General features: G+C 40.3%; 5 protein-coding genes across 18 annotated transcripts; 1 reads left to right on the forward strand and 4 right to left on the reverse strand.

Moving 5' to 3' along the window:
* Window positions 1–5,466: 5,466 nt before the first annotated feature.
* Window positions 5,467–55,794, reverse strand: LOC136747546 (F-actin-monooxygenase MICAL2). 12 transcript variants are annotated; one of them, XM_066700442.1, is made up of 29 exons: window positions 55,706–55,794; window positions 41,689–42,045; window positions 35,045–35,252; window positions 32,800–32,916; window positions 30,194–30,295; window positions 28,296–28,451; window positions 27,162–27,262; window positions 25,158–25,415; window positions 24,192–24,307; window positions 23,564–23,690; window positions 22,488–22,578; window positions 21,069–21,216; window positions 19,900–20,099; window positions 19,178–19,287; window positions 18,687–18,758; window positions 18,337–18,486; window positions 16,926–17,045; window positions 16,507–16,716; window positions 15,808–15,912; window positions 14,502–14,636; window positions 13,976–14,038; window positions 13,378–13,473; window positions 12,537–12,644; window positions 11,768–11,812; window positions 10,190–10,376; window positions 9,835–9,914; window positions 9,369–9,468; window positions 6,193–6,250; window positions 5,467–5,731 (listed from the first exon to the last, which is right to left on the reverse strand). In XM_066700442.1, the coding sequence occupies exons 2-28, from the start codon at window positions 41,950–41,952 to the stop codon at window positions 6,210–6,212; spliced, it is 3,510 nt and encodes a 1,169-aa protein (XP_066556539.1). In that variant the 5' UTR covers window positions 41,953–42,045; window positions 55,706–55,794; the 3' UTR covers window positions 5,467–5,731; window positions 6,193–6,209. The 12 variants fall into 12 exon arrangements, with proteins under 12 accessions (XP_066556539.1, XP_066556536.1, XP_066556538.1 ...); XM_066700439.1 differs by lacking the exon at window positions 6,193–6,250; XM_066700441.1 differs by having other exon boundaries at window positions 5,467–6,250.
* A 5,454-nt stretch (window positions 55,795–61,248) lies between these two features.
* dkk3b (dickkopf WNT signaling pathway inhibitor 3b) lies at window positions 61,249–72,965 on the forward strand. The gene is made up of 8 exons (XM_066700449.1): window positions 61,249–61,341; window positions 61,475–61,742; window positions 63,748–63,873; window positions 64,224–64,304; window positions 68,608–68,700; window positions 69,582–69,726; window positions 70,371–70,527; window positions 72,144–72,965. The coding sequence occupies exons 2-8, from the start codon at window positions 61,500–61,502 to the stop codon at window positions 72,232–72,234; spliced, it is 936 nt and encodes a 311-aa protein (XP_066556546.1). The 5' UTR covers window positions 61,249–61,341; window positions 61,475–61,499; the 3' UTR covers window positions 72,235–72,965.
* Window positions 72,966–73,176: 211 nt separating this feature from the next.
* Window positions 73,177–99,617, reverse strand: usp47 (ubiquitin specific peptidase 47). Of its 3 annotated transcripts, none has more exons than XM_066700447.1 (29): window positions 99,383–99,617; window positions 92,406–92,465; window positions 90,479–90,673; window positions 89,746–89,859; window positions 89,297–89,450; window positions 89,090–89,180; window positions 88,834–88,979; window positions 88,550–88,629; window positions 87,938–88,087; window positions 87,558–87,653; window positions 85,359–85,511; window positions 84,917–85,075; window positions 84,015–84,146; window positions 83,835–83,911; window positions 83,492–83,547; window positions 83,105–83,217; window positions 82,862–82,966; window positions 82,478–82,685; window positions 81,447–81,562; window positions 81,112–81,231; window positions 78,318–79,101; window positions 77,672–77,847; window positions 77,418–77,498; window positions 77,057–77,172; window positions 76,505–76,623; window positions 75,962–76,092; window positions 75,450–75,497; window positions 75,175–75,305; window positions 73,177–74,823 (listed from the first exon to the last, which is right to left on the reverse strand). In XM_066700447.1, exons 1-29 carry the CDS (start codon window positions 99,425–99,427, stop codon window positions 74,649–74,651), a joined length of 4,131 nt encoding a protein of 1,376 aa, XP_066556544.1. In that variant the 5' UTR covers window positions 99,428–99,617; the 3' UTR covers window positions 73,177–74,648. The 3 variants fall into 3 exon arrangements, with proteins under 3 accessions (XP_066556544.1, XP_066556543.1, XP_066556545.1); XM_066700446.1 differs by having other exon boundaries at window positions 89,084–89,180; XM_066700448.1 differs by lacking the exon at window positions 92,406–92,465 and having other exon boundaries at window positions 89,084–89,180.
* An 8,445-nt stretch (window positions 99,618–108,062) lies between these two features.
* Window positions 108,063–110,951, reverse strand: LOC136748932 (ZP domain-containing protein-like). Its single transcript, XM_066702941.1, has 5 exons — window positions 110,745–110,951; window positions 110,153–110,556; window positions 109,637–109,733; window positions 109,303–109,486; window positions 108,063–108,993 (listed from the first exon to the last, which is right to left on the reverse strand). Exons 1-5 carry the CDS (start codon window positions 110,949–110,951, stop codon window positions 108,851–108,853), a joined length of 1,035 nt encoding a protein of 344 aa, XP_066559038.1. The 3' UTR covers window positions 108,063–108,850.
* A 5,475-nt stretch (window positions 110,952–116,426) lies between these two features.
* LOC136748933 (ZP domain-containing protein-like) lies at window positions 116,427–133,805 on the reverse strand. The gene is made up of 5 exons (XM_066702942.1): window positions 133,749–133,805; window positions 131,293–131,693; window positions 130,975–131,071; window positions 116,796–116,979; window positions 116,427–116,503 (listed from the first exon to the last, which is right to left on the reverse strand). Exons 1-5 carry the CDS (start codon window positions 133,803–133,805, stop codon window positions 116,427–116,429), a joined length of 816 nt encoding a protein of 271 aa, XP_066559039.1.
* Window positions 133,806–144,179: the final 10,374 nt, after the last annotated feature.

Below are 144,179 nucleotides of genomic sequence, written 5' to 3' on the forward strand. Positions count from 1 at the left end.
ATATATAACACATTAATGCTGGGAATTAACAACTGAATTCTATGAGAATGTATCTGACAACATTTGAAAACTCAAGGTCATATAAACTATTCAAAGGGAAGTATACAGCTAAATAGTTGCACATTCTTTTCGATCTGCTATTCTTTTTTAAATTAATTTTGAACTTTTGCAAATCTGCTGTGCAATTTAATTAACTGGATCAAAAACCCATTGCACTTGACATTCCACAGTTTTTTTAAACACAATATTAGGCATTTAGTTGAATTGTCCCAATACACAGCCTTATTTTATGTGCTGTACATCCTTTGTTCAGTTGTTCTCTATTGAACAGATAAGGCAATCAAGAGGCATCCAATAAACTGAACCACACAACTTTTAGACAGGACAAACAGACACCACTGTTGTGGGTCTCAATGGTAGTGAATGGGTTTTTTAAATGTTTGACGGCCTCTTCTCTTTTATGTTATCCCTCCTGATTTATAATGGGGGAAATATTTTCATTAAAAGAGACTATGTCAATTCCTGAAAGCGAGACATTCTTATATACACTACATTATCCAAAGCATTATGACAACAAATACCAAAAGACAGCTGTTCAAAAGGTATTTCAAAGGGTGTAGCCAGTCTTGGCCTTTCTTGACTTTTGATTTTATTTTTATTTTTTAAACATGGCAAAAGGAAAGCTGCAGCATTTCCCTTACAGCTCAGATTATTGCACAGTGAGACCGGTCTGGGCTCACTGAATGGTGTGATGAGTATGAAAATGATGTGAATCATATGCTATGGCCTTCGCAGTCACCAGATCTTAACCCAGTTGAACACCTATGGGAGGTTCTGGACTGACGTGTTAGACAGCGCTCTCCACCAATATCATCTTTTGGAAGACTGGTGTCCCATCCCTCCAGTAGAGTTCCAGAGAAAAGATATTCCCTCATTTTGGTGTTTTGATGATGGTGGTGGAGAGCGCTGTCTAACAAAAAATCTCCCATAGGTGTTCAATTGGGTTGAGATCTGGTGACTGAAGGCCATAGCATATGATTCACATCATTGTCATACTCATCACACCATTCAGTGACCCTCGTGCCCTGTGGATGGGGCACTGTCATCCTGGAAGAGACACTCCCATCAGGACAGAAATGTGTCACCACAAGATAAAGGTGATTACTCAGAATAACTCTGTCATGATTTGCAGTGACTCTTCCCTCTAAGGGGACAAGTGGACCCAAACCATGCCAGGAAAATGCCCCCCACAGCACAACAGAGCCTCCGGACCCCCTCACGGTAGGGGTCCAGCAGTCAGGCCTGGTGTCTCTTGGTGTCCCACACATGCACTCGCCCACTCGTCTGTGTGACTGAAGCTCCTGCCATTCGTGCCTCAATAACGAATCCTCTTTCAAAGTCACTTAGATCCTTTCCTCTTGCCGTCTTGATCCAAAATCGAGGTCAACAGGGCCTGCTCAGCATTTGTATACATGCCACAGAGCATGATGGGATGTTAATTGCTTAATTGCATCATGCAGTACACCTGTTTGGAGGCGTCTGCATTCGTTGTGTTCCTCCACTCATTTATTCAGGTTTTTCCTTTAATTTGTCACCCGTTTGTACATAAGTATTGAAGAACTACATTTCTTTCCCTTTGTGTCTGTGTGAACAAGGTCACTGTCTCACTGTCTCACTGTGCTATAGTTCAACCCTGATACCTATATGAACAGTCTGATAAGCAGTTTTCATCAGCAATTTGGGCTTGATACACCGTACAAACCCCCCCTTATATTAAACATTACGTATGCCTTAATTCTCCACGGTTTGACTATATATGGGTCTTCCTTAGCAGTTGTCAGGCAGAAACCGAACTTCCACTCATCCCGGGACAGACATGTGGCCTGTTATCGGTCTCTCCTGTCTGGTCTGCATAAAAGTGCCTGTAGTTTGTAACTTCACTAAGACTGTTCTTGAGATTGCCTCTTGAACCTGTTCCTTGCAGCTGCTTGTAATAAAAACTTTTTGATTGGAGGTACATCTCTCTCTGGATTTCTGCGATTCTTCATGTATATATCATCATAATCAGCCTATTCAATCCACTGCTGGATGAAGGCTTTCCTGAGATGTTTCCACTTGCTTTGATCTACAGATTTTATTTCCATGTTTTCCACGCCTGCAAAATGTATGTGTATATATATATATATATATATAATCTGATTCAATTCAATCTGAGTATTTCCAATTAACTGTCTGTCAATTAACCAATGGATAGTATTCTTAATATCAGGACTGTCGTATGATTTTTTTTTTTGATTGAGAAGTAAGTCATTGACGTTTTGTCACATGGAACATAGAAATAAAGTTCAAATCTCTCAGCAAGCATGAGTTGTGTCACTGCCGTTCAAGGAGTAACAGGAGAGAACTGGGTTCTCACTATCAGACCCGGACTGAAACCTTTACCATGAGGTGACAAATGCTCTTCCATACCAATGTACAGTTTACGGAAGTTCAGACTGTCAGGTACAGGGTTACATGATGGATACCAGCAAAGGCACAAATAAAAAAAGTGAAAAACTAAACTGGAAAATACTACATGAAAATGATGGGGTTATGTAAGGTTTAATATGTGGGTCAAGGTAGAAACAGTATTTTTTCAATTTCAATTCAATTTTAGTTGTTTTCATATAATATTTTGACTAATATTGCCAAAAGGAAATATAAGAGTTAACATTTTGTACTACAGTGCAAAATCACAGATTAGAATAAGCTACTTGGCTAATTAGCTGTTAGGTTGGATGTTTACAAAATGTTATACCCTCCCCACACAATAAAAAAGGAAATACGAAACAGGAAAATATGAAATTAGAAAATAACGGGCTAAGGTAAGATTTAATCATGCTGTCCAATCTAAGCAAGTGTTATATTGTTTTCTTTAAACAAATTATTTTTGGAGAGGTTCGAGGTTATGGGTGGAGTGTGGCCTATAAATGTTGTTTTATTGAAGGCTGTGGCCTCTGGAAACATCTGTAAAAACAGTCATTCAAAATTGAAAGCTTGGAATCCTAAATTGTCATGTTTAAATAATGAGGATTAAATCTGCAATCAGGGCAGCGTGTGATGCAGGGTACCCACCTTCCAATCTTGGCTGAGGATACATAAAACAAAATAGCAAAGAGTTTAATGACCAATTACATGAGAGAGAGCTGCAATTTCCCACCAAACCAATTGGAAGGAAAGGGGGATGATGTAATGTCTGCTTTTGACAAAGCCAAACTCCCCATCAGTTTGTTCTCACAGGACTCTAGTCTTTCTACCAATAATAACAAAACCTGTTTCCTATATGAATGACAATATTTGAGTGATTCACTCTGCTGTGGCCCCAGTGTCGGTGAAGGAGGAAAGTAGCAAAAAGGTCAGACATTACACAATTCCAAGGATGTTCGTGCATGCTTTTATCCGCACTATACCAATGTAGTGGGATACGTATACATAAACTGAAAGAGGGATGCCAGACACTTATTGGGAATTTTCATCTGTTGGACTTATTGTTTAGTAGTCACTCCATAAAGTTTTTACGGAAGTGCTTATCATGTGAAGACTGTAAATATCTATGACACTGAAAGTCATAAAAGGACACAGCAGCAACATATAATAAAGGATGTGTTTGAACTGGATTTCACATTTCCATTGTTGTGTTTTTGTAACACAAATGTCTACTACTATGTCACATTTTGACCATATTTCTTGTGCATTATCTTAAGACTTGTTCTGGAGAGTCAGTGACAGCACATACAAGCCTACAACCAATTTCCAAGAGAAAGGGATTGTAAATCTCTGACAAAACCTCAGGTTCTATACCTGCACAGCTTCATGTCTGTTTACCTCAGATAGTCACAGTGAGCTGGATACAGTGATGTCATCAGTGTGAGGAAATCAGATCGCCTAACAAGGAGGAGTCTGAAACACCTTGATCTCATTGATATACTGACCTGAACATTTCTTACAAGAACAAGGTAAGTGGAAACGGAAATAGTGAAACAAAAGTCAAAGAAAGCAGCTGAACACATTGTGCTACGTACATGTTAGGCACATGTTTAATAATGACACTCAGAAAGCTGTTGCCGTGGGTCTGGTGCATTAATACTTTTTGAGCAATGTTTTCCATTTCAGCAAGTAACCTCTGCAGCAAGAGACGGGTCACATGACTCATGCCTCAAACACTTTATTTTCCCGCAAATTGGCATGCATGTTTTCTGTAGATGTTATTGTGCAGCTTCCTTGTCATATTTCAATCTGAAGCAGGAAGAATATGCGAGGTGTCCAGAAACATGTAATTGGTTGCAAAGAAACACTTTATTTTGCTGTGCTACATGATGATTCAATGCACAATCACAGTAGAATGACAGTGATGTGAGTGGTGGGTTGTATGTAAAGGAGATTGCAAGCTTGGAGGAGCCCCACGATCAGATAAGCATGATCCTTGTGACTTTTTGAATCACTGTAGTGCATAGCATGTACCTTCACAAAACTCATGCTCTACTTCATCTTTCTGAATGCAGGTTGTTTACAAGAACGTTCCTGTAGGGCACAACAAGGAGTCAGTCTTGGTCAGTGTATGTACTACCAATCCTCGGACACATTTGACTTCAACACAGACTTCATATGGGATAAGAAAATGTTCTCCAGTGGCTGAGCAAACATGATACAGTCTCTTGGTTGCTTTCTTTTTCCCTCAGAGTCTCTTGTTGTCAGTTTTAATTCTCTTTAGGTAAAAAAAAGCCAACAGAGTTCACCCAGGAATTCATAGCTAGAGTATGTGGCAATGGGACACTAATTTTTCCAGGTACAAGTTGTGAATTGCTTAACAAAGAAGAGTGGAGTTCTCTTAATAAGTAGGACTTTTGAGCTTTTGAGTAAGCTTTATCTGGTATGACTAGACGTGAAGGCCTTAAGTAACAGGGGTTTATAGATGGAAGGTGATCTCATTGCGCAGGAATCTCATCAGTGCATCAGGCATCCAGGAACATGTCCAACAGCAGGCCTTATCAGTGATGAAAGAGACCTGGAAACAAGCCAGCAGACCAACCCAAATCTGTCCCAGTGGATTGTGAGTAATGCAAAAAGGTACAGAGACGGCACGGGAGAAAGGCTGGGTGTAAAACTCATAGTTGTAAGTCATTTAAAACCTTAAGCTGCATTAAGTGTATTTTGAATGGGATTAATTTCACTTTGATCAAACACTAGTTCTGTGAATCAAAGTGCAGGTGCTTGGGCTCTCACAGGCATGGTTGTGTTGTGTTGTGTTGTGCAAAAATCAGCAATGCGTACTTAATTCAGATTCAAACAGGTTAATAACTGACTATTATATAAATGTGAAACTTTGAACTTTTGTCTGATGGGTTTGATTTTTAATACACCTTTGAAATGCTGTGCATTTTAAGCAGAATGAAAACAGTAAAAAATTAAGGAAAAGGAGCAAGCACATAGGTTTATAAAGTATTCAATCCATTTATTGTATACTTATAGCTTTAAATATCATAAATAAAGCTAAACAGGTTTTCTTTGTGCAAAATACAGGATTGCAGGTGAAGTTTTTATAAATACAGTTTAAATTTACAAAACATTTTTTCCTGTTGTGAATTTGTAAAATGTGCAAAATTAGGATCCATAGCAAGAACCCCAATTTTTTTTTTTTTTTAGGAAGAACAAGAGAGATTTCTTGAGTGGCTTTCTGAAACATTAGATGGTTCTGCAACAGAGAATAAAATAAGAATATACAGAGAGAAAGACATGAATGTATGTTTCAAAACGGGCGAGGCAGAGGAAGGTTTTGCAAGCAAAGTCTCTTTGAAACTTTTGAGTTTCACCACTGAAGTTAAGCAGATTAAGCGCAAATGCCACAGCATTTCTGTTAGTAAGGTAAGCGTTGACTCAATGAAAACAAAGTGTGAACTGAAATGCAGTAATATTAGTTTTCATATCGTTGAGAAGTCTGGTTCTAAAGCCAGTGATGCTGTAGTGTCTAGCACTTTGGGACATATGGGCGATAATACATTTTGTGAGTTTAGAAACTGCTAGTGAGGAAAAAAGTTCAATTGCATTAATACACAAGACCCATGCAGCTTCATCCTAAAGGTTAATATGCTGTTAAAAGCGGACAGTGTTGGCAGCAGCCATTACAATCGATACATGACCATGCCGGCCATTCACCTTGCGACTGTCATGTTTCAGCCAATGAGAGGTTGCAGCACTGGAAACTTGAAACAGACTACAAGCACATTTTAAAAAGAAAAAGGAATGGGAAAAGAACAAGAAAAAAAAGGAAGTCTTAGTTTTGTTAACGCAGGTATAATGTACAGTAGGCAAGTCCCAAGGGAAGGACAGGTGTTCAAAAAAGTGGTGACAGAAATGGAAAGACTGTGGGAACAAATATAGAACACAAACAGACCATACCTTGTGTACAGCATGAGTAAAATGAAAAAGACATGGGTGCAGATTAATATGACATGTTGCTAAGGCACTCGCAGGTTCTGTTTGATCTCTTTTCCAAAATATTGTCCCTAAGCTACCAATACTATATATTGTGCTACACATAGCCTTCCAGAGGGTAAACAGCGTGAATGCATCTAAATCGTAAATTACAATACAGTTCATGTAAACTTTTTATCACACGCCCAATGCATTGCTTGTCTGAAAAACACATAAAATACTATTTAAGTCTTTGAACAAGGATATTTGGACAAAAGTGAGATTTAAACTTCAGTACATCAGAGTTGATAACTCAAGTTAAGATGAAGCTTTGAACCAGAACCAGGATGTTACTTAACAGGCACTACAATGATAATACTACTAACGTCCTGTAAAACTTCAAGAAGCTTACAAATTAAGAAGTTTATTACAGCTTTTGAACAACTTCCAGTGTGGAAATACTGATGTGTAAAAACAGTTTTTGGCAAAATTCTTTGGTCAAAACTATTATATATGTATGTATGTGATGTATATAAATGCAAACATCACACATGTATATGGAATCATACATGTAAGCTTGCATGTTTCTCTGTAAATACACATACATACACACACACATAATATATATATATATAAATACTGGAATGGTATTAAGCTATAACCAAAATTAACTTGAAAATTGGTCCACTATTCTGCCTCTGTAAAATTCCATCAGATTCATTATAATAAAATATGGACAGTCAGTTTTGTTCAGGATCTGTCAATTCTCTCAACTCAATGTTTTAGGTAGTCAAGCAGCTTTTCAAAAATGATAACGATTTTCTTTTCTGATTCAGTACTGTTAACAGCACAACAATCAACACATTTTAGGTGACCAAAAGCTATACAGCAGACCGAAGGGGAACCCATGTTTCTGTGTATGAATGGACAGTGAAATATCTCTACAATACCCTGATTTCCTGACATTGCTTCTTTCAATGTTACTTGAATGTGCATGCTTCTTTAGACAATGACTCTGTTAGGATATATGAAAAGAAATGGGGAAAATAATATGTTGCGGTATAACAATCTACAGTTGCCTCTCTGTGCACTTTCTGGCACTCACATCATGTTCTCAAACTGCATTTTCCACCCACTGGTCAAAGTTCAGTATGCAGTTATTGCTTTAATGTTACCCAAACACTTTGATATGATCTGTCACACTCAAATACAGCTATTTGTTCTCGATCATAAGTGATTTAATGAGTTAAGTAAGGCTGAAAGAAAGATTCAGAATGACATGTCAGGGGCTTCAAATTTAGAGTCATTGTAATGGAAAGAGGATTAATATTAATTAATATGACAGAAAATATGAAAGCAAAGTTGACACCTATACAAAATGTATATCCAGTGTAAAAGCTATGGAAAATGTACTATAATTGAAAATCAAAACAAAAAAACCTGCAAAACTACTTTTATTTTATTATTCTTTCCTTTTTCAAATAAAACAATAAAACAATTTACTTCAATTTAATCTGAAAGCCTGTTTTTTGTCTCTTGTACACATTCCCATTGACACATTTTAACATGTAATTGTAAACTGTAGTAAATGTGAATGTAAACTACGTATCAGAGAAGAACGACGATAATAACGAAGATAACACTGTGCGTTCTGTTCAAATTTAAAAAATGTAAAGAACAAATTTAAAATCAACATAAAAACAAGTATAGTGTACAAAATACTTAAGCTAATTTGTCTGATGGCAGTAAAACGGACAACAAAACAAAATGTCTATTAAAAGAAATAAAAATAATCATAAAAAATTAACATGGCTTGTAAAACTGTTTGGCATTTCCATTGCACACAACACAAAAGCACACATTACTATAAAACTGGTTCTCTTCAGTTTAGTAAACATTCTGTGTGGTGTCCAGATCAGCATAGCTATACTTAATATTTGCAGACTGAACTTTAACAAACAGTTCTGCAATACCCATATATAATTAAAGGCCCAGGCAGGTCCTAAAATTAAAGTGCTTTCAATTAATCCTTTAGACAATGGTAACCTGATCGAAGCACGGAAAAGAGGGAGACATTCTTAGGTTGCCAAAGCCAATTGTTAAACTCCATTGCAGTAAAACTGTGTAATGTGGTTTGAATCGGATGCCGTGCAGTACACATAAGAGCTTCAGAAAGTGTACGGGTCAATGTCTGACATTGTGCATAACCTTTCATAGTATTAAAGGTATGCTATTAGCTATTCAAAAGAAGCCATTAAATAGTTTTTCACTTCACTTGTGAAGCGCTATTGTGAAAAACTGCAGCATTTATTTATATCGTCAAGATCACAGTAAGTACGTAAAATGTCAATGATCAAAAATAGTCTTAAACAAAAAAAACACTTTAGTTCAAAAGCAGTAAGGGATTATAAAAAAAAAAAAAAAGCTGCGCATACCAAATATTATATTTGAAGCCCGTTTGTCGGGTAATCATGAGGTGTTTAATACACAAGGTCAGACAGAGCCATGTCTCCCCCCGGCCCCGTCAGGAATGCTACATTGCGTCCATTTCAAACCAGGCATCACCACAGACCGAAAGGCACATTCCGGTACCCAGTGGGCCATATCTCAAATTGCATTTTAGTTCAGCTTCACGCCTAAATGCTGCTCCACCCATTCAAGCACATTTTCAAGTGTGAGGGGCCCCGCCTCCGCGTACATGTGTCCCAGGATCTCCTGGAGCATGCACAGAAGAGGCACCCCCAGGCTCAACAGCTCATATAGATAGGCATAATCGTTGGCATTGTCCCTGAAATGGAGGCTGGTGGCGTGCACTGTACCATGCATCCAGCGAGACAGGCGTCTGGGGATATCAAACACATCCCGGGTCACACGCAGCGGCCAGCTTATGCTTTTCCTAAAGAAGGAAGTCAGGGTACCTGGGGGCTGGCTCTCCAGGCTTCCCATGGCAGAGTAAGTGCTGCTTGACTCTCGGGTGGGTGACCTCGAGTCCTCCGGCGCCTGAGACCCCATGCACTCCTGAGACAAACAAACACACCCAACCCCTGTGATCAAAGTGCACTTAAATGTACTTGGTGCCTCTTTCTTGCGATTTATTCTCGTTAGGGAGAATTCTGCATTACAAATTACAAAATATTGCACTTCCCCCTTAATCAATTAATCAGATTATCAGTAAACAGCTATATTTCAAATTGGTACCCAGACACAGACAAGCTGAACAAAGACCTAACTTTCGATAAACAAAGTTTCACTGGAATGGTTCTGAAATTGAACAAGTTTTTGAATAAAATGAGGCTCACATTTAAATGAGTAGTTAATAATTAAACCACACTGAGTTCATTAATAGCGTCAACACTAGAAAGAAGGAACGTTTATTCATTTTACCTCCAGAAGGTCCACACGCCTCTTTCTGTGCTTGTTACTGGCTTTGCGTTGAGCGAAGTGAGGCTTGCAGTAAAATGTACCTACCGATGGATTAAAAACAGCAGTTAGATTTCTGAGATGTAACCACGTGAATTAACCGTGATTTTACAAAAGACAAACCCAAAACAAAAGGAGGTTGTATTGTTACAGAGGTCAGCTGTGGGCCTGAATACTTTCATTTTAGCTTTGACGTGCCTTGGAATTTTTCGGAGGTATCTTCAATAGGAAAATGCGACGAGGTGACAAGATGGTGCACTATTGTTCTTGGGAAGGTAGCTAAGGATCAGAAACACCCCCCTGCCCCCCACTCACTTACCTTCATCCACATCGAAGGCATAGAGGCCCAGGCGCAGGGTGGTGCTGCAGACATTACAGCGAAAGCACTCCCGGTGGAAGAACCGGCCCTCGGTGCTGAGGCGCTCCATGACGTACACACGTTTCTTACAGAAGTGGCAGATGTCACTGCCGCCCAGGTTCTGGGGAAACTCCTTACGCAGCGACCCCTGGGAAGAAAAGCAATGAAACTATGAGAGCTGGCCTGGGGAAAGACTCACAGGTGTGCCTAAAATGGAATTATCAGATACAATGGGGGTAAAAAAAAACACTTAATCCAGAGAGAAAGACTTTTGGAAAAGCAGGTCCAGCTTTACAGATGCCTTCGTTTCCCCTTGTTTCGTATTACAGACCAAAGACACTGAACTGGGGAATTGGTTATCTGCACACCTGTAGAAACTTCTGCACACTTCAGCTTGGGCATAAGGAGCAGCTAAATAAAAGAAATGAAGAATCTATGCAAACGAGCACTAATTTATAAAAGCAATGGAAGCAGGAAGCAAACAACAGAACATTCACAAATAAAAAACTAATTCTAAAACATTATAAATGAACATGATTACACATATAGAAAAAAAATACTGATCTTCTTAGTGGAAAAAACACTGATATGTACACTGCCACATGTATTGCAGAAACATATAATAAACTGTCAAATCCTTACATGCTTATTAGGCACTTATGAAAGGAAGCACCAACAAAACAAATGTAAAACATTTCAGCAAAAGCATATACAATATGAAAGCACTCACTGCCATCACTACTCTGTTAGTTGAATACAGAAGGGTGTTAGTATATGAAATGTGAACTTTTCTGTTCTCCTTGGCACTCAGCTCAAGCCACAGAAAAGGGAGGAGTGGTACGGAGAAGCAGAATGGCAGACATGACACCGGTGTTCAGAGACAGCAGAATTAGATGCAGGAGCAGAAAGGAAAAGAAGCCAGACCTCAAGACCACCTGCAGGGGCCACAAGCAAGGCCTGCTGAGGGGTGAGGAGGAAAAAAAAGTGCAGACAAACATAAACTGGTGAGATAGATGGAAGACAAGTGGCTGCATTTACAAAGGACTGAGATGCTCATTGCAAGAATGTCAGAAGACTAGCTCATCAGAAAGTGTGCCCTCACAAAGATCAGTACAGTGGTATTCAACATCAGTGAACTAAGAACTTCATCCTCTCATTCTGGAGTTCATCTGCAGTGCCTTTACCCACTGTCGAATGAGCACACACACACACAGCACCTAATGCAATGCTATTACTAATACTAGTACACTACTAGTACTGCTGTAGAATGGAAAAAATTGTGAAATATTACATGAAAAACCTACACCATCCAATGTCAAATGCACCACATCAAGAAAGGGCTTTTAAGGAACTGAATTTAAATTCTGGGTCACAATTATGAACCATTCTAATGGTCTGTAGCAAATCCACATTTCACAGACAAACACAGTGAAAATAGATTTCAATGCCAATTACTCATTCATGTTGGCCATTTGCAGCAAGCTATTTAAGATGTGAAAATGTCCTAGGGTAGGTCTAATCAAGCACTATGTAGTTTACCAGGCCAGGGTTTCTGGATTTTCCTCCTTGTGCTGAAGAATTCTTCTGCAAAAAGTGACAAACAATATCCACATGATGTGCCTGGACTCTGGGACTATTAAGCTCTTGCCTCAGGACTGAGAAGTGAAATAAATCTTCACAGAAAAGCTTTGATTTGCTGATGAAGAGAATCATAGTGAATAGCCTGCTGAAACACCCAGATCACAAAATAAAACGTCCCAGCATTCAGGACTCTCTCAGTTCACTGTTAAATTCTTTTCATACCTCCGGTGTGAAGTGAACTTCCTGCTAACTGTTTTGCAGTTATGCAAGATAAACTGGATTGCGCTATCTCAAGTTAATTACTTACTAGAAAATTACCATGTATCAGTCTAAAAGAAAATGTTTACTAAATGGGTGTGCTCTTGGTTTAACCCCCACCACCCCACACACACACACATTAAAAAAATTGTTTAATTTGAACAAGAAAACAAAGTGTATATGCTGATAGAAATCATATCCCACGTTATAGACAAAGGGGAAAGGGTCCTATAGATGCAAAGATTAAAAATATTTAAAATTTCTAACTTTATTATAATTATACTTAATTGACATTTAATGTGTCCCTGTTTATATGAAAGGGTCTACTTCATTCTGTTGAGATTGATATACAATATCACAACTCCTGCCATGTTTACAGCATGCCATAAGGAACACACATGCATGAAAAACAATTCAGGGGGATAATTTTTTAATAGACATATTTCCATGCTTTTCCAGTGTGGCTTACCAGCTTAGGCGATGCACAACAAGGCTTGGGCCTGTGATCATTCTCATACAGGGTGACTAGAACCTCAGCCATAGCCCCAATGACTGAAGATACCTTCCCCACAGTCATCTGACACGCAGAGAGCGAGAGAAAGTGTCCGGAAAAGGAAACGGGAAAGTAAGAGCTGGAGTGGACAGAAGTTTTCAGCAATCATCACAGAATATCAAGACAAGTGACAGCCAGACAAATGAAGGGAGGGAAGCCTCTGAGAAAAGCAGGCATTCAAAGTACAAGCACACAGCAGAGCTCCAGAGGACATACAGCCATGCATTCACAAAACTGCAGCAGTATTTTTAAGCGTGTTTTTTTAAGCACTTAAGTTGTAGAACGAACACTCTCCCTCAGTGTGACCGCTCACTGTTTGACTTACTCCTTGGTTTTGAAGTATGTGGTTCACAAAACAAACCCCCCCAAAAGAGGAGTGCCTTATCAAAATAAGAGGAGTTTTTGTTGAAACATCTGCTCATGAACAGCAGAGACACAAAGGAATGCATTTTCGTAATACTTCTTGCTGCCGTCTGCCGGGTGTATTGTACATTCCGTTACTGGGGCAGGAGGAGGAGCAGGCTGTTCCATAAAGTGCAATAACATAAATAAGCAGTGGCTGTTATTCTGAAAGGCATTCTGGCAATCACAGCGCATCGCACACAAGACGTCTGCAATCCAACAACAACAATTGTTCCTCGCATGCTCAGTTTAGTTTTTCTTTCCACACGGCGGACCGCTCGGGATTAGTGCTAGACATATTAAAGAAACAATGGCTATAAAGAAAAAGAAAAAGCAGCACAAAAGCAGCAGATACCTGTCCCGAAGAGCCTAATGTTTGAGCTTGCTTAGACTCGGGCTTTTCAAAAATGTGCTTTGGAAAGATTAGTTGTGAGGAACCATTTCCACTGCACTACAATTAAAGAAAACATTGTCAAGATGATTTAAATAATAACAACTCTGCAAGACATTACTGTTCTATTTCTCCCCTCTAAAGTCAAATCATGCACATATTAGCCTATTAGTGTAGACTACAATCACCTATGGTACTAAAAACATGTTTTCCCATTTATATAAAAATATGATTTAGACTTAAAAAGAATAAACCTATTAATTATGTGGGCAAAAGAAAGCTATGTCACATTAATACAAAAAATTGTCAGCTTCTGTTATTAGGCTCATAAAAAACATATTGCATGTGCATTCATTTTTAAACAAGAAGATTATATTTTTCTCAAGTATCAGGTGCACTTCGAAGATAAAAACATCTTGTCATCCTGTGCTGTGCTGTCTCTTGCTTGTCAAATTGTCCATTTAAAATTACAGTATACCATTTCACGTCAGCTTCATGAAATCTGTTCAGTATGGGATAGTGAGGAGTGGTGGTTTAAGGAGGTTCTGCAGGAAACACTCACCACATTCCCCTCAGCGACCCGTTCCCTGGGCTCAGCATTTCTACACTGCAGCTTATCTAGGGTCTGAGTTTCATCCGTCAGTGTTTCAATGAGATACAGGAGAGAATCAGTTAGGGAGGAAAGATGAGAGCATTCAAAGGGAAATGAGCATGACAGGAAACAGGAAACAGAGTTACTTCCAATAGAGAACCTAGCACACCTGTTTTGTTATTTATTATACAGCTCTGGAAATTAAGAGCATTGAACATTTCTGAATTTGGAGTGGTCTCTTAATTTTTTCCAGAGTTGTATATTGCACTTAGTGCATGTATTATAGTTTGCATTACATACTCCAGGCATACAAATTAGAATTGTGGGACAGTTAACGTATTGGATCCTCATTAATAATAACATCCTCACTGTCCTTTGTCTGGCTACATCTACAGATGTCAACCTGAAGTGTATCTACATTTTTTAAACAAAAGACTGAAAATGTTCCCTCTCAGAGCGGTGATATGGAACTGGCGAATGTGTTGAAACATGGTACCTGAGGAGGGGGTCGTTCAGGAGATGGTGCCGAGGCATGACATGGAAATGAGGAAGCAGCGCAGTATTCTGGGGAAAGGGAGGCCAAGGGTGGTTTTGGCCTAGGAAGGGGGGTGCTGGGGGCAGGCAGGGCACTCTGTACAGCACAGATGTGTGTTGGCAGTGAGTCAGGAATGTACCAATCGAGGAAACATAAAGAGCAGTTCATGTGTGGAGAGACAGAGTTAGAAATAAAATGAATTAACGGATGAACAACAGGCCAAGTGATGGTCCTGTTCCACCACAGACCAGCATCATCACTGACAGCTCCCCGTACTTTGAAAAGGTGTACGGACTCTGTATGTGTAAACGGGTCACTTGAAATCGAGTAGAAGACAGTCCATTGAATGCAAAAGAAATTCATTGTTTTTGTTTGCCGAGAGAATGAAGAGTCCGCCACATACCCTTTAACGGCTATTAGCTTTATGTCAGCTTATGTCAAAGAAGTAAACATGCAAAGAAAAAAAAATAGTTATAAAAAATAGTTTATACATTTGGCACACTCTGCAAGGGATGCAATGAACTGTAGCTCTTGTGGTACCGTAGTTTTGCGGTACTAGAGCCAAACTGTATTTTTGAACATGCTGAACCTACAAAACAATCCTTGAGAAACAACTGGTTTTATAAGACTCTTTCACAGCCTTTATCACTGAATTCATTGATCACCCTGGTATAGACATCCTGCTTTCATTCCTCAGTGCTATATTTCCCATGTTTGCAATTACAAGGTTTACTGGGCAGAATAATAGAGGCAAAAAGCAGACTGTTAATAATGATTTAATAAAAGAATCATTGGACTGGCTGTGTGTTCATGAAGGCCATATTTGTTTCTTTTGTAAGTTTGTTTTATTTTGTTGTGAGTACTGGCAAATTAAGTTTTATAGGGTCTTATATAAGGTCTATTTGCAAGCTTCGGGGAAAAAGGGAGCAAAACCACACGCACTCCAAACATTTAATTTAAAATAAATGAACCTAAAACATGACCACAACTTTTGAAATGATGGTGTCAAAAGTCTTGGAAAAATAGACATAAATGTGTGTGTAAAGGGGATGGGTGAAGGGTAATCCTGTGGATCAATGATATAAGACTTCTCTGTATCATGATACAGCATTTAGATGTTTGGTCTCTAACCCATGCAATGTTCCTGAGGTTGATGAGGATAGAGACACGGAGTTGGAGCAACAAGGTTATACACTACAGGACATGCAGCTCACAAGCATCCAGGGGTCCGGTGTAGCAGGCAGGGAGGAGGGTCACAGATAGTCACCTGAGGTTGAAAAGCCATGTACCCAAACAGAGAACAGAGGTGGGCTGCCTTCTCCTTAACACTTTTTCTTTGAAACTCTCTAGCTGATTGAGACTGAGCTTTCTTCTGGAAGATGTGAAAAGCAAATGACAACAAGGGTGAATATGTAAAGAAATTGGAAGAATAAGTGAAAGCAGATTATTTCCCAGAAAAACGCCTCATTTAAGACCTTTTAAAATTGAACTAGTAATGTTTTACACAGATGTTATGATATAGGTTATTGACTCCAATAAAGCTCAAGCTGAGTTTCCCAGCAACACTTGGGTGTATGTTCTTTTATTTTATTATTTTATAACCAACAGTTCTAGTTCTGCCAGCGTGCATAGCTGGAAAATCAGTTCACTGTGTAAAGCTGTGTATTTTATATTAATCCCATTTCAGTACCTGGCAAAGTTGACTACTTTTGACATTGTGTTATGTAAAAGAGATGGGCTTATTGTGTGAGATGGATACAGGTTTCTGGGAGAAGCCGGCTGCCATGTTTTTGGGCCTGCATGGGCCAGGGAGCACAGGAGAGGGTGAGAGAGGTAGGGTATAAGGCTCCGCATCAGTCCAAAAGCTATTGCTTGTAATCTGCAGTTGCGGGGACAGTAAAGTTGAAGAATCACAGACAACACCAAGTAGAAAAGAAAGGAGAAAGAAGAAAAGCAAGCTGGTCACCTGAGTGATGGTTTCTTCAAGCCGCTGAAGGCGTTGAAGCATCCCTGACACAGCTAAGACAGCGGAGCGGCAAGAGGCCGACGAATCCGAGCTGTCCGGAGGCACATGGGTTTTATCGGCCTGCCTAGGCTTCCTGCGAACGTACTCAGGGCTGTGCAGTGGCTCGCTTGTCCGTTCCAGCACACATTGAACACTGGCTGAAGACTGAAACTGGAAATATACAGCAAATGGGAAGGGCCTTTGCTTATTGTAAGCAGTGTTGATTAAAAATGTATATATTACACTGGAGAAAGTGACTTTGTTTACTAAAAAATTATGGGTCTAATATATTTTAGTTTTACCACTTTAAAACCATATTTAGTTTTGTTTTAAATATATCAACTTTGTGAAGTTGCAAAGCTACTGCTACTGACCCATACCTGCCTTTTCTGTGGATTTTCAGGAGGGGTTTGGTCCTTAGGTTTGGCAAAGCGAGGGTTCTCAGTCATGTCAAGAGAAGGAGGCCGTGGCGGCCTCTCCACATTCGACTCACATGCGGCCTTTAATTTACACGGTGCAGGGAAGCCCGGGAGAAAGGTCAGCAGGAGAGAAAGAGGAAATTTGAAAGGGAAAAGGGACAGGAAGAAAAAGAAAAGCACTTGCTAGACTACACGAAAGAATGGAATATTATGCTTAAGTAAAAAAAAAAAAAAAAAAAAAGGTTTCAGAAATGATTAGGAGTCTGTCAGCAACTGAGTGCATGGTACAAATGAACAATGTTCCCATCGCACCTATACAGTTTTCAAACATACTGCCAGATCTCCCACAATGCTATTTGATACTAACAGTGGCATGAGCTGGACGAAAGAGACATTTTGGAAACCCCCCCAACAAGTTTGGCAGTGCACAGAAACCAAACAATCACATCTGTTAGTAGCTCAGTATGGTCATAATTAAAACATATCCATTATGCTGAAAGTATGCTAAAAGTTTGGTTCACTGTACATGCCAGTGGAATTACAGTACAAAACTCTTTCATGTGTACATCCACATGCAAAAATCTGCAGTCTTTTATACCAACTGAATTTTAACAGCCTTGTCAATGACCCACGACAAGCTGCTGTCTTTCAGAAATAAAGCAGCAAGGAATAATACACACGTACACTCTCTGAACAGACATCTTACTACTTCTGGAACACTACCAGCTGTTTCAGGAAGGGCCGTGCTCTCTCAAAATCCGTTTTAAAACCTTCCACTTCCCTGTGATGCTCCTGAACTGTAAGTCCAAATAGTCCAAATGGTTCGGTGGACAGCAAGAAGTATGAAAAAGCACAGAGCCCTGATTTACAGTGTGTCTGCGTATTTAAAAGACAAAGCCCAGTATTCATAAAGGATTATTATGTTACCACAGTTGGAGGCTTGGATTTATGGGTACTTAGTCTTGCAGATTGTTGTCCTCATGCTGAAGGGAGGGTTTATACATGAGACAGGAGCTCATTCCCCCCTCATCAGCACTTTCAGAATGGTTGAACTTGGTGCTGGAGTGAGGAAGAAATGGGCTACACTCGAGTGCTTATCTGGTAGGTTGGCTGATTCGCTCACACCTTGCCTTTGGTATGCACCTGCACCTGCATGGCATTAATCAACTTTCAAGGTGCATACAGGTATGTCATGTCTGAGTCACTTCCATCCTTTTCTGTTGATTGATTAATTACTGTGCGTAAGGTGGTTAGAAAAACAAAACAAAAAAAACAGCTGAAGGAAATGTTGACTGCTTTAAAGTCTAAAATGGAAAATAAATATGAAATAAAAGCTTGCAGACGGAGCTGCAGTCTGTACATCAATGCTGACCTGCCGCCGTAGTGTACAGCTGGGCGCGTTCTCTTCAAACTTTGCAAGCAGCTGATTGGCCATGGATTTGACTTTGTTCTGATTCAGTCCATCTTTCAGCTCCCCACACTCACTGCCCGAGCTGCCACTCTGATTGGAAGAGTTTCTAGCCTGGGAAAAAAAAAAGAAAATATGTTTACCATCCTTAAAAACAAAGTGTGGTGGAATCGTATTTTTAGAATTGTTGTTTGTTTTTACTAGCAAGTGATAAAGGACGAATTAGATGCAAAACATCCAGAAGAATGATGTCGTCATACAGGAAGATCTAGATTCAGCTTAAATATACTTATTTACATATGCTCTTAACAAACCTCTTCCAAATGATTCACGCCCTTTCTTCTCCTTTTGCTTGTAGAATCATTATATTCTAACGGTTTGTCATCCTGAAAGAAGTCAACATCCAGCATCAGCATTCAACAATTCCTGATTTTGCTACTTTCTTTTGAAAGTAGTTTTTAATCTATCTGTGATCTGCCATCTATATTAAATATAATCACTCCAACTGATTGCTTGTCCATAGAGTTACCCAAAGTATGAGATAGGATTACATTGTCCAGGATCAACTATCATGTGAACTGTGTTTATGAACATTTTGCTGTAGTCTTATAATTTTTGGACATCAGCCTTACATTAGGTACAATAATAAAGATTCTGGTTTCAGTAACAAAAGTAAAAGTAGCACACTGGTACCTTTGCCAAGTTGCAAAATTGTAAATAATACAACCAAGAATAAAAGGAGAAAGCATTCAGACAGCTTTGCAGATTGCATGAAAATAATGCTTTCCATTTTGACAGAAGTTACCTTTGGTATCCGTTTCCTTGGCAGAGTTAAATTCATCAAGTTGTTGTAAACAGAATTGGCTGTCTTGGATGAATAATCTTCATTGTTTTGATTGCTTTCTCTTCTTAAAGCTGTAATCAATTGAATAGGTGCATATTAAAAGTGGAGTTTTGATATTTTAAATGAAATTCATTTGAATGTATGGTACATCCCATGATGGAATTAAAAACAACTGTTTTTCAGGATACTTAAATAAGGACAATGGAAAAAACTGGGCAAGGCCAATGTGCCTGTTGTTGCAAATGAAGGCCTGCTAATAAAACTGTTCTTATTGGAATTACATACTGGATCTGTAAGCTTACTTTATCCATTATGAATTATGAAAACATTATGAATTGGTTTCAGTGTAACCCATCAATCAAGTATTCTCTGTATTGTATAAAACAAACAAACAAAAAACTTCAGGTATGATCTCAATCAAGCCTTCAGCATCAGTGATTTTTCATTTTCAGCTTGGTGCTCAGTTATCCTTCCCACACAGAGAGATAATTGAATACTACAGTTCTTTCTCCTCTCCAAACAGAGATACATTTTCATTCTCTGCATTCCCAAAGAAATAACCAGTGTGCTGTGGTGCCATTTGTGTGAGACTTCCCTGAAAGGGCTAGCATAACTTATGGCTAAAAGCTGTGTATTCACAATCAAGCTGCCAGAACGTGCTACTGAAAGATCAGCTATCCTACCTGATGCTGGCAGCGGTGTCCCCCGGAACAGCTCGTAAAACTTGGAGAGGTACATGACCATGCTGAGTTTGTCCGGCTCCCCATCAGCGGCCATCTCTTTCCCCGTGGTGACGGGAGGAATGCCAAACTCACGCTCGGCAATGTCAAATGCCAGCTGGTTGTTTCTGGCCGAGTCCTCTTCATTGAGAGAGTCGAAGTCACTGTTGGACAAACGGCGGAAAGTGGTGTCAGTCTGAGCCCTGCATGCCCATAAAGTGGAGAAGCCTTTCATGACAGACAGGAGCGAGTCCTGGGGAAATATAGCTCTGGTAGGCCTCTGTAACTGCCTGCATGGTGCCAGAAATAATTCATTACCCTGGATAATATGTGTGAATTATAACACATGGTAACGCTATCCAAACTGCCCTCTCCCTCCGCTGCGGTGGTAATCAACACAGTTAGGTCATTCAGAGTATAAGAGTACCGAGCAGGCTGGCCTAAGTGTTATGTTGTATCACAGCTGTCGTGCGACCTAGTGAGGGAAGACCAGCATTAAGGATTAACCTGCCGTATGTTCTTCTCAAGTATGGGTGGAACACCATTTGCTAGCCATCCACTCATTAAAAACAATATTCATAACACTTCAATTTCAATGTTACATCTACCCAAGGCCACACAACAATCACAAATCATTTATTTAGCTTTTCCGAATTACTTTAGGACTCAAAGTTTATGAGCCTTCCCTTCATCCATGTGAACATGTGTGACATGAATATGGAGAGATCTGTTTGAAAGTGAAATAGAATTTAAAAAGAGGATTTCTTATTGTGCATGGCGGAGTGGGACTACAGTAAGAGAGAGGAAGTGCAACGTGCCATTTCGATTAGGGTTCAATTAAAGTCGAATCAGTTAAATAGCACATTACAGAGACTAATTTAAAAATCTTGTTTAACTAAACAATAGAAAATTAGAGAGCCCATAAGAATGCTTACTTATGTGAACCTGATTAAAGGTTCGGAAAAAGTGAAATAATGAAATGTAACTGCATGTCAAAGTAGGTATATATAGATTTACAGTATATCATTTTTCTTTTAGGTATGTTTTTCCATTAGAAAACAATAATATGAGAGAATCATTTTGAGCATATAATGACTGTCATCTGTAACGTCACTGGTAGCACTGTGTCTTACATGAGGTCAGCTCGGAAGTGGTGGATGAGGGCACACAATGCCAGGCCACTCTTGAATGAGGTGTTGAGGTCAGAGATACTGACATTCCTGTAGCCCTCCGTCTGCTTCTGACACCAAGTCAACAGTCGGTTGGGCCGAATTTCAGACTCTGCAGCAGAAAATGCAAAAAGAGCACACAGTTAAAGAAACGCTGCATGCATCATTTCTCAGGTGCACGAGTGAAATGGAAAAGACCCAATGCAACCAACTGAAAGTATACAGATGTAACCGCTCACTTGAAGACCCTTTTATTTAGCAGGATTTTACTCGCAGAGTATTATGTAACTATTTTGTTTTCTTGTTTGTGAAGGGCATGCAAGGTTTTGTCAATGACTGGGTGATCTAATCTCTCGTTTATTGTGCTGCTGCACTGCTGAGGTGAAAAACCTATATGCACATATTCGAACTCCTGGGGGATGCATCCAAATATCTGAAGAACATATGCTACTCCAGAGACAATGAAAGCAAAACGAAGTTCTATATACTCTTATTATAATCCAGAAAGTTCCATGGAATCATTACCGAGGCCATCTGCTTCTGTGTTCTGTTAATGTTATAATGTTAAATTATAGCCTTCACATAGTCTGGCAAACCAGTTATTTGAATCTCTTTGTGTGCATTTGTGTTATTTTCAATTAATTACATAAAAGGCACAGCCATTTGTGCTATTTGTAACCCTGACATATCTATCTCAGTATATTTTCTTCTCGTTTTATGTTGTTCCTATCTAAAGATCAAGGAGAAAGAATTCACAAAAACAATGGGTGATCCCCATTTATCTTAATGGGAAAAAATGCAATGTCTTGTTCCCAATAGAGAGATAAACAACGCATTGCAAAGCAAACGCAAACTGGCTGTTACATGAGCAAAATGAATTATAACCTCAAAGTTGGAAGAGGCCATCTCATTATTTCGAAGAAAGTTGCTCAAGTAGGAGAGAGATGGGCATTGAACTGGTGACCCCTGGTTGCCAAGTGAACTTGTTATTCATCTGACTAAAAGAGCATCTCTTAATCTCCACGGCATAAATCAAAGCGAGTCAGGGACAACACAGTAAAAGGCATAAAAGACTGGAAAATTATATGTTTTTCTAGTGTGTTTTTTTGTGTCAGTCTCATGCACAAGTCATAAGTCATCCAATTAGATTCAAACAGCCCTCATACGCCATGCAACTTCAGATGCAATGGCATTGTTATCTGCCAACAAGCTAATAAAGAAGCTTCCCTCCGATCCTCATTGTGTTGAAAAAGATCCACAGATCCACAACTCGATAGTGTTACACAGTCCAGCAGTGATATGAAATGACAGAGGGCAAGAGAGATTCCTCTGTCCAGACACCAAAGCCTATCAAATTATTTCTGCCTTTCCAGGCTAACTTACCCCGTCGAGAAAGATTAACAGATCTCCTCACTGAAGCTGCTCTTTCGAGGGAACAGGACTGCAGTTCACCCGTGATGTACAGGTGGCGCACCTACGAAATCACAGAGTTAACGCACCGCAACACAGTCATGTGGGCCACGCTCAAAACAACAACATGTCAACACCATATAACGTTCACTCTGTTAGTGAAGAAATTGATACAGTGCAAAACTGCCAGGGCAGACTTTTTTTTCATTAGCCAAAGCTGCTGTTGCCATCGTCATCATTATTTTTATTCTTATTGATATATTTTCATTCACATGCCTACAATAACCCTCATAGCTATGCTGTATTTTAATGAATGCCTTTAGAAAACTGACAAGTGCTGTTACGGCAGTGGGCACGTGTTCTCTGATCTGTAACCTTGCCAGCATCAGGATATATATTATTATAGACGTTGGGCTGGATTAAATCAAAACTTTGACCCACCCGTTAATAGAAAACTACAGAACAGTACTCAGTTGTGGCTTCAGTTTTAGTAAGATGCCACTTTCTTCTAATCAGAAATGTTACCGCTATGATGTATAGGTTTGTAGTTTGCTATTAGCGGGTGGGTCAATGTTTTGATTTAATCCGGCCCATTATTCCAGCTATTGGATTTGTTTTTATGCAAATTAAGTCCCTGGTAGACATGTTTGCAAAATATGCAGATATTCGAACTCCTGGGGGATGCATCCAAATATCTGAAGAACATATGCTACTCCACAGAGACAATGAAAGCAAAAGGAAGTTCTATATAAACTTTTATTATAATCCAGAAAGTTCCACAGAATCATTACCGAGGCCATCTGGCCATCTCTCGTTTTTTTGCTACAACACACAAATCTATGACTATATTGAAACGCTGCTGGAGAATTAGAGAAGTAACCTTACAGCTAAAGAAGTTAAACTATATTTCCAAAGTTGATTAATTTAGTTTCCCGCTAAACAATAGTCTAGTAATTTTAATTTTGTTTTAAATACTTAGTAAGATATTAGAGCAATGGAAAACCAAACTCCCACCTGCCCACACATTGTCTTTTTCAACAATCACTGACCTGTTGTGGCCTGACACAGCTGGAGTTGAGGTTGGGGTATCTAGTTCCCGGATCAACAGTGTACTGTTCAAAGTTTTTGGCTAGGTTTTCGGGTGTGGTTTGAGGCAGAAGTCTGTAAATGCTCTCCCTGGAAACAGAGAAGGAATTAAGTTACAATTACAAAAAAATATAAAACACTTGAAAGTATTTCGTCTGCAGTGTGAAAAATGTTAGCGATACTGTAAACAAGTTTGAGTACAAATGAACTCAAACATTCTTTTTAATGCAGTCCATGGAATTGTGCATATAAATTGTGAGGAGTATGTGAATAACAAAACATATTAGAAATGCAGTGCATGTTGATTATTTGACTGTAACTGCACCATGGCAGCAGGTACAACAGCAACATAATACATAAAAGGGTAATAGTAATAACAGCAGTTTCAGAATACTTTCCCTATCCCATGATGTAGGAACTGAACAGTAAAATCAGGAAGTTAAGAGAAGAAAGATCATTCTCAGTTGTTTTTTTTTCATTAACAAAGAAACGCGAAAGCTTGGAAGCCTGCACTGCTCTCTCTGATAATTGCGGAAGCATCTGCAAGCATGAAAACTGAAATGCCACACTGTCACAGAGACGCACGGTTACCTCTCAGCCAGTATCTCAAGAGGCGCTTTACCCTGTGCCCAGCTCTTCACCATCCACGAAGTGTCAAAGGCTGCCAGGAAGCCTCGTGCACAACCAGTGCCCATGGGCCAGAAGGGCTGGAATAACATTGCAATGTACAGCTTTTCTCAAAAGTACATCAAATATCTGAGCAATCGCAGGACCCAACCTTTTTGATGGACAGGTGAAGCATTAGATGTTTATTCACAGAAATGTGGCCTCGGTGACCAACAGAAAAGGACAATCAATTTATGGTCAGCAAGTAACAGCAGAGTGTGTGATCTGAACTCAGACTTTAACAGGATATCCTCCTGTCTGTGTGTTTGCCATAAGCCACCGTGTTTGCAATTCATTTGAAAGCACTTGTGTTTTTATCTGGCGGCTGAAAGAAATCTGTGCCGTGTTTTGAGGTCATATTACAAAGACGCTTGATCAAAGTTTAGACTGCAGCTATAATCCCAATAGCTGCAGTGGTATTTACTTTTGGCACAAACTTGATCAAAGTCTGATAGATTTGAAGGCAATGCTGTATTTTGACATGGGGTAAGTTTGAAATTATAATGTAGAAGGACTGGGCCATACATTTATGTGGTAATCAACTGCAATGTCTTTGGAGAGTATAAAGAATGAGACAATGAACAATACAAATGTTTTTTGTTCTAGTGTACAATGTGTTCCTCCCTAAATAAACACAGACCTTGTTCAAATGTGGGTGTGTATATGTATATGTTGATTCATGTATGCTCCTATAATAGTTTCTAAATGTAACACAATATGTGTGTATTGCTCTTTGCCAGACTTATGATTGAATCTCCGTTATTATTATTTATTTCTTGGTAGACGCCCTTATCCATGGCAACTGCTGAATTTGTAACTTAAAGTTGACAGATTTTCCTCAGGAACAGGTCAGTCAGAGGAGAAGGAAGAAGGAGAAGACGGCCAACAAACCTCCAGCAAACTGTCTCCCACGAGGGCCACAAGAAGCTGATGTCCAAATCTCTCTCTGACCAGCGCGGCGTTCTCTGAGGCGTACATGCAAGTGAAGTCAAACATGGCAACATCGGGCTGGCCATTGTGATTTATAGCAAAGTCCAGCGAAGGCAGCTGATAGTTTGTAGCGAAATCAGCAGCTTCCCGAGCGTAGCAAAGCAGGGATTCCTGGTTCACATTCTCATTACTGAGGAGCATCTCTGTGTCAACGTAATCCTGATGAAAGCACATACATACATACATACATACACACACACACACACACACACACACAAAAACAACAATTATAAATAAAACAGAGAAGCAGTTTAATGTCTCAATGTACTGTGAAATTAAAGCATAGAACAAATAAACAATTGAAGATAAAGAAATCATGGAATCATTTTGTTTAACAAAATTTAACCCCTTAAACTGACAAACCCCTCTGGTACCTTAAAAGGGCACCAAATCCATGTGCTTCTCTTTAATCCCATGTGTACTCTCCACTGCTGTGTTGTTTGCCAAGTGTTTGCCAAGTGTTTGGTATCCGCCTCCCCCCCTCCTCAGAAAATATTGATAATTATGACATATTCTGGAACCAGTCTACTGATCAAAACAACACCATCCATGTATTGGTAGAAGCAACACACACCCATAGAGAGCTTGACATGTCAAGATGGAAAACTCTGTTTACAGTGTATAATGTATACTGGATTAATCATTAGGTTGTTCTGAACAAAACAAGCCTATTGGCAAAGAAATCTGATCGAAACTGAATGACCTGTGACCGTCTGAATGAGACCCCCACCCCGGAGTCGATGTGCATTTACCCCCCGGGCTATGAATGACGGTGGCGACACGGACACTGTGAATCGGATGTGTTTGAGAATGAAACACGCTGGTGGCCAAGAGAATAAGCTTTCAAACGATGTGCGAATTGTAGCAACACAGTGTCACTTCTATGCACAGGAGCTGCGCGTAACACTGCCAAACAATGCTTCAGAGGGTGTAGGAACAGTATATTACTGTTTTAACCTCTGGCAGTTTACCGCTTACCTTTGTACCAGATTATTCAACACACTTGCACACACGCATGCATTATTTCCACCAAGTTTCTAATTCACCTGTAATTTGCTGGGTCTTTAATTCTACTGTATACATTGTGGTTTGGTAGAATAAATGTCATCATGTAAACCGCTCCATTAAACATGTAATTTATTAGGCAACCATCCAACAGCTGAAGTAGTACATATAAATTATAGCTCTGTATGTGTATATATATGTAAACTGCTGCATTTGAATAGTTTGCTACAGCTTTTAAAACTTTAAAACGTTATTGCGATTTGCCCCTTAGAAAAGATTAAGAGGTTACTCTGCCACATTTCCTGGGTAACATGGTGAACCCCATTGCTCTGCAAATTCATCTTAATTCAGTTAAACAGGAAAAAACTCAAGCTCTTCCACGGTTAGATCACATTTAATTGCCCCTAAGGAACATACAGCAAGAACTATCAATTGAACTCTAAATGTTTGTGAATTAGAGCACTATGAGTCACATAATGCATGATGTCAGCTGAAACGGAGACATATTAAGGCCTGCCCTGTGTTCATGAAATATGATCCCCCCTCTGGCGTTGTTTTTGACACTGCTATTATCTTTCTTGATTGCAGGTTTCTAGCTTCTAGACGGTACTTGTATATGTAGAATTGTCATTTTGTATTGTTCTATTAAATCTGACACTATTTCAATTTCTGTTTCTTGTGCTGCTGTATCAGTAAAAGACAAATAATTCTTTAAGATGTTCAAAACATATTTCATACATGTTCTTCCTCTAGCTACACACTTATCTGCTCATCTCGAAGAGGAGATTAAGGGGCTTTAGGAGAATGGTAGCTCAGGAAGGATACTGCCCCAGCTCACTTGAAAACAGATATTCCATTAGAGTATAACACACTGTTGCACTCCACACATTTGCTGCTTACATGAATGATGACCCCCTTATCCAAAAGGCTTTGTTTTTTCGCAGTCATGACAAAATAGTGAGTGTTGTCCTTATAGTACACAATGTTCTCCAGGTCCACGCCTGAAAACAGAAACGAACATAGAAATCAGTTCACAAAACAGACACCTTGTTGCCACAGTCCAGAGAAACGATAATTCAGTGGCTTAAACTGGGTTATTTTAATCGTCGATGTGGGAAAATTGGAACTACAGGATGGAAAAATAAATATGACGCAGCCGTTTCCCCACTTTGTCCACCACGAGCACGTGTTCAGTGGTTGGCACGCCAGACAGAAGCGTCGTGGTAATCTGCGGTGAGGTGCTTAACATTCCACCGGAATATTATCACGGCTGCGGCACAGGAACGAAAACATGCCATGGGGTCTTGATAAGAACTGCTAAACAACCCCTAGTAGGAGAGATTCCAGAATAAAACTGAAATGCAGGCCCTTACTTAGTTTATGTTCCTTTTTCAACTGTATAGTGGTCCTACCTTTGTAAGACCATCAAGTACTTCTGTAGAGTGGTCTGTACCATGTTCTATGTAAAATCAGCTTAACAGCAGCCACAAACTAAACGGTTGTGCACTGGCCATAATGATGCAAAGATTATTTCCTCAGACACACTACGATTATCTACATCCATGCCAAAGTGAATGATTGTCTTGCCCTGCTGTTTAATAAGCGGAGGATTTCCCTGGTGCAGGCAGTGGGGGAGAGAAGTCCACTCCACACAGAGAGTCCAAACATGGGGAGTGCGGTCTGTGAAGGAGACGGCGGGTAATGCTGTGCAAAATGACTAAATCCTCCCTTTTGAGGGAGCTTTATAATTCAGAAACAACAGGCTAATTCCCAAGTATGTGAAATGTTCTATGTGCTTGAATAAAAGGAATTCTCTCCCACCAAGATGCAATGTGATTAACAGAACGACTCTTGCTGACTTTTCTTGGCAACTCTGAAACGGTCCAGGTGTGACCATTCATTTCCCTATTTTGAAAAGTCACAGAGGGAAGCATTATAACAGAAAGTGATTTTACTGGCCATCTCGTACCTGCCTCTCGCTATGACTTGGTAATAATGTGTTTAACGCCATCGAGAAAGGGGTTAGGAGCCCACCTGTGTCTTCTTTGAGATCCTGAAAGAATTTTTGGTTGAAGATGAAAGCGACTCCACTAATTTCTTCTACCTTGGCCTCCGCCGTCGTGTTTCTATTAATAAAGTTGGCAGTGATCGCTATGGCCAACTTTCCGCGGAACTCCTTTCTTCTGAAACCTGAACAAAGTGAACAAGATTATTACCTCCCCGCTGTGCTGTACAGTGCTGAGCATTTGGGCAATGAAAGTCTGCCACTCCATGTAAATCTCAGAGAAGTTATTTTAAGCTGGTGTGGAAGGCTAAGGCTAGCCATTAACAAAGTGGATTTATATAACTAAATGAGCAAAGGCAAAACAATTTAATGTCTGGCTGAAGTGAAAGAAGGTAATAAAATGCAAATTTCTGTTTAATGCGGTCATGCAGAAGGATAAAACACCCCTACTGAGTGCTGAAGCTCTATAAAACAGTCAGTGCAGGGCTTTAAAAAAAAAAAAAAAAAAAAAGAAATCAAAAACATCTTCTGACTTTGCTTGAAAAAAGGTTTTGCTATAAATTACAGCACATTCCATTAAACACAATATATATGTGGCCTAATATTCTTTCCCCTAAAGTTGAAACAAGGGCAGCAAGGTTTAGGATAGATGTCCTAAACATTTGAGGTTCACCATTTAGTCACTATGACTATGGCAATTCTTGTTTAAACCGAAGCATAGCTGTGGTAAATGTGCTTTGATTTTTGAATGTGCCAAATTTCACTTGAATCAATTGTATATCAACACAGCCCATCCTGAAGGGAGTGACAAGTGTTAAGAAATACCCGTGTGTGCTGTCCTAAACAAAGCAGCATCTATAGCCAGACATTCAGAGAATCATGCAAATTGAATGCAGTCTGGAAAAGGACTTCATGCTTAACACAGTGCACTCAGACTCAGGTCAGAGAGCCACAAGGTTATCTGTAAAAGCTACTGAAGTGAAAAATGGTCTTCACTGTAGCACATTAAGTGTCAGTGATAATGTATTAATTGGCACTTATTTAACACAGACTTTAAATATACATCTGTTATCTGCATAAAACTGTGCCGTCAGTATGTTTCAGTGGGATCTCCTCTCTGGCTAGTAGTGGTGTGCTCCTCAACATTTCCTTCGCTCTTTGCAAATGCATCTGCCTTGCTTTCAAATTTGTAGTCTGAGGTAAATTTAACTTCACCCGCTCGAACGGAAAAGCAACTAAAATAGAATTGGACAGAGCAGGGTTTTTTTTTTTTTTTTCAATGCTTCGCTTTTTGTAATTATAGACAAGCTAAATGCTTCACTATTTTTAGTTGAAAACAGATCTCCTTTTTAGGATTAAACATTTTTATTGGGAAAGATTTCAGACACGAAACTCCCAGATGCATGCATCAACAGTTGAATTCAGGCCAGATGATTACATCGGCTCTGTGGTTGGCTTTGTTTCTGCAGTTTGGCAATAAAATATACAAAGTTGTAACCTAACATTAGTAGCAAAGTGTGTGACATCATCGTGCATAGCTCCAAAAATTACATGTAAAAAGAGATTATGAAGGCAAGAATGAATTTATTGAGTCACAACGTTTTAATGTGGATGTGGAGGAAATCAAGAATGATGAAAAAAAGGACAAACTTAAATGAGAAAACCATTGACTATCAGACTAGGACTATGAGGGACTAGATATCTGCTGCTGTTAGATTGAGAGCTATCTTACTGAATGCAAATAGTCTGTGTAGCTAGATCACCCAAATGCTTATCAACTAGTTTTGAATGTTAGCCTGCTCTCCTTCTGGACTTAGTGTGTCCTTAAACTGGAAGTAAGCCAAACTCTAGAACAATTGTTCATCTTGATGTAACTGGGCCCTTTTCTTCTTCATAATGACCAACATCATACTGTAGCATTTCTCACCATCCAATGTGTTTCTCCGACCGTCTGCCCCTACAATCACATCAAAGTCAAAATCAGCAACAGGGTGATCGGCCGGGCGGATCTCTGCTCTCCATCCAGGGCCTACAGTACAGAGAGAAGGGTCACACACTGAGAACTGACACACATACGGAAATACAATACAGGTACGAGACTGCACAAACGCGGTGACCTACCTACAAAACTTATATATACATTTACAAATTGTCTGTATTGTGCAACAGATATTCTCCAAATCGTATTACAAAGACCTTAAACAAGTTAACTAATCAGGTGCAGACAAACGGAATGAACACAACCTGTTGCATCAAATAGTTCAGTTTATTAGCCTACATTTTATTTCAAAAAAGACAAATTGATCTACCGGTTTCTGCACAAGTGTTCCTTCATCAGAATCTGATGTATATTATGACAAGCATTTTATTTTCCTGAATATAATTTAAGTCTTTATTTTGGAGCCTTTATAAATCTGTTTTTAATTCTCCTATGAATACATCTGAAGTAAAGATTCAACACTTGCTTTTATGTTTTCAATGAAAGAAAATAAAGTGCTATCATTTCAAAAAGACTGCATGTAATGTATTTGACATATTATTCACAAGCTGTACTCTGAAATGTTCAGTTATGTTCTTGGTTCATCAAAGGACAAAGTTGTGAAAAAAGTGAATGAAGTGTAGGTTATTAATAAACCCTTTGCTATATAGAACAATTATGTTATTATTATTGTAACCCAGTATGTATCTTTGACCTGCCAAAGAAATTGAGTTTCTATTGATATGTGTCCACACTGATGTATTTCACCAGAGTGCCAGTCAGTATCACAGAGAAGCAGTCCTGGAGAATCAATCAATCAGTTTTTATTTAGTATTGCACTGTTTGCAGGGTAGCCCCAGAGCGCTTTACAGATTGAAAATAAACAGACAAACCAAATAAACAAATAAACCAACAGAGGAGAGAAAAACAAAAACTCCTATAGGATAGAAAACTTGTATAGGATCAAATACATTTCTGGGGGTCCAGGGCTTAAGGCCTTGGTTGCCTCCCCTCCAGGCAGTATAATTCGATATCCTGAAGGGCACAGCACAGTGTCTCCATGCAGAAAGGAAAATTTGTGACGTCTCAGTATGGAAATGCTACTATTTTTATCTGTTTACTGAAGTGCATACTGTCCACCCTCTGGAAAGACAGCCAAAGGATCTGCAATCCATGATTCAATCTAAAAAACGTCACACACAGAAGCAGTTCAAAAATCTTGGAAACCTGTTAAGATGCTTTAAAAGACTGCTTTTCTGGCAATCAAATTTGGCGTCTGCAGTTTTAGGGTATGCAACATGTAACCCCACTGGATTGCAGCACTACTTGTGAAATGCAATTGGAAACAAAGGCAGGAAATTGGAAATGGCAGTTTGTGGATAGGTTTCCAATCTAATTAATGAAAATGTTTTCTTTCTATTCCCCGATATTATTCTGTTTTTGACACAAAGCCACGAACTAGGAGAGTGAACAGGTGGGAGCTTAGCAGCCAAGAAATGACACAACTGTCATGAAACCAATAATTTAGAACTAAGAATGTAAAAATTGGTGTTTCACAAAATAACTAGGTTTTATTTGGAGCACCATAAATCTTCTCTCTGAAGTCAACAATACCATTCTCATTAGCAAGGCAATGGTGTTTATTCTGGTTGTCAAGGATACATTTATACACCGGAGAGGCTCAAAGTTCTGCAACTTGTTGCATCGCCTTGCTAGACTTAATGCTTCAGTGACAGGAGGGAGTACAGAAAATACTGTTAACACTGTTGTACATTTGTATATGGCTTCCTGTATTGGAAGCAATGGATGGAACTCATACTTGAGCAAATGTAAAACATACAGGAAAGAAGGCATGGGTCTTGGGTTTAGGCCAGATCAAAGCTATGCCGTAACCTATAATCATACCCGATCGTTGGTTTCATTTATTGTCAGAAGCCACTTCCTACAAAAAAAGATCCCCAATAGGGTTAAACTTTTTAATTTGCATTTCATGGGTAGGTCAGAGTTTTGATTTGGTCTAGGCCTTTGCCTTAAACAGAACAAGAAGCGAAAATACAAAAAAGCTGCATTACATAATGAAGCTTATAGAAATAGTTAGCAAACACACGTGAGAATACTAGTCACTTCGACCTGATATTTTTCTCTGTTGAAATGGAGGAACACTGGAAGATGCTGTACTATCATATGCAGGGTAGAAAACTCATGTTTTCCTTGCCTTCCTGTCCTTGAGTGGTGTGTCATAAGGAAAATACTGGTGAACCCACTACTAGTGCAACGTCTGAGACCATGGTAATAAAGGTTTTAACCATGTAGGTGTTTCACCATTCATTCTTGTCCTACGCAGCTAGACATTTATTTTCCTCCATCTGCTCTTTAACGTGAACTGTTCTGCAATGCTCTATGCTACCATCACATCTACCATTGTGTCACACAGATGTAGATCATGCAGAGTGCCAGTAGGGAAAGGGTTAACTCAGGCATGGTATGCTAGGCACATACTTCAGTGTCCACTTACAGTAGGGCGGCTGTGTAAAAATAGTGGCAGTGACACTCACCTTCATTCTCCTGGTCTTCGGGTGGCTCCAGGAGCTTCAAAAACTCAATGTTCACATGGACCTCTACCCCCAGGAGCAACGCTACTTTAAGCAGCATGAGCTGAAGCTGTCGAATACCTGAGATTCAAGGCAGGACTGTGTTAGGATCCTTCACCTCCTCTGCTGTAGCTGCTGCACCACGCCCTGCATGTGGCTTCCCCATATACACTCACCTAAAGGATTATTAGGAACACCATACTAATACTGTGTTTGACCCCCTTTCGCCTTCAGAACTGCCTTAATTCTACGTGGCATTGATTCAACAAGGTGCTGAAAGCATTCTTTAGAAATGTTGGCCCATATTGATAGGATAGCATCTTGCAGTTGATGGAGATTTGTGGGATGCACATCCAGGGCACGAAGCTCCCGTTCCACCACATCCCAAAGATGCTCTATTGGGTTGAGATCTGGTGACTGTGGGGGCCAGTTTAGTACAGTGAACTCATTGTCATGTTCAAGAAACCAATTTGAAATGATTCGACCTTTGTGACATGGTGCATTATCCTGCTGGAAGTAGCCATCAGAGGATGGTACATGGTGGTCATAAAGGGATGGACATGGTCAGAAACAATGCTCAGGTAGGCCGTGGCATTTAAACGATGCCCAATTGGCACTAAGGGGCCTAAAGTGTGCCAAGAAAACATCCCCCACAGCATTACACCACCACCACCAGCCTGCACAGTGGTAACAAGGCATGATGGATCCATGTTCTCATTCTGTTTACGCCAAATTCTGACTCTACCATCTGAATGTCTCAACAGAAATCGAGACTCATCAGACCAGGCAACATTTTTCCAGTCTTCAACTGTCCAATTTTGGTGAGCTTGTGCAAATTGTAGCCTCTTTTTCCTATTTGTAGTGGAGATGAGTGGTACCCGGTGGGGTATTCTGCTGTTGTAGCCCATCCGCCTCAAGGTTGTACGTGTTGTGGCTTCACAAATGCTTTGCTGCATACCTCGGTTGTAACGAGTGGTTATTTCAGTCAAAGTTGCTCTTCTATCAGCTTGAATCAGTCGGCCCATTCTCCTCTGACCTCTAGCATCAACAAGGCATTTTCGCCCACAGGACTGCCGCATACTGGATGTTTTTCCCTTTTCACACCATTCTTTGTAAACCCTAGAAATGGTTGTGCGTGAAAATCCCAGTAACTGAGCAGATTGTGAAATACTCAGACTGGCCCGTCTGGCACCAACAACCATGCCACGCTCAAAATTGCTTAAATCACCTTTCTTTCCCATTCAGACATTCAGTTTGGAGTTCAGGAGATTGTCTTGACCAGGACCACACCCCTAAATGCATTGAAGCAACTGCCATGTGATTGGTTGGTTAGATAATTGCATTAATGAGAAATTGAACAGGTGTTCCTAATAATCCTTTAGGTGAGTGTATATCTCAATACTGTCCATGTCTTCCTCAAAGCACCTGCACTATGTAACTTTACTGTGTTGTGTAACTGTACCATTTTTATTTATTTCAGCTATAATTTTTTTTTTTTTTAAGATAATAATATTTAATACAAATAAATATACGTACAACCAGAAAAAAATAACTTGCTCTGCATTGATTCCCTTAGATTAATCCCTGATTCAAAACAAGCTATCCCTTATGCAAACAAATACTTGCCCTTTGAGCTTCAGACAGGCTCAATTTCCAGCAGAATCACTGTTCTGTGTTGTATCTAGCTTCTTCTTTATGAAAAGCAGGCCCTCCCTCAGCACATATTATTCATAAACATGATAGCAGGGAACCACAGGCAGCAATTTCACAGAGTAAATATATCACATGCTCATGGACAGTTTCAAATCACTGCATTACTTAGTGTCTTAATTAGCAGACGTGTAATGAATGTTTTTACCGTTTGTGTACAGTAATGTGGCATTAAACAAGCCTTAATATATTAAATAGTTTGTTGAACTATAAACTTCCTTTAAACAAATACATTCCTGATTATCTACAACTCTGTTCCTGTTCATACAAGCAAGTTAATGAAATAATGAACATTCTCCAAAAACAGAGAACATCACAAATCATTATACATATGACAAAGAAATATTGTTCATAATAATAATAATCATCTTAACTTAATGTTTTCTTTTGTAACGGGATCACATTATTTATTCCATACACATATTTTTGATGATATGCTATACTGTGTAGGAGAAAGGGGGAAAAACAGCTTAATGAGAAACAGCCTCTCTCCACTTACTGATATGGTCTATGGCTCCTGCACAGAACTTCCCATAAAACTTCTTCGCCCCGAGTCCTCGAAGGTCATGGATAGTGTACGGCCAGAGATGCAGCACGTTGTTTCGGGAGAAGGTGTCTCTCTTCTCTACGACCACCACCTTGGCCCCAAGCAGGGCTAATTCTATAGCCGTCCTCAGGCCACATGGTCCCCCACCAATGATCAGACACTGTTGAAGAACGGGAGGCAATATTAGGAGGATATTAGAGATATCACTTGCCAGTATTCAGTGTTGCTGCAGGTTAAACAGTGTTGGCAACAAACAGAGTTTCTCCCTAGATATTTTTAGCTTCATAGGCAGTTCATGTCTGTCATCACCTGGTGTTTTAATGAGCAAAAGCTATGAGACAGTTTACATCACTACATCTTCAAACCAATTTCATTTAAAAAAAAAAGGGGGGTAATTTTGCCAAAAATGTTGCTGACTTAGATCTGTGGTCTGTTTTTTGTATGTACTTCCCTGGCAGCCTCTTTAATACATTAAATGCCATAGGTTAATTGAGACCAATATGATTACCTCATACTCAGAATAATAATTATAGCCTTACAAGATCAAAGACTTTTCAATGTCTCTTATCCTAAATATGCATTAACTCACTTTATCAGTTACCAGACTGGTCTGAAAATGTATTAGGTGGTCATGATCTCATCCTGAAGGACGATGGCTGAGAGACAGGTGGTATTATTCTCAAGATCTTCAAAAGCATTATCTCAGTTTCTGAATATGCTTGAGTCACACAGTACCGCTCTTGTGTTTCTGAGCTTAATTACAAAGGTGCCACATTATGGTTTATGGCACTAAAGGAACTGGCATCCCGAGTCTCATGTCATTATCCAGCGCTAGCACTACAACAAACAGCAACCCGAGAGCTGTTCAAACAGTCAAGTCATCGAAGACATCCAGCATTTATTAACATTTATTAATATTAAATATTGTTTACATGCAGCACTCTCTCTCCAATGGGTAAAGACAAAAGACAAGGCAACTTCAAACACACAAAAAAGTGAATTCTGCAAGTCAAAAAGTTAATACTAGCATTAGTTTTTAACCATGAGTGACACCACACGAATAGCGTAAAGGCCCCTTCCACAAGAGGCTCGCAGGTATCAAAGGACACTGATCATGAGAACACTTATCCAGAACTCAGAAGTGCACACACCTAAATCTCATTATAAATCTCTTCGGTCTCTGCACCTTATTGCTCTGATAGGATGGGCTGATTGCAAAAGTATTTAAAAGACATAAAAAGCAGTTCAATCTATTTATTTGACATCATCTTGGTCTTTTGCAAAACAATTGTCTATGCTTATTAATTGGTTCTATCATTTAGATTATTTATTTCCATAATGAAAACTAGATATAAAAACTGTGGAAATTGTACATTACATTTCTCCCTGTCCCTGGTTTGTCCTCAGAGTTATTATTATTCTTTTTTTTTTTTCAGGTTTTCAACAACACCACACTGACTGGGAATTGAATGAATCGCTGGTGAGCCAGTCTACGTTTGTAACCGCTGTGTGTCACATTTCTTGCCTGGATATGTGTCAGAGGATATTTGAAGAGAAACTCCAGGGTGGGGAAGTTTGAAGTGATTTTGAAAATGTTGAGACGGTAGGATTTTTAATTAAACGGCAGTCCCTCAGAAGATGCAGTTTTCACAGGCTTTAGTGAAAGATTATATCTTGTTTGTGTAGCCTAATGAAGGAAGCTCTCTATCACTAGGTACATGTGAGAAAGTGCACTCAAGACTATACTTCCTGCTGTTTACAAAGCTGCCTGCCATGGGTAGAGAAGACTGACCATAAAAGGCCTGGTGCAGCCGGCCTGGTTGGAAAATAAAGCAATGCTATAGTCATTTTCATTTTTATTCTTTTCTTTTTTTACACTTTATTAAGACATCAGCCAAGTAAAGAAAAACAACAACACAAATGTCTGGCAAGTCTTAAAGATTTGTGATGATTCCTTTATTTAATTTATTTCAACAGGTCTGGCTCATCCCCCTTCAAACTGTCTATGTTCACCGTATAGGATAAATAAATACTCTAATTTCTGGCAGATCTTATTGCGTAAATGAAGACTGCTTTCTGGCATACCACATCTTTAGTAGGTGTGAAAACTGCTTTATGACAAACTGAAAGGCAGCTATAAAGTAAAACTTTTACATGTGCCCAATTATCACTTGATGTAGGAATTGTACTCTTTTTTTCTTTGGTTGGTGTAAAGAAGCTGAAGGTGTCATCTGAAACAAGCCTGGTTCAGAAGACTTCTCTGCCTGGAATTACAGAAGTTAGATCACTTCCACTTCCTTCCTAACATTAGGTTGACTGCTAGCCCCACTTCTGGAAACAGGCCCACTACCTCCATCAGTCTCAGCACCGGGACTGCCAGTATCCTTCACCTGCAGACACAGCACCACAACACAGGAAGGGACAGGGCCACAATGACATTTTTATTGAAGATTGGAGCAGAAAGTCCTGGCAAACAGAGCATTCTTTACACCATTCTGCTTACAGTGCTGGAACACTACGGAATGGAACATGTGATTCAATGTCTTGACAGGAAAAGTCAGAATACAAGAAATTTTCATTTTTTATAAATTGCATTGAAACCTATAATAAACCAGTCTGAGGTACTGTAATCTATCCAACAGCTACTGTGATATTAGGTATTGATGAATCTGAGATGATTACTCCAATAGGCACATCCAGGCCTGGTGGTCAGTTTGGTGGTGGTGGACAGTTAAAAAGTGGTCTCAAATGCACAGTTCTTGTCGTATAATACAGTTTGTGTATCATGTGAATTACATGAAAGTGACAGTAGGCTGCCTGTTTAAACAAGAGCTAAGTGGGGATGCAAAGCTATGCTGAAATTTCTGCTACGTCGTAATTCATTAAAAAACCACACATTATTAAAGCTGAGGTCAAGAACGACTCCACAGTCACACTTGGTCCACCTCAGTCAATGTGATTATCATGAAAACCTATAATGTGGTTTGATAATATGTACTAATTCGGTGAGAAACTGCCAATGATAGCATACTATTTTTAAACGTAATTGGTGGATCTGTAAGTTTATCCAGCACACAATGACTGTAATGAAGAGTTTCTCAAGTGGACGACAGCAATGGGGATCCGTTTCAGTCGTGGTATGGACAAAACTCTAAAACAAAATAGTAATTTACACAGGACTACCTGTTTATATCAATAGACACTAAAGGCAAACACTTCATAAATCCTCAATATCACAGCACTTCATACAGTGAGGATCTGCATTCTCTGTGGAATGTTTTTATTATTAGAAATCTCAAACATTTTAATTATAGTCACTGGTGATACACTGCAGCACACTGTTATACATGTTGGTGCTGTTAACAGATGTGGTATTTGACACAAAAATCTGAGGGTCAACTATATGTTGAGAAACAGGAAATTAAATTATGATGTTGAAACTGTACATTTTGTACAGCCTAAGACCACTTTTAACAAACAAATATGTCTGTGAGGAAACAAAAACATCCATACAGTGAAAATAAAAGTTATCGAAGCATATCCAATAAATAATCGTCCCCTGCCATGTGGAGTTCATTCCTTCTCAGAGGGATTCAGTCTTTCTTTTCTTGAGTTATAATAAGAATGAGCTTTGAACCTCTTTTGTATGGATTGTGTATGTTTTGCATGTGATGGGGTGGCATCCACATAGCACTAGTCAAACTGCACATTGCTATGAAAACAAGCCAAGTGAAACTATCTGGCTCCAAAAGACTAATCTAGCAGAGGTCTTCAGTAAAGCCGAATTCTTACTAACAGATGGGAGTGAATCCAAATGGCAGTCCATCGTTAAACCACCCAAAAATGTATGTCTCTTCCCCCTGCCTGTCTGTTAATCTAATTATACTTTTTGTCCTATTTCTTCTAAAGAAGGGAAAAAGTGGTCATTTAGAGTTTAGACAACATGGAAACTATGTTAGAAGCTTTCTACATAAATGGCTAAATTTATTTCAAAATGCAATCATGCTATTTTCCCCTGGCCGAAGCTACAACACGACTGTGGTAAGATTAGAATTATGACCTAAGATTTGGGAATCCCAAAATGTTAGAAAATTATGCTGTCTCAAATTTTTGAATATCTTAATTTATGTTTTGTAATAAACTGCATGAATTAAGAGGTTGAGAGCAATGCAGAAAACACTAAAGTGATATCATAATACCCTAAACTAGAACATTTGGTTAACTCTGAGATCCCAATAATTTGTGCTGTGCAGTCATAGAATTTTTAAAGAAACACACAAATTAATAAATATGTAAATAAATAAATAATTGTTTTGATACACCAGAAAAGGGAAAAAAACACGGTCAAGACATAAAGACTGAAAAGGACAGTTTATTTAGACTCGGACTCAATAATGAAACAGTTGTTTTAGGTACTGTACTGTACATATTTTCTCATCAAGCTCTGAAGTTTAAGTATGAAGTGTAAATTAAGCTCTCTACATCATCTAAAAGTTATTTTTTAGGCAGTTTAAGCAAAAGTAACCAGCTACACATTTTGATTATAGATATTACATTTTAAAATAAACTTATTTGAGGCTTTCTTTAAAACAAAAGGAAATGAAAATGAAAGTTTAGAAGTGTTATGTAATATGTAGGCCATGCCAAGACTAAGTGTATTACTGTTGTCCACACTTTCAATTCAACAGTAAAACCATATCTGTGGACATAGTGAGGATAAATCAAATATAGTGCAGAAAGTCTGAATTGTGCAGCCTGTATTCTTGCATGTCCATTCTATTTTTACACAGTGTCATAAATGCTACGCAGAGATTATCTTGAGATTATTCTGTCTGACTCAAGACACAGTGGGGTTGTGTTTTAGAAACAGAGTTCAGTTCAGGCAATCTGAACCAGCAGTGACTTTAGGTTTATCTGAATATCTGAAACCTGTCACACATGAGGATTAACAAGAACTGAGTTACACAGCCCTACAGTAGGAACACTTCACCGAATACCCAGAAGAATGTTTGGAGGAGCGATCTGAAAACAAACTGGATCACTTGTGTGCTTAGAGAATTTGACCTCCTATCTTTGATATGTGGCCTGCATTATACAATCAGTCTTCGGGCTTCTTTAGTTGTGATTAATGGAATGACTCATATGACTCCCTCAGCATTAAGACATTTCTATACAAGCACATCCGTCTGGAATAAAATGTGATTCATCAATAAGTCACAGAGAGAGTGTCTTGTTTACTCCGGCAATCTGGCAATGATTGTGAGTATTTAAGGAGAATGAGACCCCAGGGCTCTTCTGTTCAGCTTCAGTTTGAGCTTCGGATGAAAAAAGACAAGCTCCGCAGTTAGTAAAAACATCCCTCCTGGTGAGTCTGTAATGTAACTCTAAGACCTTCTATACAGTAAAGCCAGACCCACTGCACAACTGACAGTTAAACCAGTGGTGATTTTCTTTCATTTTTACATGTATGTGAACAATTACTTTCTAAATAAACAAATACATAAATAAATAAATAAATATAATATAATATAATATAATATAATGTATAATAATAATAATAATAATAATAATAATAATAATAAAATACTGTTGCAAAACAGGGCAGTAGAAAAACTGAGAAGCACAAAATGTTGTCGAGCAGCTTCAGCATTTACCTATGCTTAATAAATAACCAAATAACCAGCAGGGACAGGAGGGATTAGGCAGTTGGCAATTTGAATACCCCAGCAAAATATTTTCCTGCATTTACATCCAAAGAAAACCATTACAAACGATATCTTTGAATGACGCGCAGCAAACAAAACCTAAAAAAAAACATCAACAGAAACTCCCCTGTAGTCACGCGGTTTGTCGACTGATGCTTCCCCTACAAAAGCACATTCAGAGGTCAAAGGCAGGAGAGAAGATTTTGACGGAGCAAATCAATACTTCAAATTCGCAATTATGCAACTTTAAAATCAGAGGAAAACTGAATAATGCTTGGCAGGGTGAGTGCAACATTAGACAACTGGAAGCTGTTTAGCCTGTTGTGTAAGTTAAGCCTAGAAAAATGAAATACTGCCAATTCATGCAGTGTTATTCCTGATATATCCCCAGCTTAATCCTTACAGTGCAAATGCAATATCTAGACTGACTGACAAAATGCATATCATAACTGATATGAAAGACATCTGATCTTCCTAAAACCAAAAGGAAGATTTTCCTGCCAGAAAACAAAAAAGTAAAATCTTCGTATTAATGCCAATGAGAAATGTAACTGCCAACATGGATACGACTAGTGACTGTAGTCTTCACTCGGATCCTTACTTGTTAAATGTACAAACAATCGACTCTCATTGTGATGGTAACCCTGAAGACTGACATCATATACAGCCAAAGCCCTTTAAAAACCCTTATACACTAATGGCATCTCTGCATCTCAATGTATCCTCTCTCCCTTTACGACCTATATATTAAGAATCAGGCTAATCAGAAGTGCTTGAAACACAAGTATGGCAGTCTCAGGACCAACAATTTCACTATCCCCGTCTTAAGAAAAAGACAAGTTCACATTTTAAATGTAATTAATTAAGAAGATTGCAGAGGGCTTTACTTACCTTTGTTCCTAAGCAGGCTTTTCCTTTCTTGTATTCTTTATGGCTCATTCTCTTGTCGAGTTTACTCCACAGGGCTTTGGCCTTCCAGAAGGTCACCTTGGACTTGAGCTTTGCGTAGAAGTTCTTGAAGTCCAGCACATCGAGCTCCAGTTGGCGACAGAGGATGTTAAAGGCCTGCATGGTGCCCTTGCAGGTTGAGGCCTGGACGAAGTTCTCAAAGAGCTGGGCAGCCTGGGAGCTCTTCTCGTCGTCATTTTCGCCCATGTTGTCTCCAGATCGCTGACCGACTGGTCTTCACACTCTACTCAGATATTCAGCAGCTACGCGGACTGACAACTGCCTCAGAGCATTTTAAACCTGAACGGATAAAAGAGACCGATTCAATCTCGGTGAGCACACAAGCATGATGTTTTCAACAGATGGCTACTGATGGAGTACTAATAAAAATATATAGAACGATCAACCGATGGGATGAAATGATCAAGTACAAATTGTGTACAGATAGGAGTTAAAATTACTTTTAACATGAATCCACATTTTAGAAATTTTGAATCAATGTAACATCAGGTAAAATCATAGACAAGGGATGATTTTTTTTTAAGCAAAAAACTAAAAGTATTTAGCAGCATGCAATCATTTAACCAGGAGGAATGACTGCTTGAAACCTACGCTTAGAGATTGAACAGCACATGAGAGTGGAAGTTTCTGGCCTCAATTCACTGTATTTCCAAACACACTGGCCTGCTTTCAGCAAGCGCTCAAAATAGACTCCGGGCTACGTATCTTTCAAGAGTGAATCACATTCTTATGGACTTTGAAGGCACGCACTACATGATGATAGGGATATGATACGGCACAGAGCACAGCCCAGAACAAAAGCCTATTCTATCCACCAGGCAGCTGAAGTGTTCGCTAAAATTACCAAACATGTTCAAAATACTTCAAAATGTTCTGGTTATTGTGAGGTGTACATTAAGTAAAAGACGTGTTTCCAATTACAATGTGCAAGATCATATTTTTATGGACACCTTCCCCATGTAGAAATGTTTTAAGCAATATTTAATTCTGAACACTTGTTTTACCCCATGTCACTTAAATAGTTGTTTCCACAGACCTCAATTGCCACCAGTCTACTTTACATAAGATTGAGAAGTCCTAGACTAGTGCTACTAGTGCTGGGTCTGTGAAATCAGCTTAAAGTGTTCAATAACAAAGTAAAAACTACTCATTAACATCAACAAAAGCGTCATGAAAAAAAGGTTTTAGAAAAACCTTTTATTCTTCAAAACAATGTGCCTTGCAGACATTTTCTCTCTCTCAATATGTTCCAGACACAAACATTTCATATCTGCATTATAGTCCACTGACTAAGCATGCATTAACGTTAAATCTGTTTGATGTAAAATGTGACAAAGATGATTGTCAGCAGAACACTCGCACTTCACTGTCATGGCACAAAAACCCTGAGAACACAATGTGAGTTTCTCTTAAAATGGTTATTCCCTAAACCTGTGTAACTGAAACGAGAAGCTTACTTACTTGTTATGAGGGAAGCGTCCCTATGAATGGTTCCAGGTCTGAAATTGTTCCAAAGCCCTCACAGACCCGAGCCGTGAGCACTCTCGTTTCTGGCTGCTTCGCTCAATCTGCTGCCTGTTTGCTCTTCAAAATCAACAAACTGCTTTCACCTGATTTAGCAATAGCGCAAGCTGTCTCATTTTGGCAAAGTGAGCAGAAAAAAACGTTTGTCTTGCGGCTTCTCCTGCAGAGCTTGAATCTCAAAAACCAACAGGGATGCATTTCTGGTTTACACCTCACAGCCCTCGACCAGGGCCTGTATCTTAGGTTTCACCTTCATACCTTTCTGTCATATCTCCTGCAAATCCAGAGCATTTCACAAAAGGGTATAGAGGAGTGAAAATGTGAAAGTATGTGACCACAGCTCAGTATTTCCAGTGCTGCAATGTTATCCTGGTTCTAGACCGATTTTAACATTTAATTCTGCTATAGAAAAAATAGCTTTCAATATAAATAACTCCCCCTTGTACTGTTCATTTTCAACCACATCCTCAACCTCAAAAATTACAATTCAAGTTACATACAATGGTGCTCATATACAGTGACTGAATAAATGTGAGGATGGAAGAATCTTTATACCTTAAATGTACTTTGAAAAATTATTCAACAAGCATCTTTAAAACCGTATTTTTATGCTGTACGCTAGCCTAATCCAAATTGAACATACTTCAAATTAATCCACAAATGACCATATACTGTACTTGTTTTGTCTACATACAGCACTATATAACACTTGGATTTCCAAATCAAATGTTCAGGTCACAGAATCACTAGACAGTTAAAAAGTAGACTTCTATAAATTTAGGTTTATCTCACACATAAACCCACAAGCATCTAAATGGGGAATATTGTTTCCATGAGACTTGAAATGGGAGCTCTTTAATATCTAAATCATTCGCTACGTCAGTACAGAAGTGTGCAATCTGAACATGTGTGAAGTCTGGACTTTCTTGCCTAGCCTGCTTTGCTTGGTGTACATACACAGAACTTGTATTAATAGGCCTTCAGGGATATCATTTCTCTCATTCCTAATTGAGCCTGGCAACTTTTAATCGTCTCATCTTCCATCATACTGCAAGTATTTAAATATTGCTACCAGCAATTGTTATGAAATGTTCTCTGTATTCAAAACTGGAACATGACCTACACCGCACCACCCAGCAGAGGATAAATACGTCACTATACTTATTTTACAGAAGGGTGACAGCATCGCAATGAGCTTGTGTACACAATGAGCCCCGCTATACTGGGAAACGTAAATAATTTCCAGTTCAGCCAAATATGGAAAAAATAATTTAGCTAAACATGAGCATACTTTGAAACATTTTAAAATTTGATCTATATTTAACCACAAATGTGACTGTTTGGGATGTCAAGAGATTGCACAGTAAGATCCAGAAACTATATCAAAATTGCGATCAAACTCTATAATTAGCAACAGTCCCAGTCTTGTTGGAATGCTGGAAGATTACGTTTTTAGCTCAGAGTTGAGTGATCTTAGGGGAAAAAAAGCAAATCAGACACTCCTCTTTCTCCGCATAAATCTACCACCCAAAGAGACACTTAAATTAACAACTACTCACCAAATCAAAGAAACCGGCAGCTGCTCTTCATAAAAAGAATTTAGCTTGTTTTTTCTTGAAGCCTTGCTTTCCCACAAAGTTCAGCTTTTGTGACCTTTGCAGGTATACTTAATGTTTCCTAAATTAAACCCACAGCTAAACAAAGCACTTTAACTCTTTTTTGGTTAAATTAAACTCGAGCCTTCATGACCTGGGGGCCTGACAGACTGACCTCTTCTGACACAGCTCCTGTCTGGGAAAAGCAACATCTATGGACCAAGTGTTTAAATAGTTTTTGAAATGCTCAATCCACAGTGAACACATTGAATCCACACCCTGTAGGCAATTTCAGTGCTGGGGTGGGGTCATTTCAATTCAGTGTTACACTGTGACATGTGCACCGAAATGTAAAGTTTTGTCTCATTTTAGTCCTGCTATTCCTCGCCATACTTTACTTCAGTCTTGGGTAGAAATTATAGAATGTATGACTTAAAATAATAATAATAATTTAAACTATAGGGGGACAGAATCTACTGCCTGCAAAAACCCTCAGAAGAACATGTGGCTTAGTTGCACTAGATAGAAGTTATTGTTAAGGCATGTACTGGTTCTGAAATGTTATGAATATGGCCTTTGTGTGCTCAATGAAATGAAAAGGTGTGGCATCACAAATGCACAGAATACTGCTGGGTTCAGGGTTCCTTTATTAGCCCTGCCCCCGCTCTAATGTGCTATTGAGGAGTATAGAAAATATAATACTCTATTTACATGGCCTCAGTTTTGTTTTACTAAAGGCTGCAAGGTTCAGCTTTTGTTACCCACTGATATAGACTTCCTCCTTCTTTATAGGCAAAGGTTTATATACCACACCTAAATGAATGGTAATATTGATGGCTCCAACGATAAATCACATGTTAATTACATTAAACACACATCTGTGATGTCCTTTTCTTGTTTAATCAAATGATAGGACAACTCAGTAAATGTCTACATCTTCGGTACTTAAGAAACTAATTTGCAAGATAAATTGTGTCACATTCCATTAGTTTTGTTTCAGGTGTTTATGCAATATCAGTAGTAAGCAATAATGCAACACAGGCTAAATAATTCATTTACACTATTAAATACAAAAATAATTGATTTATGATATACAGCTCTAATGCCCAAATTTAACTTTCGTAAACCACACATATTTTATAGTCAGGGTTTATCAGGATTTGTTATTAAATACATCCTCAAGCCTTAAATGTTTACTTAAAAAGCTAAACATAAAAGTGCTAAGTACTTTTCAAAACCTGTGGTTTACATTCCTGTCTTAATGTATAGTAGCAACTTATTATTAGAACCACCTGGTTCACAGATGATGGAGTTTATTTTAATGAAAAGGTACTGCATGTTGCCCAAATAGCTTCTAGTAAAAGTCTGAGGTGTAGAGAGAACTGCAGTTTCTCCTCATCAAACAGTGGTGAAGTATCATTAAACCAGTCATGAACAGACAAATAATACAGCCCTCTCATAAAACAAAGATCAAAGCAATGCGGCATAAGAACCTGCTGCTGAAATAATATATATAGGAAATCTATAGAGAAATCTAAGAAAATAATAATGGACAGGCAGCTTCTGACAGTGCTCAGTAACTCTAAGAAAACAATTTCAGATTTATTCTGTGGTCAGAGGGGAAATTAATAGCAGTTCCCATGGTGCACATTGTAAGCTGATGTTCAAGAGCACACATGTTATCAGTTTTCTTTGGTGGAGGAAATATCCTGCACAAGAATGTCAAAGATGTGAAGTATGCACCTGTTGCAACTATATTACCATTTTTTCCTGATAGAGAAAGGAAGAACAAAACAAAACAAGCCACTCATTAAATCAAATAAAAACTGGAGTGGAACCATTTCAAAGCATGGAATTCCAGTTGCTGCATGGACACATTGAAAAAGGTGCCTTCAACAGTTGCCACTGCATTGAATAATGTAATGATTACATCTTTCATATTAAAACGTTAAGAAATACTCCATACTTCACAAATGTTATTAGTTTTATGACATTCCTAATAATTATAAAAGTAATAAGAAAACTAGTTTTTATATAAAAATGTTATTCAATCAAATACACTGCATTATAAATGAAACAGGATAAAGATGAATACTAAGTGTTTGAATACCATCATTGTTGCTTACACCTTAAAAATACAGGCAAGTCCAGTTCCTGGAATTCATACAGGCGTCAGCTATGACAATTGTAGGACGTTGTTGATATTATCCCATCTGTATCATAATTTGATCTGTGCAGTAATTGTAGAGGCCAGATTCCGACTGGACAGATTTGCTCTAGTAACACAGCGCTGGTCACACCCAGTCTTAGCAAGAGCTTTTGCTTGAATCATTTCCTAATGTTTCTTAAGAGTTTTCACTCAAATCACAAAACTTCTATTCAGGTGACACTCTGCCCTAGATTAAGAAAACACAAAAGTGCATAGAGCGAGCTTCCAGGAAAAATGTGTTGCTATCATTACATAGCAAAATGGAAACTGGTGTCAGCTGAAGAAAACAGGGAACAATGCGAGAAGTGGGAATTAAACGTTACTATGGTAATTACACAGAGTGGATAAAACCAGGAAGGAACTCCATGCCGTCTGATAAGGAAACATAAAAGCTCAGAGCTGGATGCCGGTTTTTGCAAACAATGTTAGAGTAACCCAGCGGACTAAGTATTTTATTTTTCCATATTACAATTATGTTTGCACAGCAACCTACAATAAAGAAGCAAATCCACATCTCCTCCATAAATGTTAAAGCCAACAGATTGCACTTTGTTTCAAAGGGAGAAAGAAAGAAATGCAAGATGTTCAACTTTTAGCCATAACTCCCATGCCATTCATCATGTTGGGTAACGAAAACGATACATTTGCAGCCTGACAATCCAGTGAAAGATATGGCAGCAAACCATGGATGCCGTTGTTCTGTTGGTTTTACCACACTTTGGGGCCTGTTGACTGAATTTTTCTCTCTCCTAGGAGATTTATATCTAGATGGTTTTAGACTGAGAGTTTAAAGCTGTTTAGAGATTTACTGTGTGAAGAAGTTACAGCTTTCACGGTTATCCCATCCCTCAGCAAATACAAAGAGAGAAGGGAAATCTCTGAATAACAGGAATGCATAAATTCAGGTTACTAGAGAAGCAAACTGCCAGCAAAAAATATATAGAAACTGGCATGATATTGTGTCAAAACATAGGCTAATTCTATAAAACCCTTAACATTTTCAGTTTATTTTATTGATTTGTTTGTTCCAGAAAATAAAGCTAAAAACACTTCTAATGCTGAATTGCTTGAGTTTCAACACTAGACCACTGCATCTGATAACATCAGATCTCTAAAGCTTAACAATTTAAACAGAAGTTACCATTACCTCAAAATAAGTCTTCACATACATATAAATAGGGAAGTGTCTTTTAGTTTCTCATGTCCTTTGTTAGCGGTTAACAATGTTTTCATTGGGTTGTGCAAGTACGGTCTAGCCCTGCACTCTCTCTGCCTCTCTCTCACTGTCCGACTGACTGCAGTATCAAATCAATGGTTTTAAAATGATCTGTCTTGGGACTTTGTCTGTGAGTACAAACGGACTCTCTGGATGAGAACTCTCAATTTCAGTTGGCATTACAGGTAGGCAGAAATCATGGAGCCAAGTGAGAGAATACATGTGACACTACTCTTGGAATAGTCCCTTTCCATCTGAATCCAGCATAAAGTGATCCCTGTGACCTGCAGCAATCCTCAAAGCACTCCTGACAATACCAGTAAGATCCTGTAGAACAGGGCTGTTCTACATGTGTGTGCTCCAGCCTATATCCCTGCCTAGCACTAGAAACAGTATTCCTTTGGCAGCAGCTCTCACTGTAACAAAAGCCTAACTTCCTCCTCTGGGCTTATTCATCTGAAATATATTTGGAAAGCTCTGGTCATTCCATAAATCAGCACTGTGCATCATTAAAATCCTTATCTCAGAAACTCACAGACAATAAAGAAAAGTCCCCAGCTACATATGAAATATGCCCATCCTTAAATTGGGACCTGCCTCCTTTATCAGTAAACTGCCAGTTAACAGCGATTTCTTTGAACTGGCAGTCAATCCAAAAGAATGCCGGAGAGGCTATCCAAGGGCTTTACAGAGCCATCTGTAAATGTCAACTGCTTTGCTGGGTTAAAGTGGAAATTACTTTGACACCTTTTGTATCTCCTTTAAGTTCTCCTGAAGTCTAATAGACGGAGGCTTGAGGGGACTAATTATTTCAGACAAACTGCATCAGCACTTTAAATGCCTGGCCCAGTCCTGCAGCGGGGTGTACAGTTTCGCTATAAACGACACTGCTGATCAGAGTATTTGAAAGAGACAGCTCGGCTTCAAGTCTGATTGGTATCGTTCAAAAGAAGGGAGGACGTGGCCCCCCAGAGGAAAGCTGATGAGGAATCCAGGAGGTTATTTACTTTGGGACCTCTCTTCCCCTTCCTGTTCCATTACCAAACTGGGGTATCACACACACACCATCAGCCCAGGACTGGGAGGGAATGTATTCCAGCAGGAAGGAAAAGTTCCCAGCTTTCCTCATTCTGTAAAAATGAAAGCCTGTTCAGCAGTCAAACTGGCCATACATCGGAGGGACCACAACTCTGTAGAATCAAGATTCAGGTTGTCCTCCCAGTAAAGAGTTCACTTTAGAAATGAACGGCGGTGTGTTTTAACCACTGATCACTAGAAGAACAAGTCTAGATCATAAATAAAATCGACTGTAATCCCTTTCTTAACCATAATGTAAACCAAGTTTGAATATATTTCATGGTCAATACTGAACACATGGCAAACAGAAAAGGATGTACCCCCCCCCACTTAAAAATGATATCAGCCTCTTGCAGGCTTTTTTGGAGATGGGATTAGAAGTTTTTCTTCATTTTAATCAGTTTTGACAAGCTTGGGTTCAACTGATCTCACCAACTTAGTCAAGGAGAACCAAACTTGTTAATTTGACTACCCTGCTAACATTGCCTGTGGTTAAATAATCCTGTAAGGGACTTTATAGTCACTCACGTACAAACATGTCTGCGGCTGGGCAAGGCACTGTGGGTCTGTCCACAACTAGCAGAACAAGGTTGCTTAATCAAGTTTATATGATACTTCTCCAATTATGCCTTCAATGTGATTATGTAACCTCAATGCACATGTTCTGTGTATATCACATAAAAACACATATTGCATGGCAGTCTTGATGAAAAATGAAAACATGTTAATTCTACAAACAGTTTAACAGAGCAAAATATTTTCCAAAATAATAACGCTTCCCTTTATTACTTCCTGTAATTTGTGTTCAGCCAGTTGCCCTTCTACCCTGAGCTCACTCTCTCAGGTGCAAAATCAGAGAATGAAGAGAAATATCAGATCTTGACATGTACTGTACCTGTTACAGGGGTATTGTTGCTCCCACATCAAATAGCTCAGAATTTGAATACAGGTTCTAAGGATGCTTCAATTATTCACAAAGAGTTCATTTTAGTTAACTGAAAAAGAAATACAAATCCCGTGGGTATGCTTATACTTTAACTGATGGTATCAGATCTATAAATGTAAACAGACAGAGAGAGAAAAAAGTCCTGTCAAATTGGAGGCGTTTGCAAACATGACAAGAGTTCTGCACACAAACAACACCGCAGCGACAAACAGGAAGGACTGCTTATTCACTCTTCCTCAGCTTCATTGGCCACATTGCACAGCCCTCGCCACATCCTCCTTTTTATAGCTGTATTATCATTCAGGGTAATTTAACAAAAAAAAAAATCCTTTCTGTTGAATAGTTGGACATGGGAGTGCTATAAAGCACCCGCATGCTTTCCCTTCTGTCAAAGTGGCGAAGTAAAAATACGGACTGTTTAGATCATGAAAGGCAGTACCAATTAAATCCAATTTAAGCTGAGGAAACTATTTACTACGCCACATTGTTGCGTCTCCTTCGATTTATCAACACTTTCTTGGACCTTTTTCACAGCATTGTCTAGAAACGGGTCCACAGTTCACATAGTGCTGGACTGTAAAACAATGTTGCTCACATGGTAAAAAAAACAAAAAAAAAAAAAAACATAGGCCCGTCCTTCCTTGCTGGATAGTTCTTTCTTTGTTTTCGTCAGTTCCAGCTTCCAGAAAATACAAGATATAGTCTGGATGAGAAAATACCTTGGCTAATGGAACAAAAATAAAAAGGACCGAAGGGCAAAAGACATACACATGATTTATACCCCACTATATCTTCATTTGTTCTCTTGCCCAGATCTGTGTCTACACAGCACAAAGGACCTCGTTCTTCCATGGGCACCCACTGGCACACAGTTTCATCTGAATTACAGTGCTTCATACTCGTACAACACTAGGCCCAGATTACTGTAGGTGGCAAGGTACAAAAGTCCTTTATACATTTCTGATTAAAATGCTAAGCTTATTCTAGGCATTCTCATTGCATATTAATCAAAGTACACAACAGTACTGCTGAGGTATTGAAGGTTTGTTAATGCAAATAAAATGCACACTATAACTGGAGGACCAGGGTTCACAGCACTGTAAATGAATACTGTCCAGTGGGATGGTGTAGATAGTGAGAAAAGACTCAATTCAGAGCAGATGAACACACACTTAAAGCAAATTATTAGAACTAATGACAGTGTCCAAGAAGTTTAATTATAAGGTATTAAAGCAAAACAGGACTGAGAATAAAACTGGGAAACATTCCTGACTGAATGATTCAAGTGTGATTATGGATTACGGTTGTATGATTTAAGAGTGTCCTTGTCCAATGTTTGGCTGTGTGGTGGCTAGCTTCCCCACAGAGCTATGGGTTACACAACATGCTGTCCAGCTTGTGGCCTTGTGACAACTTTCAACAGGTCCTAAGCCACATGTTGCAATGTAACAGCTCGCAGACGGACACACAGCCCTTTGGCAATTGTTCGTTTATTCGTTCAACATGGTTCATGAGTGTAAATGCTTCTGTCAGGACCAATGCACCTTGGGACATTTTCAGCTGTCACAACACAGACTCGGGAAATGAATGCTCATCTCAGAAGGCGTGAAACATTATACGCTATGAGAGATTGCGGCCCGTTACTACACCCCTCCCCATTCCATGTATTTATTTTTTTATTTTCCTGGGGGCAAACCCCACTGAAATATGCTAGTTATTTGGACACCCTTCCAATCTTCACATCTATTTAGAAGAAAGTACTCGAGAAACTGAGCCAAATTACCCTGAAAAAGAAAAACAAAACATTACAAAACCAAACAAATCCAATAAAAAAACATGTAAAACTAATTAGGTCTGACTATTACCAGTGTTAACAGCTCCAAGCCACCTGTTCTGCATTGATTGCTTTTGCTGATACTCTGCAGTAGAACTGTTCAAACTATGATTGTGTGTCTACTATTTGTAAAGCCGCGTAAGAGTAACACATCTGAGAGTTAACGTTCTTTCCCTTTAGTAGTAGGCCTGATTATTTATCAATAATTTATCTGATAATGCCTTCCTAATGTTGTGAGGCCTTCTTTGGAATTAGGTTGCAAGCTCTCTGTCCTGCATGTATCAGGGTTTGACGTTCTTATTGGACTTCTTAAACTGACCCCAAGTGAAAGAGAAACAAGGATATTGAGACAGATAATCACTAAGGTAGACGTTCAACATGACATTCTGCATTCCCTGTTTGATTAATCTCATTGCATCTTTGACCTGATCATTCTAGCTCCCACCATAAATTATCAACTCAGCAGTATATAAATACTCCAGGAGCAGCCATGTATCTAAATCTACTCATTCATACCAGACTGTACTTGATAGCTACCATTCAATAACAACTTTCAGCCATTCTTTCTAGGTGTGGAATAATTTGTTTACTAGAGGTCCAGATATTCCTCACTGTAAGGCAGCTGATATTTTAAGTATTGTGCACTCATAATTAAAATAAAGACACTTTTCTAAGGACATATTGCAGAGGTTTACTTAAGCTCAGTAGTCCTGGTACTTTGTGCAACAATTAATCAAGTCATAGCAACCACCTGCATAGGTCAAATGTAAGACTAGCATATTAAAATAATGGGAGAGAAGGACAGTTCTGCTAGGAATCTTGTAATTGTCCTTTAAAGTAAATAAATGTTGAAGTTAATGAGTAAATAAAATAGCATTATTGATGTGCAAATACAAGGAGAAGAAACTCCTGGTCTAACATTTGCCAAAAAAGACTAATCTTATAAATGCTGATAATTATGAACACAAGATCAGATCAACTAAACTGACAGTCGGTTAGAGGTATGTTGTTACTTAGATGGAGATGACTAGCCCTTTTTTAAACACAAGCAATGAAAACCACTTCAAAATGTTCTTTGTAAGCCAACCTCCTTTTAGAGTCTTTGTGGTGTTTCACAAAGTTTGGGTCATAGTATCTCCCAAGGTTATAAATCAAAGGCAGCTGATTTTTCACAGTTAAGAGTACTTCATATGTCAAATCCTGAACAAGGCTTGAAAAAATAAAAATAAAGGACGAAAAGGAAAACACTCTCTCACACACTGTGACTTTGTTTCTAATTTGACAAAGTCATCGAGGTCCATACTCCACTAGGGTATTTTTATCCTCTTTTACAGTGACATATGCAAGTGCCATATGTGTCACTGGATAATGCACAGACAGTGCTGTGCCATTTTCTTTTAGGCTACTACATCTACAGAAGGAGATGGTGCTTCAATTCACAGGTTAACAAACCCAATGGGAACACATAGAAATCTGTCCGGAAAGTTGAGCGTTGCCTTATAGTAGCTACTCTGCTCCTGCAACCTAATTTATATTCTCATAACTGGGAACTGCTACAACAAATGTGAGGACAAGAATAGGTCACCTAACTTTTTTTATGTAGTAAAGCCATGTTGTTTTAATGTTTGTTTGTATTGTTTTTTGTAGTCTCATTAAAATTAAAAATTAAAAAACTGTAAAATGTAGGGACTATTTATAAACTAACAGGTTTGGACCATTGTTATCTTTAGAGTTCACAGTCCCAACATTCATTCATGCCGAAACCCTTTCAAGTCTAGAATGTTAACTTCAAATAAATACATGCACTACATATAATACATATTGTATTGGTTTATTTGTTTTCTCCCAAGAAAAAAAAGAGAACAGCTCTTTGGTGTATTTATGAAGCACATTCTTTGCCCTGCACAAACTCATTCACCTTTAAGCTGCTTAAGTTAATTGCACTGTTTTCAAGTGTTATGATAATCCACTATTGAAAAAGCATGCTTCTACATCTGTATGTTATTTATACCACACTGAGTGACAATTGGAAGGTAAACTGAAAACCATCTAAGCAAACCGTGTCTTTGTAATGGCTGAACTCACCGCTCATGTCATGGCTCTACTGGCCGTTCTGAACTTAACGGATTTCCATCCCAGTGCGCAGCCCAGGGGAAAACATATTTCAGTGTCTTGTCATCAGCCACACAAGAAGACACAAAGCAGCAGCCGCCAAACACCTTGAAGCCGTTGCACGAAACTGCAGATGATTCAGACCACACTGACTGATGAAAAGTTTTTATAAATTCTGTTTTTTCAAAAAACAACTTCAAAATAAAGAATAGATTACATTCTTCCCCTAAAAGGATCCAACAATTTGCAGGGTAATGAATTAATTAAAGGCTACTGGTAGCTTTACTAAAGTAAACTTACTCAAGAAAATACACACTTTAAGATTGAAATGATTACCTTTCAAATCTCAACACTAGAATATTACTTTTTGAATCCATCATTGCAATTAGCGTCCTTTATGGTTCCTCTAAACATATAAGACAACACACATCCAGGTGACATCATTTCAAGACAAACATTCAAAGACGTTTTGAGGCTCGATATCCATTGCATTGTCGTGTCTTAACTTGTTTAAGCTTGAGCTAAGATTTCAGCAGCTATCTTGGAAATTGTAACAGAAGATTTTGAAAAGTTAAGTAATCATAACAGGCAGGCAAGTTCAGAGTCCTACGAATTAGTCTTTGACACAGACAGAGATAGGACAGACAGACAGACAGACAGATAGATATGTAGTGTGGTTATACACCAGTAAGAACCCAAAGCAATTGAAATGCTCACACGGGTTGCGTGTTGAATAATCAATGAACTTAGCTCTCCTGTTTGTATGTACCTAGGCATGTAGATAGAAATGCAGTCATATCTCACCATCCTCCACACTGACATCCCAAAAAACAAAAACCTTAACACATGTATAAGGAACCAGAATCCAGTTGAGCAGCAGGAGAGCACCATTGTGTGCATCTGCCGCATAATACGACTTTCATACCTTTAAAATACCTGTTCTTGGCGAGACAGATGTCACTTTTTCATCTTCAAAACAATCATAAAAAGAAGTGCCTACAAAGTGTGTGGCTCACCGGCTAAGAGCGGTTATACGAACTTTTTATGGACTCATGAATACACTTCATTTCCATAGACCAAGACACATACCAGCAATAACTGGGACAACACCAGTGCACATGAAAGCAATGGCGTGCTGTGGCTCATCCCTGAGCGCTGCTCAATTATTGATCCCACTAACCCGACACTTCACTAGACAGCATCACACCTCCGTCTCAGTTTCCCGGGCCAGGCGCTATATATAAGTACAAGGTACGGACAGAAAACTGATACACTGAAAGTACCCTAACGCCTTGCAGTGCATTAACATGAATGAATACAAACACAGGCCTACATACATACATACATACATACACACACCTATCAAAAGTCCGACACTCAGCCCGGCGTGCTTATGAATTCAACAGAAAGCCACTCATGAACTCACTTGATCCCCGCACTGCCATGAGCACCTCAGCGCGCCTGCGTTGACACAGCGGTGTGTCGGACGGCGCGGCTGTGCGGCTCTGTTATCCGCGGGCGGAGCTGCTGCGCGGCGGCGTCCAATGGGGAGCTCGCAGGCGCTGCGATGACGGTCGCGTTCGTGTTGCGCAGATTTACGCAGATCTGCGCGGGTCTGCGTGGCTCCACGAATGAGATCGTGTAATTCTGCAGATCTGCGGAGTTGTGCGCTACTGGAACGCCACTGATACCGGCTGTGTCGTCAACTGTACATAGCTACACATGCCTTCTTCACTTGAATCGAGTTATTTCATTGCTGTTAACATGTTTTAATATGTGACCGAGCAAGACAATACACTTTACTGTATTATAATAGTAATAGTAATAATGTACACATTTTGCATGCTGAGAAAATTAAACGATTATATCTTTGAAATGTGAACCGTGACACACAACCAGCATGCAAACTCTGCCGAAGCACATGCAAAACCAAGTCTGCATGTTAAACAAATGACAACAAAAACAAAATACTTCCTCTTCCCCTCCAACAAGTCTGAACTATTTGGGAGAGTGGCTGTGAAGGAGTGAATTAGAAATTATGAAAAGGTCACTCCAAAACAACACATTGACAGCTACACAAGACATATCTATTGAATGTCAGTGACTCTGGCCGACTCTGGGCTGTAATTAGTTAACAGAACTGCTAGGATGAGCAAGCACGTTATTTCCTTTGGCTGGAGTAACTCGTACCACTTCACAATGGAAGCGATGCATCACGATTCTTGAAGGTATCTTATTTTTAAAGTCACACATGCATGCCGTTCAAGTGAGCTGAGTGCTTATAGAGATATGTTATTGCAGTCATTTGCATTAACTTTTCAGCTTGCGTAAGGAACATCAGCCCTTCTAAATTCAAAGTAGAATAAAGAGAATAATATACCAAGAAATGCAAAACTGAGCCCTGTCTGACCTCACACACTGCTTTAGGTATTGTGTCTATGACTAGGCAAACCTAGTGAAGTTTCACAGCGATGCGGCCCACCATATACAAAAGCAGCCAAATAGTGTGAGGGAGCTGAAGCTGAAATAAAGCCTTTCACTGAAACTTAATCCAGAACACCCTCCGCAGGTGAAATGAGCCTGATGAATTATTTATGTGCAGTAAGCCAGAAACAATGAACATATTACTGGACAATGGATGGGACGTAGGTATATATGTAGAATACAAGATAATGCTTAACAATGTTGATAAAAAACAATATTCTGACCCAAAGACAAGGAGGGCACTATTTTGACGTTGATAAATTCTTAAAACATGTGTTGCTGGTGTTGGCAGAAGAGAGCATGATCCAATGAAAGTGAGACTAGTACCGCCGTGCCAAGCCAATGCCACTCTGCCCTCTGGTGACCTGATCTGACAAACAGAGAGATGAGGCAAGACCTACCGACATCACACTGCCTCTCCCTCAGACACACGCACACCGGTCGGCCATTCATCACTGTCACAGCTCAGGTTTTACTGCTTCATAGCAGCTGTCTGTGTAAAATTACAGGGCCGCATGGACTCTTCTGGAAATAAGAAAACAATGTTTCTGAAGAGAAGAGAATGAGATCTTTAACAGGCTGAAAAAGAAAGAGGTTCGCTCTTGGTCATTATTGCATTTCAAATCACTGCAGCTGTACTGAAAAGGTAAAAATACTGCGACCCTGCCAGTGCGTCATCAGAAGCCACATTTAATATGCAATTAACTTCTGAAAATCTACTTTTAAAATAAGCCCCTACCCTTGAAAATGAAGGTGAGACTATAAGAGTATCCTATTAAGAATAGAGTTGTCAGTTTACATCCCCCATTTTAAACCAAGCCATTTAGGTTACATGTCAATACTATCAAAATGTTTCAGTGTGATCTATTACAAGGACAAGGAAACACATGTTATCAAGTACAACCCCTTACAATATGATTTTTAAAAGGTGGGGATGTTTAAACTAGGGATAGAACTGATGGCCATTCTTAGCATTGGCAGTAAGGTGATACAGCTAACCTGTATGGTGTACATCGTGTCTAAGTGAAACAACTTCCAGACTAATTTATATTAACACTAGGCTGTGGTATATCGTCACAAATAACCTTATTTATCAGGTTTCTCAAACTTAACTACATGATGACGGGGCGTGCCCTGATAAATTCAAGGTCAGTTTAAGTAATAAGTAATAAAAACTATACTTTTTATTGGTTGGATTAAGATCATAATTAAATGAAGATCATTGGTTGAACAGTTTCAAATATATACAAAATCGAATAATGAAAAAAGCATGATCATTAAAATAAATATATTCAGATATGCATGTTATTAAAATAGCTGTCTGACCTTCAGATCGAAATGTAAATAATGAACAGTCTCTCGTGTTTGAACAGTTGGAGTTGGTTTCTAAAGTTCAACCTGTAGTGATCAACCGCAATCTACAAAGCACTAAACATGAAAATACATGTTGTCTGCCCGTAGCTGTGTAACTTCAGCAGAAAATCACGAGCAAGGCCTCTCAGAGTTCAAAAACTTTCTCCACCTTGCGGCTGTCAGCCCACGCAATGCAATGAGAGGAGGATATCCCCCTTCCACATCTAAAGACATGCACGGCAAAGGGGAAGCTGCTTTTCACTTTCTCTCAGCAGGTGGTGCATAGATAATCTTAACAGCTCAAAGGTATTCCTAAAAAAGTACCCTTGATGAACTGCAAACAACTGAGTTTGTGTTCATTTCAGCAAAAAGATCTAATCGCTGTGCTCTGTGACAGACAATATTGTCACACGGAAGCCTGGAAATCGTTTGTTATTTCTGAAGTTAAATGAAACCCTTCACCCACTTTTTAATATTTTTTCAAAGATTTAATGACAAGTTTGACAAATGACACTGTTTGTGTAACCATGCGAAGTTGCTGCTGTTTTTGAAAGATTTAGAAAAGCAGAAGGGTAGCCAAATATTATACTTGATACTCTTGTGAGATTTAAAAAAAAACACTGCAGTCCAGTACACACAGTCCTATGAGTCTGTTATCTTTAGGGGGAAACAGAACATCTGCGATTAATTATCGTCCAAGCTGCACAAAACCAAGCAAAGGAAAATTGGGGGGTGTTGACCTTTAAGGGCTTAGACTTCTACATTTAGTGACATGTCTTCATAAGATAGAATAAGACTTAATTTGAAAGAGGGCACAACTAATAATTTGTCACAATCAATAAAACGTTTTTCAAAAAAATGCAAATAATACTGCATGATTTCTTGATGTGAAAAAATATATATGTATATTGTTGTGCACTGAAAATATATACTTTTGTACAGGGGTACCTGAATTAAAATGAATAATATGGAAACAGATAATTATATGTTTATTATCTGTATGGTATATTTAAAGTGTTCTTTTATTCTGATTATTTTATTTTCTTATTTTATTGAATTAGTCCTTTGCTGCAAAATATTGCAAACAGTAGACATAAGGCTTTTTGGACAATTAGTCCAAAAATGAAAATAACACATTGGTCAAAGATTATTTCTTTACAGACTCATAGTTAGTTTATAATTTGTAGACACAAAACAAAAAAGGCTCTTTGGCACCATCATGAGGAAGAAAAATGTATTAAAAATATATTTGATCATTTTGCATACATTTACGATTGCAGTAAAGATTTTAAATTGATACTATTATGCATTAAGTATAACCAACTATTCAGTAATATCAGTTTGAATACATCAAATGCAGCTGTGACTAAAATAAACAAAAATGGAAATAGATATTTAATAATAAACTGCCCATTCTATATGAACTTAATTACATTGTTTTCCAGAGTGTAAATTCTGACCTCAAAATGACAAATGACATACAGATATGCAATATAATACAATACAATAAAATACTAGACAAAATAACTGTATGGCACATTTGTATTATCCTCAAGAATCTAAACATACAGACTCCAGCCAGCTTCACATTCTTGTACTAGGTGTAATGGTGCTTCTGTCAGGTTCATGCTGTGAAAATGAGCCTCTGGAATTACAAGGTAAAGTATCAATGCAGTGCAGATAATACAAATGCCTTAGGTCCCATTATAATGATGAAAGTCTGTTATATCACAATGTCATCTTTCACAGGGCAACAATCACAATGGCTCTTATCACGGCATTTTCACAGCATGTTTAATTCAACGTCATATGGTCTTATACTGTGTGTAGGACAGTATTGGCACAGATAGATGTCTTATGCCTTACACAGTTACAGTATCTATTGAGCTGTGTTTTCAAATTATATTGGCTTCCATCTATCAAAAATGGCATTACTGAAAAATGCAGGCAGTGTAATAGCAATGGCCAGCTCCAGTCCTTCTAGCTCTCATTTATTTTATTACATCCAAGGTTGTCAGGGGCAAAGGTTCCCCCAAAACTTATGTGAACTGCAACTGAAGATCATGAGATGGTCACAAATACATTTCAAGTGTCTTCAACAGTCTGTAATATAATTAACTTTCATTAAATATTAGTGTGCAGGGGGATGGCAACTTGATTAAAGATCATTTGACTGTGGTTTATTATAGGCAGCGCAGGCACATGGAGCCAGTGTTTAAGGCCGAGGGGATGTTACTGGGAGAGTCCCAGATAAAGTCCCGCTTTTGCCACTGTGTCTTATAAATTGAAAACGTTTTCCAGCGAGACCAACAGTTCAGCCCCCAGCTTCTGATCACACATTTTCTCAGTGTAAAACAAAAATGCGCAAGACATACTTTGACCACTTGAGGGCGAAAATGATCAAGAAATCAGCTTTATACATTTATTTGTAATCATAAATGGTTGAAATGATTGCTGACGTGATGTTATCAAGTATTTTGAGCACGTCGTGTAAGGTTACTTGTAAAACAGGAACAGCCCCAGATTTCCTTGGGCATTATAGTATACATTGACAGGGGTTGCATGTTATATATTTTGAAATTCCGCTAGTATATCGTTTATTTAACTTTGAATAAGTAACAAATGTCCCACCCAAATGTGTAGATGTAAAGGAGAGATCTTTTTTCTTGTGTGATCTTTACAAATCACACATTTACATACATTTGAATTATGCGTAAAAAGTTTACCGCCTCCAAAATATAATTATAATGTACTGACACTCTGTGACCCTAAACGGAGCTGCAGTCACGCACATGTCCCCACACGACCTCCGCGCAGCCCCGCCGCCCCGCAGCCCCGCAGCCCCGCAGCGCAGACCCGCAGCCCCGCAGCGCAGCCCCGCAGCCCCGCAGCGCAGACCCGCCCCGCCCCGCAGCGCAGCCCCGCAGCCCCGCAGCGCAGCCCCGCAGCGCAGACCCGCCCCGCCCCGCCCCGCAGCGCAGACCCGCAGCCCCGCAGCGCAGACCCGCATCCCCGCAGCCCCGCAGCGCAGACCCGCAGCGCAGACCCGCCCCGCCCCGCCCCGCAGCGCAGACCCGCAGCCCCGCAGCGCAGACCCGCATCCCCGCAGCCCCGCAGCGCAGACCCGCCCCGCCCCGCCCCGCGTCAGGGTTGCACTGCGGGACACAGACCCAGAGACCGCGGCACCGGCTTCTGCACAGCAAAACCTCAAGGCGACAGCAGTGGGTGGGTTATAATTTTTTGTTCTTATATTATTCCTTTAAAGCATTAAATTCAATGATATATATTTAATACAAGCTACATTAGCCTTACAGTATATGATCACAAACATCACTGTTGTTATCGCTATAATTCACAGAAGCTGAACCCAGGGAACTGGCAGGATGATGCGGCTGGCGGCGCTGGGTCTGTGTCTGTGTCTGGGTCTGGGTCTGGGTCTGGGTCTGGGTCTGGGTCTGGGTCCGGTCCATGGCGGTGCCCCCCAGCCCTCCCGCAGGAAATCGGACATCAGCCAAAGCCTGGAAGCGACTCTGGCTCAGGGACACACGAGTCTCAACGACATGTTTAGGGAGGTGGAGAAACTGATGGAAGACACGCAGCACAAACTAGAAGAGGCGGTGTATCAGGTAATGTAAGAAAAAAAGGGACTGCGCTTAATATTAAAATGTAATCGGGTATTGTGCCTATGTGGTCCAGATTGCCTGTTGCATATTGTTATAGTTGTGTTGCTTTGTGTAGAGTAATATACACTACCGTTCAAAAGTTTGGGGTCATTTAGAAATGTCCTTGTTTTCGAAAGAAAAAATATTTTTTTTGACCATTAAAATAACATCAAATTGATCAGAAATACAATGTAGACATTGTTAATGTTGTAAATGACTATTGTAGCTGATTTGTAATGGAATATCTACATAGGCGTACAGAGGCCCATTATCAGCAACCATCAGTGCTGTGTGTCAATGGCACGTTGTGTTTGCTAATCCAAGTTTATCATTTTAAAAGGCAAATTGATCATTAGAAAACCCTTTTGCAATTATGTTAGCACAGCTAAAAACTGCTGTGCTGATTAAAGAAGCAATAAACCTGGCCTTCTTTAGACTAGTTGAGTATCTGGAGCATCAGCAATTGTGGGTTCGATTACAGGCTCAAAATGGCCAGAAACAAAGAACTTTCTTGTGAAACTCGTCAGTCTATTCTTGTTCTGAGAAATGAAAGCTATTCCATGCGAGAAATTGCCAAGAAACTCGTACAACACTGTACTGCTCCCTTCACAGAACAGCGCAAACTGGCTCGAACCAGAATAGAAAGAGGAGTGGGAGGCCCCAGTGCACAACTGAGCAAGAGGACAAATACATTAGAGTGTCTAGTTTGAGAAACAGACGCCTCACAGGTCCTCAACTGGCAGCTTCATTAAATAGTACCCGTCTCAACGTCAACAGTGAAGAAGGGACTCTGGGATGCTGGCCTTCTAGGCAGAGTTGCAAAGAAAAAGCCATATCTCAGACTGGCCAATACAAAGAAAAGATGAAGAACACAGACACTGGGCAGAGGAAGATTGGAAATAAGTGTTATGGACAGACAAATCTAGGTTTGAGGTGTTTGGTTCACAAAGAAGAACACTCGTGAGACGCAGACCAAATGAAAAGATGCTGGAGGAGAGCTTGACGCCATCTGACAAGCATGGTGGAGGCAATGTGATGGTCTGGCGGTGCTTTGGTGGTGGTAAAGTGGGAGATTTATACAGGGTAAAAGGGATCTTGAAGAGGGAAGGCTATCACTCCATTTTGCAACGCCATGCCATACCCTGTGGACGGCGCTTGATTGGAGCCAGTTTCCTCCTACAACAGGACAATGACCCGAAGCACAGCTCCAAACTATGCAAGAACTATTTAGGCAAGAAGCAGTCAGCTGGTATTCTGTCTATAATGGAGTGGCCAGCACAGTCACCAGATCTCAACCCTATTGAGCTGTTGTGGGAGCAGCTTGACCGTATAGTACGAAGTGCCCATCAAGCCAATCCAACATGTGGGAGGTGCTTCAAGAAGCATGGGGTGAAATCTCTTCACATTACCTCAACAGATTGACAACTAGAATGCCAAAGGTCTGCAAGGCTGTAATTGCTGCAGATGGAGGATTCTTTTACAAAAGCAAAGTTTGAAGGACACAATTAATATTTTAATTCAAAATCATTATTTCTAACCTTGTCAATGACTATATCTCCTTTTCATTTTGCTATATTTCCTATTCAAACTAACTTCATGGAAAACAAGGACATTTCTAAGTGAACCAGAACTTTTGAACGGTAGTTATATATATATATATATATATATATATATATATATATATATATGAATGTGCTTTCTTAAAGTAATAACACTGAAATAGTTAACCCTGCCTTCTGAAGCATTTAATTCAGATTTAGTGCGTAGGTGCATTAGCCTGTTATTGAGTTTACATCATCACATGCATGTATGTCAGAAGCTCACACTTGAAACAGGACATGTTGGAAATATGACTTGCACATCATATAATTGATCTGAGATGTAGCAGGCATGTCTAATCATGACACTATTGATTTAACACATCAATACCACCTATGTCTAACTGACCAATTCTCTGTTTTTTTTGTAGATGGACAATGAAAGTGCTAAATCAAACTTTAAATTGGATGAGCTCCCTGCTAATTACCATAATAAGAGTAATACAGAGAGGAAGGTTGGAAACACGGCTATCCACACTGTGCAGAAAATTGACAAGGTACTGCAGTGTTCAGTAAATCCATCCATGAGATTCATTGCAGTGGAAATTCCATGGGCATATATTCTCAACCTCATGATGCAATTACTTTACCAATTTCAAATAGACAAATCTTTTACATCTCATTCATGGAGCATCAGCACAATATTCAGGGCAACCCAGGGCATACAGATATTCCCATAACAAACAGTAAGGGTCCCTTTTGTTGAAGAGTTTGTATGTACATAGACTGCAATAAACAAAACCAAAGAGTAACAAAACAAACAATGTGACCACTAACCATAAAACCTAAATATTTCATTTACTGTGTGCTCTTGATATAAACCAAGCCTATTTCCTGTTTGTTTCAGATGACAGATAATAATACTGGCTCAACCTTCTTCTCAAAAACTGTGATACAGTCTAGGAGGAAAGAGAATGAGATCGATCGTGTAAGTGTGTTTTCTTTTTTGATGTTTTTGCCGTGCCTTTTTCTAGAATTGCTTGTTTTCAATAATTGCAATGGAAGCAAAAATAATTGTTTTACTACTTCAATTAGTTTTACTATTGTGCTTGTATCAGGTGTTTAATCTAAAAAGTACTGGCATTAATTTCCATTCCAAATTGTGTGCAGAGCAAAGTTGTCTAATACTTGTCCAATAATTACTTCTATTCAAATACTTAATTGATCATTTATTTTGCCAGCTCCAGTGAAATATTCCAGGACATGGAAAGAAACATGGCCTGAATGAATATTAAAGGAGCACGGGACACTATTAGAGTTAGTGTTATTGAGTTGCATGTCATGTTGCCCTTCAGTTGATACAGTCTGCTTAAATCATGCTCTGCAGGTTAATATCTAAAACGGAGAGCCCAGATAACAGCTCTGTCTGACACTCTTAGGAGAGTGTGAGAGTGTGACTTTTAAGTTAGACTCTTCACCTGGAATGCATCTGTTTCTCTGGTGGAGATCTCTGTTGACTTTTGGCCTCCCGCTGATGTCAGCCACAGTGCTGAAGTCATGCACAGAGATTGACAAACACGGCCGTGTGGTTACCATGCCAGCGCGGGAGCTGGAGAGAGGCTGTGATCTGCGTCCGTCCAAGTACAGCCGAATGAGCGAGTGCTGATTTAGTGCCTGATATTGAAACGAACACTGAAATAAGAGAAAGGTATGGTTACAGCCAGCTCAGGTAAACTCAAATCAATTAATCGCACAGATATTTTGTAGATAAGTATTGTGCAAAAAAATAAATAAAGCTGACATGACAGTGCAGGCTGAAACACTTTGTTCCATAAAGACCACTATACAGCAAGTGTTCCTGATCTCTGAGAACCCGAGTAAAGTGTAAAACTATTAGTTCAGTCCACAGAATTCACAGCTCAAGGTTAGTTCAGCCTGCTATAGCTGTTGTTTGCACTACTGAGGACACCGGGCCTTCCATCACTATAGCTCAGCTTTCATAAGAGGTCTTATTGCCTTATGTTTTTCAAGTGCTGGGTCTTTCTACTTACATAAAACATAATGCACAGGCAACTGTTATCGTCTGTGTCCCTGCGTTTGTTTGAGCTAAGCAAGGCCATGATAGGTTAGTTTTTCTTGGCACCAGCAGCCCAAGCAGATGGTATGTTTTCTCATTACCATTGTGAGTCATCCTTCCTTCAAAGGCAGGATGTCAGGATTAAAAACACAACAGCAAAAAAAAAAAAAAAAGGGTCTGCATCTCTTTGATGAAATCTTCAGTTTAGAAAATAAGTAGTCTGAGACCCACACAACAGATCAGTTTGTAACGCTTACTCTCAGAGCAGAAAGCTGTTTGGGTGCTCCTCTTACTTTACATAGTTCCTGTACTGAAACGTATGTTTCAAATGAATTTTTATTTTAAGATGATGATGAATCCTGTTCACTTCAGCTGTATACGTTATTGAATAAGAAATCTCTGCCAATTGAAAAAAACAACAACAAAAAAACTAACAATTGAATATGTTAAAATAAATTAATTTGAATTCATTTTCATACGTTTGTATGAAAGGGAGAGTTTTCACATAAAATTTTAGTCAAATTTTAAATGAATGCGTGTTCTGAATGAATGGCACCATACTAAATAAATCAGATTTTTTTTAAATTGAGTGTTTAAAACAAACTTTAAAACAAAGCTGAAAACGAGGAAAAAGCTCTTGTTCATCTTGCAATGGCAACATTGTGTCAATGAGAAGTTTATCTCAATGTTTTACTTAACAGGGCAAAGCCAGTGTTTGAGAGTCATGCTCAGTAATGCCTTGGGAAGAATGAGAGGAAAATGGTTTCTTGGAACAGTTCACCACAATGTGTGCACCATAGTCATTTTGTACACGTACGAAGCCTGTTATTATTAACTCACTTAATCTCTGCTAGTTCTAGTTGAACACATATCTCCTGTAGCCCACTGCATGTACACTTCCCTGGTCTCCCTGCTCCGCCAGCTCTGTATGTTTTCCTCCTGGGTGGTTTTCGGAAAGTGTCGAGTGACACATTGGCTATCGATTCGGGTCAGTTTGTTTCTGAGTGACTCACAGTTGTTTTATTCTATCCTCTTTTCTCAGTTCTTCATCCTACATAGATTACATACAGACCCAGTTCTAAGTATCTGTAACTTACTTGGCATGGTCCTTATTGCTATTATTACTGCAGATACTATTGCTGCTATGCTGTTAACATCACCGAAATGTGTAATAATGGTACCTTCCTGTGAAAGATTGAAGTAGTACAATGCAATTTGACTGTGTTTCTGATTGGTCATGTGGTATCCCATTAAATTCTTATTGTGGAAAAAAGAACAAGGGAAAACAAATCCTGCTTAACCTTTGTAAAAAGGAAAGAAGAGAAAAACAAATAACAAAGCAAGATAAGCTGCTATAGACAAACTGACTGCTTCACTATTGTGAGTTCATGGGACAAATTTAAAATACTGCTTTGTTTATTGAAACCACATTTCAAACAAAATGAATGGAGTTTCAGGACTCAGCAGTAAGTGTACATATTTACCAAATGAATTGCTCTAAATGGCTTTTGGATATTCCATTTTTTTCCATGGTTAAGAAGTAGCTGACATATGTCATATCTCATGTTTCTTTCCTGTTGTAAAACCTCAGTCAAATTATTCACTCTGGAGGAATGGAAAATGCACTTTGATGCTGAATATGTGCTTTTCTTCATTTTGTTTTCTTTGGTAGAAGGAGGTACTTCAGTGTGGCACTGAGTGCATGTGAATGAGGAGTAAAGGAAAAAGTAACTGGGAGCTCTGAGGTGTGAGTCAGTTGAAACTCATAAAAACCACAAATACCATAAACAGTCTAGACTTTGCAACATCAGAGAACACCAGGGAAGACGGATATCAGAAAGCCTGTTGTTCATTTCTCTCATAAATATGAGGACTGGAAAGGAAAGGAATGGAAATGTACAAAACTGTAGCATATGAACATCTGGGGAGGCGGTAATTAGATTGAGGTAACCTATTCAAAGCAGTGATACTACTCTGCATGTTTGATTAATGTAATGATGTGATGGTCATGTATGACAGCATCCTCTGACTCATCGACACTGCTTTGGCCATTTAAAAAAATAACAACAATCCAACACACATTGTTGACCTGAGGTTTGTTCTTTTCTTCAATAAGTGTGGTCTGATTTCTTTCTAGCCAGGTAGATAAGTGCAAAATCAGCTGACCATAAACTTCGTTAGCCAGAATATTTTACTTCATCTTTGCCAGGCTACGAGGAAAAACACCACTACCCATGAAACAGTAGCTAAGGCCTAGTTATTTGTCTGTATATAACATGCAGCTAGTAGGTTACTTTAATATTGCATTTAATATAAATGTTTTAATAGAAGGGAACATACAGATCTAAAGGGTTCGACTGCTCTGGATTTTTTTATTTAGGCTGGTCTGACACATGTGGATAGATTTTAGTTTTGGAACTGAAATAATCTTTCTTATAATTAAGTTGGAAAATGTCCTAACATTATAGCTTTAATCACTGCCCATTCATATATTTCTGACACAGAAGTAGTAGTAACCGATTGAAAATTTGTTTATAAGGTTGCGCTGAATGAGACTGAAGAAATGTTCACTTAGTATTTTTCCAAATTCTAAAGGAATTCCAAGGATGTTGGCTCTTTGTTTAAAGTGCTTTGAAAAACCTTGGATTAAACCCTTCACTAACTTGCCAAGCCACACTTTTCTTGAAACTAACAGACCAAAAGAGCTTGTGGATGTTTTGAAAAACCTTTTGGTCCTAAAATACAGACGTTGAGATATTAAAACTCTTGCTGAAAACTTACTGTGCTTGGAAGTTAATTAAAAGAATATGCATGGATTAAAACCGGAAACCTGATGTTAATTAGAACTGGATGGTGGAAAGCAAAAGCGTAAACCTATGTGTAGACCCGAGACTTACTATGGAGTTTTGTTTCTACAGTAAATATCTTCTCCTAGCTTGTTAAAGGAGACCTATTTGAGTTTACACAGAGTACTGCCAGTGCATTTTGTGTATGAGGGTGGTTTCCTTTTACCCACAGATAACTGAATTGCATCGTCCCCAGAGGACATGCGGAGGTCTTCAAAGAAGTGCAGGGAGATTTTTGATTATAAAAGAAGATCTGGATTAGCCTCTGGGCCAGCAGGGCTCAGCCAGCTCTTTAATATTTCACTGTAAACAAATCTGTGTTTCTGGGCCATGGATTAATCTGAGCTGACTTTTACCTCTTCCTGTAGGAATGCATCATTGATGAGGACTGCGGGAAGAGAAAATACTGCTTTTATGAGCTGCTGCAGTCCCGGTGTTTGCCCTGCAAGACTCTGGAATCAGTGGGTATCCCATCAGCTGACATATTTCTAGAGACTAAAAAAAGTACAGACTCAAGCACTCCACAGTCACACAACTACAGAACAATTTAGAGTATCCAGTCAACCTAATCAGCAAAGTCTTCAGGATTTGAGAAGAAAGCAGAGCACCTGGCGAAAACCCTTGCTGCCCCCAGGGTGAACAGGCCAATTCCATACAGAGAGAGACTCAAGGCCAGAATCTCACCTGGATCCCAGGAGCTGTGAGGCATCAGTACTAAGCACTGTGAACTCGAGGCTAACACTGAGAAAGAATTTGATGTGCTTGAAATAATTAAGATCCACATACTTCAAAAGGTGCATGTTCTCACAAAATATGTTATCATGTGATTTAAGCAATAAAAGTGAGTTTTAAAATCCCCAAAATGTATTTACACCTCTGGACTGGCGCACACTACATTGACCTTAGTGACTAATGCAACAAAATTGATGTGCTGTTTACTATGGTATAGTGATCCATTTCTGAATATTACTATTTCGTAATGTATTTTCTGTAACCACAAACTTCTGATTTATGATTCATTAACAGTGTATTTTCCCATTGAATTTCATGATCCACAGTGGCCACAGTATGTTCAATGATTATAATCAATATCATCTTCTATATACAGAAAAAAGCAAATCCTAGATAAAGGAATTCAAACCAAAGTATAAGTATAATTTGCAGTGGTTGTTGTTTTTGTGAAATGGGTGTAATTGCTTTTCGTAAACTCACAATGACAATGGTTTAATATCTGATGTGGATTTCTCTGTTACTGACCAGGACTGACACAAAAATCATGCTGGACTAAAGATTTGATTCGAATTGGACATGATCAGTTACCCATTACGTATTTATTTTGCAGATATGCACTAAGGACGAGGAATGCTGTGAAGGCCAGCTGTGCGTGTGGGGCCGCTGTTCAGATAACACCACAAAGGGAGAAGCAGGCAGTATCTGTCAGTACCAGACTGAATGCAAAGCTGAACTGTGCTGTGCTTTCCACAAAGGTAAAGACATCCGTGAACAGCTTTGTTTTGGTGACTCAGCATTTTGAATTGCACTATAAGGTTATGAATTACAAACACTGTACACTGTAACTGGATAAACTGTTGATAAAAAACAGATCTAATTTTAATAATGGCAGTGCTATGCAAATAGGGCAGAATCAGTCATAGAGACAGACGACTGTAACCTCGGTTATCTGAGAAAGAGGAGAGACAGAGAACAGTAGCATGTGCACGATTGCCAATTGGAGAGTTACTGGGGGGTGTACAGGTGGGCCAGAGACCACTGGAAACCTGCAGGGCTGGGGCACGGGCAGCTGGGGAGGCAGCGGTGGTGTGTGGTGTGTCCCCAAACGGATGGCCCCCATCACAGCTGCGAGGGCTCTGAAGTGGTGCCTCGCAAATTTCCCAGCGTCCTAGGAGGTGGCGGGCGTGCACAAGGCTGAGTCACCTGCGTCCGTGGCGGGGTTGAGGGTTGAGGCGTGGGTAAACCTGCGCTAGCCACTTGGAATGCTCACTGGTTTGATAAAAGTTGTATTTAAACCTACACCAAACCTTCCAGTTTTACTAATCTTATGATTGACTGTGACTGGGCACCATCATTGGCATGTTCCGCACCCTCAATCCCTGCTATCTTTCAACGCCAGTCCTGCTGTTCCCTGTGTGCACCCCGAAGCCCACTGAGGGGGAGCGATGCCACAGCACCTCAAACCACCTGCTAGACCTGCTGTCCTGGGACATGGAAGGGGAGGGGCCGCGCGAGAGCTGCCCATGCTCCCGGGGACTGAGCTGCCAGCCTCACAGGTGAGAGGATGCCGATACCGTGCCTACAGTTTACTTGTTTCCTGATCCTGGAATGATTCTGAAGGAGAATGCCATAGTGGCTGATGTGTCCAGATCTCAAGGTGATGGTGATGATGTCTGAAGTGTCATTGTCATTCTCCACATTTGAACTGGTGCCTTTGGTTTGAAAGGCTTAAGGGATTTTATCTCAGAATTAAAGTATTATACTTTCAGTGCAGGTTTTAATGTTTGTATACTGCTGTCAATAGTAGTCTCAACCAGAATGAATACCTGCAAGATATTTGCCAGTTGGGAAGGAAGGCTACCAGAAATGAATGAAAGGCAATCCAGTCTGACCAAACCTCTGCTTTATTTGACTGATAGAATTAACTAGTTTAGTTTATAATTAAAATGTTATGCATTCTTTAAGAGTCCAAAATATAGCATAAGCACCAACAGGAGCGTTGGCTAAAACCAAAACAACCACCAAAATATAGTAATCTGAGGGAATGAATTTACCCCAACTCAGGCACAGTTGAAGGCAATATTTCTCTTAACATTTTTTATTATTTTATTAATCGCTCAGTCAACCACTGAAGCCAACTCCCACAACAGAAGAGCCAAGAAAAAGCAGCATGCACTCCAGTTGAGCTCCAAATGGGATTGTCTGTCAAAACAGTCTGAAAGCTAAAACAAGGAAAATCCACCGTTACGGTTCAGTGTTAAAAACTCAACTGTGTGAAATTAAAAATGCTTCTAATTATTCCGACTTTCCAGATAGAAAAAAAGAATGGCGGACTCCACCTTCTTGCGTAAACACAGGCCAGTTCAATTTGGGGCAGTTGTAGTACCTGTAACTCAGACATAAATCTGCAAAGACGTCTGTGACGGACAGCATTTTCCTTTGGCAGCTTCAAAAGCCATGGATTTGGCAGTAAAAACACATGCTACATTGTTGCAAAGGCAGTGGACTCAATGCTCAACTTTGGCACATGCTACCCTGCTCCTAATCGAGGCAGCTCCGTATGAAAATCGGTTGTGAGGCTTGTGACCGTCAGATTAATTCTTGCATTACTGCACAAGAGGAAGTGAAAGCCTGGCTGGTTTATTAAATTATTCGAAGGGTATACTTGGCAGAAACATAATGCTATTAATTCTGGCTCTGGAAAAGCAGCTGCTTATTTTAGTGTAGTTATTAATTTAATTTTGTCCCGAGGTAATGAGCAGCTTCAAGCAACTCAGACTGACCCGAGACAGCAGGAATACTTTGTTAAAGCATTTTGGCCATTCATCCAGCTAGATGGTTTTTGAAAAAATTCAAATTCAAATACGAATACACATGAACTGGCTGAAAATTACATCCTGTTTTGGTTGGGTGCAAACTGACATTCAAATACACGTCATAGTGCGAAACTCTAATAATAAAACGTACATAAGCTGCATCAGCAATTCTTATTGTGACAGTGAAAAATATAGGCCACGTTGATCCTATTAAAGGCAAAATGAATAGAGAATCCCTTTCTTTTATTCTTACAGTTGATATATGAAATTAACTTCGTACACTAAAAACTTATTGAGCAAGAATGTTCCTGGCACCAGCTTACACAAGATGATTATTGCTGTTTTTTTGTTGACAGACGAGGCTCCGTGTGTGAAAGACGTAGACATTCTTCAAGCGAGGAGTTCGTAACAGAAACGCTGAATTCTGACTGGGTTAATATTGTTTAAAATCAACCCATACATCTGCAATAGGTTGTGAATCTAAGTAAGTAAGTAGTACTCCTGCCAAACGACTGACATCATGTCACAGAACCTGCTGATCCTGGTGCATAAAATGTATGTGTTTAAAATGTCTATTGCTTTGTTCCATACATGAGAGCATGTTTCCTGAAATCCATCTCAGGTCAGGAAAAGGTCTGTCCCTTCAAAGGATCCTGGTACTTTATTTGTATACTAATGCAGACATATCTTAGCTAAACTTTGTGTGCAATAAGTCTTATGATAAAGCTAAAGAATTATCAATTTTTCTCTAGTGCTGCTTTTCATAAAGAACCGCTGTTAACACATTTTAATTACCAAAGTTTCAATGCTAGATCATCCTCCAATTTATCTCAAAATAAAATAAGCTATAATTTCTGCAAATGCAATCTGAATAAAGAGTTTCTTCTGGGATTACATTGTGCTGCTTACTAAGGGGGATACGTGTATAATAGAGAATGGACTTTTTAATGGCACAAGAATAGCAGAGGCTCTTGAATGAATATTAAAATAATCTGTACCATCATATCTGAGCTATTTTCACACCAGTAGACCTGAATAATAGTCAGATTTACTTTCTAAGAATGTAATTCAGTTTAGTATGACTATCCAACTGCCTGTAGAACATTAATCTATACAATGTTGCTGAAGTGATATACTGTGCTTTAAGATAAATTAAAAACTTGAAAAAATGTTTTGTTCCGTTCATCACTCTCAACTATGTGCATCTCAAAGATATATGTAATTTATTTCCCTAAACACTCACATTGAGTTACAGTGATATGGGGGAAGGAAAGATGAACAATCAGGTTGGTTAGAGGTGGAATTTAAAAATAAATAGTACAATCTAAGATGACTTACTCATTAATATTTGTTGGCTAAAGTTAACACATGAATACAGTGCTGCCAAAGTGGGGATACAAACGTTTTAATTTATGACAACAAAATACTGCAGTTATGAAAAAAAGCATTTTAATTCCTTTCTAAAATCATCTTAGCTATGTTCACACATGATTTAAACCTCAAAACAATAAAACATAATAAACTTTTTTTTCTTTTTTTTTTCTTTTTTATTGGCATGTCTACTGTAAACAGCTTGCGGCAGCATGAAACACCTTCCCATAAAATCATTGTTTTTCGTGATTTGTTGCATTTAATAAGTTGAACCTTTACGCACTATCTGTGTAAAATGGTGCAGCAAAGCCCGGCCTTTCCTTTTCAACACACTCTTATTGGAGCAACAGAGAGCATTTGAAGCAGGCTCCTTAAACGCATAGTTACAGGAAAATGTTCTTCACCTTGTGAGGGATGTTGCTAACATTAACAAATGTGCAGAGAAAAACAAAAAAATTGACAAACAAATACATCTACATAAACAGAGGTTAAATAGACAAATTAAAACCTGTGCCATGTCAGTCACAAGACCTAATATTCGTTAAGCCTGAGACCAGAATAATTTACACAAAATAAAGAAAAATGGAAAAAAAAAAAGCTGAGCAGCCTTGGGAGTAATGAGAACTAATATGTACCAGTATTAACCAACAAAACACAGAAAAACCTTAACTGAACAAGCAGACTAAAAATGAACACCGTATTATGTTCAGATTTTAGGAGACTGATGGAGTTGGGCTAACCAGGGAAAACGGTCAGTTTTGTAGGACTGCAACAAACAGTAAGATATTTATGTACAGACATATACACACACTGACAGTCTGGGAATTTGTGATAGACAGCACTGGGCCACTCAACTCCAGAGTCTGAACATCATCAACTAATCACGATTTGATCAAAAAGGAAGATTGAAAATCTCAGATGTGAACATCTACTGCACTTCTCATTTTCCAGAATGATACACCCCCTATGATCTGTGTCAAAATAATATAGGACAAATGGAAGATGACAGTTCTCAGTGATTTGTTTTCACCCCCCCCCCCGACATCATTGGGGTCACTTTCAACCAAGTTATGATACAAGTGTTTGATAATTTAATGAGGTAAATGTGCACAAGTGTGAAAGAGTGGCTCTTTCACAGGCCAGCGCAGAGCTGTGACTCAGCTATGCAACATCATAGCTTTTGGCCTAGCTGGTCTACTCCGCACAGTGTGTGCCCCATCTTAACATTATGCTCAATTTATTTTTCTTTAGGTTACTTGATTTTATTGAATAGCTTTTGCACTTCCCTTTACACTTTTACAGTACAATAAACTATAGTGCACGACATTATTCTCGGCCACAGTTTACCCCCAAGGGCTCGGAGTGGTGGGCGTTCAGCCATACAGCACTGGTGGTATTGGTTTTACACCAAACAAGGTTCCTGCCACGGTGATGCTACACAGCAGTAGGCAGCCAGCTATTGAGTTCAGCTCGAGAGCTCGGAGCGGGCTTCAGTCCTGGCCCGAGTCCTTATTGGGCGCACCGTCCAGGTAGATCTTCAGTGCCTTCTCCTTGCGTGGCGAGTAATTGACACGGTGGCCCGTTTTCAGCAGACGGCTGCTCTCCTTCTTCATGAGCTCGTTCCTCTCTTCATCTGACAGCTCCATCAGCTCCTCAGTCTTGTCTCTGAATCAGAAACGAGGGCAGTGAGGAACTCTGGAGACACTGCATCTCCGTGCAGGCCTCGAAACAACCCACTTACTACAGAAAGGCCAGCTATGCTTGCAAGATACAAGAAATGTCTGTGATGCATCACAGGATTGACACTGAATTAAATCAAACTGACATTTCAAGCAGTCAAGCACAGTATTACTAATCAATAGGTTTGATCTTCGGTTACAGCAGCAGTGGAGAAATATCTGTGTTGCACAGGTATGCATTTTTGGATAAAGTGGCCCTGGCTGTTCGTTTAAGCCAGCCTGTGGTAACTGGCAAAAGACCAGCCAACCAGACCAGTGCAGCTGAAGGGGGTTTTACCTGTAAAAGACGACGGCACCGTCATCACAGATGTAGAGAGGCCAAACATTCAGAGTTGATACTTTTGGATTCCAGTCCAGATCCTGATGAATCTCCAATACGGAGATGTCACATGGAAATGTTCCTCTACCCTGCAGACGATTCAGAGTTTCATACTGTGCCCGTTATACTCCACATCACACAACAGAATTAACAGAGGTAAAAAACATGGGTTTATTAAAGTGAATTGATACGCACTACCCAATATCAAATGATACATATATATCTTCTCTTACCTTTGCAAATTCTAGGTTTTCAAGAGGAATTCCACTTTTATCACTGAGCTGAAAACAAATCATTGACAGTCAGCTACATCACCAACAGCTTATATACACAATTAGTCAATGCATACATACATAAATGTACATTTGTATTAAATTCTGTGGCATTCTTCATAAAACTAAGTGTATAAGGAATGAAAAGCCCACAGGTTTAATACCTTAATGAGATCGGTTTAACTGAACTGTTCTGTGGGGATTGTTGTTTATGTAACAAATAAAATAAATAAAATAAAAGTGCATGATTTCCTCACAGAAACTGCTAGCATTAACAGAACCAGACAGACATCTTATCAGGGTCTGATGCATTAGAGATGCATTAAATAGATTAAATGCACAGTAGGTGTGAGATATACAGTACTGGCTACATGACCATCACACAGTGGGACAGAATATGCATTGATGACACAGACTAGAAAGACAAATGTGCAGAAGAGACTGCGGAGAAAGGGAAGGCAGTGTCAGCTCACTTTCTCTTTTAGTTCATCCACACTGCTGCTCTCCAGAACCACTTCCTGGAAAGGCTCGAGCTTCATCTGAGCAGGGCTCCAACGCCGAGTCAGCACGGCCAGCTGAGACATGGACTTCATCTTCTCTGGCTCTGCAGGGCCAAGGATTAAAACATTACATCACTGGTGAGAGAATGGCACCAAACTCCATCACGATAATCCCTTGGGCCTCAGAAGTCATCAACTCCCTGCAGAGATCTGGAAGAATCACGGTGCAGAAACGAATCTCACAATTGAACAGCTTCTGTCAAATCTTCTATTTGACCCGACATGATGTGTCCTCTATAAAAGATGGGTACAGTACAGTATCTGGGGAGATGTGCAATTATGATTTTATCTTATATTTTGTTGAAGGTAAGGGTACATAACAAGAACAAAGTTTGTCATTCTGTTTGAAGCAATTTTTCGTAACTGATGACAAGCATGTTGCCTTTTCTACAATTGCTTTATAAGCGAAATGTAACTTTAAACTGAAATTCTCACAAGTCAAGCAGAAATAATTACCATCAAGTATTTCAAGGAAGACTTCCCAGTTACTAGAAATGTTAATATCTTCCTCATAAACATGATAGTCCAGAAAAACTGTTCCAGGATTCTTCCATGTTTTCTTCCTTAGACGAAATCTGTAGACAACAACATAAGAGGTACGTAACAGTTTTCATTTTAATGAATCATAGGGTCGTGCATCTGCTTGAGAGGAAAATAAATCCCAACTGATTTCAGAAAGTGAGTCAGTACTTTTAAAAAGGTCATAGCTGTGACTCATTGTCATCATCTCCATATAAAGAAGGCTACATGGGGGAAAATGCAAATACGACCAGCACTGATATGCATATTTGAATATCCTGATGAATGAATCAGTGATTATCAGTGGCAGATCATTCCTGCTGCACTTTTTTTCGAGAGAGCATGGTCTGTAGTTGCAGTACGTGTTGGTTAGGGATGGAAGGAATAGTAGATCAATGAAAAAGCGGTGATTAATTCTCGGTGTGATCTCACCAAAGGTCTGTGTAGGATAGTTTGGCAAACCAATCCTGTGACAACCCTGCCACTCACCTGTCGATGCAGAGATCCAGTTTGCACTGGTCCCTGAGCTGAGGCAAAAGCTCCTCCTTGGACTGCCGGACAGTCATTCCTTTAGCAAACACTGCGTCTACCAAAAACTTGCAAGGCTGAATGCAAGAACAGAAAATACTCATTTCAAATGGGTAACTTAATGCTCACATTTCCATTACAAACATTGCAAACATTATCAGTTGTGAATGCCAAAACAATTTTCCCTTTTTTTGTCAGTTTCCCAGTAATGTATTTCCTCAAGAACAAGCCAAACCACAAGCTTTCACACGATGCATAAATACACAGTTTCTTCGTGGAAGGGGTCTGGTTTTCAATACATTTAACATGGTTGGATACTTACCTCTGGGTCATTCACTAGAAGCTGGTAAACCTTGACGCGATACTCGCCCTTTTTCAGTGCTCTACCTAGTCTTATGGTAATCTGTTTAAACAAAACACAATTATGAGGATAAAGATAAAGATGAACAAACACAGCACGACAAACAAGACTGTGGAAAAAACATCCAAAACTTCCAATCAAGATCCATTTACATATATCTGCATTTGTTGAAACATGTGAATCTAGCAGGATCCATCGTTTTTAAATCCACCAACCTTATTATCATCTGAAAACGAGGAAAGAGTCTCATTGAGTCGGACGCTCTCAAATTCCTGGTTGTTAGCGTAGACCCGGAAGACCTTAAACTGGGAAGATGCAACTCCCACAAATGGCTCCAGATTTTGTTTAAAAGCAGCCAGTGTTATTCGTTTATCAACATGGACCAATAAACCTAAAATAAATACATGAATATCTGTATTAAAACAGCAAGAAAACTCACTTTCTATATACACAGAAGCTTACATAAAATATTTTTAATAAACCTACAAAATCGGTTTCTAATATTTCAAAACTCTGCAGTGCCAGACACTTTACGGCTGATTAAACTGATTAAACTAAAATATGATTTTAACCTTCAAATATACCTTCTTTACAATGAACTAATTTATTAAGTGTTTTTTGACAATTGTCTGGATAACACCTATGAGGATCCTGGCCACAGTAGAAATATACTTCCTAAGCACTCGTGTGGTCATAATGAGATCTTTTAAATATCTGATGTTTACAACATTAAAAAAAAAACAAAAAAAACCAACGCTTTTTTGTTTTTATATAAAAGAGAATATTAACAATCTGAATCATTTCCCATATTACAGAGTCGTGCATGTGACTCGTACGACACACTGTGGTATGGACACTTACATTTTTGTCCTTCTCCAGATCTCTCCTCTGAAGAATATGGCTCTGCTCTGAAGTACACATACTGGATCTCCCCTTTGCTCTTCCCATTCTCATCATACTCGCTGTCTGTCCCAGAATCCTCCTCTGCCGTATCCCATGTCTCTTTCTTGCCTTCGTTGGCCTTCGACCTCCTGCTGCAGGTGATGCTGTGTGAGTCCAGGCCGTTGGCCAAGGGGATGGGCGTGCTGTCTGCATTACACAAGGTGTCGCTGCTGTGACTGGAGCTGAGGATGTCGCTGTCCACCGAGCTCGTGCTGCGGTCGTTGTTGATGTCCGAGTCGGAGCGCTCCTCGGACTGGAAGTTGTTCTCCGGATCAGAGGTCTGAATCCGGTTCTCCAGCTCCCGGTTGTCTACGGATGCCGAGGAATCAGCCTCCTGGGAGGGCGACTCGATGTGCTCAAAGTCACTGGCGTCTGAGCTTTTGAGGCTGTCACTATTGCCCCCTCCCTGCTGCTGCTGCTGCTGCTGCTGGAGCGACAGGTTTTTCAGTTTCTCTGTGCTCTCCTCCAAAATGGCATCTACTGATTTCCGATCACCTTCCACCTTTTCGAAGGCATCCTCCAAAGCGCCTGGATCTCCACCTAACTTTTGGCAAAGAGTCCTGTTCAGCTGGGACCCCGGCGATTGCTCGGGCAGAGACACAAACAACCGTATGGTGTTTCCGTGGCGATCAAGCAGCTTCCACAGAAGCGAATCGGTGAACGTGAGCTGATGATCCGCAGAATCCGAGCTTTCGACGAAAACCTGCAATCAAAACACAAAGGACATCCATTTGCAATAAATTATGCTGTTAATTATTTATTTTTAAGTCAAGACAATCGTACATTTGTTTTTGAAACAATTCACCACAAAGTTCTCTGAAGATTGTACTCAAAAAGCAGGTACTACTGAATTAGCAGCAATACATGTATTTCAATAGATATATGTACACATTTTATTTTTCTTCAAAACTTTCAGCTTGCTAAGTACAATGCAGTACATGCAACCGATGAAAACAGCTGTGTGCAGATTAAGGTACAGTGCATCCGGAAAGTATTCACAGCGCTTCACTTTTTCCACATTTTGTTATGTTACAGCCTTATTCCAAAATGGATTAAATTCATTATTTTCCTCAAAATGACAACATGAGAGAAGTTTGTTTGAAATCTTTGCAAATTTATTAAAAATAAAAAACAAAAAAAGCACATGTACATAAGTATTCACAGCCTTTGCTCAATACTTTGTTGAAGCACCTTTGGCACCAATTACAGTCTCAAGTCTTTTGGAGTATGATGCTACAAGCTTGGCACACCTATTCTTGGGCAGTTTCTCCCATTCTTCTTTGCAGGACCTCTCAAGCTCCATCAGGTTGGATGGGGAGCATCGGTGCACAGCCATTTTCAGATCCCTCCAGAGATGTTCAATCGGGTTCAAGTCTGGGCTCTGGCTGGGCCATTCAAGGACATTCACAGTTGTCCTGTAGCCACTCCTTTGTTATCTTGGCTGTGTGCTTAGGGTCGTTGTCCTGTTGGAAGATGAACCTTTGCCCCAGTCTGAGGTCCAGAGCGCTCTGGAGCAGGTTTTCATCAAGGATGTCTCTGTACATTGCTGCATTTATCTTTCCCTCGATCCTGACTAGTCTCCCAGTTCCTGCCGCTGAAAAACATCCCCACAGCATGATGCTGCCACCACCATGCTTCACTGTAGGGATGGTATTGGCCAGGTGATGAGCGGTGCCTGGTTTCCTCCAGACATGACGCTTGCCATTCAGGACAAAGAGTTCAATCTTTGATTAATCAGAGCAGAGAATTTTGTTTCTCATGGTCTGAGAGTCCTTCAGGTGCCTTTTGGCTGTCATGTGCCTTTTACTGAGGAGTGGCTTCCGTCTGGACACTCTACCATACAGGCCTGATTGGTGGAGTGCTGCAGAGATGGATGTTCTTCTGGAAGGTTCTCCTCTCTCCACAGAGACACGCTGGAGCTCTGTCAGAGTGACCATCGGGTTCTTGGTCACCTCCCTGACTAAAGCCCTTCTCCCCCGATCGCTCAGTTTGGCCGGGCGGCCAGCTCTAGGAAGAGTCCTGGTGGTTCCAAACTTCTTCCATTGATGGATGATGTAGGCCACTGTGCTCATTGGGACCTTCGATGCTGCAGACATTTTTCTGTACCTTTCCCCAGATCTGTGCCTCGATACAATCCTATCTCTGCAGTCTACAGACAATTCCTTGGACTTCATGGTTTGGTTTGTGCTCTGACATGCACTGTTAACTGTGGGACCTTATATAGACAGGTGTGTGCCTTTCCAAATCATGTCCAATCAACTGAATTTACCACAGGTGGACTCCAGTCAAGTTGCAGAAACATCAAGGATGATCAGTAGAAACAGGATGCACCTGAGCTCAATTCTGAGTGTCATGGCAAAGGCTGTGAATACTTATGTACATGTGCTTTTTTTGTTTTTTATTTTAATAAATTTGCAAAGATTTCAAACAAACTTCTCTCATGTTGTCATTATGGGGTATTGTTTGTAGAATTTTGAGGAAAATAATTAATTTAATCCATTTTGGAATAAGGCTGTAACATAACAAAATGTGGAAAAAGTGAAGCGCTGTGAATACTTTCCGGATGCACTGTACATGGTAGGAAGCATATTCATGAGATCATAATTGTGCAGCACAACACAAGACGGTCAGAACAGTGTGTGGAAAAATCACATCAATACGTTATTATACAATAAAAATGCATACAGGAGGCTGTTAACATGGATGGACTGACCTTGTTACTCCTGAAGAATCCCTCTGCTTTCAGAGTCTTGTTCGGCACATAGAGGAGCCGTAAGTCATTATAGCAACGCTCCAGAACGATGCGCATCGTTTCTGCCGAGAGGCCCGTAGCCTGTCAAGCAGAAGAGCACCTTTGAATTAAAACTTTCTAAATCGTACAATGAGTAGCATGTACCACATAAAGTAACACTGAAATCCAGCTTTACATCTTACAGGACATGCCACAGAGAAAAGAAAATGGCTGCCTAAAACGTGTCTGCTCTGACCTAAAAAACTTTAAATCTAGTCCCTGCACATCAACAAGAACTGATATTTAAATGTGCAAACCTGTGAAATGAGCTGCTTGAACTCTGTGACTGTCTGGTTTAGGTAAGCTCGGACACTGACGGGAGCGGCGATCGTCTCGGTCTTCAGATCTACAACATGGACCTTCACCATCACCTCTGCAGGTCAAGTCAAGATAAAAAGAAGGCAGGTTTCAAAATTATGTTCACAAACAAACAGAGATCAATAAAAGTAATTAATTTTACTTTCTCCTGACAGGGTCTTATTGATACATGCAATATGGCACTTTGGTCAGGATAATATAGATAATATATAAATTCATAAAACAGGTTGTATGTAACCTTGATTCTTTAATGTAATAAAATGCTTAAAATTTAGGAATCTTGATATTAGTAATTGCCAACTGATAACATCTGGAATTCTTTAAGCCTTTATACTAATTTAATCAACAAAGATAAGTCCTGTCAATATTACACAATTTACAGATATTACAATGAAAGCAGTAATAACGCACAAATGAATCCACCTGGGGATCAGCTCCTCAGGTAGCTGATTCTCATCTGATGACAATATCCTAGGCACGGTCAGATTTGTGAAATAACAGCTCTACTACTTGTGTAGCCAAATATGTTGCTAAAGGAGCTGCTCCAGACACGTCTTTCCAAAACTGTACTAATTATTTTAGATTCTGCTTTTACACACTAGCTCTGCGTTCCTTAATGACAACAAGGTTCAATAAATCCCACAGAGCCTCGAGGATCTAACAAGTCAATTAATGAAATACCTGCACTGAAGTTTGAACTTACGTACGTAGATTCCTTTATTTAAAAAGTGTAAAGGGTTAATGAAAGTCCTTGCTATTGCGAAATATCAAAATAGCAGAAGGGGTCAATTTGCATATATTTGTAGTTAAAAGATGGTAGAACTCAAAGATGACACTAATGACATCCTGTGGGTAAACCAAGTACTGCAGTCTTTAAATATATCACAGCTTCATCTCCCTGTCTAAATCCTCCTGAGCAAAAGCGTTCTAGAGATTTTGAGGAGTTAAGATTATTTTCTCTGCTGCTCACCTCCTGGTTTGTATGGCTGGAAGACTTGGTCTGGCCTCCTGGTTTCCAGTAGCAAGTCAAACATATAGGATGACTTCACCCCCCCGAGCAGCAGGCCCATGGGAGTGTCCTCCTCACCCTCGTAGGACCTCTCCAGGTACTCATGGAACTCATCATACTTGACCAGGCGACAGCAGTGCAGCGGGACTACTCTCTCCAGGTCCATGAGCTTTTCAATAAGACAGGATGAAAGTAAATTAAAAGTTTCCAAGAATTACAGACATCAGGTCCGTAAAGAATCTGTAAAACTAGAACTCGTGGAAGAGGCCGCAGTTCGATCTCCCTTAGTAAAAATAGCAGAAATGTAAGCAAAATGCAGCAAGTAACTGTACAGATTCTACATACCGTATATGCAATTTCAACGGCTTCCTTCAGCATTTTATCCTTGTGAACCTCGAGTTTGTTCTCCATCATAATCATCTTCACAGGGTGCATGCAAAAGAGCTTTATCTACAGAAGGGAACAAAGCACAGATTCAAACAAAACGGCATCCGATTGATCTTGTAAGAAGACAAATTGGAAACAAACAAAGCAGATGTGCCACAGACCACGCTCAGTGCGCTTTGTAGCGAACGTGTGGGATCATACCTTGCAGGTGTTGCGTTCGATTTCACGTTGCCTCTTTTCCTGTTCTTCTAACTCCTTCTCTTTTTGGACAAGGCGCTTTATATGTTCAGGGAAGTCTTGGACCTCCAGATACTCTATGTATTCAAAAAACAAAGTTAAAACAAAAACAAAACTGTCAATGCAGCTATAAGCATCATTAATCCAAAACATAGGATCAAAATGTATAGAAAACATTTAAAGTACAAATTACAGCACAGAGCTAAACAATAATATGAAAATGTAGGCAATATGTAGTACTAATTTCAACTTATGAGTTTTAAAACTGCAAGATTAGCTCAATGGGAAAGTGTTCAGTGGTTTAATAGCAAAATATTTAATTTTCATCCACTGTTTTTGCTCTACACTTACTTGCATTCCTTGAGGAGTCCTTTAGCCTATAGATCAGCATATATGCATTCGTAGAGCTGTAGAAATCAGAAAGCTTTGTTATTCAATCTGTAAAACATTGACAGACAAACTATAATGTACAATGTGGGTGACAGAAAGTAAGTACCTGTGGTCATTCAAAGTAATTTTTTTGTATAGAATACAACATCCTCAAGAAAGAGACATTGGAAGCTAAGTTAATAGAAGAAAAAGATTACAAACCACAATAAAAGCATACGAAACGGGAGGATCATCTAATATGCAGTTCAAACAGGCAGCGCGATCTAGCATTGAAATAAACTACACAGGAATCGAGTTCTCTAACCTGGCAAAGGCGCTAGAATAATAGCCTCTGCTTCCTGAGGATCCACCATAGGTTTTCCTTATATCATCTTGAGTGATCTGCAGAATGAAACAAACCATGTGTTCAGTTTTAAAATCAATACGCTTCAATAACAATAACATCAAATTCAGCCACCGTGCAGGAAGTCTGCGGTGTGGTTACCTTGCTGACATGCTGGTCATTGAAACTGTACCACTGGCCATCGCTGAAGGACTTGATGCAGGCATAGTAGTGGCCTCCTGCCGCACTTCCTGAGTGGACCATGACCGAGAAGAGCTCAAAGGTTAGGGAACTCTAGTGTAAGATGACAAATAAATCTTGTTAAGTTTCTTTTATTAACCAAGAACATACATCATGCATTACTCTCAGACATTTATTTATTTATTTATTTATTTATTAATTACAATTAAATGATACTGCCACAGAATTATTCTGATCTGTGGAGAATAGTAGAGGAAAAATATACTTCAACATTTTGATGTTTTATATATATATTATAATAAACACAAACAGTATAACACTATATATACTGCTCTGGGAAAAATTGGACCACTCCAAGTTCAGAAATCAATGTTAAGTGGGCTCTTAATTTTTTCCTGAGCTGAAAACAACTAAAAACACAAGACAGTTATGCTGCAGGCGATCACAAACACATATAGGGAAGGCACGGAGGGCAGTTAAATGTTATCATCCAACTAATGGTTGTGCTATGTAAATTGAGCACTAAATTTCCACTTTAAAATATAAAATGTTTGAGTCACAATTTCAGGAATGAAACCAAAAATCCCAAGGGCTGACATCCTAAATTAAACACACACACACAGCCTCATACAAAAACACATCTCTATTTTGTCCTGTTTAAGACAAAACAAACATGCAGTACACTGCTGACTGTACTTTGATATGACTGAAAAAACAGCAGTCTCCCCATCCTCCAATTAACAGAGGAATAAAATACACATGCATCATAGAGAACCTCTAGACACTTAAGTGCATGCACAAGAAGGCATGACAAAATCCATTTCATAGGGAAACTGCTTGCCATGTGCGCTGTAATGCCCCACCTTAGTTTTGAGGGCTCTGTCTGTGCTGCTGGTGTTTTCTAAACAGATGCCCTCATCCACGCCGTCATCGTTGGAGAAATCGTTGCTCATCTGATCGCTGTGGCAGCTGCCCTCGTTCTCAGCGCCACTGTCAGTGCAGCTCTCGGTCTGCGGAGACTTCTTCAAGACGGAGACAAATTATACAAAAAATATTGAAGGATTGTGGCGGCTATAGACAGGACATTGTTAGTTAGGGTATTTCTGAGTTTCCAAAGTAAAACAATGAATAACTGAAACACAGGAGCTCCACTGAGAGTTTATAGTGGTGTTTTCCTTTAAGAAGCCAACCCTTGAAATCTTTTCCTTGACAGTCATGTTCTCGGGTTTAACGCCCTTATTTGACTTGAGGAATTACACACTTCTCAGTGGACCTGATAATGCACCTTATCTAATCTGCCATTACCTCATCTTCCACGTCAATAAACGGACTCATATCCAGCTCTTCTGGGAACGTCATGCGATCATTCAGCTTTATCCGGTGCATGGTGGTGTAATCAAAGTCAAAGCGCTTCAACTGCAGGGTCAGCAGGTATGGGAAGTGCAGGAATCTTAGGCCCTGAAGTAAAAACGCATGGCACAGGTTTTCAAAGACATCTATATTTGTAGACCAATCCCTTGGGGACTACACTGAACATAATAGGAAATGTTCACAATTCAGTTTTAATTTTTTTACCTATATTTTGTAAGCAATGCAGGCTACTGATTACAAATGGCATCTCAGGAAGAAATACTTGAAATATACTTACAGATAATGTGGATCTTGGAGACAGATAATGAAATGTTACCAACCAAATTGGTAAATTTGTTGGTACCCCTCCACAAAAAACTGCACAATTTCCTCTGAAATAACTTGTTTATTCCATATTTAATAGAAATCAGACTTTGCTTTTGATTTTGTTTTTCAACATAATATTGTAAATAATAAAACAAATGAAAATGGCATGGACATAAATGATGGGACCCTCAACCTAATATTATGTTGCACAACCTTTAGAGGCAATCACTGCAATCAAACATTTTCTGTAGCTGAATGAGTCTTCTGCACCTGTTAACAGGTAGTTTGGCCCACTCTTCCTGAGCAAACTGCTCCAGCTGTCTCAGGTTTGATGGGTGCCTTCTCCAGACTGCAAGTTTCAACTCTTTCCATAGATGTTCGATAGGATTCAGATCAGGACTCATAGAAGGCCACTTCAGAACAGTCCAATGTTTTGTACATATCCATTCTTGGGTGCTTTTAGCTGTGTGTTTTGGGTCATTATCCTGTTGGAGGACCCATGACCTGCGACTGAGACAGAGCTTTCTGACACTGGGCAGTACGTTTTGCTGCAGAATGCCTTGATAGTCTTGAGATTTCATTGTGCCCTGCACAGATTCAAAGCACCCTGTGCCAGGCGCAGCAAAGCAGCCCCAAAACATAACCAAGCCACCTCCATGTTTCACTGTAGGTATGGTGTTCTTTTCTTTGAAAGCTTCATTTTTCTGTCTGCGAACATACTGCTTATGTGACTTGCCAAAAAGCTCCAGTTTTGACTCATCTGTCCAAAGGACATTCTCCCAGAAGGATTGTGGCTTGTCAATATGCATTTTAGCAAATTCCAGTCTGGCTTTATGTTTTTCTTTCAAAGGTGGAATCCTCCTGGGTCTTCTTCCATGGAGGCCACTTTTGCTCAAAAAGTGATGGATGGTGCGATCAGAAACTGACGTACCTTCATCTTGGAGTTCAGCTTGTATCTCTTTGGCAGTTATCCTTGGTTCTTTCTGCCATTCGCACTATCCTCCTGTTCAATCTGGGGTCGATTTTCCTCTTGCGGCCATCCAGGGAGGTTGGCTACAGTTCCATGGACCCTGAACTTCTTAATAATATTTGCAACTTTTGTCACAGGAACATCAAGCTGCTTGGAGATGGTCTTGTAGCCTTTACCATGCTTGTCTATTATTTTCTTTCTGGTCTCCTCAGACAACTCTGTCCTTTGCTTTCTCTGGTCCATGTTCAGTGTGGTGCACACAGTGATACCAAATGGCACAGTGACTACTTTCCTTCATTTAAATAGGATGAATAATTGAGTACAAGATTGGAGACGTGTGAAACTAATTAAAGAAACTAATTAGTTTGGAATATCACTACAATCTAATTATTTTTTATATTTTCTAAGGGGTACCAACAAATGTGTGCAGGCCATTTTAGAATATCTTTGTAGAATGAGCAATAATTCATTACTCTTCACAGCTTCTTTGCTTTATTCTATGACATAGCAAAGGCATGCAAGTATACATGATGCAATAGCTTTTAATCATCACTTTTCAGGAGGAATGAAGCATTAAGTGTACCAACAAATTTGATCACTTCTGTATGTATGTGTGTCTGTATATACATATATATACACACACACATACACACATGAGATAGATATTTATTTCAATGGGAAGCTAGTTTTTTTGTTTTGTTTTTACTCAAGAATTGAACAATAATGATCTGGGGGAATTGTGTTCAATGATTAAGTTCAGCACTTAAACACAGGTTATCCAGCAACCCTACCGCGTTGTTCAAGGTTGAACATCCCCTCGGCTAAGGAGGCAATTAGCAAGCAAGTCTTGGCCTTACCTTTCTGGCATCACATTTCTTCTTACAACGCTCACAGAAGTACTGATTCGGGCCATCGAGTGTCTCGGGTTGAATGAACGCCTGAAGAGCTTCTTCCTGTTTCAGAGAAGAGTTACACCATCAGTGTTCCCCTTCTTTCCCATTCATTATTATAGTCAGTGGACATCCAATATTCACAGGTAGGTTGGAAAAACAATTCCCCTTTGCAGAGATTACATTTCTTTTTCGCGTTCAGACCAGATTGCCTTCATGACACTTGACCAGCCCCGCACATCGCACCACAAACATCACTGTTGACTCGCATACAATTAGAATTGCATTTTCAGTTTTTGCTTGCTTCTCCAAACTTACAGAAATGTACACAGAAAATGAACACCCACCACACTGCCGAAAGCCTGGTTAGAGCCATAAGGTCTGATGACAAGCGGGATATCAAGGTAGGTGTCAATCCTCCAGCTCTCGTATCCACACTCCAGGCACCTGACATAATCCTTCAGCTTGCCCTGATACAGCTGATTGATGAGGTCAGCCTAGGAAAATAAAAATAAAACTCCACTAAGTATGAACAGGTGATTTTTTTTCTCCACACCATTTAAGCGTTATCGATCAACTGTATTAAGACAAGTAAACACCTGTGCCATTAACAAAATAATGGTTACCAAAATGTAATAAATTCGTATGATTAAATTTGTTTTTATTTCCATTAACCAACTAAGCAGGTGACTTAAAACCACAAGAGTAACATTCCCAAATTCAGACGGACTGCCTAACATATGAATTTAAACATTACCTAGGTTCTAATGAAATACATGCACAAAATGTACTCAAGCTTTCACTTCAGTTTAAGTGCCATTTAAAACTTTGATATCAACTTCGAATGCCTTTGCATTCTTGAAACCAAAGACAAAGAACAGAACACATGGAAGCCTTGAGATCACATTGTCAAACCCAGTCAAGGAAGTTTCAATTCGTATCCGAGTCTCATGTGGTACCTGTTCGGTCAGCTTCCATTTCTGCTCCAGTGCATCAAACATGACTCTGCATAACTCCTGTACGTCATGCTGCTGCCAGGCTGCGAGAAACACAGACACGAGTTCAGTGACTTCAAGCATACAGGACAGATATCCACACTATTCTGTGAGGGCTTTAAATCTATTGAAAGTCACTGATTTTCTATAGCCATGAAAATGCTGGAAAAGCAACCAACCTAAAGTTTATCATTTTTATTTTCTAACAACATAAATAAATACTGGTACACTCAGTATTTTGGAAATACCTTCGCTGCTGTCCCATCCAAAGCTGCGTGTCACATCTGTGGTTTCGATGGCCCTTTTCTTACTGGTCTGCAGCAGCACAAACAGCCTTTGGAGCTGGTATGGGATACTTGTGACCGGGTCTTCTTCTGAATCTTCAAACTCCCAACTGCAGATGGGGGGGAGGGGGGGGGAGAGACACAGCGTAGTCAGTATGCCTTCCTTAAAAATAAAATATGTATTTACAACGGAAAGTTATACTGGAACGCTCACTTGTACAGAGCGTTCCTGAATTCGGGCGTCATGAAGAGCGTCTGCAGCAGGCTGTTCAGATAACAGGTCATGGCCTGGTTGACCAATCCCACGTATCCTGGAAGGAGAAAACACTCCATTGAACGTTTTTGATTTCAACAGCTAAACAAATAATGAAAAGTCACCAAGAAAACCATTGTAACTGACTGCATTTTTGCACACTGAAAGCCTTACCTGTTTCAGACTTGCTGAGTATGGAGGAGTAAGAGTAACTGGGGCTGCTGTAGTCACTGCTACAGCCCACGGTGCAGTCTCTGGGCAGAGGGCCGATAAACCTGTCCTGGGAGCTGTCATCCACACCGCTGCTGTCTGCTGTCCCGGACTCATCCTACAAAGACAGAGTTGTACATGGGCCACGCAAAGACTTCTACTGTAGGGCTAATGATTAATAATATTGCACAAAACACTGCCCCACTAAATATGTATTTCAGGATTATACATTTATGTAGAACTGCATTCTGAGAAATGTTCATGTTACAATATTTGTTTTCTAATATATACACAATATAATTGCCTCCCTAATCTGGAGTGGAAACACAGCTCCTGAAGGAAATTAACATGCTTAAGGCACTAAATAAAACATGATTTAAAAATGTAAATTTTCACTTTAATGGTATACTTACTGATGCTATCTGAGGTTGTTCACCATCCCGATCTGTCAGATGGAGGAAGTTTTTCTTTCCAGGTTCAAAACCAGACTCTGTCAGAGACGTCTCACTGCTATAGTCCAAGGGTGCCTGGTGTCAGAAATGTCAATGAGTTCATAATATCGAGGGAGCAAATTACTTGCATGAAGTGAAGGTGAGATGTGAAGAGTGGATATAAATTCTATATTAATTCTTACAGCTGCTTTATGACATAAGCCCACAGAACTAAGGTCAAGTTAAATAGTTCTACTTGTTCTCCTCTGTGCTGCTTCTGTTCTCATTCACTGAAAGGCTGTAAAAGGATATATCAATTAACCTTTATTTAGTGTATTAAATTTAAAGTAACTCTACCCGACTCCTAAAATTAAAATGACAAACTGATAGCAGTTACCATAAAGGTCCTTTCACACTGGAGGCATCATGTCAAAATCTGTGTCAAGATTTTTTTTGATGCTCTCAAGTTGCTTTTGAACCAAATGTGTTCAGAGCATGAGGACAGAAGAAACAAAAAAAAACAAATGCTGGAGAAGTCGTGATAGTAGACAGCCAAACCAGACACATCGCATTTAGTTTTTATTCCAGTTCCAGAACTAAAAAGGACACTAACTCTGATTCATGGCATGTTATACTCAAAGACCTTATAATTATAATAGTTTCCAAGACACAGTACACAAACCACAGAGCAGAGCACTTGACACAAGAGGCTTACCATGTCTGCCGGATTTCCCCACGTTAAATCAAAAGTGCCGCTCACATAGCCCGCTTTTGAGGCCACATCCTCGAAAAGCTTTCTGAGGGAGGTCGAGGCCGGGAGGTTTAGAGTGAGTCTCTCATTCACAGTCTTGGAATTGGTTGTGTCCTGAATTATACACAGCACACGCGGCTCATCTGCAGCATTTTCTATCTGAAAGGTACAAAGTTGTCCTTGTAAATACAGAGAAGAACAAAAGGTGATATGAACAGTCTGTAGCATCCCATTTAAATATATTTTAAATCAATACAATATAGAAAACAAATGGGCCTTTAGATTATTCTTAGAAGTAAGAATAAATCTCCTGATTTCCTGTTAAATAATAGGTGTCCTATTTGTTTATATGCCCTTTTTATCAAAGAGCTCAGTGACAAATCAAGTCTAGTGACAAAAAAGAAAAAATAACAGACAAACTGCTTAAAAAAAAAAAAAAAAAAAAAAATTGTCATGATCACCAACCTTACACTGTCTGGTATAAAACCAAATATATTGATTGATTAATAGATGTTATCTTTATATTTATTTATATATACCCTTGTGTATATATCATTCACTTTAAACAGGCCATTCCAGGCCATTTAATGCAATCATTAAACCACAAAGCTGTACTTTGCACAAATACATACAGCAGGCAAAAGTAAGTCTATGCAATTTTCTAAGGGTACAACAACTGTCACTTTCACTACAATAAGCATACTTTTAGTTAGCAAATGTTAATTTTAAAACAAAGACAACACGTTGTAGAGAACAGAATGAAGCTTCCTTAATTCTAGGCTTCATGGCATTCAGTATTAATATGACCTACTGTAGACCTTTGTGCATTAAGCTCTTAGAAGACAGCTTAAAATGGTAAGCCTCAAAGCATATGAGCAGTGCCTGAGAAAATTGTTTGATACTATGTAAAACCATTGTGCAGTGCACAGAGCAGTCAGTCAATTGTAGGTCTCAAATTCAGTACAGACCACAGTAAAAGTGGTTTCAGTATTACAAAGATAAGACTGAACATCAGTTTACCAGCAATGCAAAGACTTTTTAATTACATGCTTGTTAGTGTTGTCTTTCCACAAATATTATTTAATGTTTAGCTTTTTTTTTTTTTTATGAAAGTTGTTTCTAGCAACTAATTCTGAGCTCTTTGGGTTGTGAGTAAGGTGTGACCTGACCAGGTAAAAGGTAGGCTCAGTGTTGACAGTAGTTAGCTTGCAAGTCAGGTTATTGCCCTTGTAAATTTTAACAAACAGGAGATGACTAACTCAGAATACACAGAACACATCTTTACTACTGGGAATGTCTTTTGAATGTTTTCTTCCCACTATTGGCCAAATCGCCAAATATTTTGTCTACAGGCATATCAGTTCCACGTTTCTTACTTGCGAAGTCACATTTAAGATTTGTATTTAGGCTAGTTAATTATTTGTATTGACTGTGTTCTCAAAACAGAAATTTCAAGTAGTTTCAACACAATATGTACGCATTTGCTTGGTTCATCAATTCATTCCTACGAGAATCTTTTCCCATACAATGGAGGGTGCTTTTATTATTTTTAAAATAAAATGGGCACATCTGCTAATGAAATTGTGGAGGTTAGTCCCTTTTCAAGATTGCACTGTACGTTTCAGTTCATGCAGTTCACCCACTACTCCAGACCACTTGTTTTAGCTCATTCGATTCTTATGTAGTCTGGGTTCATAACCATGCTTTTTTTTTATAATTAGTCAACGGTGTTACATGTTTATATCTGATACCACACCACAGTTTATTAGTATCTATATGCTTGACTGTGCACCAGGCTAAGGAGAGTTAAAAGATGCCATGCTCTAGGGAGTCCTTCAGTCCAGTGGCGTGCAGCATGCTAGCACACAGCCTTGCTAAATCAAGGATCTACCTGAGAGAATTTCTTCTTCATCTCATCAAAAATACTTTTTCTGCAACTCCAAAACATACCCTGTGACACATGAAAAGCAAAGACCCATTGTTACAGAGAAGGTTGACATACTGACCCGAAACGATTGGTTACTTCAAATCGATATTGGATGGTGGTTGACCTGGTACAAAGGACACCAGTGGCTGGGGAACAACTGACTCTCAAAAGAACGAACATGGGAGGTTTTCAGAAATACTTTTGTTATATATAACTATACTGCCTTGCTAAAAACTTGTACAAAAACAGATTCATTTATACTGTATTTCACATACAAAAACAACAACTAATAACTACAACTTCCCCTTGCAATACAGACTAATTGATTTATTAGCTGGTAAATGCATGAAAGATTACTTGACAAACTATGGTCAGCAGCTATAAAAGGCACACTGCTGTCAACACATCAAAGAGTATTATCAGATTAGAGGTATTTTTAACTACAGATAATAATACTGTGCGCTCATTCAAAGCTTCTGATGCTCACTGGTAGACCATAGAAAATGTATTCTGCAAAGGAAATTCTCTTTGAACTCTCCTCATCTCATGCTAAGCAAGCCTGACAGGAAACAGCCTAGAACATCTCGACTGAATCTCATTCAACCTAAAGCATCATATCCAAACACACTATTTGTCTATGTATACTATGATAGCAGAGTAAAATAAAATAAAATGTTTTTTACAGTGCAAATGTCTCTCTCTAGTGATCTCTTAAATGACAAAATGCTTCTCTGAAATAACTGAAAACCTTAATAAAAAAATAAAAAAATAAAAAATAAAAAATGTAAGGCCTACCACTGACGATAAAAATAGGTGTCACTAGAACAAAAAGTCTAATAAAGCTACCAACCCCCCCAAAAAAGTAAATGTGTTCAGAATGGTGAACAGTACAATGTCTAAAAAGAAACCAGTAATTTTTTTAAAAAATTGTGTTTTCTTTCAGTAGAAACAAAGAAGCAATCCATCAAGAAAACCTTTGAAAAAAAAAAAAAAAAAAAATCCTCTAAAAGAGTTACAGTTTAACATCCACTTTCCAGTCATTACAGAATTTGTACTACCTGGGATGAAGATAGTGGCTGGCGATTCTTCCTTGCAGATAAACTTAACCACCAAGTTCTGAAGACTTTAAACATTAGCAATCTGTGTATATGCTCCTCCCAACTCCAGCAGCTCAAGTTTAGTGCATCTATTGCAGGTCACACTTGAACCTTGAACAGTCTGTATGTTAGGCTTGTTGGTGTAAAAGTGTGTTTTTTTTTCTCTTTCTTTCCTTCCTTCCTTTTCTTAAACCTCACTGCTCATTAATGGTAACAAAGGTCCAATAAATCGGTTTTCATGTTACAAACCTATGAAGAAAGTTAAAATAAAAAACAGCAGTATGATATTCGCTGTTCTATCTGTTTCACCTCAGTTAGAAAATGAAAGTTTACATGCTACTTCCTTGTTTTGCAGTGGCAGCATTACTGTGGAACACTTCCGGTATGAAAACCAGTCAAAAGAAGCTGTCAGTTTTCAGCCAATCAGAATAATTTCATAGTTTCAGTACGTCACGCAACCCTGTCCGCAAAGAAAGGTGTGTTAAGATCACGTGACATCACGCTGCCCCCAGTGACATCTAGTTAATGAAAGAAAACCATCGCCCTGCAGCACAGGTACAGATAAAGAAAATGACTGACTTACTATGACAAAAATTAAAACAGCCTACATTTATGACTTTTTTTTATTTAACTGCAACAAAGCAGTATGAATAAAAGCCAGTAAATTATTTAATATAATAATAAAAATATATATTTCAAAATCACTGCAGAAACATCCTACATTAAATGGCATTAACTGCATTAACATGCAAACATGGTTCACCAGAAACATCCTGTTTTACTTAAAACCTTTCTAACACTAGATTTTGAATATATTTTTAAGGCAAATTAACATCAGACAGTTATTTTATTTTTATACTTTCTTATATACTTACTTTATTTTGTACTTTCCAACTTTGGCATTTACTAGGGTTGGCGTTTTGGAAGGGCTAATAATGTTATTCCTATATGAATTACCAATGTATAAGTTTAAGACACCTTTTACACCAAATGAAATGAATCAGTACAGAAATACATTTTTATAAAGTAGTCTGCAAGAGGACAAGTTTGAGAACCCTTGGCACAAAGGATGTGTTGTTTATTTTACAGCTGAAACAAATCAGCATGTGTATGAGCCACAAGGGGTGAGAGAGTGAAGCAATGATCCAATTTAGTTTCAGGAAAACAGTGTTACGAGTGCCAGCAGGACATGTTGTGCCCAGGGTTTATGAATACGGCAAACGCGTGATGCACTGTACAGGCAAAGCTACTATTCTGGTCTGTGCCCTGCAGAACTGGATACCAGATATGATATGGACACAGTACCATGAGTTTCCCCTTTTTGTGCTGATTTCAAACTCTCAGTTTCATACAGTGGAAACAAATAAAAAGGTATATATAACATCATCAATACAATTTTAACATTCATTTATGTAAGCAATGCGAATGCGTGATCACATTCCAGGTCAACTTGTTATACGACTGCTTTCTAGGACTAATTACAGAACGGACAAAAATATCCACACTGCCCCGACTTCCCCTTGAGTATAAGACTTCTGTCAGGCATTTGAAGTCGTGCTAGCAGGTGTCCATTCTAAGAATTTTATTTCAAACACTAACTCGCTCTGGAGAGTGCAATGTCATAGTGAAGAAAGATAATCAGCCACTTTTATGATAAATAGGTATGGACACAAAAAATTATATCAATGCTGTGTTTAAGTTTCCTGAATGGCTTCAGTATTTATAATATCATCATTCTTAAAGCTGAGCAACAAATACATGTTCTCTTTAAATGCAAGAACAAGCGGGAGTGAGAGAACTAATCAATAAAACAGACTAAGGTTAAATATTGTGTACGTTAATAAAAAGTGAAATATCTAATGAAGAAATTACTTCTTACAGATGGTTTCAGCGTAACTGAATCCTGTACTTTACATATAAAACACGAATTCTGAGAAGACTGTCGAGTACAGGGGAAGAACTGAAAGCACATGGAACCACTGTGCATGGTATAGACAATACCAGTACCATTTTAGATTTATTTATTATTGGGGGTTTTCTTTATAATATCATGGGACAACAGTTAACAATCCTTTATTTTAAAAACTGAAGCAGCAATACTGTGAACCTCACAAAGACATTTTATAACTGCAGTAGTTACAAATGGTGTTAAATCTGGAATACTATGCAGAGAGTAAAAATAATAGTTTCAGAAATGGAATTAAAAAGCTGGAACACAGAGTCATTCTAGGTCTGACTTGATTACTTTCAGTCTGCCCCTAGCAGATTAAACAGGAGTTAATTTAATTTTGAATAAATGTAATACCAAACTCTGGTTTAGCACTGCATTAAAAACATATCACCCCACCCTCTTCAACAAACACTTTTAGGCCTTTTTTCATAGTCCAAAAATATTAATTTGAATTATTAATTATTAAATACGTTTCTTAATAGTACAAACTATTGATACATTTAGTGGTTATTAAAAAATGTATTACTGCTTCAACAATGCGTTTCCAGTGCTGTACAACCGGGATGATGAGGACAATTGTGTGAACACATGCATTCATTTGCTTCTGTAAACTTTTAAAGGATACTCTTGAAGAGTAGCCCAAGAGCAAAAATTACTAAACTTAAAGGGGAACTCCACCAAAAATCCATATTTTCTCAGGTTATTCTATAAGTAGAAACAGTATGTGGAGTGAGTATGTCCAGCTCATTCTATGTACCAGAAATCAGAGATCAAAAAAATAGCTGTGACATCACCAGGGTGCCAACTGTGGAACTGCTTTGCTGGAAGTCAGTGGGGAAATAAGAAAAATCACGACAATCATTAAAAAAAAAAAAAAAAAAACATTTAATGCACGTCTGATGACCCCATAAACCTATTTTTCTGAAAGATGGATCAGTTTGTAGTCATAAAAAGTATTTTTTGCACCACCCTGAACAGTCGCTATTATTTTACATAATTATTTTATTCAGGGGACTGCCATGTGGCTACAGTGGAGTGGGGACTGCACACACGCGGTCTCCAAAGGGGCACAGTTTTCGGTCTCTGATTTCTGGTACATAGAATGAGGTGGAAATTCTGTGGAGTGAGTTTGTTTCTATTTATAGAATAACCGCAGAAAATATGGATTTTCGGTAGAGTTCCCTTTTAAGATATCTACAGTCTGGTGATTGATTTTAAGTGCCAAGTTGGCAGACAGACAAAGGGTTAACGATGGCACATCTAGAACATTTAATCAGTAGTGCAAAAATATGGTTTTAAGATTACATTGAGAAAAATACAATATTCTCCTGAACGATCTACAAAAAGCTACTGAATTTGTATGTACACAGACCAAACCTTTAAATGGTCTAAAATACTTTGAATTTAATAGCGTAAAATTTTCAATGTGGATCATCATAATAACTATTCCTTTGAAAGCATAGTCAATACAAAGCATTTATGCTTATAATTTTTTTCAACTAACTCAAAAAGAAAAACTACTTCTAAATATCACTTTTATTTAAGATAACCATGTATTCTATATGTATGAACTTACAACTAACGCTATTTGTCCCTCTCTAAAGGGAGTATATAATAATAAGAAATATTATCTATATATAGAGATAATGTTTCTTATTATGTACTCCCTTAAGAGAAGGACATTATATAATATAATTGTAGGTCTAGCAATGTGATTTGCACAGTAGGTTGTATCACAGATGAAATGGCTGTTAAATTCCAATAAATAAAACAAAGCCACTTACACGTTCACAGGAAACTAGGAGTTCCCTCCCACACTGTCATAAAAATCCCATATTCAAGACTCTATCCCTGTATTAGTGTTTCAGTTACACGTGTACAAATCTAATACTCTAGCCTGAAAATTAAACCACTCTACCTCACAGAGTTGGGGTCGATTGCACAGTGGAAGTGGAATGGATTGGTCTTTTCCAATTCCATTTTGTTATTATAAATCAAAAATATAGTTTACAGAATTGGAATTGACCATATAAAATGATCTACATTGATCAGTTCGATTTCCGTTCCCATTTTTGAACACGATGTGCAGAATTGCTTAAAAAAAAACACAGACCTATTCCAATTTGACCATAAACTATTATTCCAATGAATATAAACTAGGATTAACTGGGAAATGTTAATTTATAGTCTATTTATTGATCAAAGTGTAGTAAAGTGTGTTACATTTGGAAAGCTTTAAGGATTTTAATTTTGAAAAGATCCAGTGTCACCTTATTCCTGATGAAGCTTCATAGTATGAAGTTAACATCTGTAAAAGGTCAAGGTAAAACTGACAATGACTTTTGTCTTTATTTTTAGGTATCGCTAAAAACTGCTGTATATTATAATGTCAATAACATAGTGATGAAAGGAAAGATTTAGGCTATACATAATATGAATGCAAGCTATTTATATTTAACTACAAAATTTGTATAATTTCATGGAATTGTAAAAATGTATAATTAACTGCTACCTTCAAAAAAGGTTGAATTATATTTTTGTTAAAATACAACAGACATTTAGAGGTATTATGTTTTTCTTTTTCATATATTATGAAATGAAAAGGAAAGTGAAAATAAGTGGTTGCAAAAGCCAAATACTGTGGCAAGCAATACATTATTCTTGAATTAGGTGAAGCTAGAAAGTATCAAGCACTACACCTAAAACACGCTTACGGTCCTGTTTATAACACTGGATATATTAAACTCAAAGTATTTCACATAACAATGTATACCCAAGATTAAAGCACTTGCCATGTATAATGTATTTTTATACAAGTACTGTAATTTAATTTAAATGTAAGGGGCAAAACAATATACATGTATTACCTAGAAAGAGCACAGTAATATGGTGTGTGAGAAAAAAAAATCATCATAAAATGAACCTGGCCTTCAGGAACAAAGTTGTCTCCTCACTGCATAACTCAAACACTGAGCCAAACTCAACCGCTGCCCTGCAGCCAGTCAAGCAAAAGCAAGACAAGGACTCGTCTTCATCAAGGATACAGAAACCTCCAGGAAACCCTTCTAGCGACTAACAAAATGTTTCTACCAGAATTGATGTACTAAAGGTTTTAACTCAGATTAAGATGAACTCGAGATAAAACAAGTTATGCAAGTGATATTTGTTATATATATACTTTTGGTTTGTTGATCATCTTTGCTGAAACAAGAACACACACGAGTATATCCCATGACAAGCGGACAAATGTTTCATCACCTTGAACAAAACACTTGTCAGCAAAATGAAGACGAGATGTTCGGCTGTAACTCATGATCGAGACCAGATAAAGCCACCCCAGCTGTGCACACACTGCCATTAGCAATGACCATTTCCTAGACACGGAGGACTACAAGGCTGCCAACACGAATCCTAATGTGTCCGTCTTCCTCTCGTACTCTAGTAAAGGCGTGTAAATGCGCTCGTTAATCGCGGGCTTTAAAACCGTCCCTACACGACAGCAGGCCCGGCTCTTGTTTACTGGACCCTGTCATGAAACCGCTGATCCTAAAGGCCCCGATGTGACGACAGCAGCTCCTCACACTAGTTTTAACCCGGCTGACCGGTGGACTTCAATGACATGACATCCTAAACACGGCTTGCAATCTCCCATCCAAATCAAAAGACTTCAATCGGTCATTTATATCTGATTAATGTAAGCAGTTTTATTTCTCTCCCAGAAGGTATAGCGCGTCTCCAGCTACGCATTGCTTTAAACTGAGCAGTAAAGCAGTTTTGTGCCGATATCTGCGTCCCTTTCGCAACTTTTATTGTTTATTTGATCGCCACCGAGGCCAGGTATTGCGGGCCTGCCTCTGCCAATATATCCCCGTGTCTGGATGTGATCCTCTCACCTCTTTGGGTACGAGCTGGGTGTCTTCGCTGGGCACCATTTCCATTTGTCAGACAGTTTGAATAGACAGATATCCAACCTCGGAAGTCAACGGGAAAACTGACGGGAGCTGTACGCAATCATGGTTCGTGTTTTGTCTAAAGGGAGAAATAAATAAAAACAAATCATCAAAGTGAACGCAGATACTTTCTCTCTGTGTTATAACACCTACAACACAAACAGCAATCAATGGAAAAAATGGCTGTCCTTCAATCTCGCGAGAGTTCAGGCTGGCCTCGACGTCATTTCCGAAACATCCACACGGCCTGCAGGGTCGCGCTGCGTCGCGCAGATGTCTGCAGTGCTGCGCGGGTATGCGCGGCTCCTCCAATGGGATCTGTAGGATTCTGCAGATCTGCGCAAAATCGCGGAAATCTGCCCTACAAGAACGCGATCCAATTTGCAGGGAACGAGGTTACCGAGGAATACATGTTGTGGCACAACAGGTGCAGCGATTCACAGTTCTGTCATAACACGGATTGTGAACTCTCGTTTAAACTAATGACACAAACACACGTCTCTCTACATGAGTGATAATATCATTAACAGATTTGTTTCCAAATATAAACTCCTTTTGTTACATCAGCGGTGTCTTGTCATCTGTGCTAGTTGCATAATTTGACCTATCATGGCAAAAACACAAACGCACACACACAATATATGTTCTTCTTCTTCTTCTTCTTCTTCTTCTTCTTCTTCTTCTTCTTCTTCTTCTTCTTCTTATTTTGATTATCTCAGTTAATCCATTGTAAATCAAATGACAATAACAAAAGACTCACAATGATCCTTGTGTTTCAGTATAGTGCAATGCAGCACTTTCTGCTGAAGCAATGGCAAGCTTTGTGCTTTTTATGCGATAACAGAAACAATAATTAAACACATTTCAGTTCCATTAAGTGGTTCTGCATGTACACATGTATGTGTATGTGTTATCCAAAGTCCCTATGAATGGTGTTGCTTCAATTTCTTGTTCTAGGAAAAATCTAACTTTTAGTAAAAATCTGACAACAAACATAGAAAAACAAATATTGCTTTTATTCTTATTGATACCTAAATGAAAGCATTAAATAATAAACCATCAAAATGTAATAATCTATAAATACATTTATCAGAGGTAGTGTTTGAGATGTACAGACAACTGAATTCATTGCATCTTTTTATAGTAGCTCTAATAAGTGATTGTTTGTAGATTTAAGCCCAATATGAGCTGGCATCACATGTACAGGATATTTTAATCTTCTAATAAATAACAGTCAATTTAGAAGCTTAAGAGGACAAAGTACATCCCACAAGGTCATTATTCCTGTGATTTTAACTGACAGCTGTATATGAGAATGTCCTTGACCACCAGACTAGTTTGTCTTCATACTTTAACTCTTACTATTGTTCTGACATCGTATAACGCTTTAGCTGGATGGTCAAAGTAGCGTACAGTAAGCTCTGTCTTCAAGGTTTCAGCTTTGCGGAAAAGCATTCCTTCTTTAATGCTTCTTGGGCAAACATTGTTTGAACCAGAACAATCTGTACGCTGTCCACTTCTTCCCCCACCTCCTTTGTTGGAAAGGAAATGTGCTCAAGTGTCAAATAAACACACTGTTTATAAATAAAGACCATTAGAATATAAAACATAAAAGCAGAGTTGAGATCTTAGAGCAGGACAGTGTAGAGAACTGCTAGGTTACAGTAGGTCATAACTGCAGAAAAGGGCACACACAACCCCTAGAGACTTCTCAAGAGCTTGAAATGCCCAAAAGGTTGCAACTGCTGGACACCGAATAGAACAGTGACAGCTCAGAGGGTGATGGGATGGCGTTGAGCACCAGAGCACCATGGTGCCCACTCCCCCCAAAAAACAGGGAGGTAGTTATAGTAGGAGACTCAATTCTTAGAGGTGTAGATCACACAATGTGTTCTAGTGATAAGGAGACCCACATGGTATCTTGCCTGCCTGGTGCTCAGGTTGCAGATCTCCCTCAACTAGTAGACGGGCTACTGGCCGAAGCTGGGGGGAATCCACTGGTCATGGTCCATATTGGAACCAATGACATAGGAAAAGGTAGGACAGAGGTTCTGCAAGACAAATTTAAAGAGTTAGGAACAAAACTAAAGAGCAGAACCTCCACGGTAGTTTTCTCTGAAATTAGATCTTTCTAACAAAATAGAATCTTTGTGGGTTCAACTTTTGAATAAAAGATCTGGAGGAGAAGTGGTAGGAGTGTGTTACAGACCACCCAATTCAGATATTCAGAAACATGTTGCATTGTACAGTGTAATCAGGACTGCATGTAGCAACGATGTGGGTGTTATAATGGGGGATTGCAATTTCCCAAACATAGACTGGGAAAGCCAAGTTGGGACTACAGAAGCAGAAATAGAAATGGTTGAGAGAGCATGCATTGATTTGATATTTTCAAATGACCAAGATAGAGTCAGAGGGACACTAGTTAGAGAACCAATGGCAAACTGTGATCACAATATGGTTCGCTTTGAGGCATTCTTTCAAAAAACAAGGACCAAGTCTAAAACAATGGTCTACAATTTTAGAAAAGCAAACCTTGAAGATATGAGGTAGACTGCAGCACACTGGATACAGATTCAGTTGAAAATGGATGGATATATTTGAAGAATATACTACTTGAGGCTCAGGAGAAATTTGTACCAAAACTTAGCAAATTGAGGACCAAACAACACTGGCCAAAATGGTTTAATAGAGGTATGCAAAAAAAATCAAGAGAACAGAAAATGTTGTATGTTGCATACAAAAGGGATAGGGACGAAACAAAATACAAAGAATATGTTGAGCTGCAAAGAGATCTTAAGAAAGGGATCAGGAAAGCAAAGAGGGAAATAGAAACATAGCCCTTAGAGCTAAAACTAATGCAAAGAGCTTTTTTCAATACTACAACAGCAAAAGGTCAATAAAGGAGGAAGTGAAATTGATAAAGGGCAAAAATGGAAGTATCTTGGAAAACGAACAAGATGTGGCAAATGTTCTAAATTAATATTTTACAGAGGTTTTTACAAAAGAAAAGACAGATGACATGCCACAGGTTAACAATCAGTCCAGTCAAACCCTAAGAGAGATTAGGATAAATAAGGAGGAGGTACTAAAGGGACTAGCAGAATTAAAAACAATCAAATCACCTGGGCCAGATGGTATATTTCCAACAGTACTTAAAGAAATGAGGGAAATTATTTATAGGCCGCTAACTCAAATATTCCATAAGACACTTAGAACAGGGGATGTGCCAACTGACTGGAAGACAGCAAATGTCATCCCAATCCACAAGAAAGAGGACAAAACTGAGTCAGGAAATTACAGACCAATCAGTCTCACCTGCATCACCTGTAAAATGTTGGAAAAAATGATTAGACAGAAAATAGAAAACACAATGCTAGGGTCTTTTGTCAAAAGTGTAGAATTGAGAACAAGGGCAGTGCTGTTCAGACTGTACAATGCAATAGTTAGAGCTCATCTGGATACTGTGGACAGTTCTGGGCTCCACACTTCAAGAAAGATATCGCTGCTCTAGAGGCAGTTCAGAGCAGAGCAACCAGACTTATTCCAGGTCTGAAGGGAAAGTCCTACTGAGAGACTGAGGACCTGAACCTTTTCACCCTGGAACAGAGGAGACTATGTGGGGACTTGATCCAAGTTTTCAAAATCATGAAAGGCATCGACCACATCAACCAGAGGAGCTTTTCCAGATCAGCAGGGACACACGCACCTGGGGACACAAATGGAAATTGGGCTTCAAGGCATTCAAGACAGAAAACAGGAGACACTTCTTCACACAGAGAGGTGTCACAATCTGAACAAACTCCCCAGCAATGCGGTAGATGCTGAAAGTTTGGGAACATTTAAAAATAGACTGGATAGGATCCTTGGATCACTTAGATATTAATGGACACCAAACGAGCACGATGGGGCGAATGGCCTCCTCTCGTTTGTAAACTTTCTTATGTTCTTATGTTCTAATGATTCAATATGTGACAGGCAATACTGGGGAAAAAGAGCAAAGGTGACATCTAGTGGCGAGAGGGGGAAGTGTAACAAGGAAATGTCAAACAGGGGACGTGACAGTACCCCCCGCCTGAGGCGCGGCTCTAGCCGCCACAGACTGGCGACACCGGAAACAACCACGGGGCCAGGGGGCAGGATCTCCGCGATGGGCCTGATGAAAGTCTGAAATGTGGGATGGATAAAGAATATCAGATGCAGGCACCCAAGAGCCCTCCTCAGGTCTGTATCCTTCCCAAGCAACCAGATATTCAAGCCTTCCTCTATGGCGACGGGAGCAGAGCAGTGAGCGAACTGTATAGGCAGGACCATCCTCTAGATCCAAAGGTGGAGGTGGAGGCGAAACCGGAGGAAAGCTGAGAGCGGGATCGGCGGGCGGAGCTGGGTAAGATCCTACAGGTTTCAACAGAGAGACGTGAAAAGTTGGGGAAATCCAGTAATGTGGTGGTAATTGCAAGCTATAGGAAACAGGGTTAATTTGTCTCAGGAGCTTGAAGGGTCTGATATAATGAGGGCTTCGTTTCTTTGAGGGTAGTTTAAGTTTGATGTCTGGGGTCGATAGCCATTCTTCCTGCCCTGGCTCATATTGCGGTGCCGGTCTCCGGAGACGGTCTGCCTGTGTCTTCTGGTGATGGATGGCTTGCTTGAGATGCGTATGGGCTGTTTGCCAGACTGTGGCACTTCGGCGAAGCCAGTCGTCAACAGCGTGGATATCAGATGTGTCTTCGGTCCATGGAATCAGGAGAGGCTGTCCTATCCTAGGACACATTGGAAAGGAGAGAGGCCAGTAGAGGAGTTTATTAAAGAGTTCTGGGCATATTTTGAACATGGTAAAAACCTGCTCCAATTCTTCTGGTTATTGCTGCAGTAGGTCCATAGATACCGTCCAATCTCTTGATTTAGTCGTTCAGTCTGGCAATTGGACTGGGGATGGTAGCCTGAAGAGAGACTTATGTTTACATGCAGAGCTTTAAAGAAGGCAGACCATACCCTGGAGGTGAATTCAGATCCCCGATCGGACATGATGTCCTCCGGCAAATTGTAGACTCTGAAGACGTGATGGAACAGGAGTTCAGCAGTGTCCAGTGCAGTAGGAAGACCTTTAAGGGGAATAAGCTTGCAAGATATAGAAAATCGATCGACTGCCACAAATATGGTGGTATAGCCCAGGGAGTTTGGCAGATCAGTAATAAAATCAATAGCGATATGAGACCAGGGTCGATGAGGTATAGGAAGAGGTTCAAGGAGACCAACAGGGCATTGGTGGGGTTTAGATTGAGCACATGGTTGACAGGCACATGGTTGATCCATTGTAGTCCAGTGGATGGGAGCCACAAAGCAGGTAGAAGGGAGGATGGGTTCTGTAGAAAGCGAGGCAATCTGATTGTCAAATAGTTGTGATAGAGTGTCTGTTTTTGTATTCTTAGAGCTTGGTTGGTATGTGAGAATATCCTGGAATCAGGTAAAGAATAAAGAATAAAGCATGCTTGTCGTTTCGTGGACTGTATGTATTCGAGATTACGGTGGTCAGTGAGTACAAGTTTTGCGTCCTCTAACCAGTGTCTCCAATGTCAGTTTGATGTCCAGAAGCTCACAGTTTCCAATGTCATAATTATGCTCTGCGGGAGAAAGTTTCTTGGAAGAGAATGTGCACGGGTACAGTTTGGATGGCTGACCGTGTCGTTGAGATAGCACAGAACCCACTCTCAGACCAGGTTAGGGAACAAGTAGAACCTTTCAGCAGAGATGTGAGAGGGGAAGCAATCGAACTGAAATTACAGATAAAGTGCCTATAAAAGTTGGCAAATCCGAGGAAGCATTGTAGTTCCTTGATTGTCCGGGACTGCGGCAAGTCCATGATGGCTTTCACTTTGTCTGAACTTTTGATGTGTGTGGTCCAGCATGGAATAGACAGACAATGAGAAAAGCAGTGCTACCCACAGGCAAGGATTTCGCCAGTTTTCCAGGATATAGTTGGATTGTGATGTGCAAGCCAAGGAAACCAAAGTATGAGAATCCGTAACCAGAAGGGAGATTTCTTCTATATTGAGAATACTTATTTGGAGACGGAGAGGGACTGTTAGGTGAGAAATACGACCAGTGCTGATAGGTTGATTATCGATTGCCTTGATCTGGAGAGTAGGAACACAGGGAAGGAGAGGAATGCTAGTCGAGACACTGTTGCTCTGTGTATGAAGTTTCCAGCTGACCCCGAGTTAAGTAGAGCAAAAACAAAAAGGGTATTAGGACGCCAAAAGATTTTCGCTTTGATGAGAGTCTGTGCATGGGTAACTAGTGGGCATTGGGTGCTACTCACTGCGGGATCGCTGGAGGTGCCAGGGTGGACAGGGCAGATGTCACGGTAATGTCCCTTCTGACCACAGTAGAGACACGCGCAGTTGAATCCATCCCTGTCTCTCTTCTGCTGACAGCCATATATGACCCAACTGAATAGTTTTGGACATGGATACAGGTTGGGGCGCTGGCAAAAATCTGGCAGGGCGGCGTGATGCTTCAGGTGTAGATTGTCTTCGGTCTCGGAAAAGATGATCCAGGCAGACAGCTACTTGAAACAGATCCTCCAAACCAAGATCCTCATCCTGGCAAACCAATTTGGACTGTAGTTCCGGACGAAGACCTTGTAGAAAGACTGTTAACAACACAAGCTCATCCCATCTGATGCTAGCAGCCAGTGTACGGAACTTAAGCGCATAGTCGGCTGCCAAGGAAGTGCCTTGTTTTAGCATGAGGAGCTGTTCGTCGGCGTCCCGTCCTTCCACCGGATGATTAAAGACATATTTGAATTGTCCCAGGAATGCACTGAGGGAGTGTGTTATTCTTCCTAGCTGCGTCCAGACTGCAGAGGCCCATTGGAGTGCTTTACCGGTTAAGAGCCTAATTATAAAGGCGATCTTAGCAGAATCACTAGGAAAGGCTGCCGGCTGATGGGAGAAGTACAAGGAGCATTGCAATAGAAAGCCTTTGCAGCCTTCTGGGGAGCCATCATATTTATCAGGAATGGCAAGACAAATGGTTTTGCTCTCAGGTGCAGCTGCAGGAGCAGCCACTGCAGTGGTAACTGGAGGAGCAGGTGTTGCCAAGTCAAAATGTCGATCAAGTCGATCCATCTGATCATGTTTTTCCAACACAAGCTTCTTTGTGGCGAGTGCAGCATGGATATCCATCTGCTCCATTGGGTCCAAAGCCATGGCGAAGTATTCTGTAACGGAGAGGCTGCCATAGGTAGGGGACCCAGATGTAGAGCGAGGGGAATCTGAGGACAGATCAGAGGTCAATGGCCAGCAAACAACAGTGTCAAAGGGAAATCCGAGAGGCTTGGCAAGGAGGCAGATGAGAGGTCTGGGATCAGGCAAACAGTGCAGGGGAGGTAATCCAGAAATCGTGAGTCGTGAAGGAGTAGCAAAAGTCAGTAACATAAAGGCAACAAAGAGACAAAAGGCTTGGAATTGATACAGGAGCATAAACAATACTTTGCGAAAAGGGAGGGTAAAGGGTTGATATAGAGAGGATGTATGGCAGGATGTATGGCACTTACTCATTAAACCGAGCGCTTCTCCAGCGCAGAGCAGCGAGCAGAGACGCGACCAACAGCAGCGTGTCAGGCCTGCGGGCGTCGCTGCGCAGAACAGGTGCGCGGTGAAGAGGCGGGACACGTTTCTATTGGTAGGACTCTAGATGACGCAATATAAATCTTTTTGTTTTTGTGTTTCTCGTTTTGCGTTTGCGTTTTTCTTTTTGCATTTGTGTTCTTGCTTTTGCTTTTGCATTCTGCTTTTTGTTTTTGTGTTTCTCTTTCTGCATTTGTGTGGTGCTTTTTGTTTTTGTGTTTCTCTTTTTGCATTTCTGTTCTTCCTTTTGCATAAGTGTTCTGCTTTTTGTTTTTGTGTTTTTCTTGCATTTCTGTTCTTCCTTTTTCATTTGTGTGGTGCTTTTTGTTTTTGTGTTTCTCTGTTTGCATTTGTGTTTTTCTTTTTGTAATTGCATTCTGCTTTTTGTTTTTGTGTTCTTCCTTTTGCATTTGCGTTCTGCTTTTTGTTTTTGTGTTTTTCTTTTTGCATTTGCGTTCTGCTTTTTGTTTTTGTGTTTTTCTTTTTGCAATTGCATTTTTCTTTTTGCATTTGTGTTTCTCGTTTTGCAATTGCGTTTCTATTTTTGTTTTTGTGTTTTTATTTTTGTTTTTGTGTTTTTCTTTTTGCAATTGCATTTTTCTTTTTGCAATTGAGTGTTACTTTTTGCTTTTGTGTTTTGCACTTCAGGGCCACCATAGATAACGTCATGTAAATAACCCAATGAGGAAAAATAAGTAAATTCTGTGCTTAAAATAACTGACAAAAATGTTCTTAACCTCTTCAGTTTTTTTTTTTTTAAGAATATATATTTTTTCAGTTATATTGCACATAAAGACCATGACTGGAATTATATTTTTTTAAATAATTACATTAATATTAAATATGCTTAAATGTGTAATATTCCAAAGATACATTACCAAGACATCCTCACTTTACACAAACCCATGGTAATAAATGCACAGAGATTACACTATGATATAAGAAAATTGGCCCAACAGAACAAGTGGAAAATAAGTTGATTTAATATGTATCAGAAGAAATAACAGTAATAGCAAAGTTTATTTTCAAACAATACAGATGTATATGTAGATATAGAAAAATACAATAAAATCTGCTAAAGGATTAATCCGTTTACAGAAAACAGGAGGAAATCAACTAAAGTAAGGTACTATTCTTAAATCTCCCAATATTCATTGTTGTCCTTAAAGGGTGTCGGTATAAGAACACCTACTTTATCCCACAAGCAGCTGATTTATAAGATGTTTAGAACTGATAAAACCGGTTGTCAGAATTTACAAAAACTGTAAGTGGTATCAAATTACACAGAGCTGTGAAGCAATAAACATAAGAAAAAACAGGAAGTATCTTATTTTAATGTTAACACAAACTAATCAAATAACCTCAGGCCAAGAATAGTCGTAGCACAGAACCTCAAGGAAACATGATATTCAAGGGCTCTTTGCAATGTATTGTTTTCCAAGTATTTCCCAAATAGTTTTATTGTGAATAACAGTACATTAGCTCCCAGGTTGGGTTTGCAATATAAAACAAAGGAGAAAACAGGAAACAATAATAACAGCTCTCAAAGGACAACACTGTTCTTATCTTAGTAAACACAGTCAGTATGGCTTTCATTAAACTATCAGAAACAGATATTATGTATAACAGATATGTTAATTTGAAACCAATGATTATACAGGCACCTCAATTTTTGTATTATTATGTCAAGAATAGATTTGTTTTTAAAGTAAAACAATGTGATGTACCATTTTGGTTTTCGTCTCTAGGTACTCCAGCAGCTAAGACAGTCATCAGTGGGTCAGAAGTCTTTTGATGGCAGGGTTGCATACTTAATCTTGGTCGCCTTATTCCTGTAGATCAGCACTCCACACACCAGGGCGACGGCCACCAGGAATGTTCCTGCGATGAACACGACGTTCAGGTTCAGATTCACACTGGAAACTGTGACAAAAAGGAAAAATGTGATATTGAATTTGAGTTTTCATACAGGGAACTTTTATATTCAATACTACCAATGAGAATGTATTGTTTTCTGTAGCAAAAGCTTAGATAACCCATGATGGAGTGTCTAACTGTAACCTGTGCCTTGAGCTGTCTATGATTAAGGATGTGCATAAGCCACAACCCAGCAATACTTCATTTTAATTTTAATTCACAATTGGTTTGATTTTAATTGAAAACCACAATTAAGCGTTTGTTTCAACATTAATCAGATGTATAATGTAGACTATCCAAATTATCCAAAATTACCTGCACTGCCCGAGCTCCTGGCTAGACGCAGAGGTCCTTGAGATATGAAGTGTCTCCCGGTCTCTGCAGACAGTTGTCTCCTGTGACGGTGATGCCCTGCAGTGACACCAGTGCTGCAGCCCTGGGCACACCTTGTGAAGGGATTGCCAGCTTGGCATAAGATGACTGTACAGCTGATGTACACCTTTAAACAGACAAGGGTCCAGTTAAACACCATTGAATCTGAGGATATGAGCAAATCAGATTTCCAAGCTTTACTGACTGAATGATTACTGTGGGGTTGATAAGCAAGCAGTTTTAAGTTATTATTATACAGTGATTCCTTTGACTTTACCTCTGAAAACTGGCCAATGAAGGCGAAGGCTTCCATTCCAAATCTGTACTGTGTCTGGCTGCTTGGATAGACCACGACCGTGTCATCCTCAACACACCTAGAAAAGAACATCATATGTCATTTACAAAATATCATGTCAATTCATACCAACACTATTCACTGACACTGACAACAACACTTGTTTTAAACCAAGCTTGTGAAGCTTGTGATAATAAAATAATCACTCTCGATGATCAAATCATGTGTCTCCAATTTACAAAATGTGGAATAGTGTTGGAATCTAAACAAGTTCGATTTGATCCGATTTTACGTGCGTTGAAAATGATACCAATGAAAAACGACAGGACAACGGACAACTCTTTGGATGACAGACTACAAATGACGTATTGGATCCAGTGTGCCACGGCCTTTACATCTGTATGTGTTTGCAGTCTTAGGGTCAGTAAATATAAAATGTCATGTTCTTACAATTGTACACTTCTTCATAGTTCCTGTAAAATGTGTGCCTTTAGTTACCCATTTCTAATGATGTCATAGAACAAAGGGTCACTGGGGTCATCGTGTGGGGTTGCTCTGCAGGACTCTACAAACAGCTGGGTGTTGGGAATAGAAGATGTTGCCTCAATGTCTATGTAGAGCATGTCTCGTAGTTCCACTGTCACTGGGTAGGCGCTGGGGTCAATCATTCTGGTGTACCGATCAGTGCTGAAGAACTCAAACTGATAGGTGAACTTGCCGAAGCCAGACTCAGTGAACACATAGGGGAGTCTGTGTGCCACGAATTCGAGAGACACATTGCCCTTCTTGGGGTAGGAGCAGGAGAATCCAATCTCCACTAGATGCTTCCTGGTTATGACTTCTTGCCCAGGGTGATCAAATGATATGATTTCATTCCTAAATATAAGGTTATCTTCAGTTTCCTGCAAAATGAGAGCAAACAAATACGTGGAACATTAAGAGAACCACTTGAACTCATTAGTTTATCATTTCATATATGTTTTTTTGTTTTTTACTAATGCAGGTCTTAGATCATATGTGCATATTACTGTAATTAATGCACTTGGAAAGACAGAAACATTATGGAGTGGGGATTAGAAATAGGACTCACAACAAGTTGTGTCCCACAAGCGTTCAGCGACACAGCCGCAATCACGTGAGTGCTGTTAGATGTCAATGTACAAGATGGGTCAATAAGGCGCAAATAATTCTCATGAAGTCCTTTCATGGAGGACTTGAGCACGGAAACAGTCATTGTGTTCTCAGTGCATTCAACATCAGCTTCACCTGTAGACCACAAGTCACAAATGCTAATCATTGCCTCATCTCTCCAATGCTTCTATGAATTGATAAAAAAAAATTATAATCTGAATTTAATTTCTACCAAGCAATTTTGTCTAATATAATGCAGGATTATTCCATGAGTTTGTATGCATACATTTGCATGGGAAATTGCTATATTTAAAAGCAATTCATGTAACACATTACTAGAATGATACTGTATCAGCTAAAGATTACTATTAATGCATTGTTAATAATCTGTGACACATTAATCTGTTTTAAAATAGCTGTGTATAATTATTTTATAAATACATACTCACCGCCATAATGATTTCTTCCCACAACTGCAACAACGCATCTCAGTTCTGACTGATATCTGAAGATTTCAATTTAGACATTAGACATAATAAATACACAACACAAGGTAAATACAGATATTTTGAATGATTGAATGATTTCATACTGACCCGTCAGTGGTCTCTGCGACAAAGCAAAAAGGAACATGTTCATTCAGGTCATTTTCAGTTGGGGTCCAACTGAAAACTGCTTGGCCCTCCTGACTGTAGCTAATGTAAATAAACGACTTTGTGATATTAAGAGGCCCGCTGATCTTGATGTCGTAAACCCTTTTGGAAGACAAAATTACATTGGTAACAGTAATTTAAAAGTAGAAATTCACAGGTGAGAATTCTGTTGTTCCTGTCACAGTGCCTCTTTTTTAATACAAAAAAAGTAATCAGAATTCGTTATAATGGAATTACAGTAAGAACATGACACAGATAGCTTACATTGATTGGACAGCTTGTGCTCTGACAGTGAATTGAAATTCTTGGCCAACTGAGACACTTAGTAAGTCACCATTGTCTGGAGTTGGAGACAGAAACTCAGGTCTGTATTGTCCAAATGTACAGTCAGGCACAGGATCGTCAACTGAAACACATTGTAGGTAACACAAAACAACAATTCAAATTAATTTAGCCTCAATATTTACAAAGGTGGAACAGAACACAAATAATGTTCAGAAGAAAAAAAAACATTAGCACCATGGTAGCAGGCTTAACATTTCTGCTTAATAATTGTGTATATGGCTTCTGTACATATGATACAACTTTTTAATTTGACCATGATGTTCACACAAATATGGGAATAGTTGTTGAGAGTGCCTATGTGTAAAAAATGAAATCGATAACATTTATATATTTATCATTCTTATTATAAAGGGTGTTGTGGAAGTCACACACCACAGGATATATGACACAAAATGGTTCTAGGTCATGCTTAATTACATTTCATCCCAGAAGAGGTTTGATATGCTGTCTGTTTTGGATAATGCAGAGTTCTATCCTGTTTCTCCAATAAGGTTGAACATCTTCCAACAGTTCTATTTAAAATAGTGATATATGTTGTACCACTTCTGAACACCCTGTATATTACTGCATAGGTATTATTTTAATTTGTAGATAGCATATTTTGATACTACTGATAGAAATACTAAGATGGTATTTTTCTCAAGCATTTTTTCATCGTTCTTTTACAGGTGGTTGTGTAAGGCTGGCCATATATTCAGTGCCATACCCTAATATTACCAGAAAACACATGATAATTGTAAAGGCGCATAGTAGGAATTCATACCTTGAACAACAAATTGTAAGGGAATTTTGCTCAAAGGAGACCCATCCCTGTCTCTAATAGTTGGTGAAGCAGTAGAGGCTGTGTACTGTGTTCCCACCATGCCTGTGGTGTTTGTGGGGGCAGCTGTGGAGGTTGTATTTGGGGCAGATGTTTGCTGCCACCACCACCACCAGCTAGTAGATGTGTTTGGGTAAGGTGTGGTGGTCGTAAGTGGGGCAGTTGTGATAGGAGAAGAGTTCCACCAGAACCAGCTGGGGGTAGTTGTAGGTGGGTTAGAGGGCATAGCTGGACTGCTCCACCACCACCAGTTGTTTGTAGAAGTTGCAGGAGAAGAAGGTTGGGTTGCAGGAGGTGTAGACATAGTGCTATAATGTGTGGGGTTGTGACCCTGTCTATGTTGCGGCAAGGGTGATCTGGCAGATGATGTCCCGTCTTCGTAAGATAATCTGATGTATTGTCTTGGGAAATCCTGCATTATGATCTCAAACCGGTGTATTCTCTTTGATGAATATGTATATGACAAGGTGCATGTGTTCTAGAAAAAAATAGAAACTGTGTTTTATGTTTAAACCCTCTACTTGTTTAATATACAAAAATACAGATCTTAACTCATTTAACTTTGTTGTACGTTTAATCTTAACTCATGGAAGATTTTCTTTAGGACGAATCACTGTTCATATACACTTTATGTATCAATGATATATAAGTAGGGTTCAATACACAAGATGTTTTCCACTACATCAATTACCCGATGTAAATTACTTTTACAATTACAATTACTTTTATCTGTGAAGTTAAATAAATAGAGAGTTATCATATATTTTTTCCATCACTGTGTAAGGTCTGCCTAAAATGGTACATATACATGTTTCTGGTTATTTTTGACTCTTTTTGAGCCTTACCTCATCAAGGTAGAGATCTGGATGCCTACTGCAGGAATGACATTCTGCATTTTCCCTCAGTCCATACCTACATCTGACACTATCTCCATCTGGATCATGGGCTAATAATCTGTAGGATACTGGGCAGTTTTGAGGTATCCTGAAAAAATTGAATACAAATCACAGTACTGCCTTCTATAAATTTAAGGCATTGTATTGGCAATTTAAGACATCTGTTTACAGACTCACATAATCTTTACACTGTGTGTACTCTAATTTATTCAATTTCAAGTCTAAAATTACAATTGCCGATGGAACTGTTCCTATTGACTGAGTTCAGTTATTCATTCATATTTGTCTACTCAATGGTAGTCACACCTTTCACTTGAATTTTTTTTTGGTAACTGATATAGCTTAATAAATATTAAGGAAGGGATATGGAAAGTTTTGACTGTCACTCCAAATAAATCAATGGAGTGTCAGTCCAAAGCTTGTAGCCCCGCTGTTTTAATCAGTTTAATCAGCTGGAATATTATTGTGTTATTTTGTCTGAATCAATGTTCATCAAACTCAAAAAATATATATTGAAAAGAAATCAATATATAGATTGATTAATGATATTTGTTAAAAAGATCACACAAGAAAATGTTTTCAAAGGATGGGTGTGAATACTTTCAACTGAGTAGAAATTGTTAACCTATGGAAGGCATTGGCATGTTTTTGTTTAAATTATTGGGAATATCTGCACAACACAATTACTGGAAAAAAACACACCTGATAATAGGGGTGATTGTTGTCACTGGAGATCTGTTAGGTTGACTGGTATCTGATCTTGTTCCCAGATCTACATGAGTCAAAAGTTGCCAAGGAGCAGTGTCTACTGAATCATAAATCCAGCAGCAGCTAAATTCTCTGTAAAGGGAATAAAACAGATTAATTTTACATTGTCTACCTCAGTATTGCACAGTTATAAACTTCCAAGACGTGTGGGCTCACTCACCGTAGCTCAAAGGGTTGGTCACTTGGAATGTTTCTGGTCATGAATCCCTCTGCTTGACACCAGCCGTTTCCTAAGGGATCTTCGTCTATTTTGTTGTATTCAAAATGAACCTTTCTCCCACAGTCGCCAAGACCACACGGCCAATAAAACTCCTGATGGCAGCCATTTCTGAAGGACTCCTTGTAGCGGAAGTCCACCTGCACATATAGGCAATGTCAAGAGTAGCCCAAATTATCTCTCTATTTCATCTGGACATTTAACAAAAATCTATGAAAAAAGAGGCATACATCAATTAAATAGAGGGAACAGTACTGAATACTCAATCTTTACCCTGAAAGATCCATCTGGGTTTCTTCCCTTGGGTGTGAAGGTCATGATCCCACCTTGCAAGTGTGAAGCGAACGATCCAGAGCCCAGACTCAGGCAGAACAGCAGCAGTGCAGATAGAGGCATGGTCGCTGGACCTTGATCATGTCATGTGTAATGAAACCAAGGGTACTGTGGCTTTATGTACGGAACCTCAAATGCTGAATGAGCCAATGAAGTTACTTTACATTTACTTCCTTGGAAAAAAAGAAAGCAATTATATAATGAAAATAATATCTTTGAAATGAGGAAGTAAATATCAGTTTAATTCAACAACCATGCAATTATTTTCTGGTTTTGTATTTTCTGAAAAGGGGCGAGTATGGCCGGGAACCTGGTATTGTGATTGTTCTTTGAATTAGAGAGTTAGAAAAGCTATTGTAAAAATGTTCTCCGAGTCTAAATACCTGTGTGTTACCTGTGTGGTGAGGATTAGTGTCTGGATTAGGATTGGAACCGGGGGGGTGTGGGGACTTTTTTTTCAAAAGTGTGGATGACATTCAGACTTTATATCATTTATCTTTTCACCAATTTTAGGATTTTTATAGCCTGGTTTAGTTACGCTTTTTACGATTTGGTTTATTTTAAGATTGTTTACCACACTAACATTTGTTGTATAGCGAAGCCCTGAGTTCTTGCCCTGCTTGGGATGGATTACTGTCAACAATATTTTTACCAGTAAATGGTTTACCTTTATTCATCTTGCCAGTGTGCTGGGTGTATTGAGTTGTGAACCTGTCTGGGGGAAAGGTAATTGAGTGGTCAATGTCCCCCACCTCATACAATCTCTGGGGGTGGCATAGACGGTGTGCCACTACCACCCATGACACCAACCATGTTAAAAACTCATGTTTAACTGTCAACACAGACAATCTTAAGGTCTTCTGTTTTCTGTTAAAATTAAGGCTAGAGGGTTTAACAGGACTGCAATGCAGTGCTGTGTGAAAGTAAAGAAATTGTAACAGAAGTATATGCCGATATGCAATCAGTTCAAATCTAGTGGGCAGTCGGCTGACATAAAGTGCCCTAAAACAATAGTGTGAATGGCAAATGGACTGAGACCCCATTACAACTGAACTAGACCAGAAAGAGATATGGATCCTCTTTCAAGGCTAGGGACAGTGTGAATGTAAAAATTACTGGGTTCTTTTTCTTTTGGTTTGGTTACATTAAAGAGGACTATATTTGAAAACACCCTTAGCTGATCCCTCGCCACTTCAGCTACAGTATGCAGCTTAGCAACACCCCATTAATCAGCACAAGCACATTATCAAGTCTGTACCTGGCACTGCCGGTATTTCTGTTGCATGTAAGAGAAATCAGATTTACTGAAATGTTTCTACATAGGTATGACATAACAAATATGAACAATGGAAATAATTTAGGGGGGCACGTGCCCCAATGGCCTGATGCCACTGTACAGTATCAATGAGGTTGAAGGAAGAAGAGACTTTAATTTTTACTTTAAAATTCAAATTTTCAGATTTTACATTTCATATTAGTAGACACACAGTTTTGTTAGTTTCATATTTCTTTAAACCCCTACTAAAGGCATTGTTTAAATTTGTGTTCAGCTCCTTGATCAGCTAACACACACTGTCCAGCGATTCAGTACTCAGTTGATGGTGGGCTTTCATATTTGATCTTCGACCCCTTTGCCCTGTAGATCACTGCTCCACACAATGTTCAGGTTCAGATTTACACTGGAGACTGGAGAAAAAGGAGAAATTAGATATTTGAATTGAGTCTGCATAGTGCATTGCTTCTCAGCTTGAATTCTCACCAATTTGATTTCAACTGTATAAACTGTGCCTTGGACTGTCTATGCATAAAGATGTGTATATGTCACAACCCAGCAATACTGCTTTTTAATTAGAAGCCATAGAGAAAACGTATTGTTGTTATCTTTGATTTTAATTGAAAAGATCATAAGTGACTAGTTGTTTCAATATTAATCAAATAATGTATAATGAATGCTTTGAAATCAATTATCCAAAATTACCTGCACTGCCCAAGCTCCTGGCTAGATGCAGAGGCCACTGAGATATGGAGTGTCTCCCGGTCTCTGCAGACACTTGTCTCCTGTGATGGTGATGCCTTGCAGTGATGCCAGTGCTGCAGCCCTGGGCACACCTTGTGAAGGGATTGCCAGCTTGGCATAAGATGACTGTACAGCTGATGTACACCTTTAAACAGACAAGGGTCCAGTTAAACACCCCTGCATGTGAGGGTTTGAGCAAATAGGAAGTTATTATACTGTAATGTATGTGTCTTTAATAGCATTACCTCAGGAAACTGTCCAATGAAGGAGAAAGCTTACAATCCAAATCTGTACATTGTTCTGCTGCTTGAATACACCACAACTGTGTCATCCTTAATACACCTGGAAAAGAAGAACATAAAAACCCTATTAACTTTCAATTACAACCAATTAAATGACCATTCTCAAAACATTTATCCAAGTTACAAAACTGGAATTAGTTGGTGACTACCAGTTGATGACTATATTTCTCTCCTGATGGGAGTGGTCTCTTCCAGAATAACAATGCCCCCATCCACAGGGCACGAGGGCTCACTGAATGGTGTGATGAGTGTGAAAATGATGTGAATCATATGCTCTGGCCTTCACAATCACCAGATCTCAACCCAATTGAACACCTATGAGAGATTGTGGACCGACGTGTTAGACAGCGCTCTCCACCACCATCATCAAAACCCCAAATGAGGGAATATCTTTTGGAAGAATGGTGTTCATCCCTCCAGTAGAGTCCAGAGACTCGTAGAATCTGTGCCAAGAGCATTGAAGCTGTTCTGGGGCTCGTGGTGGCCCAACACCTTACTGAGGTACTATGTTGTTTTTTCCTTTAATTTGTCACCCGTCTGTATCTATATATACAGTTAGGTCCATAAATATTTGGACAGTGATGTAATTGTCATAGTTTTGGCTCTGTACGCCACCACAATGGATATGAAAGTAAACAATCAAGATGTGCTTTAAGTGTAGACTTTCATCTTTAATCAAAATTGGGTGAACAGTGTAGGAATTACACCCATTTTTATACGCGGTCCCCCCAATTTTAGGGGCTCAAAAGTATTTGGACAAACTAACATAATCATGAATTAAATTGTGAGTTTCAATACTTGGTTGCAAATCCTTTGCAGTCAATGACGTCTGAAGTCTAGAACCTACAGACATCACCAGATGTGAACATGAAAAGTTGCGTGAGAGTCAAATAATCTACCTGCCGATACAAAACTACAAGCCTCTACTTTGTCGCCGGTACAAATATGAATAGAAAAGACAACAAAAAACAAAGCCGCCTTTAGGACATCTGTGTAGTTATTATTATTTTTGTATTTATTTATTGGCAGACATCCTTATCCAGGCGTTATCTAATTGCCAGTGGATCAATGCTGATGTGTTTGCTTTAATGTGAATAACAGAGCAATGCACATGTTTCAATGATGCTTTTATTCAGCGTCCACTTATGTGTATAGCGCAATGCATTCAATTAAAACTTTGACCTATTGGCTAGCAAACTACAAAACTATACATCACAGCGATTACATTTACGATTCGAAGAAACTAGCAGCTAAAATTAAGCTGCAGCTGTGTACAATTGTACAATCCACTTTGGTATATTAATTATTTTTTCTGGTATATGATATATCCACTTTGGTATATGATTTATTTTTTCTGTTAATTTTTAATTGAACGGCCCCTCATAGTTAGGCAACTATATTCTGTAAATATCACCCAGACGTCATATGCTTTACCTATTTGTGTAATTATTAATAATAGCAAATATTGTATGTTTCCGTTACAGCCGTTTTGACAGCAGTGGTATTCAACGTAGTGTTGGTCTTCACTCCCATATATATACAGATGTGTGGATTATTGAAAATCTGTACTGATGTCCGCACTTCGATTACAAAATGCACCTATCCAACCCTATGCCGAACGGGCTTCTTTACATTTCGGCATAAATGCGAGAGGTTTTTAGAGCACGAAGTGGACTTCAAGGCATTCAAGACAGAAAACAGGAGACACTTCTTCACACAGAGAGGCGTCACAATCTGAACAAACTCCCCAGCGATGTGGCTGAAGAGACAATTTGGGAACATTCAAAAACAGACTGGATAGGATCCTTGATCACTTAGTTATTAATGGACACCAAACGAGCACGATGGGGCCAATGGCCTCTCGGTTGGACACGGTCTCCTGATCTCATGCTCTTCTGTTCTGTGTATTGTAAGGTGGGCCCGCGCCTGGGGGGCGGGGGATTGCATATAGTTACCAATTCGTTCTCCTTCACCGGGGCTGGGCTGACAGGTAGACTGGGCCAGTGTGTGTGGGGGTGTCTGGCGGGGAATCGAGAGGAGGGGATCCGGACTGAGAGTGAGTTGGCGTGGAGCAGCGAGTCACCGCAATCTGTGAGTTACAGGGGGTTGTTTCTGTGGGTTTGGTGTGGGTCCCAGCCAATAGGGATCCCTAGTGCTGTGTGAAAAAGGGCAATAAACTCCCGACATTGCTTTGAACTGTTGTCTGCAGTCCGTCCTTTAAAAATAAATAAAAGAGACGCCTGCTCGCTACAATACACTCACCTAAAGGATTATTAGGAACACCATACTAATACTGTGTTTGACCCCCTTTCGCCTTCAGAACTGCCTTAATTCTACGTGGCATTGATTCAACAAGGTGCTGAAAGCATTCTTTAGAAATGTTGGCCCATATTGATAGGATAGCATCTTGCAGTTGATGGAGATTTGTGGGATGCACATCCAGGGCACGAAGCTCCCGTTCCACCACATCCCAAAGATGCTCTATTGGGTTGAGATCTGGTGACTGTGGGGGCCAGTTTAGTACAGTGAACTCATTGTCATGTTCAAGAAACCAATTTGAAATGATTCGACCTTTGTGACATGGTGCATTATCCTGCTGGAAGTAGCCATCAGAGGATGGGTACATGGTGGTCATAAAGGGATGGACATGGTCAGAAACAATGCTCAGGTAGGCCGTGGCATTTAAACGATGCCCAACTGGCACTAAGGGGCCTAAAGTGTGCCAAGAAAACATCCCCCACACCATTACACCACCACCACCAGCCTGCACAGTGGTAACAAGGCATGATGGATCCATGTTCTCATTCTGTTTACGCCAAATTCTGACTCTACCATCTGAATGTCTCAACAGAAATCGAGACTCATCAGACCAGGCAACATTTTTCCAGTCTTCAACTGTCCAATTTTGGTGAGCTTGTGCAAATTGTAGCCTCTTTTTCCTATTTGTAGTGGAGATGAGTGGTACCCGGTGGGGTCTTCTGCTGTTGTAGCCCATCCGCCTCAAGGTTGTACGTGTTGTGGCTTCACAAATGCTTTGCTGCATACCTCGGTTGTAACGAGTGGTTATTTCAGTCAAAGTTGCTCTTCTATCAGCTTGAATCAGTCGGCCCATTCTCCTCTGACCTCTAGCATCAACAAGGCATTTTCACCCACAGGACTGCCGCATACTGGATGTTTTTCCCTTTTCACACCATTCTTTGTAAACCCCTAGAAATGGTTGTGCGTGAAAATCCCAGTAACTGAGCAGATTGTGAAATACTCAGACCGGCCCGTCTGGCACCAACAACCATGCCACGCTCAAAATTGCTTAAATCACCTTTCTTTCCCATTCAGACATTCAGTTTGGAGTTCAGGAGATTGTCTTGACCAGGACCACACCCCTAAATGCATTGAAGCAACTGCCATGTGATTGGTTGGTTAGATAATTGCATTAATGAGAAATTGAACAGGTGTTCCTAATAATCCTTTAGGTGAGTGTATATGTGTGTGTGTGTGTGCACGTGTGTTTGTGTGTGTGCTTATTATCTACTCCGCAAACCTTTGCAGGATACCAGAGTATAAATTAACTCATTTTAAATAAGTTAATTATAGGATTGATACTAACTGTAGGGAAAACTGAAGAGTAGACCACTTGAGAAGAGCTCAAAAATACGTGATTTACTGTAAAGAGAATAGATTGCCTAATTAATTCTGTAGAATTGAATGGAATGCATACAGACTCCAGAACATCGACGTATTCTTAAGCAATGGTTGGGACCTTTCAAACTAAGAAATGTGCAGGAAGATGGAATAAACACAATGGAACCAGTTCTTTCAAATGTATTCTAATGCATCCGAGGACTGTTTAGTTTTGTTGTGGTCTAGAATACCTCTACTAGAGTTTGATTCCTTCGTGTCACTGATCTCCAAGAGTGCAGTCACAAAACTGAATGCGGACTACAATTACAATTAAAGGAATTTAAAATCAAAGATGGAAAAATCAGTTATTGCAAATTACAATTTACTGAAATATGCAGGTGGCATGCATCATTAACCAAGTGAAAATATTAAAAAAAATACTGTCCACAGTTTTTAATTGGATGTCTGAAGGTTAGGATGAAACTGGACATAGAGCCAAACATAGGTGGATCATAATTGTTTTTAAAGTTTATTTGTATTGGAAAAAAAGCGAACACCAGCAGGCAAAATACAGGACTTTCACATTTGTCTGACACTCCAAACTTACAATTAAGGTACTTTTAACACCTTAGACATATATGCATTTTGAGAAGTTACTCATGATGAAGTTGAAGTTGAAAGGACCACAGGAGGGCCTCACACTGCACTATAACCCATGTCAAACATTATTTTCATGGGTGGGCACTGATGTTTCATACGAGACAAGTTTAACCAGACGGTAGAGAAAACCCGTAAATGAATGACCCATAACAATGAATTGATCAGAAACAAGGTGTGATTGCAAGCTGTGCAAGAGTCACAGGGGGGAATCTCGCAGCTCAGCTCCTTGCTGAGTTAAATCTAAAATATGAGGACCCGCGAGCAGGGAGGAGCCTGTTCGGAGGGCGTGGCTTCCGGGATGGGCGGGCAGCACGAGAGGCACCGCCAGCCAATCACAGAGTCTGAAACTGAAGAGAAACCGGAAGCAGAAGAGCAGGATGGTCCTGCAACCGTTTATTATTTAATAATAAAATTAAAACCAAAGCCACCATTGATGAAAGCTGTGTAGTTATTATTATTATTATTATTATTATTATTATTATTATTATTATTATTATTATTATTATTATTATTGGCAGATGTCCTTACCTATGCATTATCTATTTGTGGGTGAATCAATGGTGTGTTGGGTGAATAACAGATCAATGTCAATATTTTATTCAGCATCCACTTCCCAGCTAACACACAATGTTGCCACAATGCTGAATTATGTTGCTACAACGTTGTGGCTACATTGTGTGTTAGCTGGGTTATGTGTAGTGGTGCAGATTAAAAACAAACTGGGGCTACAAAACACATAGTGGTTACATTTGTAATTGGAAGAAACTAGCAACTAAAAATAAGCTGCAACTGTACGTTGGAGTTTCTATGTGAATGTAAGTCTCCTGTTGTGATGCCCAAATTCATCAATAACAACAGACATTAGTGTGAGTCCTTATGTACAGGTGCGCTGCCCATAAAGACTTTCTTCTGTCATAGTGGAGCACAAATATGTTTTAAGTAGTTTTAGCTCACTGAACATAACTTGTTGTAACCCACATGAAGGATTACCATATAACAACTAATGGGTTAAATTTAATATATTTAGAGTAGCTCTGTGATTGGCTGAGGATAGCGAGGAAGAAAAAAAACAAAGAAAGGGAGATCGGCCATTTTTTTAGCTAGACTCCTCACAAAGAAAAATGTGAAAATGTGTGTATGTTTTGCTGTTTGTGTTAATGTATGTCTTTAATAAGAGTAGTCTACTAAGAGTTTCATTATGAGTTAGAAAAATATACTAAAGAAATAAGAAATCAAACGTAGAAGAAATTACAGTGTAGCTTATGTTTGAATATTAGAGATATGTAATATGTAATATGTAATATTAGAGATAAGTCTGTTTATTTTGGAAAATGTACACAAGTTAAAATAAATGTTTGCTCCACGTGGTGGGTTGAAAATAAAATGGAGGTTCTCATAGCGTTCTATTAGCGCTTCCACTAGATGTCAGAATTATTCTGCATTATGTTATTTTTTTATGATTTGTTCCCTTTCAAATCAAAAGACAGCCATTACCGAATGGGAAGAGCCTTTTGACCTGCCAATTTGTGAAAGCATGTACCAAAGTTCCCCAATAGGGTGGCTGCTGGCAGGAGGTAGACACCCCCCCCACCCCCGGCGTCTGTGAAAAGTCTCCTCCTGACTGTAGCCATTTCTTCTTTCACTTTGCCATTGAAATAGCTTTAGTTTTGGTTTCGCTTTGCAGACGTACTAAAAGCTAGAGCTCTTTTGAGTCTGGTTATTTCCATATTCCTTAATCGGAATATCTACTGCGCTCTTCGGAGTATTCTGCAACGTGGTTGTTTAAAAAAAAGCGTGTTTCTCGGAGAGGTAAGTGTACAGCGGCAGTCTCACTCAGAGCCGGCTTCAGCCCCTCTACAGAGATATGCTGTGTGCCTGATTACACTTTTATTGTACCTTTACAGATTACTAAAACACAAACGGGAGTTTGAAATCTGGATGGGAGAGTGTCTCTCTTGAGAATCGGTTCACAGACCGCTCCTCCCCTCCCCTCGAGCTACTACGGATGGGAGAGTGCCTCTCCAAGACTCGTTCCTCGGACTGCTCCTCCCTGTTCCTTCTCAAAGTGATTTCTCAACAACTCCCGACGTTGACTCCGCCCTCGATTTCGACCCAGCCCTCGACATCGACGCCCTCGACATCGACTCTGCCCACGTCGACCAGTCGACTCCCACAAAACCTGTGATGCCAACGGGAGGGGGAGAAGGAGACAGGCTTTATTGGGAGCTGGGAGAGTTTGCATTGCCTGACATTGCAACCTACATTGAAGGGCTGAGGGAGGAGGATTTGCAGCTGGAACTTCTCACTAAGATGAAGCCAAAAGCAGCATTGCACCGCTGCTCCTGCTGCAAAGTGAAGCTGCCTTCAGATGACGGGCGTGATCTTTGTGTGCGGTGCCTGGGCAGTGAGCATGCACTTTAGGCACTCAGGGGAGAGGGGGGCTGCACCCATTGTGCGAACTTCATCAAGGCCACTAGGTGTAGGAGAGCTGGTCACTCTCCAGCTTCCTCCAGGGCTTCGACGAGCAGCCAGGAGAGATCAGCGACCCCCACCAATGCATCAGCCCTCGCCACCGAGAAGAAGTCCCTCTTCCGCCTCTTCACCCTCTAGCCCAAGGGGCTCCCGAGCTAGAGAGAGGTCTGCCACACCCCCTCCGCCTCCGTTCCCCAAGGAGACGGTTGCCACTGAGCAGGCGCTCACGCTCTCCCAGGTGCACGTCCCAGCGCCATGCCTCACCTCGACACACTCCTCCATGGAGGACCCCCCACACCGGGGTCCCCCCAGAAGGATGAGGGAGACTTCCCCCTGTCAGGAAGGTGAGCAGGAGTTCAGGGCCTCCCTTCTGACCCAGATGGCTTCTATGAAGCAGATGTTAGACACAATCTGGGCAGAAAGGGAGTCGTCCAGAAGCCAGCGCGAGGCCCCGCCATCACTCTGCGCCCTGCCCCCATCAGTCCTCCAGGAGGAGGAGGGGTTCTGCTGTACAGCCTCCAGGTCTGACATTTCGGAGGAAGCTAGCTCAGTGATGGAGCTATTTGCAGGTCCCAGCGTGGAGTTTAAGGCACTTATGCACAGGGCAACAGAGGTGGTGGACGTCCCCTGGACCCCAAATACAGAGGCGCCTAGGAACCGCCTCATGAGGGAGAAGCCTGTGAAGTCCGCAGAGACACTCACGTTTTTCAAGGACTTCGTAGAGGTGATTCAGTCCTCTTGGACAAAGCCAGCGTCCGCACCAGTGACATCACGTCTGGTGGAGATGATGGGCCTGGGACCCTTCCCTCCTATCGGGGACTCTGTCTCATGCCTGGTCCAGGCTAACACGCTGCTGGGGAACAAGCAGTGCCGCACCACGGACCTAATGCTGAAAAAAGCTTACACGGCGGAGACACTGGCGGTCAAGGCGGCAAACGCTCAGTCCATTCTCATGCTCTACATGGGACACCTGGCCCGGCGGCAACGAGAGTGCCCCTCAGTGGCAGACGCAGAGGAAATGGAACTGACGGCTGCCTATATGACAGACCTCCTCAGGGAAGGAGGGAAGGCAATGTGCAGGTCTCTGGCGGCAATGGTTGCGGCGAGGTGACATCTCTGGTTGACACAAGCTGCAGGATGCCGAGAAGGCTGTGCTACTCGACGCTCCTATTACACCGGGGGCAGACTTTCGGGAGACCGTAGACCTCACCATTGAGCGTTCGGCAAAAGCCAAGGAAACAGCTTCCAAATATGCGGACCTGCAGCAGTCACGCCAGCCTCAGTAACGCCATTGGCCCTACCCACAGCATCAAGGAGTGGGTTAGGAGCAAAATCTCCCCGCAACAACAACAACAACAACAACAACAGCCCACCAGTGCCCAAGGCAGCTTCAGACGCAGGGGCCAGATGTGGCAAATGGGAAAGAACATGCTCTCCGGCTGGAGACCTAGGAGCAAAAGTGATTCCCGTAAGCCCCCTGCGAAGTTGCAGGAGCTGTCCTGAAGGGACGCGGCCGCCATCACCACCCCCTCCACCCCCCGACAGACCGATCAGACTCGACCAAATGCAAGCAAGGACTCCTGGGTGCGAATGACGATGACCCATGGATATGCTCTCCAATTCCACTCTGCCCCCCCACCTTCAGGGGTGGGGCTGACCAGTACTGTCGGATACCCCGAAAGGGCGAGAGCTCTGTTACAGGAAAAATCTGTGATGCGGGAGAAACGAGCGATACAACTAGTGGCCGCAGAGAACTCCCGAGCAGGGTTCTACTCAGGATACTTCCTAGTGTCAAAAAAAGATGGAGGCTTCAGGCCAATTCTCGACCTGAGGGGCCTCAACATGTTTCTGAAAAAGAGAAACTTCTGCATATTGACTGTGCAGCGTATCCTCCATTCCGTCCTGCCGGGCGACTGGTTCATGTCAATCGGCCTCAGGGACGCCTACTTCCACGTCCCCATCCTCCCAGCGCACAGGAAATACCTGCACTTCGCTTTCCAGGGCCAAGCGTATGAGTTCTGTGTGCTGCCGTTTGGCCTCTCTCTGGCGCCCCACACATTCTCAAAGTGCATGGATGTAGCCTGGGCCCCCCTCAGAACAAAGGGGATACGGATACTGAACTACCTGGATGACTGGCTGGTGTGCGCAGACTCCAGGCTTCAGGCAGAGGAACATATGACAGAGGTCATATGTCACTTGACTACATTGGGTCTCTTTCTCTCTCAAGCCTGCACAGATTATAGTGTTCTTGGGAATGAAGCTAGACTCGGTGAACATGCTTGCCTATCTGTCAGAAGGCAGAATCATGTCGTTGGAGACGTGCCTCACATTATTCAGGAGGACATTGACTCTCCAACTGGTTCAATTTCAAAAACTGTTGAGGCTGATGGCGGCCGCCTCAAACATTCTTCCCCTTGGACTCATGCACATGCGTCCATTACAACATTGGGTAAATGCCTACAGGTTACACCCAGCGAAAGACAAACATCACAGATTGACAGTGGCCCCAACATGCAAGAGGACACAAAATCACAACAAACTGTGCCTCGGCTCCCCACTCGGCTGCCCTCACAGAAGGGAAGTCATCACCACAGACGCCTCAAGGACAGGCTGGGGCGCTGTCTGGAATGGAGTAGGAGTAAAGGGGATGTGGAGCGGACTCTGGTTGGCTGCTCACATCAACGCACAGGAGCTGCAAGCAGTGCTGCTGGCCCTGCACCACTTTCACCATGTCCTGTCAGACAGACACGTCTTAGTTCGGATAGACAACACAACACTAGTGGCTTATATCAACCACCAGGGGGGCTTGCGCTCCCCCAGACTACATCATGTGGCCTGCAGACTTCTTCTGCGCAGGACAATCTCCGATCGATAAGGGCAATACACCTGCCAGGTGTGTCCAACACGGCGGCGGACATTCTCTCTTGAGGAGGTTCGGACAGCTCAGAATGGAGATTGAATCCTCAAGTGGTGGAACAGATCTGGGAGAAGCTGGGACAAGCTTGGGTCAACCTCTTCGCTACACAAGCGACGACCCACTGCCCTCTGTGGTTCTCATTGGAGACAGGATGGGGTCCCCTGGGCATGGACGCCTTTGCTCACCCATGGCCGCGGGAACTGCTGTACACCTTTCCCCCTCTGCCACTTATTCCACTGACACTGGAGAGGATTCGCCAGGAAGGAGCCCAAGTCCTCCTGATCGCCCCCCGGTGGCCGAGACAGTTGTGGTTTGCGGCACTGACACAGATGGTCAGTGCGGAACCCTGGCCGCTCTCGCTACGCAAGGACTTACTGAGTCAAGCGGAGGGACTTCTGTGGCACCCCAACCCAGCACAGCTGCAGTTGTGGCTCTGGCCCCTGAAAGGCACCGCCTAATGTCTATGGGACTGCCAGATAATGTCGTGGAGACACTACAGTCGGCCAGGGCCCCCTCTATCAAAGCCCAATATACTTATAAGTGGTCAGTCTTTCAAAACTGGTGCTTAGCCAGACACGTGGACCCGGTGTTGTGCCCCATGTCAACCATCATGTGCTTCCTGCAACAGCTGCTGGAGGAAGGTTAATCTGCATCCATGCTGAAGGTGTATCTGGCTGCTATTTCAGCATGCCATGATAATATTGACAATGTCTCTCAAGGAGCTCACTTCCTGGTGACCCAATTTCTAAAGGGTGCGAGATAATTGAGACCACCAGTAAAAGAGCACTCGTTGCACGGTACTGATGGGATGGAGAGACCCCATCCCTCCTCCTCCCGCCCCTGCCGCTGTGCCACGTGTGGCCACCGCACGTTACTCTCTTGGAGCGGTGACGTGGTCTGCCCCTTCTGTCCGGGACTGGACCAGGGGGGCGGAGCAACTGTGGGCCCCCACCACTCGGGCGCACGCGGGGTCCCAATCACGTCTTGCTGTGACGTCAAGCTGTCCTCCTCTCTAAGCGAAGGCGGGACTTTGGTGGATCCTTCTTTCCACCTAACCCTCAGCCCTCCCAGTACTGCCTGATCTCCTGGCGGAGCTACACTCTACCTGGGACCACCCAGCGACGGCCCCCGCCCAGGAAGGGGCAGGCGAAGTCTACCCCAGGACCCAGGGTGCGCAGGAAGCGGGTTCAATGGATTTTCACCGTGTTAATTCCACCATCTCGGCGCTGGTGTCCTTGCCCCCCTCTCTGCAATGCCAAGGGACCTGTCCTGTCCTAACAGGCAGTGCAGGGTCACAGAGGCAATGCTGCACCGAGCATATGAGGCTGGAACCCAGGTTGCCCACCTCCGCAATACAGAGTCCCTGTTGGCAACTCTACATCGCTCAGCTGGTGGAGGTCCCGGACGCAAGGCCCTCAACTTCAGAGACCCCACAGCCTACTGGGGAGTTGCCTGCGGCAGCAGATCTGCTAGTCCAGGAGAGGGAGCAGTCGCTACAGCTCACAAGAGTGTACCCCCAAGCAGCACATCTGGGTCAGACCTGTAGGGCCTAGAAGGCCAGCCCCACAGAAGCAGCAACCCCGCCCTCTTGCTGACCTTTGCCAGCAACTCACCAGCAGGCAGGCGCCTACCCAGTCCCAGGCAGCGAACCCCCGCCCCCACACCTCCCGAGCCGTGGCCCTGAAGCATTCCAGCAGCCTCTGGCCTACCCATGCAACCCCCAGCAACTCTCCAATTGGTACCTTCTTACCCAAATAATAACAGTTGGCTACTACCATGGCTTCTTAAAAATGAATGAATTTTAACTGTTTTTAAAGATTTAGTTGTTTTTAAAGCACTAGTTGTTTGGGTTTTTTGGTTAGTTTTGTTCTGTTTTTATTCGTTTGTCAAATACATTGGCCGTTAGAATTTTGATTTTAAATGCATCGGACTGTTTTGGTTTGTTTTTTATTTTTATCATTTTATTAGTTTTTTGATTTGTCCGGTGCCTTTTCAGTTAATTTCAATGTATTTGACCTTTTTTGTTGGTTTGCAGTTTTTGCTTTAATCACTAGTTTGTTTTATTGTTTTGTGCACTTGTTTATTTGAGTTTATGCATTCTGTTAATCACTTAAGATTTACATTTTTTTAAGTGGTTTTAGAATATTGATTTTAACAAATTTTAAATCATAAGTATTTAAATTTGTTTTGAATGTTTTTATTATTGAAATGTAAAATACTTTCCCAATAAAACAGTATTTACTCCCTACGGTTCCAGACCTGTCCACCCCACTTCAGACACCCGGTGTGGATGCGAGTGAGGGACCCATTGCAGTGTGTGGCGCTTCTCGTCGAAATCGCCTCTCTTTTGGAGAATTGCGCAACTTAAATCAAACTAAATAATTTTGAAGAAATTAAAGCCATATATATATATATATATATATATATATATATATATATATATATATATATATATATATATATATATATATAAATAAACTTTACACTTTCTGCATTGTACATCATTCACAGAAGCCATCCGTGGCCTGAACACATCTCACATCCGTGGCTTATTTATTTATCTTACAAGACCGAATAACACAAAGTTGGCTTGTGTGCTGTTCCATTAACCTTTTATTAATGATTTGCATCATTATGTTATCCAATACAAATGGATATAAAAACTGTCTAAACACAAAAAGAGTTCAGTGCAATGGCTATTGCTTCTGTTTCTGCTTACTTAAAAGTACTAAGATGGATTGTTAAACCAAGAACAGTTCCAGTCCCTTTTAAAACTAAAACAAACCCATGGTTATATGCTGTATATAAGTAATAAAAAGTAAGTAATGTGTAAAATCTGATTTGAGTATAATGGCCATTTCAATTGTATTCAATGTTGAATTAATGTCTAGGGCTGGGATTAAATCAAAACTTTGACCCACCTGCTAATAGAAAACTAAAGTACTGTACTCAGTTATGACATCATTTAGTTCGATGCCACATTCCTCTAATCATAAATGTAACTGCTATGATTTACAGCTTTGTAGTTTGATATTAGGTGGTTCAAAGTTTTGATTTAATCAAATTAAATTGAACCCACTCAACACTAGTCTTATAGCAGAACTTCATGTTTGGACGCCTTGTAGATCAATACTCCACACAGCAGGAGGACAGCAACTGCAAATGCCCCTGCAAAGACCTTGCTGGTTCCACTCAAATATGCATGAGTGCCTGGAAGGAGTAACACAGGTAAGAAATGCAACAGAAAAAGAGTCACAGCAACAGAAAATAATTTCTTTCACAATATGATCAACATGGAAGTTTATTTTGTTATTTAAAAAAAATATAGACTTTGATATTTAGACTTCTACCATTTGTGTCATGCTAAGATGACACAACTTAGTTTAACTCTTGTTAGGACTAAAGTTGTAGATTTTACTGTCCTGTAATTTCCTCGCTGAGTTCAGATGTCCTTTGGTCATGTCCCAAAGGACAACACACACCTATGATAGGCCACAGAAAAGATCTAAACTGCAGGAAAAATGGAAATGATATTTAACACACTTTAGACTGCTCCTGTCCTTACCTGGGCTGCCTGCGGCATTCTTAGCGACACGCAGGGGCCCCTGGGTAATTTGGTGGCTGTCTGTCTGTGATGACAGTGATCTCCTGCGACGGGCTGAGCTTGTGCAGCCCTGGGCACACCTTGTATTGGATTTGCCAGCTTCACACAAGATCACAGTGCAGCTAATATAAACCTAATGTCAGGGAGATATGAAACTTAAGAAATCTACAATACGTTGTAATGTTGTATTTTATTACAAGATCGCTATTTCTTTCTTTTAAATGCTTAAAATCACAAAATGCTGCAGTACTGAAATGCACACAGTGTAGCTAACAAAAGCAGATGTTTTCATAAATATATGTTAGTTTAGCTACATTGTTAAACTTAGGGCCGGATTAAATCAAAATTTTGACCCACCCGCTAATAGCAAACTACAAACCTGTACATAAAAGCGGTTACATTTCTGATTAGAAGAAAGTGTCTTCTTAGTAAAAATGAAGCCGCAACTGAGTACAGTTCTGTAGTTTTCTATTAGCGGGTGGGTCAAAGTTTTGATTTAATCCCAGCCTTAGACTGCTGTAAAAAAATAAAAAATAAAAAAGTTAAATCCTCAGAATAGCATATTACCTCATTAAATTCCCCAATGAATTTGAAAGCCTCCATTTCAAACCTGAATTCGCTTGGACTGCTTGGGTAGACAACTATTGTGTTATCCTTGTTACACCTTGAAAATTGGATACATGAAAGTTACATGTCCAGTTTTGTGGAGTGCACTCTTATAATAGTTTGTGTTGCATAGAGACAATCCCATTGACCAATGCTACCATGAGTAAATGGGCGATGGTTGGGGTTTTGTTTATGCTTTCTTGTTTTAAGAAAGAGGTTTAGTGAAATATAATGCACATTTGACATGGCAGGTCTAGTCTCTCTTGGGACAATCCTCACCCGTTTTTTATGATGTCGTAGTGCATGGATTCACTGGGGTCATCTTTAGGGGTTGCCATGCAGGACTCCACAAAGAGCTCGGTGTTACTGAGAGAGGTGTGGGCCTGGATACTTATGTACAGCATTTCCTGCAGTTGCACTTGCACTGGGTAAGCACTGGGCTCAATCATCTGTCTGAAGGTATTGTTGCTGTAGAACTCAAACACATAGCTGAAGCTGCCAAAACTGGTCTCGGTGAACACATAGGCAGACTGATGGGTCTTGAACTGGGACGAAGCTCGGCCGATCTTGGAGTAGGTGCATGAGAATGGAATCTCAGTCAGATGCTTCCTGGTTATGACATCATCTGTGTTGTCTACTGATACAATTTCATTCCTGAAGATGAGGCCATCATGAGTTTCCTGTAAAATTGGGTTAAAAAAATGTATTCTATATTTTCTCTTCATTCTTATTATGCATTCGTTTTTGGATCTTGATTTTTTTTATTAAAGAACATCTTAAACTGGGAATTATTTAAAATGTTGTCAATATTTAGGTATGTTTTGCAGTTCATGTAAGTTTTTAAGTTTTGTCACAGATGATCAAGAGGTTGAGATTAGACATGCATTGATGCAGGGGTCTGTACATCCTCTTTTCCCATTTTGCCTACTTATTGTGCAATACTATTGCACCATGCTATGGGAAAAGGTACTGTACCAGTATTATAATTTAGCTTTTAAATTTTTCTCTTCATTGCAAACCCAATTTTGTTATAGATTTTTCAGGAGCATGATCCCCACACAATACATTCTGAATTGCATGAACATGTGGATCAGATTGTGAATTTACCTCAAGCTGTGTTCCACAGGTGTTTAGTGACATTGTCGCCAGTACATGTGATCCGTTAGATGCCAGTGTGCATGATGGATCATTTAGACGCAAGTGGCTTTCATTAAGTCCTCTAAAGGCAGACTTGTTCATAACAATAGTCATAGTGTTTTCAGTGCATAAGATGTCAACTTCACCTGGCATGAAACAAGCATATCACAATGACTTCAGTTTAATATCTGCCTTCAAAATAAAGTACACACATGAGTTCAACGTGCATCATATGCAATAATTATAATCATACTTACCAGTATGGTATTTGTCCACAACAATTATAATGCATCTCATATCAGACTGACTGGAAAAAGCCAAAAAGTGATAACTTGAGTAAGTGAGAGAGCAAATATCCAAAACATACAAGGAACACAGTTCACAAAGACCCATGCTTACGTTTGAAATGTTTCAGCAGCAAAACAGATGGAAACATGATTACTGCATTCACTTTCTTCTGGGGTCCAGCTGATCAGCACCTGGTGAATTCCATTGGTGCTATTACTCTGACCTGACTTTGTTATATTCAGTGGACCACTGACCTGGAAGTCATGTATCCTTTAACAAAGGAAAATAAGAAATGATCAGAAAATACATGATGCAACAAATTAATAAATAATATGTAATGTATACATTTTTAGATTAAAATTCACAAAATAACATAAATGTTTGCTTAACATTTTCAAAATGATGGAAAGAAAAAATGAAGAGACATAATTTCATACATAAATTGTATTATATCAAATTTAACACTGCAGGGTAATCTGGCACCTCAATGAGATCGATGACTTACGTTGCCTGTGCTGCTTGAGCTCTGACAAGGAACTGAAACTCATGAGCTACAACTGCATGATAGACATCCCCATGGGCTGGAGTGGGAGGCAGAAACTGAGGCCTTACAATCCCGGGGACACACGTAGACACAGGAGAATCAACTGTAATGCAATGAATGAAAGCCCATAATTACAGAACTGCATCTATCTCAAAATATGTCTTACTATTAAAGCAAATAGGTACAGCTTTGTGTACCTTTTTAATACCACTCTTGCCAGTTGGTTTAACATCAATTTACTGTCCACTTTATGATGCTAACCCTGCTAGTTTAAGCCTGTCTCAGACTTGGCAGTCATGAAGGAGGACTTTATACATATTTTGAAAGACAGAGAGGTTGAAATAACAAGTAGAAAGTATATACCTATATATTTACTTTTGTCAGTGAACTTACCTTCTACAGCAAAGTGTAAGGGTAATCTGCTCAGCGCAGTAGTACTGTTGATGGTACTGTTCATTGTGTCTCGAGCTAATGGGAGTCTGACAGACGAAGTCCCATCTTCATATGACAAGGAAATTGTTTGCATCGGAAAGTCCTCAATCACCAATTCAAAGACATGGAGTCCGACACTGGGAGTGTTGTTGAATTTTAAACTACAAAGATTCTAAAAAGACAAACACACACAAAACAAGTTGAGCTATGACGTCAGCAGGCATTTACAACTACACAAAGACTGCATTTCAAATATATCAGCCTACCGTTAGCTTCTACAAAGTGCACCTTACCTCATTTAGGGTGACATTTGGGTGCTGGTAACATAACTCACAGTCCACATTAGCTGCTTGCCCAAACCTGCATCTGACTTGATCACCATCTGGGTCATGGGCTAGTAACCAGAGTGTAGTCACACAGTTCTGGGAAATTCTTCATAAAAATAACGCAGGGAAAAACATATTATTTATTAGAAATTGCTTTTCTGCAGTTGTTTTTTTAAAGTTTTTTTAATAAAAGAAGCTAACCTGATTGTTGATAGAATGGTCAGAATTGGGGATCTGTTGAGTGATTGCAAATCAGACCTTGTCCCCATGTCAACGTGAGTTAAGAAACTCCAGTCTGCTGTTCCAAAAAGGTTAGAGATCCAGCAGCAGCCTGTTTCCCTACAGCAGACAAACAAATATGAAAATATATAGAGTTATATAGTTAAAGTAAATCTTAAAACATTAAATAATTCTTAGAACAATGTAGCAGTATTGGTCTATATCCTAAGAATACATTTCAACACCAGGACAGGATGACAACAGAGAAACTAACATATTTTGCTTTGGTTAACACCATTTTATATTTGTTTTCAGAATTCCCAACTTCCAGGATAATTCTGTTCATATATTTCTTTCCAAACAATGTACCTCAACTCAAATGGTTTGTCACTTGAGATGTTTCTCTGTATGACTCCATCTGCCTGACACCAGTGGCCGAGCTGAGATGTGTTCCTGTCTGCGATTTCAGAGTGAACAATCTTCCCACAGTTTCCACTATAACAGCCCCAAGTGTGCTGCTGGTGACATTCCCCACTGTAGGACTCCTTGTATTGGAAATTCACCTTAGTTCAATGGACATTAAGATTTTGTAATTCAATCAATGTTTACTGTTTACTTTCTTTCTCAGTAGACTAGCTTTTGTATTAATTTAATATTGTTTATCTAATTTAATCTCCCATGCTGTCAACTCTCAGTTAATAAAATACAATTAAACAAACAAATTAATACATACACAAGGCTGCCCATTGTTGTCAAAGAGTTCTCTGGTTCTCTAGAAGTTTTGGAAATTTACTTAAAACAACAGTTAAATTGAAGGTAGTTGTTCTGCTTTTTGTGTGCAGAGAATGTTTTATATCTTGAGCATAACACCGTCTGTTGGGAGATCCCTGATGGAATGATAACTAAAGACAAACATATTTAGAGGGGAATCAAATGGAATAGCACATAATGCAGGCTAAATATAAGAAAACAATATCCATTTTATGAAGTGAAAACAGTTAAGGACGTCACACAATTGTAATCTGTCTCACTGAGTGTTTGAAATAGCCAGCTCAAAATATTGCAACACTTTTCAAACAACACAAAACTGAAGGCAAGGAACTTTTACAACTACACCGTAACTTTAAGATTAAAGATATTGCTTAAACATTTACAAAACACCCCTCCTCATTCTATCTATCTCATAATATATAGTATACATTTTTAACTTTACTTACCAAAATGGTTCCATCTGAATATTTTCTGACGGGTGTAAAAGTCATAAGCCCACCTTGTATACTTGCTGTAATGCTTATAGAGATTAATGAACTGAAAACCCATAGCATGAAGAGTGCCATTGACACAAAATCTCTGTCTCTGTTTTGTAGTCTAATGTGCATTCTGGGTTGCACAGCATGAGCTACGAACAATGTGCAAGTGCAGAAAATCACGTGCTATGAGATTAGTTTAAATGACTATTTCCTGCAATACAGAAATATTGTCCTTTAATCCTTTTCAACTCAATTGTGTATTGCTAATAGCACACAAAGGGAATCTAGGAAATTACTGACTAATCTGGTATTTTAAGTTTTCACTGATAGTTTCAGGAGTGGACTGCTTTTAATTGTGAGTTGAAATATTAAATTGGGAGTTGTTACTGGTGTGCTGTCTCTGTGTCTCTGCCGGAGACTGGGGTGGACCTGGACGTTTAGCTGTTGTCTTTTTGCTGGCCAGTATAAAGCCATGTTCTGGGACAGGAGCAGGGTCCTCACAGATATGATATGCAGATTGCATAGGTTAGTGAAATAAATTGTTTAGGATCATTTCATTTGTATTAAGAAATACACAAGATGTTTAACCAAAGTTAATATCTCCATGAGGAGGATGTTTATTAAAATAAAATTAGGCATTATTTTGTCTTAAAACACAGAATGGTTTTTCTTAAATTGTTTAATGAGATAAAATTAATGATAAAAAAATAGTTTTTTGTTTGATTTCAAATGTTAAAATAACCAGAACCTGAAACAACAATGGCAAACTGAAAGTGATTCAAGAAATGAAAATATCTTTAAATACCTACAACACTCATAGGAATGGCTGATCAGTGCCAAATGTAAAACAAAACAACAGGGCAGAATATAACTGCCAGTTTCTAAATGTCCATTCAAATCCAACCATTTTGTCTCCCTTATAAAATGAGTTCATGTCAAATAGCAAATATGAAAAGATGCTGTAACCACTATTTAAACAGCAGACATGTGGTTGTTGTAAATTGTGTTTTGTGTGAGACTTCCCTCAAAATTCAAGTTATTTTTTTATTTTTTTATATTTTTGTATGGTAATTACAAACCAGTGCATGTATTTATCATCATAACATTTAAGGAATTGAAGCCCTTAGCACACTAGGGGGCAGCATTTGAAAACCTATGTTGCCCAATATGATTAGGAATTTGTAAATAACTCAAAGTCATAAACTCAATAAACAAACCATAAAAGTAATGTATTAATCAGTAAGTCATCGGTTTATAGGTACAGTACACACAGGCTTGTTTCCTCTTTTAAAAGATACACAATAGAGACACATATTAAATGTATATGTTCTGCTTTAAAAACAAAAGAGCAATCTGCTGATTACTATTTATTTATTTATTTATTTATTAGCAGATGCCCATGTCCAGGGTGACTTACAAAATATAAGAGCAATACAGAAGTGCAAAAATACAGTGCAGTTCAAGGCATTGTACAGCCTTCATGGAGGCTACGTGCCACAAGAGGGCCAGGAACTCCCCGTTGCCTTCAAGAGCCTCAACGAGCCGCCGCAGTGGAAGTTCTACCCGCCGCTATTCTACAGGCTCAGCCCCGCGCAGGCCCCACCTGCGAGTGTCTCCACAACGACAAGCCAGACAGCGATCATCTTCATCCAGGGCCTCCCTGGAGATGGTGCAGTCTGCTTTCCCCTCTCCGCCTCCTCGCAGGCATTCTCCAGAGAAGAGACCACGCTCCCCCAGAAGGAGATCCCCAAGGGAAAGAGGGTCCCAATACCGCTCATCTCTGCGCTCCCCTCCCCCTAGAAGGCAAAGGGCAACCTCCCTCCTGGAGAGAGGAAGAGGAGGAGTTTAAGAGCATGATGCTCCGCCTATTTTTGGAAGTGATGGAGACCTTGGCCAGTCAGCAGGGCATGCTGATAAACATGTGGGCATGGCTGCCATCAGGGGAGGAGGCCCCACTCCCCGCCTCAGCTACCGCTGCCTGAGTAGAAGCTTTCCCACGTGGCTTCTCGCTCTAACATCTTGGATCCCCATCCTACACTAGGGAGACCTAGGAGGCAAGTTCAGTTTCTGAACAATTCACAGGCCCGAGCACAGAGTTCAAGGCACTGATGAGGCATGCAGCAGAGGCAGTGGAGATCCCCTGGTCCCCTCAGGAGAAGGTACCGAGCAATAGACTTATGAGGGAAAAAGCCTCTAGACGCTCGGAAGCCTTGCCCCTCTTCGAAGATTATGTGGACATTGTCCAGCCCACCTGGAACCGGCCAGCATCTGCTCCTGCAACTTCCTGGCAGACAGACGTGCACAACATCAGGGGCAGACCAGAAGGGCCTGGGATCATTCCCACCAATAGGAGACTCAGTGGTCAGACTGGTGCAGGCTAATGCGTTGTTAGTCAAAGAACCCCTTTGTCCTAACAAGCAGTGCAGGACCACAGACGCTATGCTCAAAAAAGCATACTCCGACGAAATTTCAGTGATCCAGGCAGCCAACGCACAGGCCATCCTAGTCCTCTACATGGGACACCTGGTGGGACGAATGAGGGAGCGACACTGCGAGGGATGCGAAGGAGCTGGAGCTTATGTCTGCATATATGACGGATTTGTGGCACGAGGGAGAGAAAGCCATGGGGAGATCCCTCGCAGCCATAGTAGCAGCCCGACGCCATCTCTGGCTCATGCAGGCCAAGCTCCAGGACACAGAGAAGGCAATGCTTCTCTATGCTCTTATCACCCCCGGCCAGACGTTTGGTGAGAAGATGGACCTCTCGATTGAGTGGTCAGCTAAGGCTAAGGAGACAGCTTCGAAATATGCGGATCTTCAGCAGGCTAGGAGGCAGCCACAAAAGCACCAGTGGAGATACTAGCAGCCCAACAGGAAGTTGCCGAAACCAGCGAAGCTTCCTCCGAGGCCTCAACAGACCAGTGGCCCGCAGCCTGAACAATGCCACTGAAGCCAGCCGCAGGCGAGGGGTAAGAAAGAATAGGCTCTCTGGCTGGAGAGCAGGGTTCTACTAGGGATACTTAGTGCCTAAAGAAGGACGGAGGCTTCAGGCCCATTCTCAACCTGAGGGGCGTCAACATGTTTCTGAAGAAAATAAACTTTCGCATGTTGACCGCACAGCATATTCTCCAGTCTGTCCGGCCGGGGCAACTGGTTAACATCAGTAGACCTCAGGGACACCTACTTCCATGTCCCCATCCTCTCAGCGCACAGGAAATACCTGCACTTCGCCTTCCAAGGCTAGGCACACGCATTCAGTGTGCTGCCGTTTGGCCTCTCACTGGCTCCTCACACATTCTTAAAGTGCATGGATGCAGCCTTGGCCCCCCTCAGGACAAAGAGGATAAGGATCCTGAATTACCTGGGTGACTGGCTGGTGTGCGCAGACTCCAGGCTTCAGGTAGAGGAACATACAGCAGAGGTCACGTGACTGCACTGGGTCTCGCAGTTCACACTGAGGAAAGTTCCCTTGAGCCTGCACAAATGGCTGGCTTCTTGGGAATTGTTCGGACACTGAACTCACCTCCTCGGTCTCCCCAGCATTTGATGGGAGATCTGAGATGTCAGATTGCGACGCCGTGTCAGAGAGCGTCTCTTCAGGCGGTGGTGGCAGTTGGGGGGGTAACGGGGCCTCCTGTTCTGATGGCATCCATCGATCCGCCTACATGGTGTTCAGCATGAGCTGCTGACTGGCCAGGGCATCCGACACTTCCCCTACTTGGCGGAGTATAGTGGTCTTAAATTCATCTTACTTCCAGCCGGAGTAGCATCACCTTCTCGTAGTCTCCTTCCCTCACTCGAATCTATCAAAAAGAAAGTGATACAGTAAGTAATATTTTTGCACAGCAGACCTCAATGGAGGAACTGAAGTCAGCTTCAAATGAGACTCCTGCCGCACACTTTCCTCCAAAGAGAAGCAATTTTTTGGACTGACGTAAGATGAGAAACTCCGAAGTGTGTAGAATAATAATAGTAATAATAATAATAATAATAATAATAATAATAATAATAATAATAATAATAATAATAATACTCCGAAGAGAATCCAAAGATGCACTGTGAGTCCTTGAAGAACCCAGTTTTTATGTATTTATTTAACATGCCTGGCCTGGAAGGCCTTGACATGGAAGCTCTCCACCTGAGTGGAGTCTCTCTAAACAACAAGAAATGTACAGCTTTTATAGGAAGAATGACATGTGGTTCTGTGGGCAGGATCAGTCACAAAACTAGAGCAGAGCAGAACCTCCATGGTAGTTTTCTCTGAAATACTTCCGGTACCATGTGCCAGGCCAGGAAGACTAGAAAGTTTAACACGTGGTTGAAATCTTGGTGTAGGGAAGAGAGGTTTAGGTTTATGGAGCATTGGTCTTTCTTCTGGGATAGACCGGACCTGTACAAATCGGACGGTCTACATCTAAACAGAAGGGGGGCTAATGCATTGGGAGAGTGTATGTGCAGAGTAATTGAGAATCTTTTAAACTAGGGACCAGGGGGGCAGGGAGCTCTGACAATGGGAGATGTTCCTCTAAGGAAAGAAAACAAAGGGAAACTGCTAGTAGGAAAGTCCTGAAATGTTTGTACCTCAATGCCAGGAGTATAAGAAACAAGATGTCGGACTTAGAACCACAGTGCTGGCATGTGACTATGATGTTGTAGGAGTGACGGAAACATGGCTTACAGAAAATGATGGGCATGAATACAAGTTGGAAGGATACACACAGTTTAGGAGAGACAGGCAAAATCGAAGAGGAGGTGAGGTAGCATTGTATGTGAAAAATGACATTGAGGCAGAAAAACTCAAATTAGATCCTAGTAACGGAAAATAATCTTTGTGGGTGAAACTTTTGAACTAAAGAGATCTGGAGGATTAGCGGTAGGAGTGTGTTACAGACCACCCAACTCAGATATTCATCAAGATGTTGCATTGTACAGTGTAATCAGGACTGCATGTAGCAAGGATGTGGCTCTTATAATGGGGAATTTCAATTTCCCAAACATAGACTGGGAAAGCCCTGTCGGGACTACAGAAGCAGAAATAGAAATGGTTGAGATGGTAAATAACTGCTTTCTAACTCAATTTGTCAGGGAACCAACCAGGGAGAGTGCATATGCATTGACTTGATATTTTCAAATGACCAGATAGAGTCAGAGGGACGCTAGTTAGAGAACCAATGGCAAACTGTGATCACAATATGGTTAGCTTAGAGGCATTCAAAAAACAAGGACTACAATTTTAGAAAAGCAAACCTTGAAGGTATGAGGCGGCACTTAGAAGAGGTAGACTGGAGCACACTGGACACAGATTCAGTTGAAAATGGATGGTTATATTTTAAGAATATACTACTTTTGTACCAAAACTTAGCAAACTGAGGACCAAAAACACTGGCCAAAATGGTTTAATAGAGGTATACAGATATTATGCATAATATCATATTATTAATATAAAACATTATACAGTTTATACAAAACATTAATACCGGTTCTTCAGTCCTGCTCATTAATGTGAACTCTCGTGCTTTGTTATGATGTGTAATTTACCTGCTTTGTTTTCAAGATCTACATTTTCAAAATTAAATATCATATCAAACTGATAATGTCATGTAAATAACCCAATGAGGAAAAATAAGTAAACTCTGTGCTTAAAATAACTGACAAAAATGTTCTTAAACTCTTCTGTTTTTTTTTTTTAGAATATATATTTTTTCAGTTATCTTTCAAGTCGGAAGCACTGCCCAATAGGGGAGGGGTTTCTGCGCACTTCCGTAGGAACCTGATCGAAACGTCACTCTATCAAAGCTGCCATTGGCCCCTGCGCTCGTCACTCAGAACAGGTCGCTTCCCACATCCTGTTCTATAAAATGTGACGTCAGCGCAGGTTTGTCTTTTTTGCCACTTCGCCACGGACCGAGAATGTGAGCTCTCTGTGTCTTGTTTGTGCATTAGACCTTATTATTGTTTCTACAATTATTATTATTGCTGTTCAGTTGGCTGACTTCACGGCTGTGCTGTCATCACCGTTGACTTGTTGTGTCTATTTGTACTATTGTTATTATTGATAGTTAATCCGCTAGCAGCGGCAGTAAAATAGTAAAATACAAGGCCCAGCTGCCCGGCCTGAGCCTCGGTGTGTCGTAAGAGATCTCGCCTGCGTGAGGTGCTCCTCCGCCGGCTTGCGCCTGCACTGCAGCCCGTGACTGTAGATCTCGCTCTCTCAGTTTGCTGAGAACATGCACTGCTAGCCCTCCCAGTCTGTGCGTGCATGCCTCGGTTTTAGATTCCGGCTGGTGGTCTACTACCCTCGCCCCCCGCGGACCCCGTATTCCGCGTCACCTGGTGTCACCGGAAACCCCGGCACACATGGTGTGTTTAAGCCTACGGGCCTACGCGGCGCTTGTATCCAGCACCTGATGCTTAGTATACACAGTGTTCAGTCCGACAACAGCAAGGTTGCGTGTGGTTGGTGTCACAGCGCCCCCGTGTATATAAACGTTACCGGGTGGAGACGCACTTACAGCGGCGGGGCCTGCTAGGTGGTCCAGTTGTTGCAGAGGCATTCCAGTTGTTGTGTGCCCCCGGTGCAAACACTGATCGGTGCCTCTGCTGCACGTTTCCCTGTGCACGTGAGTGTGCGCTCGGCGCTCGGTGATGAGTTCCTCTTGCCCCTGCCGCTTGCGATCAGCGCACCTTTCCCGCCTGTCTGGGCACCAACAGCGGGTGCAGTTTGGCCGCGACTTCCAGGTCCGCTACTGCGTGCTCGGAGGTCCACTGTTTCACCGTGTGCTGCTGCAATTGCCGCCACGTCCAAAGATCCCCCACTCCAGCGAGTGACGGGGGGGCCTCTGGGGTCCTGGATCTCCACCTCTCCCCGAGCCCCTCCGTCTCCTCCTCCAGGGCTGCAGGGATGGAGACAGCCACGCCCCCCCACCGCCACCCCCCGTGGTGCGCGCCACTACAGCCACGCGCGCCCCCCATGCGTGTGCACGCGAGCGACAAGGAAGAGCGGCGGAGTGACGTCCCCGGGCTCCCTCCCCCTCTTCTGAGACTTTGCTGGCCTTCTCCCCGCAGCACCGTCGCCGAAGGAGGTCGGGCTCAACAGCAGGATGGACCAAATCTGCGCTCTCCTGGCTGCGCAGGCAGTGCAAGCAGCGCAACAGGTGCCGCCCCCCCCACACCATGACGCTCCGCCGGCGGCTCACACCACGCTGGTGGAGACTGAGGGGAGTCTGTCTGCCCCATCCCAGGAGGAGGGCAGCAGACGGGCCACCTGGGAGGAGGACTGTCTGTCTCTGGGTCCTCACGAGGACTCAGAGCTCCAGGCAGAGCTCATGGAGGAGGAGCTGGTCGCTCCCATCCCTCCTCCTCTGTTGAGCGTGGTCGCCCCTCCTGCTCCCACGGGACAGGACAGGGAGTTCTGGGCAATTATCCAGAGGGCTGTGGAGTCTCTCCAGCTCCCCTGGCCCTCTGATCCTGCCCCGCTGTCTCCTTTACGCGTTCCCACCGTTCCCCCTTCTCCCGGTGGTCCTGGAGAAGGTCAGGAGAGAACGAGCAACAGTTCTGCTGATAGCCCCTCGGTGGCCTCACAGATTCTGGTTCCCAGACCTGATTGCCCTCCTCCACCGAGAGTCTTGGCAGCTCCCAGTGAGAGCGGACTTGTTGTCCCAGGTGCAGGGCACGCTTTGGCACCCCAATCCAGGCCTCCTCCAGCTCTGGGCCTGGCCCCTGAGCGGGTGCGATTGATTGCCTGGGGTCTGTCGGACGTGGTAGTTGCCACTATTCAGTCGGCGAGAGCTCCCTCGACGAGGTCGCAGTATTCCTACCGCTGGCGGGTGTTTAGCACCTGGTGCTAAGGCCATGGTCAAGACCCAATTAATTGCCCCATCGGGGTCATATTGCAATTTCTACAAGAGCTGTTGGACCAGGGCAAGTCCCCATCCACGCTCAAAGTGTATATGGCAGCCATCTCCGCATGTCATGTCCGGATTGATGGCAAGCCTCCTGGTTCTCATTTACTGGCTGCGCAGTTTTTAAAGGGAGCTCGGCGGCCTACAGGCATGTTGCCTTACGAGGCTGCCCTGTATATAGTTCGTTCATTATAATTGTGTTGCGATGGTGCATGCGTTTGGCCTGTGTAGCGTTATGATGGGTGTATTTTGATAAGAGCATTTTAGCTCTGAGCTGAAGCACTGATCTAAAAAAGACCTCTCCCCCCAAAAGTTATCAGATTTCCTTAAAGCGTGGGACTGGTTTACATCAAAGTGACAGTCTTGGGAGGATGGCACCAAGAATAGACCAAATAGCTTGGAATCCCTGTGGTGAGATGTCTGGGGAAGGGGGCCTGTAGGTAATAAAAACTCTTTGAAATGGACGAGAGCCGAAATCCCGACATAGAGCTACGAACATTTCCAAAAGATGGCATGGATTCACATCAGTCATAAATCAAGCCCCCTTCCAATAGGACACTGGGGGCTGAAACCGAAATCCAATCTCACAAACTCAAGAACCAATCACCTATTGATCTGACAGACGTATAAAGAACAGCGCACGGTCTCTTTCTCTCTCTCTCTCTCACCTGAACCAGAAACTCGCTGCCACAGCTCAACCTGTAGCTCTGTTGCCAGAACCGGAACCAGAAACCAACTAAGTCTTTGCCAGCAACAGAAGAGTTAAACTGGGAGAAGGAGATTGAGCCCTACGAAGAATTATTTTAAAGGACTTTATTAAATTAAGAACTTTACAGACTGCGCTGCCCGCCTGTGCCCACCTGATCAGTGTAGTTTTACAGCTGGACAATTGACTAAGTTGACTGTATACGAAAGTGTCAGTCATTTAAATAGCTATTTGAGTCTTAAGGAACTCGACCCTTGGAACCAAACAGGGCCCTGCTTTCCTCAAAGACTTTGTCTTCAAATAAGTACGGTGCTTGCAAAGAAGATTTTGTGCACAACCTTGGAGCCTTCAAACCAGTGGAAA

Source organism: Amia ocellicauda, chromosome 4 (assembly GCF_036373705.1).
Source record: "Amia ocellicauda isolate fAmiCal2 chromosome 4, fAmiCal2.hap1, whole genome shotgun sequence".
Lineage (NCBI taxonomy): Eukaryota > Metazoa > Chordata > Actinopteri > Amiiformes > Amiidae > Amia > Amia ocellicauda.

Excerpts from the sequence above, each read along its gene's own strand:
- LOC136747546 (XM_066700432.1), bottom strand. The coding sequence starts at position 41,952 with ATGGGCGAAAATGACGACGAGAAGAGCTCCCAGGCTGCCCAGCTCTTT. Across the intron at positions 27,263-28,295 it reads GGATCTCAAAGAAGACACAG|GCGTGGACCTGGAGAACATT; the intron begins GTGGGCTCCTAA and ends TTCTGTTTTCAG. Across the intron at positions 24,308-25,157 it reads TGGGAGACAGTTTGCTGGAG|CCCTTCTGGCCCATGGGCAC; the intron begins GTTTGTTGGCCG and ends ATGTTATTCCAG.
- dkk3b (XM_066700449.1), top strand. The coding sequence starts at position 61,500 with ATGATGCGGCTGGCGGCGCTGGGTCTGTGTCTGTGTCTGGGTCTGGGT. Across the intron at positions 61,743-63,747 it reads TAGAAGAGGCGGTGTATCAG|ATGGACAATGAAAGTGCTAA; the intron begins GTAATGTAAGAA and ends TTTTTTTTGTAG. Across the intron at positions 64,305-68,607 it reads AAGAGAATGAGATCGATCGT|GAATGCATCATTGATGAGGA; the intron begins GTAAGTGTGTTT and ends CTCTTCCTGTAG.
- usp47 (XM_066700446.1), bottom strand. The coding sequence starts at position 99,427 with ATGGAAATGGTGCCCAGCGAAGACACCCAGCTCGTACCCAAAGAG. Across the intron at positions 87,654-87,937 it reads ACCAGGCTTTCGGCAGTGTG|GAAGAAGCTCTTCAGGCGTT; the intron begins GTGGGTGTTCAT and ends TCTCTGAAACAG. Across the intron at positions 81,563-82,477 it reads CCAGCCATACAAACCAGGAG|AGGTGATGGTGAAGGTCCAT; the intron begins GTGAGCAGCAGA and ends CTTGACCTGCAG.
- LOC136748932 (XM_066702941.1), bottom strand. The coding sequence starts at position 110,951 with ATGATTAGCATTTGTGACTTGTGGTCTACAGGTGAAGCTGATGTTGAA. Across the intron at positions 110,557-110,744 it reads CTTGTGGGACACAACTTGTT|GAAACTGAAGATAACCTTAT; the intron begins GTGAGTCCTATT and ends CTCATTTTGCAG. Across the intron at positions 108,994-109,302 it reads CAGGAGCTCGGGCAGTGCAG|TTTCCAGTGTGAATCTGAAC; the intron begins GTAATTTTGGAT and ends TTTTTGTCACAG.
- LOC136748933 (XM_066702942.1), bottom strand. The coding sequence starts at position 133,805 with ATGACCCAGATGGTGATCAAGTCAGATGCAGGTTTGGGCAAGCAGCTA. Across the intron at positions 131,694-133,748 it reads GCAAGCAGCTAATGTGGACT|GAAACTCATGATGGCCTCAT; the intron begins GTGAGTTATGTT and ends CCAATTTTACAG. Across the intron at positions 116,504-116,795 it reads CAGGAGCTTGGGCAGTGCAG|TCTCCAGTGTAAATCTGAAC; the intron begins GTAATTTTGGAT and ends CTTTTTCTCCAG.